At 42.5% G+C, this 144,179-nt stretch overlaps 1 protein-coding gene across 1 annotated transcript; it reads left to right on the plus strand.

Annotated features, from left to right (window-relative positions):
* Positions 1-20,195: 20,195 nt before the first annotated feature.
* Positions 20,196-109,221, plus strand: SLC43A2 (solute carrier family 43 member 2). The gene is made up of 14 exons (XM_089657889.1): positions 20,196-20,452; positions 36,172-36,361; positions 72,757-72,982; positions 73,424-73,479; positions 77,419-77,495; positions 87,801-87,893; positions 90,848-90,981; positions 91,064-91,266; positions 94,426-94,572; positions 100,793-100,928; positions 101,522-101,654; positions 101,779-101,852; positions 104,597-104,720; positions 106,396-109,221. The coding sequence occupies exons 2-14, from the start codon at positions 36,202-36,204 to the stop codon at positions 106,555-106,557; spliced, it is 1,725 nt and encodes a 574-aa protein (XP_089514015.1). The 5' UTR covers positions 20,196-20,452; positions 36,172-36,201; the 3' UTR covers positions 106,558-109,221.
* The last annotated feature ends 34,958 nt before the right edge of the window (positions 109,222-144,179 follow it).

A 144,179-nucleotide genomic window follows, 5' to 3' on the forward strand; every position in this document is an offset into this window, starting at 1 on the left:
AGTTCCTCGAATTGTTATTTTGTACATTTCTAAAATACCTCCAGCAAACACCTGGTGATAAATAACAAATGTGTGTGTTTTTTAGTGATTTGAGTTTAATGATTAATCTGATTTTTTTTGTGGTATTTATTTCACTATTTTAACAAATGAGCAGTATTTTTCCCCCATTCGATATTTTGCTTTTATGAATTGACTCATTATCTCATGTGATATTTCCGAAAAAATGGGTCAGGTGACCTTCATAATTTAATGAATTGACCCCATGATTTGGATATTACATTTACATTTAAGAGAAAGAAGTATGTTCTTTAGGGAAAAAAAAAATTTAAATCACCTAGGTGGATACAGCATCAATCCAACGCTGTATCTGTCCCCCATTGGCTCTGCACGGAGAACTGAGCAGTCAGACACCGTTGATTGCTCAGTTCTTCCCTTTGCTCTGGGTAGAGAGCCCTGACTGTCAGTCTCCGGCTCTTTGTTCTGCACCTCCAGTGCTCACTGAAGTGCAAGGTTGTGGAGAAGGCAGGAGCTGCTGGCTCAGGCTCTCGGTGGACCCCTGAGAGGGTGAGGCAGGTGCAGGTCCTTTAGGGAAAAAAATACATTATAATCACCTAGGTGGATACAGCTTCAATCCAATGCTGCATCTGTCCCCCCGTCAGCTCTGCACAGAGAACTGAGCGATCAGACACCACTGATTGCTCAGTTCTTCCCTTTGCTCTGGGTAGAGAGCCCTGACTGGCAGTCCCCGGCTCTTTGTTCTGCCCCTCCAGTGCACACTGAAGTGCAAGGTTGTGGAGAAGGCAGGAGCTGCTGGCTCAGGCTCTCGGTGGACCCCTGAGAGGGTGAGGCAGGTGAAGGTCCTTTTTGAAAAAAAAACATTAAAATCACCTAGGTGGATACAGCATCAATCCAATGCTGCATCTGTCCCTGTTGGCTCTGCACAGAGAACTGAGCGATCAGACACCGCGGACTGCTCAGTTCTTCCCTCTGCTCTGGGTAGAGATCCCTGACTGTCAGTCTCTGGCTCTTTGTTCTGCCCCTCCAGTGCTCACTGGAGTGCAAGGTTGTGGAGAAGGCAGGAGCTGCTGGCTCAGGCTCTCGGCGGACCGCTGAGAGGGTGAGGCAGGTGCAGGTCCAGGCTTCTGGGTGGATCCCAACCATATGGTCTGAATTTGCTCTGTGATGGGCTTCAACTTCAGATGTGGTGGCTGCATTAGTTTTCTTTTTTTTTGTTTTTTTTCTCTCTGTTTTCACCTGGTGACCTGGCCAGTAACACACCTCCTGCATTAGAGTATCCCTACTTGGGATGAAGGAGCAACAGAGTCAACTTTGGACAGCAGCATAGTTAATCTAGGGGGAGGGTAGTATTGGATGGACTAGAAGATTTAGATATACTAACAAATTGAAGCCAAATTCCAGCTAACTTTTCTAAAAGCGGAACTTCACTTTTTCAATCAACATTGACAATTTGTAATCCTTGTAATACTAGCATTGGTAAATAGATAGAAAAGTATATAATATTTACTTTTGTTAAACTTTTTTAACATTTCTTCAGTTACGTCCTGGTTTCCAGGCCTAGAAAAATGATGCCATACTTCCAATTCTAAACATCTTTTTTTATAAGTGATCACATAACCTCTGTTTTCAGCTGCACAAGGGGCTTGGAGAGGTGGGGTATGGGACTACAGGGGGCGTGTAAACACACAGCAGATAAACAGCAGTAAACTAATCCTCTCACTGATTAGCTGTCCTATAAGGATTACTTTGACACAGTATGCCATTTTAAACATACATTGCAAGGTATGTGAACTAAAAATCCCTGTGATTGTGCAACATTTGCTAGACCAGGTGTATAGCAGTGTCAACATTATTAGTGTTAACATGTGGACACAACCCTTTAGCATCTGATGGATTGTATATATAAATATATATACAATACACATATACACTGCTCAAAAAAATTAAAGGAACACTTTTTAATCAGAGTATAGCATCAAGTCATTTAAACTCCTGGGATATTGATCTGGTCAGTTAAGTAGCAGAGGGGGTTGTTAATCAGTTTCAGCTGCTTTGGAGTTAATGAAATTAATAACAGGTGCACTAGATGGGCAACAATGAGATGATGCCCAAAACAGGAATGGTTTTACAGGTGGATGCTACTAACAATTTTTTCCCTACTCATCTTTTCTGACTGTTTTTCACTAGTTTTTCATTTGGCTAGGGACAGTGTCACTACTGGTAGTGTGAGGAAATACCTGGACCCTACAGAGGTTGCACAGGCAGTCCAACTCCTCCAGGACGGCACATCAATACCTGCAATTGCCAGAAGTATTGCTGTGTCTCCCAGCACAGTCTCAAGAGCATGGAGGAGATTCCAAAAGACAGGCAGTTACTCTTTTAGAGCTGGACAGGGCTGTTGAGGTCCTTAACCCATCAGAAGGACTGGTATATGCTCCTTTGTGCAAAGAGGAACAGGATAAGCACTGCCAGAGAGCTACAAAATGAACTCCAGCAGGCCACTGGTGTGAATGTCTCTGACCAAACATTCAAAAACAGACTTCATGAAGGTGGCCTGAGGGCCCAATGTTCTCTAGTGGGCCCTGTGCTCACTGCTCGGCACCATAGACCTTGATTGGCATTTGCAATTGAACACCAGAATTGGCAGGTCCGCCATTGGTGCCCTGTGCTTTTCACAGATGAGAGCAGGTTCACTCTGAGCACATGTGACAGACGTGAAAGGGTATAGAGACGCCATGGAGAACATTATACTGCCTGTAACATCGTTCAGCTTGAACATTTTGGTGGTGGGTCAGTGATGGTTCCTCCTGGTGCACGGCACTGCTCGGCCTCATGTGGCGAGAGTATGCAGGCAGTTCCTGGAGGATGAAGGAATTGATACCATTGAATGGGCCCCACGCTCGCCTGACCTAAATCCAATAAAACACCTCTGGAATATCATGTTTCGGTCCATCCGACAATGCCAGGTTGCACCTCAGACTGTCCAGGAGCTCAGTGATGCCCTGGTCCAGATCTGGGAGGAAATACCCCATGACACCATGTGTTGTCTCATTAGGAGCATGCCCCGGCATTGTCAGGCATGCATACAAGCACGTGGGGGCCATACAGACTACTGAGTACCATGTTGAGTTGCTCCAATTAAATTTCAGCAAAATGAACTAGGCTACTGCATCATTTTTTCACTTTGATTTTCAAGATGTCTTTGAATTCAGTCCTCTGTAGGTTGATAATTTTCATTTCCATCAAATGATGGGGCTGTTAAGCCGCCTGGCAGAGTCTCTAGCAGCCCACCGCATGGACGCCCTCAGGGCGCGGGGTCTAAGTCCCAGCCTGCTGTTCACCAGGGACCCTGATGGTGGGGATAGACTTGGTGCAGACTGAAACCAGGTCGCGACCCCCGAGTGCGACCCGCGGTGGTAGAGAGTACTGACAGGGGAGTGCAGGAACGGAATCTAATTTGGAAGAGGCAGACAGATACACTGGTCTGATCCGAGCCGGATGGATGGATGGTCGGGTACGGTATGCGTGGTCAGACAGGCCGGGTCGGTATTATGTGGGCAGCGAGGTACAAGAGGAGCGAGCTAAGAATGGTCAGGTCACAAGCCAGGTTCAGCAGGATGCAGGCAAATACGGTACCAGGGATCAGACAGAAGAGTAGTCAGGAAAGCCAGGGGTTAAACAGGAGAAGAGCAGGATCAGGAACAAGCAGAGGTCGGCAACGGAGTATACAGCACACAGGAACAGGATACAGGATACAAGACCAAACGGCAACTAACATACCTGTTCCTACGTTTAAATAGCCCACCTCCCGCTGTCATTGGTGCCAGGCGCGCGTCCGCGATCCCGAGTGCGCATGCGCGAACCCTGCCGCTGCCATGCGCGGCCAGGTCCTACCGCCTGCCGGGTAGAGAGAGTTGGTGTTCTGCGCATGCCGCCCGACGCGATGCCGCAGAACACCCGGATCCTGACATTGCCCCCCCCTACGGGCAGCCGCCGGATGCCCAACAGTTCTCTCTTGCGTGGGTGGTTGTCAAAAAAATCCCGAATCAATCTAGAGGCACGAATGTTCTAGGAGGGTTCCCATCCACCGCCTGAACTCATCCGCATACTCCTCCACAGGCCTACGACCTTGCCTGAGAGACTGAAGGGCCGATTCGGCTGATGCTGCTCGTTCGGGATCATCATATAGGAGGCCCATCGCTTCAAAAAATGCTGACACAGATTCCAGCTGAGGTGGCTGCTGGATCTCCAATAGTCGATGCGCCCATTCTTGGGGTTCGTCCAGTAGCAGGGAAATAATAAACCCCACGGTTTCTGTCGCGAATGTTCGTGGCTGGAGCCTAAAGTACAACAGGCAGGCATTACGGAATGCTCTGAACTTGGTGCGATTCCCACTGAATCGTTCTGGGATAGGAACATGAGGTTCTGGCATAGGTGTAGGTGCTGCTGGTCCGGCTGGGGTTTCGGCGGTACCACTGGCCGGAGCTGAGGGACTATGATCTTGGGGGGCCGAAATAGTGGTGGTTAGGGTCTGGATCCGACCGTCCAGGTGATTATAGCCCTCCTCCAGCGCCCTTTCCGCCTGAGTAAGAGCTGCCAGATGCTGGCACATACTTTCCAGGGGAGATGGTCCTCTTCCAGGTTCCGCCATTTATGGCCGTTTGGTACTGTTAAGCCGCCTGGCAGAGTCTCTAGCAGCCCACCGCACGGACGCCCTCAGGGCACGGGGTCTAAGTCCCAGCCTGCTGAGGAGCGAGCTAAGAATGGTCAGGTCACAAGCCAGGTTCAGCAGGATGCAGGCAAATACGGTACCAGGGATCAGACGGAAGAGTAGTCAGGCAAGCCAGGGGTTAAACAGGAGAAGAGCAGTATCAGGAACAAGCAGAGGTCGGCAACGGAGTATACAGCACACAGGAACAGGATACAAGATACAGGATACAAGACCAAACGGCAACTAACATACCTGTTCCTACGTTTAAATAGCCCACCTCCTGCTGTCATTGGTGCCAGGTGCGATCCCGAGTGCGCATGCGCGAACCCCGCCGCTGCTATGCGCGGCCAGGTCCTACCGCCCGCCGGGTAGAGAGAGTTGGTGTTCTGCGCACGCGCCGCCAGAGGCGATGCCGCAGAACACCCGGATCCTGACAGGGGCATCCTTCCTTTTCTAACACATTACTCAGTCTGTATCAGTATAGATATCCAGCATGATATTTTTCTCCTTGAGATCTGATGTGGTTTCAAAGTGTTCCTTTAATTTTTTTAAGCAATGTATATACACTGTATTGCCAAAAGTATTGGGACACACCTCCAAATCATTGGATTCAGTGTTCCAATCATCTCCATTACCACAGGTGTATAAAATCAAGCACCTAGGCATGCAGACTGCTTCTACAAACATTTGTGAAAGAATGGGTCGCTCTCAGGAACTCAGTGAATCCAAGCGTGGTACCATGATAGGTTGCCACCTGTGCACTAATTCCATTGCAATTTCCCTGCTACTAAATATTCCACGCTCAACTGTTAGTGGTATTATAACAAAGTGGAAGCAACTGGGAACAACAGCAACTCAGCCATGATGTGGTAGGCAACATAAAATGACAGAGTGGGGTCAGCACATGTTGAAGTGCACAGTGCTCAGAAATCGCCAACTGTCTGCAGAGTCAGTAGCTAAAGACCTTCAAATTTCATGTGGCCTTTAGATTAGCACAATAACAGTGCGTAGAGAGCTTAATAGAATGTGCTTCCATAGCTGAGTAGCTGCATCCAAGCCTTACATCACCAAGTGCAATGCAAAGCGTTAGATGCAGTGGTGTAAAGCACGCCACCACTGGACACTAGAGCAGTGGAGACGAGTTCTCAGTGCGACGAATCATGCCTCTCTGGCAATTCAATGGACATGTCTGGGTTTGGCAGTTGCCAGGAGAACGATGCTTGCCTGATTTCATTGTGCCAAGTAAGTAAAAAGTTTGGTGGAGGGAGGATTATGATGTGGGGTTGTTTTTCATGTGTAGGGCTTGGCCTCTTACTTCCAGTGAAGGGAACTTTTAAGGTGTTATCATAGCAAGACATTTTGGACAATTTCATGCTCCCAACTTTGTGGGAACAGTTTGGCGATGGCCCCTTCCTGCTCCAACATGATTGCATACCAGTGTACAAAGCAAGGTCCATAAAGACATGGATAAGCCAGTTTGGGGTGGGGAAACTTGACTGACCCACACAGAGCCCTGACCTCAACCCAACAGAACACCTTAGGGATGAATTAGAGTGGAGGCTGCGAGCCAGGCCTTCTCATCCGACATCAGTGCCTGACCTCACAAATGCGATTCTGGAAGAATGGTCAAACATTCCCATAGACACACTCCTAAACCTTGTGGACAGCCTTCCCAGAAGAGTTGAAGCTGTTATAGCTGCAAAGGGTGGGCCAACTCAAAATTTAACCCCACGTACTAAGACTGGGATGCCAATAAAGTTCATGAGCATGTAGTGTGTAAAGGCAGGTATTCCAATACTTTTGGAAATATAATGTTACAGTGCGTGTGTGTGTATATATATATATAGGCAAAACTCAAAAAATTAGAATATCATGCAAAAGTTCATTTATTTCAGTAATGCAACTTAAAAGGTGAAACTAATATATGAGATAGACTCATTACATGCAAAACAAGATAGTACAAGCCGTGATTTGTCATAATTGTGATGATTATGGCTTACAGCTCATGAAAACCTCAAATCCACAATCTCAGAAAATTAGAATATTACATGCAATCAATACAACAAGGATTGTACATAGAACAATATCGTACCTCTGAAAAGTATAAGCATGCATATGTACTCAGGGTCATAATTTTTCGAGTTTTATATATACACTTTTTTGGATCTGAGCACAGTCATATCTCATTTACATTGCAGTGCAGGTCAGTGGCCAGACCTGAACCTGCAGCCCTCTTACAACTTGTGTCTATTTGCCCCATTTTAGCATTATATCCTCTGGGGCATTTGAATTTTGCAAAGCAGAGTAGCAACTGACCAGAGAGGGATTGCTTTGCCACAGTTGGCCAGCTTAAAAAGGGTATACTGTATAGTAGTGTGCAGAGGGTTCATCCAGAATTTTTAGTGAATGGCACTAGAGACACATGTATATCTGATTCTGTAGATCTACACCCTACCTGCCTGCCACTCACTTTTAAACAGACAATCTAACCCAACTAATATATACAGTGTATTATACCTGCACCTTGCCTGAAAACTGGCTTTACTGCTGTCATGTTATAAAAGAGTGATGTTATAGTAGAAAACAGCTCATGTAGGCAGGCACACTTTGGCCTTTTCACCTTGATGCTATAGGACTTTGTCCTTCCACTGCATGGTATGATACCCTGTGGACTGCTTATCCTCTGTCAGTCATGTTTTAATAAAACAGCATTAATCACTATAGCCTATAGACCTTACTTGTTGAGCCCCATAATGCCATTAAATTGGTGATAGCCTGAATGTAGAAATAATATTGACTGATCAGTATAGGTAAAGTTTAGTTAGGTGAAACAAATATGGGCTGGATTGCTATGGAAGGAAGGGCTGATGTTTGAGTCCTAATCTTGGCCTGGATGAAACAAAAAGGAGGGGGTAAGGCAGTAAACCCACTTGAAGATATCAGGATCAAGGAGATTAAGAAAAAGAGGAAAGATCAGAGAAATATAAAGTCTAAGATCTAAAAGTACACCTGTGTGAGCCATCCCGATGCAAAATACACAGATGGTCACATTTTTCTTTATCATCAAGATCAAAGGGACGATGACCTCATTCCTCAACAAAAGGATGTTGTTTTGACTTATTTTGCTGTAGCAAGAAATTCAACAGGTATTTCCACAGGTTCCTTCAAAATTAATTAGCTTGATACAACTGATTTTAGGGCTCATTCACACATGTACTTAGACCCGTGCATTGACCAAAGCCATTACATTTTTTCACTGCTGAGATGTGTGCAGGCAGCCTGTAGAAAAGGAATGGGAGAGCAATGGCTGTAGAGGCTTATCCGCAGAGCCCAGTTTGACAGGTATGCAGGGACAGGTGCATGAACACAGAGGCAGAGCCTGTGCATCCAATTCCATGCACCCATCTCTTTATACCTGTCAAACTCAGCTGTGTGGGTCAGTCTGTACCGGGGAGGACTGACAACTCATGGGGTCCCCAGGCAATAGGGGATCATGGGGCCCCTGTGTCTTTGCCCACACTCAAAGCACACCCAAAAAAGCCTATAAAAAGGTAACAGGGGGTTTTCATGGGGCCCCCTACTGACCCTGGGCCCTCGGGCAGTGCCTGAGTGCTCGAATGGTCAGTCGGGCCCTGGCCTGTACAACCAATCCATTCCCACAGAGCCTTTCTCTGGGCTGCCTGCACGCAGTTCAGCGGTGAAAAAAAGAGTAAATAAATGGCCCTGCCCACTGCATAGGGCTGCACAACCTAATGCTGAACTCTGAGAATTAGACAAAATTGACCCTTGCAGTGCCACACACACACACCCACACATACTATGAGGGTTAAATGGGACACAAAGTGATGGGAAATCTAACTTATTATGTCTGTCACTGTAATGGGAATAGAGGGAGTCTTCCAAAGGATGTGCCTGTAAAAGTGGAGAAGGGAAAAGAGCTGCATTTTCCTAGGTTGTACAGGACATAACTCTCTCTTGCGGTGAGGTGAGGTTCATAACGTTGTCCAGTGTACGCTATTGCTTGCTGCATATCTGCGGTCTGAGTGGGATCCATGTGTGCTGGCAGCCTGAGTAGCCTGGGAGCAGAGCAAAGAGTGGGCTAATCACTGTGTGTGATCGGATGGCGAGCTGCAACATCGCTGGGACTCGTGATCTGCTGTTGGGATTTACTATCTGCTGGTACAGAGAGAGAATGAGCCCTTCAAGAACTTACTATACAGCCATGTAGTAGCCTTACTTCTCCCCCCATGTTTGACTGGGACTATACTAATGTGCAGCAATGTTAAAACTGGGCCCCAATGCTAGCCGGCTGAAGAGTTAGGACTAAAGACTGTCCTTTCACAGCTGCTACACTGAGACCTTCACCTACTGCTTACGCTAAGAGGCACCTCTCAGGGGACATTGCGCCATATACTAGCCATTCTCCTAGAGTGCACTCTACACGAGTCATAGTATTATTATTCACATTGCAGTTAATGCTTATATACACTGTTTATTACTGACTTTGCTGATTTATGATTGATGCCAGTCTAGTGGTACAGAATTCTACTGTAAGTTACTTTGGCATAGTGATTATACTGTCTAGCAGACTGTGATGAACCTTTCTTCTGTATTCTCAAAACACCGCTTATTGTAAACTCTACCAAAACATTGAGTTAACACTAAACGGCCTTAAGTCTATTTCCTGATACTAATTTACAACTGCATTAAAGGTGTCCACATTTGTGTTATTATACCATAAATGCTTGCAGTGACCTTCATTCAACCAGGTGTGTCAGAGGGGCTGAGGTTGTTCTTAGAGTTTGGAGACAAGGCACAGATCAGAAAACCCATATTGCCAACTGGCTCCTTTGGGACTAACACTACACCTGTTTTTTTTTTTGCAGGAGCATATTTCAAAGAAATGAATGCACAGCAACCACAGCTGAACCACCTGATCTTACTGCCACCCATGTAAAAGAGTCATTAGAATGGTGATCAGAATGCCACCCTAAAGCCTTGTACACATGGGCCGAAAATCAGCTGAAATTGACCAGTTTAGCATTACTGACTTCTCTCGAATGGGCATATTGGAAAACCAGCATCCAATGGCCCCCAGCGCTGATTAGTGTGTTCTGGCAGATAGGGTCCCCCTGTCAGAATACAATAGCACAACTGAGGAGATCACCACACTAACATTGCTTCTGTCAATATAGTGATCTTTAATTTTTTTTTTCTCGTTGAGCTTGCTGGGTTGAATGGGGAAAAAACATTCTAGTGTTTACCCAACTTTACAAACAGCTAAAAAGATAATTAGTATAATGCTGCTGGTTTTAACAAGTGTTGTCAGCCCTGAATATATCCAGACACAGGTCAATAAGCCACAGCTCAGGGAAACCCTACAAACCTCTGGAAGGTTTTCATGGAACCCTGGTTGGGAATGGTTGTGCTAGATGCAAAAAAAAAACCCAAAGTCCCTGGACTGTCAGAAGTGTCATTGTAACACTTACAATTTATTGAAAAATCTCCCTGTGCTCCATAACATTTACCTGTGCTTTGAACATGCATGGTATGGGGGAGCATGTGACTCTCTTCCCTGACAACTGGAGCAAACTGGTTCTTGTAGATTGAAAGCTTGGCAATTAAGGGAAGTGTAGAGAACCCTCAGCCCTGTGTACGCCCAAAATTGCAACCTGGACTTTACACAGAGCTTCCTTTTTTTCAATCCAGATGGCTGAGCAGAGCATTGGAGTGACAAAGAAAAGGTATGTATGTGCAGCTGGTCAGGTTGGCATAAAGCAAACCTGTTGCTTTACCCTGTGTGGTAAAAACACAAGTTTACATCAAGTCTTCCACAGAAAGCAGCTAAAGATCTAAAGTACCATGTGTGTCTGCACTGTACGGCAAAAATTGTGTTGGGTTAAGGGAAAGACCTATGCATCTGGGGTTTAATACTATATATTCCTAGATTGTAAGCTCGAAAGAGCAGGGCCCTCGAACCCCTCGTGTATTGTATTGTTTCTGTATTGTCTCATGTTCTGTCCCCCCTTGCTATTGTACAGCGCTGAGCAAACCCTTTGGCACTATATAAATACTGTATTATAATAATAATAATAATAATATACCTCCCAACTTTGTGCGATGGAAAATAGATACACATTACAGCAAGAATTATAGCAGGGTAAAGGATACACCTCCAGCAACACATGAGAATGAGCCCGGGTTCACAATGATGTGGTGCGGCATATCGCATGTGTCACGGAGTGCACGTGCCTCCCCCACCCCCCTGTGCCTTCTGTCCCCCGGCCTGTTGTCACCTCACCCCTCTGCTGTCACCTCACCCCTCCCTCCCTCTTGCAGAGTTCTCTTATCCTGCCACAGCCTTTGAAGACAGGCTGTGCAGAATGAGAGGAAGTGGCCCCTGTGGTGCGGTTAGCACCTCTCAGGCCCCCCCTCCAAAAATCCCCAGCGCAGTGCCGTCAACCTGTCTCCGCACCCGGCTTCCCGCGCTCTGCGCCTGCCGGAGACAAAGGCCATGGTCCCTGAGCGTGGCCCGAGTGAGGGGGGCATGCCTCGTTGCCTCAGCAACCCGACGCTGGGCCGGCCGTTGCCGGGGCAACTGGGAAGCGTCCTGCACCGGCTTAAGAAGGCCGGCACGGGACCCAACATGTGGCTGTTCGTCCCCCGCTTGGGACAGGGTGCTATGCGGGGTCTGAGCTGAGGCCAGAAGCCCACAGCTAGACCCCGCTGAGTGCTCTGCTGATCCGCTGGGTCCCTAGAGGTTATTCCCGCCTGCTGTCGCTGGGTCCCTAGAGGTTACTCCTGCCTGCTGTCGTTGGGTCCCTAGAGGTTACTCCTGCCTGCTGTCGCTGTGTCCCTAGAGGTTACTCCTGTCTGCTGTCGCTGTTGTCCCTGGAAAGCTGTGTGAGGTCTGAGCTGAGGTCAGACCCCACAGCCAAGATCCCGCTGAGTCCCCGTGAGCCTGCTGTTGTCCCTGGAAAGCTGTGTGAGGTCTGAGGTGAGGTCAGACCCCACAGCCAGACCCCGCTGAGTGCTCTGCTGATCCGCTGGATCCCTAGAGGTTACTCTTGCCTGCTGTCACTGGGTCCCTAGAGGTTACTTCTGCCTGCTGTCGCTGGGTCCCTAGAGGTTACTTCTGCTTGCTGTCGCTGGGTCCCTAGAGGTTACTCCTGCCTGCTGTCGCTGTTGTCCCTGGAAAGCTGTGTGAGGTCTGAGCTGAGGTCAGACCCCACAGCCAAGACCCCGCTGAGTCCCCATGAGCCTGCTGTTGTCCCTGGAAAGCTGAGCCCCATGAGAATCCCTGTCTGCTGACCACAATATATCCCTAAAACGCTGTGTGAGGTCTGAGCTGAGGTCAGACCCCACAGCCAAGACCCTGCTGAGCCCCCCGTGAGCTTGCTGTCGTCCCTGTAAAGCTGAGCCCCATGAGAATCCCTGCCTACTGATCGAGTGTCCCTAGAAGCCGCCTGCTGCTGAGTGTCTGACAGTGAGTGTCCCTACAAGCCGTATGTTGCGGAGGGCCATGAACTGCCCCTATTGTGTGCCCAGATTACCCTTGCCTGAACTGTCCCTATTGTGTGCTCAGATTACCCTTGCCTGAACTGTCCCTATTGTGTGCCCAGATTACCCTTGCCTGAACTGTCCCTATTGTGTGCCCAGTTTACCCTTGCCTCAACTGTCCCTATTGTGTGCCCAGATTACCCTTGCCTCAACTGCCCATATTGTGTGCCCAGATTACCCTTGCCTGAAATGTCCCTATTTTGTGCCCAGATTACCCTTTCCTGAAATGTCCTTATTGTGTGCCCAGATTACCCTTGCCTGAACTGTCCCTATTGTGTGCCCGGATTACCCTTGCCTGAACTGCCCCTATTGTGTGCTCGAATTACCCTTACTTGAACTGCCCCATTGAGTGCCCGGATTATTGCTACCTGAACTGCCCCATTGAGTGCCCGGATTATTGCTACCTGAACTGCCCCATTGAGTGCCCGGATTATTGCTACCTGGACTGCCCCCGAGTGCTTGGGCCATCGCTTCCTAGATTGCCCTATTGTGGGCCGGATTACAATTATTTTGGGCTCCTCCCCTCTCTTTCCCTTTTTGGGTACCTGGACGCTACCTTCCTACCCGGCTTGAGTGCCTTCCATAGTTCAATAAAGCTTTGTGTGTTCTGTCCTGCCTATGTTTCCGTCACATACTGGTGGCAGCGGTGGAGGATCAGAACGCGGAAGAAGATGATGGAGAGCGATAACACCCCACAAGTGCCTCCAAGGAGACCGGTTGAGGTCCCCTTGCCGCCACTTGTAAAATGAAAGGGGGAGGAGTTGTCACAGAGTGCCCATGCCTCCTCACCCCCCTGTGCCTGCTGTCCCCCGGCCTGTTGTCACCTCACCCCTCCTTCCCCCCTTGCCGAGTTTTCTTATCCTGCCACAGCCTTTGAAGACAGGCTGCGGCAGGATAAGAGGAATTGGCCCTGTGGTGCGGTTAGCACCTCTCAGGCCCCCCCACCAAGAATCCCCAGCGCAGTGCCACCGACCTGTCTCCGCGTGCCCCCCGATGGGCGCAGCACGGGCACGAGGCTTCCCGCACTCTGCGCCTCCCGGAGACAAAGGCCGCAGTCCCGAAGCATGGCCCGAGTAAGGGGGGCGTGCCTCATTGCCCGGCAACTCGACGCTGGGCCGGCCATTGCCGGTGCAACTGGGAAGCGTCCTGCGCCGACTTAAGAAGACCGGCGCGGGACCCAACATGTGGCTGTTCATCCCCCGCTCAGGACAGGGTGCTGTGCGGGGTCTAAACTGAGGCCAGACCCCCACAGCCAGACCCCACTGAGTGCTCTGCTGATCCGCTGGGTCCCTAGATATTACTCCTGCCTGCTGTCGCTGTGTCCCTAGAGGTTACTCCTGCCTGCTGTTGCTGTGTCCCTAGAGGTTACTCCTGCCTGCTGTCGCTGTTGTCCCTGCAAAGCTGTGAGGTCTGAGCTGAGGTCAGACCCCACAGCCAAGACCTCGCTGAGTCCCCATGAGCCTGCTGCTGTCCCTGGAAAGCTGTGTGAGGTCTGAGCTGAGGTCAGACCCCACAGCCAGACCCCGCTGAGTGCTCTGCTGATCCGTTGGGTCCCTAGAGGTTACTCCTGCCTGCAGTCGCTGGTTCCCTAGAGGTTACTCCTGCCTACTGTCGCTGGGTCTCTAGAGGTTACTCCTGCCTGCTGTCGCTGTTGTCCCTGCAAAGCTGTGAGGTCTGAGCTGAGGTCAGACCCCACAGCCAAGACCTCGCTGAGTCCCCATGAGCCTGCTGCTGTCCCTGGAAAGCTGTGTGAGGTCTGAGCTGAGGTCAGACCCCACAGCCAGACCCCGCTGAGTGCTCTGCTGATCCGTTGGGTCCCTAGAGGTTACTCCTGCCTGCAGTCGCTGGTTCCCTAGAGGTTACTCCTGCCTACTGTCGCTGGGTCTCTAGAGGTTACTCCTGCCTGCTGTCGCTGTTGTCCCTGGAAAGCTGTGTGAGGTCAGACCCTACAACCAAGACCCCGCTGAGTCCCTGTGAGCCTGCTGTTGTCCCTGGAAAGCTGTGTGAGGTCTGAGCTGAGGTCAGACCCCACTTCCAAGACCCCGCTGAGTCCCCGTGAGCCTGTTGTTGTCCCTTAAAACCTGAGCCCCATGAGAATCCCTGTCTGCTGACCGCTTTTTCCCTGGAAAGCTGTGTGAGGTCTGAGCTGAGGTCAGACCCCACAGCCAAGACCCCGCTGAGTCCCTGTGAGCCTGCTGTTGTCCCTGTAAAGCTGACCCCCGTGAGAATCCCTGTCTGCTGACCGCTTTGTCCCTGGAAAGCTGTGTGAGGTCTGAGCTGAGGTCTGACCCCACAGCCAAGACCCCGCTGAGTCCCCATGAGCCTGCTGTTGTCGCTGGAAAGCTGAGCCCGTGAGAATCCCTGTCTGCTGACCGCTTTGTCCCTTGAAAGCTGTGTGAGGTCTGAGCTGAGGTCAGACCCCACAGCCAAGATCCCGCTCAGTCCCCGTGAGCCTGTTGTCGTCCCTGGAAAGCTGAGCCCCGTGAGGATCCCTGCCAACTGATCGAGTGTCTTTAGAAGCCGCTTGCTGCTGAGTGTCTGCAAGCCGCCTACCGTTAGTGTCCCTAGAAGCCGCCTGCTGCTGAGTGTCTGCAAGCTGCCTGCCGTGAGTGTCCCTACAAGCCGCATGTTGCGGAGGGCCATGAACTGCCCCTATTGTGTGCCCAGATTACCCTTGCCTGAACTGACCTTATTGTGTGCCCAGATTACCCTTGCCTGAACTGTCCCTATTGTGTGCCCAGATTACCCTTGCCTGAACTGCCCTTATTGTGTGCCCAGATTACCCTTGCCTAAACTGCCCTTATTGTGTGCCCAGATTACCCTTGCCTGAACTGTCCCTATTGTGTGCCCAGATTACCCTTGCCTGAACTGTCCCGATTGTGTGCCCAGATTACCCTTGCCTGAACTGTCCCTATTGTGTGCCCAGATTACCCTTGCCTGAACTGTCCTTATTGTGTGCCCAGATTACCCTTGCCTCAACTGCCCATATTGTGTGCTCGGATTACCCTTACCTGAACTGCCCCATTGAGTGCCCGGATTACCCTTGCCTCAACTGCCCATATTGTGTGCTCGGATTACCCTTACCTGAACTGCCCCATTGAGTGCCCGGATTTTTGCTACCTGAACTGCCCCATTGAGTGCCCGGATTATTGCTACCTGAACTGCCCCATTGAGCGCCCGGATTATTGCTACCTGGACTGCCCCCGAGTGCTTGGGCCATCGCTTCCTAGATTGCCCTATTGTGGGCCGGATTACAATTATTTTGGGCTCCTCTCCTCTCTTCCCCTTTTTGGGTACCTGGACGCTACCTTCCTACCCGGCTTGAGTGCCTTCCATAGTTCAATAAAGCTTTGTGTGTTTACCATCTTCTTTGTGTGTTCTGTCCTGCCTATGCTTCCGTCACAGTATGAGGTTCGAGTAGGCACTGCACCGCATTCCTGTGTAAATCACAAGTCATTTCAGTTCGGTGCAATTTGAGCCATACATTTTGTATGGCTCAAATCATAACTCATCTGCACCAAAAAAGTGCAGGACCCTTTTTTTGTCTGCACAAGAATCTGATCCAATTCCACACATCACACCACCTTTTGCAAACTGATTTCGGGGTGTCGTTAACTTAAAATACACACCCTCAATGGTTTGTATGCATGGGGTGCGATTATGATGCGATTATGATGAGAAACCGGTGCAAATTCCACACAGCATCAGTGTGAACCCAGGCTCAATGTGCAAAGCAATGATCAGTTTAACCTAAAACTGCTTTTTTTCATCACTACTTTTCCTTTATTTTGACTTTTCAAAATAACAAAAGTAATAATCTGAAAGTTAGATAACGGGTTTAACACAGTAAAAAACTTAGAATGGTTAAAGTGGTTTTAAACCTCAGACATAAAATATGAACAAAGCATATCCCTCTATAGTGTGCACTTGTCTCAATTACAGTGGTTGTAAAAGCTCAAGGTTTTTTACCTTTATGCATTCTATGCATGAAGGTAAAAAACCTTCTGTGTGCAGCAGTACCCCCAGCCCCCTCAATTCCCCTCAGTGTCCTGATGATCAGTGTAGCCCCATCAGTGCCACCTGCCACTGCCCATAATTGCCACCTGTCAGTGCCTATCAATGCCACATACCAGTTCCCATCAATGCCACATATTAACGCACATCAATGGCACATATCAGTGCCCATCAGAGCTGCCTTTCAGTGCTGCCTATCAGTGCCAGTCAGTGACGCCTATCAGTGTTCATCAGTGCTGCCTATCGGTGCCACCTAACAGTTCCAATAAGGGTTGCCTATCAGTGCCAGGCAGTGAAGCCTATCAGTGCCACCTATCAGTGTCCATCAGTGCCACCTATCAGTTTCATATATGACTGCGACCTTTCAGTGCCCATCAGTGATGCCTGTCAATGCCCACCAGTGATGCCTGTTAATGCCCATCAGTGCCTCCTCGCCAGTGCCGCCTATCAATGCCCATAACTGCAGCCTATCAGCGTCCATCACTGCAGCCTCATTAGCGCACATCAGTGAAGGATAAAAATTACTTATTTACAAAATTTTATAACAAAGAAAAACTTTTTTTTTTTTTTAACATTTTCAGTCTTTTTTTGTTTGTTTAGCAAAAAATATAAAAACCCAGTGGTGATTAAATACCACCAAAAGAAAGCTCCATCTGTCTCAAAAAAATGATAAAATTTTAGTTTGGGTACAGTGTTGCATGACCGCGCAATTGTCATTCAAAGTGTGACAGAGCTGGAAGCTGAAAATTGGCCTGGGCAAGAATGGAGTAAAAGTGCCTGGTAGGCAAGTGGTTGAAGTTGAGTTCCAGCCTTTTTTTATGTCTATTAAAAGTCAGCAGCTACAAAAGCTGTAGCTGTTGACTTTTAATAAACACACACTTACCTGTCCCGGGGACCAGCAATGTACTCACCCGTGCCGTCCCTTCTCTCCTTCTGTCCTCCACAGAGCCGGCATCTCTACTGTGGGCACCAGGATGTGCCCACTGTGCATGCGCGAGTCACACCGCACCTCCTGATCGGTCCGGCAGTCTCCTGCAACCTGTGAAAGTTCCCAGGAGGCTGCGGGAGCAAGGAGGGTGCCGAACGTCCGGCTCACTTTGCCGTGGCGAGCTGAGCTGGAAGTGGGAGCAGGTACCTGTCAACACCAGGTACCCGCTCCCCCTCCTCCCCAAAATGTGCCAAATATGGCAGTGGAGGAGGGGAGGAGGCAAATAAGTGGAGCTTCCGCTTTTGAGTGGAACTCCGCTTTAAATAATACATCAGATGAAAGAGGGAAAATGGAGGAAAGAGGGACAGAAGGATTTGGTTCCAAAAGAGAGACAGGTAAGAGCTGTAGGTATAGCAAGAGGAGAGAGGCTTCCCGGCTTGGGTAAAGTTTAGACTTGCATCTAAACTGCATCACCTCTGAAAAGTGACCTGCATTCATATTGCTTTTCAGAGCTGTTTGATAAGTGTTGAGGAGGTGATATGATGCCACTGCACTGTCTGTCACATTGCTCTGAAAATATGCTTGTGGATCACTTTTCAAAGGTGTAAAGGTGCTATTTTAACCCCATAACTGCTGCACCAATGCCTCGCAACTGTATGCATCACATGCAATTGTGGAGAATTTGTGGCACTTTCCCATCCACTTAAATGGGTCACGTTTGGTGGGCATACTGCCTGCTAAATGCAACAGGAGCGATAACTTTTGCTGTGGGCACAAAGCAAAGTATTGTGACCAAGACATGTAAACACTATCCCCTGCTGCGTTTGCAGCTTGAGGGGGGGGGGCAGTTTAGCAGTCCTAAAAACATGGCTCATCCTCCAAGTGCAAGTCTTTATGAACCCTTAGACAGAAGCTTACATACCGGCAATGACATTCTAAATATTGGTTTTGGGTGCTCCTTTAAATGTCATTAACTAATATACACTATATTGCCAAAAGCATTGGGACGCCTGTCTTTACACGCACATGAACTTTAATAGCATCCCAGTCTTAGTCTGTGGGGTTCAATCAGGGGAGGACTGACAACTCATGGGGCCCCCGGGCAATATGGGATCATGGGGCCCCTGTGTCCTTGCCCAAACTCAAAAAAGCCTATGAAAAAGGTACCAGGGGCATCTCATGGGCCCCCTACTGACCCCAGCCCCTCGGGCAGTGCCTGACTTTCCAAATGGTCAGTCTGCCCCTGGGTTCAAAACTGAGTTGGCCCACCCTTCTAGAAGCGCATTTGTGAGGTCAGGCACTGATGTCGGACGAGAAGGTCTGGCTCGCAGTCTCTGCTCTAATTCATCCCAAAGGTGTTCTGTCGAGTTGAGGTCAGGACTCTGTGCAGGCTAGTTGAGTTCCTCCACCCCAAACCCACTCATCCATGTCTTTATAGACCTTGCTTTGTACACTGGTGCGCAGTCATGTTGGTATAGGAAGGGGCCATCCCCAAACTGTTCCCACAAAGTTGGGAGCATGAAATTGTCCAGAATGTCTTGGTATGCTGACGCCTTAAGAGTTCCCTTCACTGGAACTAGGGGGCCAAGCCCAACCCCTGAAAAACAACCCCACACCATAATCCCCTCTCCACCAAACTTTACATTTGGAACAATGCAATCAGGAAAGTACTGTTCTCTTGGCAACTGCCCAACCCAGACATGTCCATGAGGTCTTTAGCTATTGACTCTGCAGACAGTTGGCGACTTCTGCGCACTGTACGCTTCAGCATGTGCTGACCCCACTCTGTCATTTTATGTGCCCTATCACTTCGAGTTGCTGTTGTTCCCACTTTGTTATAATACCACTAATAGTTGACCATGGAATGTTTAGTAGCCAGGAAATTTCATGGCTAGACTTATTGCACAGGTGGCAACCTATCATGGTACCACGCTTGAATTCACTGAGCTCCTGAGAGTGACCCATTCTTTCACAAATGTTTGTAGAAGCAGTCTGCATACCTAGGTGCTTGATTTCATACACCTGTGGCAATGGAGGTGATTGGAACACCTGAATCCAATGATTTGGAGGGCTGGCCCAATACGTTTGGCAATATATTATATCATTTATATCTGTATGAATGTGAGTTAGGGGCCTTGTACACCCCTTGAGGATTAGGGACTGATGTGAATGTACAATATATATGTAAAGTACTGTGTAAATTGACAGACCTTAAATATTTAATTAATTGATTGATTCATTATTTAATTAAACATCCAGAATGTTATTTGTTGCACACTGTGATCTCATAAGCAAGAGCTACTGAAAATATGAGATGTTGAAGATGTCCTATATCATAGATATATCAAGTTCTTAGAAAGGACATTTATTTCTTCATGAGTATTGCTTGCCCAGCCATTATCCAGCAATGTCTTTGTCTGTAGGGTGAAGGAGGCTTCCAATGTCTATTTGTTGGCTTGGTGGGTGATGGTGCGTTGTCTTCTTTGTCTCTCCTCTCAGTTGCCATTGTCCGGTGTATCTGGAGTCAGGTTTCCATCTAAGAAAACAACAAAAAGACATTTTTTGGCAGCTATACACATCCAGAGAAGTTTCCCCATAGTGACCCTAGTGGAATCTTAGTACAAATGGTTGGGAATATTAGAGGCAGATTTTCTGTTATTATCATGATGCTGATGAAGTATGTGATGTATGACACAAGGAGATCAGGATCATGTCAGCTCTTAATAGGCCTATAATGTAATAAATCCTTTTATCCTCCAATAACAGGGATATGAAGGCAGGGATGGGATGTGGGTCGTCCTGTGTATAGAGGAGCCCATTGTACAGATGGGGTAGTCTCCTCCGATCTCACACTCTGCACTCTGACTTCACTCAGCTCTCTGCTCACTCTGTGTCTTCCTTCCATCTCTTCTCCCTATCGAGCCGAGTTCTCATTGGTTACTTCTGTCTCTAGCTCACGTCAAGCCAATGAGATGCATTCACTGTTTTTCTCAGAAGCTCCGCAATAAAAGGACCCGAAATAAAGAGATGAGAAAACAAATCGGCCGGGCCCGAGAAGGACGAGTAGAAGCTGCGGCACCGGCACCCATCCAAGCCAAGGAAACCTGAGATCCGCTGCAGCCCCGGGGCCACCTACCGACCTCACTGACCAGATAACCCACCGGGCTGCCCAAATCCCCTCTCACTGTGCAGTGTCATCCTCACAACTGCCTGCTGAGCCGGTAAGACAGCAAGTGAGCAGTCATGTCCCGTGTACGGGATGGAGGTAGAGGGGGTGATGATGGGGAATGGGGTGACAACCCAGATCAATGACTACAAACATGTAGTCATAGAGCATCCGGAGATCTGACAGTGATCATCAGTGACAGGACAGGGCTGAGACTTGTAGATTCCCCACACTGTGTCCGGGAACTTCTACATGGTGATCATAATGAGGGGGGTGGTGATGATTGAGGGTACAGTCACTGCATGAGATGACTCGGCAGTGTATATAGAAGGGACACCTTCCCGGTGTGGTGTACAGGACTGCTCCGTGCCAGGCACCATGGTGTCCCCTCCACCTGTGTATCTATCTATACCGACTATTGTCTGACCCGTCACATCTATATGTCCTGACTACTGCCCACCAACAGTGATCACCGTCACAGCCTGCGCTGATCGGTGCGGTGCTCAGTGATCGCTCCGTATTCTGTCACTGCACCCCCCGATCGTTGTAGAGAGACTCCGGTGAAGCGGAGAGGACGGCTGTCTACAGTAAACAGAAGAGGACCCGGGGCTCCTTCCCTGATATACCCCCCAAGACTCCGGCCGATCACTGCACCCCCCGCCGATCGAGGGGCTCTTATAGCCTAATAAGAGGCGCTCAGGTGATCAGTCATGAAAGCTGGAGCTGGTTGCTATGGGTTACAGCCTTATTGCTATGGGTTACAGTGCTATCACTATGGGTTACAGTGTTATCACTATGGGTTACAGTGTTATCACTATGGGTTACAGTGCTATCACTATGGGTTACAGTGTTATAATTAGAGATTACAGCATTATCACTATGGGTTACAGTGCTATAATTATACGTTAGTGTTATCACTATAGGTTACTGTTACAGTATTATACGTTACAGTGTTATCACTATGGGTTACAGTATAATTATAGGTTAAGGGATTATCACTATGGGTTACAGTATAATTATAGGTTAAGGGATTATCACTATGGGTTACAGTGTTATCACTATGGGTTACAGTGCTATAATTGTAGGTTACAGCGTAATTGTTATAGGTTACAGCATTATCGCTATGAGTTACAGCGTTATCACTATAGGTTACAGCATTGCTATGGGTTACAGCATTATCGCTATGGGTTACAACATTATAATTATAGGTCACAGCATTATCACTATGGTTACAGCATTATCCCTATGGATTAGAGCATTATCACTATAGGTTACAGCGCACAATTGCTGTTTGTACTACACTGCCAGACAATGACATTCTATAGAACAGCTTTCTCTGGATTGTAACCCTCCCCCCAAGGTGACTCCCTCCTCACTGGTTCCACAGCAACACCCCCACAGTCATCCAATATCCCTTTAATCAAGTATCTAACAAATGAACAACCAAAATTTAATATATTATGTAATATGTTGCAGATTATCAGGCTGTAGATACGGTGGCTACCATCATTTTTTTTTCATTTCCTGTTTTAGGGTGACAACTCACTCTACTTGATCTTTAGAGGAGCAACATTGTCACCTTAGAATAGGACAACACTCCCCCACTATTCTTCTCCATAAAATATGGGGGGGAGGGGTTCTGTAGTCCTCAAGGAAAACTGGGAACAATGTAACTGATCAGCATCAGTAGGGGGTAAAGGAAGTCCAGCTGGCCAACTGATAACATTTCTGGGGATCAAACTGTATTTTTGGAACTTATTAAGTGGATATAACAAAATACTTCTTGGACTGTGAAGGGAGCAGAGCTGATTTGTCATAAATTCTCTTTTGCTTTTTTATTTCATCTGTATTCATTCCTCTTCATTCACCATAGGGGATTGCAATATGATTTACTGTGCAACTTGCTGTGCAAAAAAAAGTCCTATTTTTAGTGCTTGTTTACACTACCATCTCTGCGCTCACTCTGCATCAGTGCAGTGACATGCATTGCTGTGTTTTTTGGAATAATGTCTCCATTTATTTCAATGTTTTTTCTTACGAAGTTGCAGTTATGAGTGTTCTCATTTGTGTGCGTTTTTGGTGTGGAAAAATTCAGTATGCTATACTTTTTTGAAGCACACATAAAGGCACTACAATGGTGTAAACTTGGCTCATTGGAATACAATCATCGCTCTTGCATATGCGTTCAATCTGCGTTGAAGAACGCACCGGACTGCATCTGGTAAAACCCAAGGTTCACATCTATGCGGACCCGCAGGCTGCTGCCATTAGTTCTAATGACATGGCGCCCGCACTGGTAAACGCAACCGTACTGGGAACCGAGGTTCCTGTGCGGGCTGCGTTTTCCGAAGAAGTGCAGGGACGTGTCACGGGCATAGGAGTCCATTCAAATGAATGCAAAACGGGGCGTGCACATATGTGAACCGGGGGTAAAAGAGCCCCTAGTCTTTAGGCTAGGTTCACACTATTGTGGCTCTGTTCGGGTATATTTACACGGGCACAGCAGCCTATTTGTTGGAATGGGCTACTGTACTTGTGGGAAACAGTCCCCAAGGGCCGGTTCACACTGTGCCCGAGCTGAATCGCACAGGAACGTGCTGTGTGTTTCATCTGCAGCTCTGTGTGGTGATATTCCCAGCCCATTTATATAAATGGCCTGAAATCGCATCACACCAAAAGTAGTGCATGCACTACTTTTTGAAACGCACGGCAACCGCATCACATGGTAAGGGTTTGAACAAGCGCAGTCTTCAGCCTGAAACGCGTTCACCTGCCAGTCCCCCACTTTATTTCCACTGTCTGTATTGGTTTTATCTTGGTTCAATAAAGTGGATTATTTGGAGTGCAGCCGATCAGACGTCCTTTGTTCTCATCTATGCAGACACAAGATGGACTAGAACCTACAGGAGTTGTGCTTGAAGACTGCGAGTCTCTCAGCGGTAAACATATACACATCACATGGTACTTTCTACCGTGCGATTTGGTGCAGACAATGCATTTGCAACCTGCGTTTGGGGTGTCGTTAACTTTTAACTGACCCCCGCAGATCACAAGGGCATTGCGACTGGAACGCACGGGACCGCGGCTCTCCCACACCGCATTCCGGTGTGAACGCGCCCTGAACCTTTTACCAAAACGCACCAGCAGGGCAGTCGCACAGAACCACACGACTTGCAGAACGTGGTTAGCGCACCTGAAAACTCGCTGCATTCTCCATTGGGTGGGGTGTCATAGAATGAATGGCACCCCACGTCTGCCGGCCCGTGTGGGTTCATGCGGTTTACACACGCTCCAGCACCCAGAATAGTGTGCAGTGAACTCATAGCAATCTAGGAAACTTTGTATGTTGGGCCTTGCTGGCCCCCTGGTGTGAGAGGCCCCCATGGTACATATGACACACCAAGAGGGAGCAGATAAGAGAAGTCCATTGTTCGCTTTTCATGTCCTTCCATCCCCCCTATCCTGTACACAGTACACCACATCCTCCCCCTCCCCCATCCTGTGTCACCCGGGTGATCTAGAAGGAGCTGTGTATACAGATTACATGGTGTACACCACACAGCTGACATCCGGGGTGTCTTCTCACCTCCTTCACTAACCCACTGGGTACCCGGCGTATAACCCGTTCTCTATCCCTGTCGCCCCTCGGTGTCATTTCTCCATGTTTTCCTCTCTCACACACAGTCTCCGCCGTCTTTCTCCCCCCTCCCACCCTCGGCGCTTTCCCGGCTCTCTTCTCGTGCACTTCAGCCGCAGAGCCGCAGTCTCGCGCCTGCCGGTTCAAACCGGCTCCTCCGACACCTGTCTCCTCCGCGTGCTTTGCTGCTGCTCAGCAGCCAATCCGGATTGTGAGGGGGCGGGCAGTTCACCTCTGGAGCGCGCTTATTTGTTTGTTTCAGCACAGTCCGGGGAGTATAAAGCCGGGGATGTGGTGTGGTGAAGGAGTGTGAGAGGGTGAGGGGCTGTCCCAGCATTAACCCGGATAGAACGATAGTAAACGGGATGTGCTGGCTGTAGTGAGCCCGGCTGAACACAGCACGGACATTGATACATGACGGCAGGAAAGTCGGTTTATATGTGCTGTACAGTGAGGCCGCCTTCACACTAATTGCAGCAGTTACCTGTACTCGGCTGGACTGACAACTCATGGGGCCCCCAGGCAATAGGGGTCATGGGGCCCCTGTGTCCTTGCCCAAACTCATTAACTAATATACACTATATTGCCAAAAGCATTGGGACGCCTGTCTTTACACGCACATGAACTTTAATAGCATCCTAGTCTTAGTCTGTGGGGTTCAATCGGGCGGACTGACAACTCATGGGGCCCCCAGGCAATAGGGGATCATGGGGCCCCTGTGTCTTTGCCCGAACTCAAAAAAGCCTATGAAGAAGGTACCAGGGGCATCTCATGGGGCCCCCTACTGACCCCTGGGCCCTCGGGCAGTGCCCGAGTTTCCAAATGGTCAGTCTGCCCCTGCCTGTACCACACTCCAGGTTCATTTATTTACCCCCTTGCCCTCCTGAGGATTTACCCCCTTCCTGACCAGGCCGTTTTTTGTGTTACGGCGCTGCGTTACTTTGACAATTGCGCGGTCATGCAGCGCTGCACCCAAATGAAATTGATGTCCTTTTTTCCCACGAATTGAGCTTTTTTCGGTGGTATTTGATTTCCTGTGGGTTTTTTCTTTTTTGCGCTATTAAAAAAAAAAGACCGACAATTTTGAGAAAAAAGCAATATTTTGAACTTTTTGCTATTAAACATGCCCAGTAAAAAAATCTAATTTCGTCATAAATTTAGACCAAAATGTATTCTGCTACACAAAAATCCCAATATGTGTAAATTAATTGGTTTATGTGAAAGTTATAGGATCTACAAATGGCGGTATAGATACTGGGCTTTTTTTTAATGATTAATTTTACTAGTAATGACGGTGATCAGCGACTTATAGCGGGATTGCGGCGGGCATTCTGGCAGTGGGGAGAACTGACTTGGTGTCACTGACATTTCCAGTGACACCAATACAGTGATCAGTGCTAATAAAAAGCACTGACACTGTTCTAATGGCACTGGGCAGGAAAGGGTTAACATGTGGGGCGATCAAAGGGTTAACTGTGTGCCGTTTTACATTATGTTCTGTGTTTGTGCTTCACTGTAAACACACTGTGCTGTGCACAGCCATGCAAAGCAGTATGCCGGAGCGGACAGGGAGGAGAACTGTTTTGTTTACTAAGGCTGGCCATACACTGTACAATTTTCTGTTCAATTTCTGAACAATTTCTTTTAGATTTACCTTCAACTATGCAGTGCAAAGGCCTGCTTAATTAGATACAACTGAAAGTGCTGTTTAGGTTTGACCTCATATTATATGGTTTTTGGTAAATCTGAAGAAAATTGTATAATGTATGGCCAGCCTAAGACTGGCCATACACTATACAATTTTCTTACAAATTTCTGTTCAATTTCCTTTAGATTTACCTTCAACTAAGTAGTGCAAAGCCCTGCCTAATTGGATACAGTTGAAAGTGTTGTTTAGGTTTGACCTCCTATTATATGGTTTTTGGTAAATCTAAAGAAAATTTCTCAAGAAATTTGTGTAATGTATGGCCAGCCTAACAGTTCTCCCCCCACATTGGAGATCCTCGGCAATCACCAGGCGCCAGCGAATAATCACCAGCTTCAGCCGCGAAATGCGAAATCATATATATATACACGTGATTTTGCGCACAGCTGCCGCCTTGTATCAGTATTTCTGCTATGGGGCGGAGCTAAAGCGGTTAAGCCAGTGATACCACTCCTGACTCCCAGATCCTGTCTGCCATAATTAGGCTGCTTTCACACTGACCCGTCTTTCTTGTGCTTTTTTTTAGCCCAAACACGTATGACTGTAATCCTATGGAACTCTTCACACTGATCCATTTCTTGTCCACTGCATTTAGTAAAGTCCTGCTTGCTGCATTTTTGGTTCTGTCATAAAAAAAGCATCAAAATGCACCTCCCCATTGTAATGCATGGAAAGCACGGAAAAACGCATACAAAACACACCTCCCCATTGAAATGCTTGATAAGGAAGATGATCCGCACATTGCCATTGCTGTAAAATCTTCGTTTATTATAAAGACCGCAGTACAAGTGTCACAGATACAGTAGGTTGACGCGTTTCAGCTTACCCTTTATGATGATGGGTTATGACTAAAGCTTTATGTACACATGCTAAACTCGAGTTTAGGAGCTTTTGGCGTTTTTTTGTCAAAGCTCCTAAACTCAACTCCATAAAATCCTATGTGTTCATGTACACATAAGCTTTTAGCAGAGTTTAGGAGCTGCTGCATTTAGGTGAGGAACGTTTTGACCGCCAATTGCAGGAAAACACAAAACGTGGCAACCGTGTTTTTGTCGCAGTTTGCGTTTTCCCACGGACGAAGGTCACGGTAGGCTTGTGTACATGAAGCCTAAAGCTGTCTAAGCTGAAAAGCCTTAATCTACTGTATCTGCGATGCTTGCACTGTGATCTTTATGATGAGCCCTGGCTCAAACTGATGCGGTGCAGAATTTGCAGCGTTTTCTGTGCAAATTCCGCACCGCATCAGCATCTCACCCCATTCATGCGAACCGCTGCGGGTATGTATGTTAAGTTAACAACACCCTGAAAGCGGTCCGCAAAATGCGGTACGATGTGCAGAATCGGATCACATAGGTGTGAATACCCATGCGATTTGATTCTAGTGTGGACCCAAAAAAGGGTCCTGCACCTTTTTTGGTGTGGGTGTGGTGCAATTAGAGCCATACAAAATGTGTGGCTCCAGTCACATTGCACACAAATCGCATGTGATGTGCACAGGAATGCGGTGCGGTTCCTGTGCGAATCACGTGATATACTGCAACGCATATATGTGAACCCAGGATAAATGAAGATTTTAGAGCCGTGGCAGTGTGTTGATCATCTTCCTTACAAGCTACCTGTAGCTGAGAAACTGTGTATCAAGCACCCACTGCCTCAATCTATTGAACAACTGGACGGTTATAGTAGCACCTTTCTTTCTCTTTTCCCCATTGAAATGCATGGAAAACCTGCAAAAACGCACCTGAGTTGCATTTTGTATGTAGTTTCTGAGTCTGTTCTGTGCAAAATACACATCAAATGTAGTAAAAACACTTGTTTTTTTAGCACGTTTTTGTTACAGATCAGTGTGAAGGTAGCCTTAGGTTGAAAAACAAGAAATGTCTCCCATTTCTTCCAGGCAAAGAGCTAGAACAATGAAACTAGGTTCACACTATTGTTTCCTGGAAACACACATGTTCAAGACATGCAGGCTAAACGCACTGATTATTGACAGATGCATAGGGGTGCCATTAATTCTTAATGGCCTTCCACATGCATTGGCAAAATGTCTGTTTTTGCACGCAGAAAACCAAATGGTGCTGCAGCATCATGCAGTTCCTCGTGTGTACCCACAGAACATAGGTCGTACAGATCTGACCCAGAGCCTATTACTCATGATCAGGGGGCTGACTGTTTCTTCATGTTTCTTTGCAGCCGGCTCCTTGATCACGCACCTCAGTGCATGCGTGTCTTCATGTGGCTGGCTGTAAGAACCTGCAAGAGACAGACAGACAGAACCTGCAAGAGGACATCAGTAGAAGGTGACGGCACAAAACCAGGTGTGCTGTGGCAGATCCCTAGACATAACCGCTTAATTGCTGCTTTAAATATGCTTTTTATGCTCAACCCAGCTATAGAGGTGAGATGGGGAGGTGGAATTCCTCTTTAGGGTCCGTTCACACCAGTTGGTGCTTTATAACACAGTCGCTGGTGTGTGGTGCGGTCTGGTGGAATCACCAATCGTTACCGCACTGTTCCTTTGTTTTTGAAATTTTTTTAAATTTAAGCAAACATTATTGAAATGTCACACAGACATCACATAAGGTTAAATTGGCTGCCACGCAGTGCAATGTGGTGCCTTGAGTTGCGTTGCGGTTAGCTGAAAAAAGTAGTGCATGCATTGCTCTTATTCCATGCACCGTGCCTGCACACCACCACACCCCAGTGGTGTGAATTGGACACACAGAAGACAAGGCATTTTGCCTTGTCATGCGGTGGGACTGTACTGGAATAACCACCCAGCGCATCCGGTGTGAATGGACTCTTTAAAGTGTTAATAAAGTCAAACATTTTTATAAATTAAAATAACAAACATGTTATACTCACCTGCCCTATGCAGTGATATTGCCTAGAGTGGCTCCGAACCTCCTCTTCTCGCATCCCCCACTGGTGATCTTGGCTCCTCCTTTTCTTCGTATGTCAGGGTCTTCTTTGTGTGACACAGTGTCAGTGTGCCCCTGAGCTGTGTGTCAATGGAGCTGCACTCCATAGACTTACACAGCAGGACATAGCCCTGCCCACCACTTCCTCCTCACTGCCAATGGCTCCTGCTGCTGTTTGAGTGCTGTGTGAGGAAGAGAGTGGTGAAGAGATGCAGCCATGTACAGCACTGGATCTATTCTCTCCTCTCTTCCCCTTCACACAGGGAAAGGGGGGGGGGGGTAAAGAGAAATAGAAAACGTTTTTTACCTTAATGCAAGGAATGCATTAAAGTAAAAAAATGTTTTAGCTTTAGTATCACTTTAAGTAAAATTTTAGTGGGGGAAAAATTCCAACAAGAAGGCACGTTTTTAATGATCTGACACTCCCAGAGGTTTCAAATGCAGAATACTTTTCAGCAAGATTTGCTTTATTTATTTATTACAGGTACTTATATAGCAGCATCAATTTATGCAGAAATTTACATATACTGTATATATTTTACATTCACATCAGTCCCAGGAGCTTGCACTCTAAGGTCCCTAGCTCACATTCATACACATACTGTACTTTTCAACCCAGTGGAGTTCCTTCCTCATCAGGAACGGTCTGAAATTCATTCTGTTTATGACTAACTTAAAATTTGCATCTAAATTATTTTTTTTTCCAGGGGAAATAAAGATAGTTCTTCCATCAGACACCTCAACCAGAGAACAGTGACTGGCCTTGACTGGCATTGGTCAGAAGGACTGATGTAGGTCATTTTGGGCTGGAAGAAACAGATTTCCTAGAGCCTGGTCAACTGTACTTAGCCTTGTGCTAGTAAACTAGAAAATGTCACCAGTACTGTCCCAAAATCGTTGTGCTGCTGATATTTACATTGTAGCTCCACTGAGTTTAGCAAACTTTTGTACATACAGTAAGTAAATAAGGCTGCCTCATTTTTGGCCCAATCTGCCATCGGTACATGGTGACTTATTTTACCTTGTTAGGAAGTCATTCCACTCAGATTTGGCAAGAATATAATTATTAGTATATTATTGAGCCTAGAGTAGTAGACTTTTGTCTTATAGCTAAGTTGGCCATACACTGAGCACATTTTGGCCAGTTCATCAGTAAATTGGTTTCATAGGCTGCCTTGTTGGTATCTTCCTGCCCGACATCCTTCAAGATTACAATCTAAAAAGAAAGGGCCAAGTGATGAGCTGATGGAGACAGCGGAAATACAGCTGTTAGGTGGAGGTGGGATAGGCTTTTCTGAAGAGAACGGTTTTCAGGGATCGCCTGAAAGTGGACAGAGTAGGAGACAGTCAGACAGCTTGAAGTAGGGAGTTCCATAGAATGGGAGTGGCTGGGTAAAAGTACCGGAGGCAAGCATGGGAAGAGGTGACAAGGGGGCTAGAGAAAAGGAGGTCTTGAGACGATCGTGAAAACGATTTGGTTGGTATTTTGAGACTAGGTTAGTAATGTAGCTGGGGACAGAGTTGTGGATTAATTTGTAAATTATTGTTAGTATTTTGAATTTAATTAGTTGGGTGAGTAGCAGCCAATGGAGGGATAGGAAGAGAGGGGTGGCAGACACTGAACGGTTGGTAAGGCAGATGAGTCTAGCAGCAGCATTCATGATGGACTAAAGGGGGGATAGGCTAAAAAAAATCTAAAGAGGTAGGTGGGAAATTGTTGGCTGAACAGGGGCTGCATCCAAGCTCTGTATATTGGATCTATTAAATTCCTAGGTGTATGTCAAGCTAAACACCTCTGCCATAGTTGTTTCTTTCACAAATGGGAAGATAAAATAAGACCATTCCAAGGGTTATAGAAAATGACCTGTTCAGGACTAGTAGATAGATTATCTGCATTAATCAGAATGCTGATGTTTCTAAACCTTCCTTGTTCACCCAGCAAAAGCCTCCTCTCAGTGACAAATACAATAAAAGAACGTAAAGGACCACATGTAGTTTCCTAGCATTTGTTTGATTTATGTGATATTACTTGCAGAGTCCAGTTGTTAATAGGAAGGGTCAAAGCATTGAAGTGTTTGTCACCTTGCAGATATGATGTTTTTACAGCAATAAACCAAGCTCAAAATAGGAAGCACCTGAACAGAGCAAATAAAGTCTGTGCCTTATCTCGATCCATGATGTTTGTTGGCTCTTTAAGGAAGCTGTTCAGTTATCTTTAGATTAGTTTCCATCCTACACTCTTCAATCTTTGCCAAGGAATTAAACCATTAGATCTTTGCTCCTCTTAACATGAAGGTGATAAGACTGAACCTGGTGACTTATTTCCTCTCTGAGTAAATGCTTTCCTATCAGTTTTGTATAAAACTCATGTCCAGGGCTGTATTTGGAGTAATTAATGCAAACTTGTAGTAAAGCGCAGAATGGTTTTTATTCTTGTCTGTGCCATCCTGTCTTACTGACACTTGCTTTCTTCATTTCTCATTTTCACAAAGACAGAAGGTGGAAGTCTTCTATGTCTGGTCATGGACAATTATAAAAAACCATCCCAGGCCCTTAAACCTTTACTCATTCTGTCCAAAGCCATTACACATGTTAAATGGAGTTGGGCTGTAAAGTGGTTGTGGGTGATCATTTAGATTTTGAAGTCCCCAAATATGGTCCTGACTCCTTACAAGAGCCTTATGTAACATTTTTTATTTACCATGTACTGAATATTTACCAGTGCTTATTTCAGCTGGAACTTGGTGGAACTCAATTGCAGCACCTCTGGCTCAGGCTCCGGCTCCCTGTCCCTGCTTACCACTATCACTTGTAAACACAGAAGTCTGGCTTCTGTGTTTAGAAGTGACAGTGTGTCTCCCAATGGCTTGTACAGATCTGACCTCCTGAGCATCTCCCAATGAGTGCAGGATGGGGACAAGGGATATGCAGGTACCCAGGGTGCAGTGCGGATGGTGACCCCTCACTGAATGATCTCTCTGCAAGTGATAGAGGTAGAGCAACGTATAGTGTGTGTGGAGGTACTATAGCTGGCTGGGTGCTTCAGCTTAATACAGCAACAAAAGTAAGACATGGAAGATGGTAGAGCTTTTAATGAGGGGGTGGAGGTGGAGTGGTTGCATGCAGAGCTCAGAGCTAAAGAGGAGTGAAAGTGAGATGTGGATGGGGGATGCAGAGGTAAGCAGCTGTTGAAGAAAGCTGAACTTTTCAATCTGTGTGTAGCGCACCCCTAAACTCTGCACTCTGTATGCAGCGCACCCCTGAACTCTACACTATGTATGTTGTACATCCCCGGACTCTACATGTAGCACACCCCTGAACTCTGCACTCTGTGTAGAAACCCTCCGAACTCTGCATTCTGCACAAAATGCAATTCTAGTTTTTAATGCCCCTTTATGATCCTCCCACTGTTAGTGAATTTTGGCCACACCCACTCTTTGATGCATTTGAAAGGTGAGTGTGTGTAGGGAGTAAGTTTGGTTGATTTTCTGCACCAATATTCTAAGAAATAAAGCCCTGATAATTACTAGCTACTCTCGGGTTTTCAGCAGCTTGTCTGGGAGGCATAGGGAAGTTAAATACAGTCTACATCAAATTCCCTCTTTGCAGGGAACTTGCTTATTTTCCTAGTGTGGGCAAAGTACCAGATCACATTATGGCAGCCCAAGGCACTACTGTATGATAATGCCCGTTCATGCATGCTCCACCATGCATTGTTGGGAACAGGTTACTCTATGTCTCATATGTAAAGCTAGTATTTGTTTGTGCAGTCCATAAACTGAGCCTGCAGAAAAGGAGATGGCGGATTTTACTGAGATAAAGGGCAAGGATGGCTGGTCTCCAAAGATATTTCTTCTATCTGCATTGGTTCCAGACTCCCTCTTAAGTGGGGTACACACTATGAGAAAATAGATGAATGATTGTCCGATTTTCCAAAAAGGTGCATATTATGATGTAACCTACAATGGTAATAACTTGTCCGAAAATTCGCGAACAACAAAGGCAAACATTGTTTCTTGTATACGATTTCTATTTTTGTTGCCACCTTCTTCCAGGTCATTCTTTGCTTCTGATCATGAGTACTTTTCTCTATTCAATTAATTCTTTACAATTACTGCACACATTGAGCGAAACTCAGACATTGTGGTCACATATGATAAAAATTTTCATCTGAACAGTTGGAATTGGATATTGAAAGCACTATACTAATTATCAGATTATCGAGCAATCGTTCCTCGTACAGAATTTTTCTTACAATTTTCTTATAGTGTGTACTCAGCTTTAAGCTGGCCATACATGTCTTGAATTTCAACCAGTTCCTGTGAATCAGCTAAAATCTGGGCCATTGGGTGACCCTGCTGATACCTGCCAGCTTAACAAACTTCATCCTGATTCGAAGAAGTCATGTAGAAAATTCTTGGCCAGTGATTGCAGCCTCTGTTTGGGTATTCTGACTTTCCTGGGAGCAACGGCTGTCTGAACATAATGGCTGTAACCAGGGGCGGACTGACAACTCATGGAGCCCCCGGGCAATAGGGGATCATGGGCCCCTGTGTCCTTGCCCAAACTCAAAAAAGCCTATGAAAAAAGGTACCAGGGGCATCTCATGGGACCCCCTACTGACCCCGGGCAGAGCCCGAGTTTCCAAATGGTCAGTCCACCCCTGACTGTAACTAGAGATTCCTCCATCCAAGCTGTTAAGCATGGATGGGAGAATCTATTGATTTAGCATGAATGGGAAGTTGAGCGAGAGAAACCTTAACATGTTTGGATAGGTTTACTCTGAGGCCAAAAAAATCCCTCCTGCTATGAAACTGCTTTGTAACAGCTACAGCTATTCATTACTACAGCTACTTTTCCCAAATACCAGCTAAAGTACAAAAGAAAATAAATTACCTTTTGTGACAGTTTTCTGCTTCAATAATTTTATCAACGTTTCAACAGTAACAAATCATACATTCTAGTGTTCTCCATAGATCTTAACAGCAGTTATGGCTGAATACTTCATTACTAGTACAAAACAATTGTTGAATTCTGACATAAAGATGTAATACTATTTAAAGAGCTTGAGCTCCTGGATGAGGGGAGGGGGTTATTATTCCCTGGGTACAACAAGTTCTTGTGACATTAATATGTTAAGAAATAGATTAATTCCCTGTTATGTTATTGAGGGGCTATGCAAATGAATAATTTGCTTAACTCTGTTATAAAAAGGAGAGTATACCAAACTCTGACATTTGAGAAAACTATGTCTGTAGAGTATTTATACAATATAACCAGACTTCTTTCTCTTGTCTAAATATGTAACAAAGAAATGGAAACTATATTACCTGGAAAAAAATTACAAAGAATTTAATGATAATCTATGGTCACAGCATCGTGCGCTTTCATTTTATAACATCAGCACTGTAATAACAATACAATCAATAGCAATTTTTGACAATAAAATTTACTTGAAAAATCTCCCTTTTTGTTGTGAGTTCTGCCTGTCTACTGGTCATCTCTTTCTACAACTTCCTGGACTCCCTGCATGCTTTACAGCTTCCCCCCTGCTCTTTACTTTCAATTTATAAGGACTATATATCCCATGGTACCTTGCTGCCTGCAAGTCTTCCTCTCATCACCCCTATAGTTCGTCAGGTAGGCTCTGTGACTTCTGTGACATGGCAATGCCTATCAACAGGGCATAAACAATATATGCACAGAATTTTAACTGATTCTAAAGATTTTTTTTTTTTTTTTAAACTAACAAACATGTTATTTATTTGCTCTGTGCAATGGTTCCTTCCCCTTGACCAGTGCTCCCAGTAGCAAGCAGGGGTGGACTAACAACTCATGGGGCCCCCAGGCAATAGGGGATCATGGGGCCCCTGTGTCCTTGCCCAAACTCAAAAAAGCCTATGAAAAAGGTACCAGGGGCATCTTATGGGGGCCCCCTACTGACCCTGGGCTTTTGGACAGTGCCCGAGTTTCCAAATGGTCAGTCCACCCCTGGTAGCAAGCCACTTGCTATGGGGCTACTGGTCAAGGGGGAGGAGCCTGGATCACCGGCGGGGAAGAAGAAGATCGGGGGGTTGTTCTGTGCAAAACCACCTCACAGAGCAGGTAAGTATAACGTGTTTGTTATTTAAAATGGTTACTTATACCTACAGGTAAGCCATGTAGGTACTATAAATATATCCTAAACATGCACCATTTAGTAAATATTTACTTGTGTAGCAGGACTGGTACATGTGCTGTGAAGGAACGGCATGCCGTGCCGTTCTTTCAGAGCTGTGTGCTGAAAAAGGTGACTCCCTTGTGTGGGAGTGACATCATCGCGGCTTGGATATTCAAGCCTCCGGAGCCCACAAACCTGGAGGAAGGACTGGGTGAAGGTGGAAGCCTTGTCAGCGGTGACAGTACACCTCTGGAGGGCTTAGTTTTAAGGTAACTTTCACATAATGTGCTAGTATGAGATGCAAACTAGCACATTATGACATTGCCTTGCAAGGGAAAAGTTTTTTTCTTTTTTGAATGATCAGATTTACTACCGCTAAAAAAAAAAAAAAAAGAACAGATGGAATAACCTTAAGAAGTCAATCAGTTCACCATTTTGTCAGGCAGCTATATGAGGACTCATATGGCCTAATATGGGCAGACAGCGGCAAGAATAAATATATTGCTGCGGCTGGGCTGACAGGTGGATGTGATCATCCATGGAAAGAAAGTCTAGAAATTAATGGCAGGTTGGGAGGCACTGTAGCTGTTCACATGTAACCTCACATCCAACAGTTCATGGGGTCAGGGACTGGTGAGTTACCCTGGATGCACACGTTCTGCGTCAAGGGTCATTTATCTGCCCTAGCCACATATAACCATTGGGTGTTCAAATATATGTGAATAGTCATGGCACCTGTCATTGATTTTATATGTGCCTCCTGCCCGTGGCTGATTGCATCCGCCTGTCAGACAAGCGCAACAATAGGCTGATTGTTGCCGGTGTTTGGCCCTAATCAACCACGTGAGACCTACATTGTGGAATGGAATATCAATCCACTTTTTTCATACATGGACAGAGAGGTACATACATTGAGTGGGCTGGAATTGTATTTATAAGAATCCTACAAGAAATATTCCCATGAAATGCTGTGATTTCTGCAGTGTGACTCACATTAAAAGGTATTTCATAAAAGCGAGAGATGCAGTTTCTGACAGTTATATATGCTGAATTTCTACTTTGGACAATGTAACCCTGAACATCTATAAAAACATATTTATTGCCTGGGGCGTTATGTTCATTCAGATATGTGACCGAGATATGTTGAATGTGAACCTACAATATAAACATTTCTCAGTGGAAAGAAAGACAACTGCAAACTAAAGCTACATATTTTTTGAAAGACATGTTTTCTAGTAAAACGCTGTAGAATGTAGCTGTGATTGTCATCGTCATAATTTGCACAGATAATGTTATTTATTCATTTTTTAATTGGGAATAAGTGGGTAATATTTTATGTCTTGTTTTGCAGAGAGACAGTCACTAAAGAGAAGAAATAAAAATGGCACCTACACTGGCTACAGCGCATCGGCGCCGATGGTGGATGGCTTGTACTGCAGTGGTTGAAAACCTTTTCTTCTCTGCAGTACTTCTGGGCTGGGGCTCCCTGCTTATTATGCTTAAATCAGAAGGATTCTACTCTTATCTGTGCCACTATCCAGGTATGAAATTGGTTTGCAGTGTTTTTCGATGATGCAAAGTTATGCCTAGTACACACGATGAGAAAATTGGACGAAAAAAAACGCTTTCACAGTGATCATCCAATAATCTGATTATTAGTGTACAACTTTCGAGCACAGTATTTGTCCATAAAATGAAATGAGCAGGACCACGCATGCTCAGAAACGAAAGAATACATTACAATAAAATACATTACATCACTTCTGAAGTTGTGTTTCGTGTTACAAAAATTTTTATAACATTAGGAACCTCTTAATGTTTGATATGAGACTAGCATGCAAAAAAAAAAAAACAGATGATCATTCGTCCAATATTCTCATCGTGAGTACCAGGCTCAGTGATTTCTGAGACAGGAAATGTGTGCCACTGGTGGCAATTAACCTTAGAATAGATGTTACTAATCGTAGAACCGTATGTTTGGTGAATATACTTATACTAGTGGTAACTGTCATTGATTACAGGGAGTAAATTTTAATTGCCATAAATTTGTATTTCTGTCCATTCCATCCTGAGATTTTACACAGCTCTGCCACAGAGCACATCCCTGTCTGGCAGAGCAGTGATCTTTTTTTCGGCAGTTCAGTAACACAGGTCTCTTCTCCATCTTCAGTCTGTGATTTGACAATGGAAGGAAAAACAAAACACTGATGAGTTCATTTCTTTGTCACTCTGCTCTTTCCTCCTATCAGCATGCTCTTTGCAGTGTAGCACAACACTCCTTGTGCTGCATCTCCATTCCAAAGTCTGAGCTCTGCTGTACAGGGATTCTAAGAGGCTGATATGCCAGATTCAGGAGCTTGTGCTGCTTGCATTAAAAATACATTCAATGATGTGTTAATGAATAATAGCTGCATTCATTTGTATTGCTATAATTTTATATCTGCATGGAATTCAGCTTTAAAGTTTTTAAGTGTGGGCAATTTAAAAACCAAACATCTATACTCACCTATATCAATCTGATGCTGCAGCTGTCTCCAGCTGGTTATACAATTGAGAACCGAGACCACCGATTGGTCAGTTCTCAGTCTTCATTGAGCAGAGAGCTGGTGACTATCAGTCACCAGCTCTCTGCTCTGCTCCGCCAGCGCTCACTAGAGTGCCGGGCTGTGAAGGGGGAGGGAGCAGCTGGCTCAAGCTCTCAGCGGTTCACTTTATTTGGTTTTGTTTTGTACAGAGATTTGATTAGTGTTGTTCATTTTATTAAAGCGGACCGTCACCCAGTAAAACAACTTGTTTCCACCCCTTCCCTCTCCCACAGTTAGATTTTTTTTTTTGAAAAGCATTCAAAAACATTTTTTGTGCTGCAATACAGCACTTCCTTCTTCCGCACTTAGGCGAGAATGGACCACTCCCTACTGCCTCCTGAGATGTGCATTTCACACATCCCAAAAGGTGTCTTCACTGATGGGCAGAGGCATGTCTCTGAATTCCAGGTGTGTGCAGATTTGCTTTGGGACATGCCCATAGACACTGCAGGTATCAAAGTTCCTTCCAGGTACCAGCGTTGTATGCACATGTGTGGGAAACCCCCACATCTGCTGAGATGTGTGCAGGTCTCTGCTGGGTCCAAAAGATCCAGCAGAGAAGTTCGACACATCTCTCCGCATGCGCAGTACATTCAAAGATGAACACACAAAAATCATGAAAGTTCCCCTTCAAGGAGATGGGGGGGGGGGGTCTGCTTTAATGCTGACTTTTGAAGAACTCGTCTTGGCTTGGGCTTTGATAGATCTGACTGGAAATTTGATCTAACGTGACAGGGTCTTCCACTTAGATTATAAGTCATTTTAGGGAGATATTTCTAGGTCAGTTGTCTAAAAGGATAAGTTAACAATAAAAACTTTGAGAAATATTCATACATACAAATCTGATTTCCATTAAATGCATCACCTGTGATTGAGTCAGGATTTTCAGATACAGCTTCCTGTCCTTCTGGCAGAGTGTTGCCCGATTTTACGTCAGTTCACAGATTTGAAGAGGACCTTTCCCCCAGAGATGTACGCTTGTACATGCATGAGTTCCTTAATTAGATATAATAACAAGTAAATGCTGAGTTGTTCAGTATCCAAGTTAATTTGTAATGTGATGGATTTAGTAGTAACTTCTTTGTAAGCATAGCTATTTAGAATGTTTATTTCCAGTGACTGGGCACAGAGCTGTGTTGAGATATCACAACTCCATGCTGTTATGGAGATGCAGATATACACTATATTGCCTAAAGGTATCGGGACGCTTGCCTTTACATGAACTTTAATGGCATCCCAGTCTTAGTCCGTAGGGTTCAATATTGAGTTGGCCCACCCTTTGCAGCTATAACAGCTTCAACTCTTCTGGGAAGGCTGTCCACAAGGTTTAGGAGTGTGTCTATGGGAATGTTTGACCATTCTTCCAGGAGTACTTTTGTGAGGTCAGGCACTGATGTCGGACGAGAAGGCCTGGCTCACAGTCTCCACTCTAATTCATCCCAAAGGTGTTCTAGGTTGAGGTCTAGGTTGAGGTCAGGACTCTGTGCAGGCCAGTCATGTTCCTTCACCCCAAACTTGCTCATCCATGTCTTTATGGACCTTGCTTTTGCACTGGTGCTCAGCCATGTTGGAACAGGAAGGGGCCATCTACAAACTGTTTCCACAAAGTTGGGAGTATTAAATTGTCCAAAATGTCTTCATATGCTGACGCCTTAAAAGTTCCCTTTGCTGGATCTAAGGGGCCAAGCCCAACCCCTGAAAACAACCCCACACCATAATCCCCCCTCCACCAAACTTTACACTTGGCACAATGCAGTCAGGCAGGTACTGTTCTGGAAACTGCCAAAATCAGACACTGTCATTGGATTGCCAGACATAGAAGCATGATTCATCACTCCAGAGAACACGTCTCCACTGCTCTAGAGTCCAGTGGCAGCGTGCTTTACACCACTGCATCTGACGCTTTGCATTGCACTTGGTGATGTAAGGCCTGGATGCAGCTGTTTGGCCATGGAAATCCATTCCATGAAGCTCTCTACACACTGTTGTTGTGCTAATCTGAAGGCCACATGAGGTTTGGAGGTCTTTAGCTATTGACTCTGCAGACAGTTGGCAACTTCTGCGCACTGTGCACTTCAGCATGCGCTGACCTCGCTCTGTCACTTTACGTGGCCTACCACTTCATGGCTGAGTTGCTGTTGTTCCCAGTTTCTTCCACTTTGCTATAATACCACTAGCTAAAAAAAAATCCCCTTTAATATATTTTTATGTTACTTATCAAAACAGAAATATCTTGAAAACCGGATGAGGAAGATTTCTTTATTTGTTGTTCATGTTTAAAGTTGAATCCCATCTTTAATTTCAGAGTTATACTGGCTTCTTTACTGTACTGAAATTGCTTACTCTCATTTGACTGCACACTATGAGTTTCTCAGAGTGTACATTAGAAGCTGCAGCAAGTCAGATCGAGCCTGACACATTTTCTGGCTGGAGGATTCCAGTGTCATCTAGCTTTTTCATCCACAGCCTGACTGTCCCTGGGCAATCCCTTTCATTAATTGGATTTCAATTTTTTTCAATCATTGAGGCTCACCATAACATGTGGGTGTTACCTAAGGCCGTATGCATGCAAATTCAGTCTGCTTAGGATGTCCACTCCTCCAGACTGACGTCAACCCATCAAGGCATTTTAAAATTTGCATAACTCCTCTCAAGAGCTAGCCCACTGCTTGATTTGAAGCCAATGGCCCGTACACATAAGAAAATCATACTAAAATTTCCATAAGTGGAACGATCGGCCGATTATCTGATTGTTAGTATAGTGCTTTTGACAGCTGATTCCCACTTTTCAGATGACAAAAACCAAGGGTGCAAGCTAGAAAATGTTTAACATCTAAATTTTGTTCAATGTGTACAGTAATCGTATGGAAATAATTGAATAGAAAAAAAACTTGCATGATCAGAAGAAAAGTACGACCCTACATTGTCTCTTCTACTACACTAGTATGTAGCTATGTTTGCCTTTGCTGCCCGAAAATACCATTCCGACTGCATCATGATATGCACTTTTGTGGAAAATCGGACAATCGATCATCCAATTTTCTCATAGTGTGTACTAGGCTTTAGGGTTCTGGGAAGGAGCTTTGAGGCTCCAGGAAGCTTTGAACAACACCCTGCTGGCCTCTCCCACCAGCCATGGTATGCCTGAATTTATGGAGAAGCACAGAGACCCAGTGATGATGTAAGGAATTTTAAAATAAGGTATATAATTATAACAAAAAGGGTTTATTTAAAAATTTCATCAGCATGTGGAGGGGATGTTAATTCAGGAAAGGCAAATTTTAGCAGATTAAACTTTAGCTTTAAGTAGGGTAACAATAAGGAAATATTGAACTAGATAGGATTGTTCAGTTGTCACATAGGTAGCATTCTAAATGACAGCTGTACAGGTTACTTCAATGGTATTACGCATAATATGACAAACCCACTCACTCGTTCTGACAGTTCTGATCAGAACTTTTCCATTTCTCAGAATAGTTTCCAAGGTTTCATAATGTTTCCTGAAAGTGTATGTAGTGATGAGATTTGACTGAACAATAAAAGTGATGTTAAGAGTGCTGTTCATGGCAGGTCTAATGAGTTTGTGGTCATAGAATAGTTATTCTTGTTCTGTGGTCTGGCGAATTTGTTTTTTTAAGTAGGAGAAATATTAAATCTAAAGTCTGACTTCTCTGGAAAGACAGTGCACTTGCTCATGGCTATGATCCTCTGTGGTGGGGTATAGTACAGGTAAAGCCATAAATGCATACCACTGGAAATCTAGAACAAGTCCCAAGTGCTTTTAATTTAAAGGAGAAGTATAGCCAAAGTTTTTGTGGATGTACTTCTCCTATGGATCACAAGGGTGTAGTTTGTTTTGCACCCTTGTGACCCATTTTCATCTGACAGTGAGCTGAAACCCGTTGTTGGCTAACGTCACAGTGCCGGTCCAAGCTCTGAATAAATACTGACCATATGGTTGGGATCCACCCGGATCCCTGAACTGGCAGCTCAACCTCCCAGCAATCCACTGAGAGCCTGAGCCAGCCACACCTGCCCCCTCTCCAGTGAGCCCTGGAGGGGCAGAGCAGAGAGCCGGAGACTGACAGTCACCAGCTCTCTGCTCAGCAAAGGTTTAGAACTGAACGATCAGCGGTCTTTGATCTCTCAGTTCTTTGGGACAGATGTCGCATCCACCTGGTGAGTATAATTTTTTAACCAATACTTCTCTTTTAACACACTGTATTTAGTGGATGACCACCTCCGCCTCTGCTAACATTTCAGCAGAGTTCTTCTTTAAATGATCATTCTGAGCATGTATTTTGTATCTGAACTGTTGCCACTCACTGTTGCAGAAGCTATCTGGTTTTAATCTGAGTCATTTGCTTTTGGAGAAGCCAGATGGATATTTTTTGCCTCAAGGGAATAGTACAAGGCTTAATATGTCTTTGAGCTTTGCATTGCTCTGTTTACCAAGTGAAGCTTGTATTGGAAACATACCCATAGACATCAGAGCGCTTCTCCAGTCTTAGCTAGTTATATCCATCCATTGTGATGATCATGTTGAATGTATAAAAGGCGTCTAATGTTTAATATGCCACTTAAACTTAATAACCAACAAAAATAACCTGTTAAGTATTGGAAAACTGCGAACTGTAAAGTCAACTCATTTTTAAGGATATTATATTGATTGTTTTAAAAGCAATGGGCATTATTTTATCCTTTTTTTTTGTGACGTAAGATTTTTTTTCAGAAACATTTCATTTAAAGGGATATTTAGGCAATGTAAAAAACAAACATATCATATTTGTCTGCTCTGCGCAATGGTTTTGCACAGAGCAGCCCCTCCGTTCTGCCCCCAGAGCAAGCATCTTGCTATGGGGGCACCCAAGAAGGCTCGCTCCTGAGACGCAGCTCTGTGTGTCCAGTCACACACGGAGCTGTGGCTTGCCCTCATCCCCCCTCTCTCCTCATTAGCTCACTGGCTGTGATCGACTCAGCCAATGAGGAGGGAGAGTCCCGGGAGAGCGAAGGCTTTTGTGCACATCCCTGGATTGCGATAAAACTCAGGTAAGTATTAAGGGGGCTGAGGGGTCTGTTGCACACAGAATATTTTTTACTTTACAACCACTTTAAGTGACTTTCTGTTTTCAATACAATACAATTCAATACAATGCAATTCAACATTCATGAAAGTTTGTCCAGTGGGGACCATGTAGAACTAGATGTTCTCGAGGCCTCCTGCAAAACTGAAGACCCATTCTCTCACAGCTGGCAACAGCCGGGTACACACACTGCAGTAATATTTTTATTGGGGTACGCTAATGAAATAGTTGTTATTACATAAAATAAACATTTAGGTATCCAGTACTGTGCTGTTGGCATGGTTTGAGGAGTAATATGAGAGGAGGTTGTAGCCATGATGGGGGTCAAATCTGGTGGAATCGTACAACAGGTCCCCTTGAGCCTAACTGGCCATAGAGGGAACAAATTTCACCCAGTTCATCAGTGGCTGTTCCCATTTGAGAAGGTCTGTAGGTGGATTTTCATTCAGTTACCACCTATAGCCAGTTGGAAGATAGAAGATGACAGACTCGACGAATAACCTTTTCTATTTTCTTTGGTTGCCCGTCTTCCTTTGCAGCCACTCTTTGCTTTTGATAAAGGCTGACTTTGGAGAGGAATGAAGGTGGCTATACACCTTTACTGCCTATGTACCTAGACAAAGCCTCTCCAAACCCTGAAGCACTACAACACAACCACAAGGTATATACTTTAAAATAGGGCAGCCATTCATTTTAAACAGGGTTGGGTTATGCTAAAGGACTGATTGTACGCACATTGGGACCCCAGTTCACTGTAAACATTGGATTTGAATTGGCAGACAGGAGATGCTGGAAGTGCCACCTATCCAAACACCCAATTAAACCTGGTTCTCTTTACAGTGACTTTGTCAAATTCTAAATGGCAGCTAAACTGACAGTATTGCTAAGCTGCTATAATTCAAAGCAGTTATCTGTGTTCAAGTGAACAAAATCATTGTTCTGTCTTTTTATTAATATGAGGAAACAATTGCTATATCTCTGAGTTTTGGAAGACTTCCCCAGCCATTTGGTTTTGGGGAAATAGTCATTCAACCGGGTTTACCTTTTTATATTTCAATAGTTTTTATTGAGAAGTATAAAAGTAACAAATATAACATTTGGACATAAATCACATATCTAATAAATGTTGTCACAGGAAAAGCAAAAAAAAAAATAAAAATATGGGGTTTTTAAAAGCAACCACTGGGTTTACTTTTTTGAACCTATTGCATGGTTTTCACAATCAGAAGAGCAGGGTGTCTTAAATCTCCTTGCCAATTGCAAGTACAGTATATGCTTGCATGGTACATTAATAATTTGCAAAATATTCTAGAAGCAGAATGTGCCCTCATGTTTCATGGTCGCTTCCTTGGCTCCCTCTCTGTGACAAAGTTACAGAAAAACTGCAATCACCTGCGCATTGTCCCTGTAAACATGTTCTAATCATGTGAGCCTCCCTATGTGCAAGATCATGTGTGGTACAACATGATCAAAATGTATGCATTTGTATGCTGTGGAGCAATCGTATGCTTCTTGGTACAAGTGAAAAGCTTTCACCAACATGCAGTGCTTCCCAAGAGAAGGTTTCAATAGAAAACCACTTTAGGGGAACATTAAAGAAACTTTTTTTTTTTTTAACTTTGTGTCAGAAGCAAACAGATGTGTCATATATGGGATATAGTTCCTCATTTCCTACACCAGTTTGTGAAACAGCATATTTAAAGAATATGTGCCTGCTGTACAATTTACTTGTATGAAAAAGTATCATGTTCTCTTGGTATTGGTTCTTTTGTGTGAAATCCCTGGTGTTCCTGCCAGTCATTCTCCTTCCTATTACAAACTGACCACACTAAGCATGAAAGCACAACATGTTTAGTTCTCTAGCTGTGCTGGAACTCAGCCTGCTCTCCTCCAATGATCAGACTTCTGCTGACATGCCCCCCCTGCACATCCATTCACTGGGAAGATCAATGTGCTGCTGCTTCTTCTTCTCCCCCAGCTCTCTGTTCTCAGCTGCATAAGGAGGTTAGAGGGTATGTGATCATTTATAAATCCGGACAAAAATGTGTCTATAATGTTTTTTATATGTATACACAAATGTTTTGCCTTTCATTTCTATTTAAAACTGAATGGGTTGTTTTACAAGGTGAGGGTTTTCATATACTTTAACAGCATATTTAAATCCTTGTCTGTTCCCACACGTTTTTACAAGCTATCTAATATGAACAAACTGTACATTTAGCACTTTTAGCTGGACTAAAAATACAAAATAAAAATGTTAACCATTTATACATAATCTAATTTTTTCCACTGCATGTTGGAAAGTAACTTGTACAACTAATAATTTGCATGGCATTTAGAATTGCCAGCAGGTATAAGCCGTACATACTGTGCAAACCTTTACACTCTGCCCCCTCATCAGATTATTTAATTAGCATTTGACTTTACTACAGGGACAGAGGGCAAGTACCTTTCTCTTTGCTCAGTAGTACAGTTAAGTAATTCAGGCAACGCCTTGGTCATAATTTACTTTAAAAGCAGCTGCGACAGGCAAGAAATTGAGTAGATGTAGCATAAAAAATGAGATATGAAAGGAGGACTCTGATCATATCTGCATATAGCTCTGCTATCTTTAATCTGTCCAGAAACAGCATCTCAGCACTACAGGAGCTGCCCTTTGGACTGTTAAGTAAATCTCAGCTGTGTCTGCATAGCACCCAGAACTGCTGAGCGTTGTCCTGAACTTTGTCTAGGAAAGAGCATGCAGCCTGGTTTATACTGCTGAGAATGTCAGTGTGTGGAAACATGAAAAAGCACTTCACTCACAAAAAATAGATTATCCCAGTGTTTGCAATATGTAAAATGCACCAAAATTCCAGCATTCTTGGAAAAGCCAGATATGGAAAGAATATATCAGAATTTTATTTCCTGGCCATGTATGTTCCTTAAAGCAGAGTTCCACTCAAAAGTGGAAACTCCATTTGTTTGCCTCCCCCCTCCACTGCCATATTTGGCAACGTTTGGGTGGGAAGGGGGAGAAGGTACCTGGTTTTGGCTTAGTTCGCTGAAGTGAGCTGGAAGTTAAGCCCCCACCTTTCTCCCACAGTCTCCTGGGAACCTTCACAGGTCCCAGGAGACTGCTGGACCAATCAGAATGCGACTCGCGCATGCGCAGTGGGCAGCAGTCTGTGAAGCTGCAAGCTGTCACAGCCTGGTGCCCACAGTTGTGATGCCAGCAGCAAGAAGAGAAGAGGCAGGAAAGGGACGATGCGGATGAGCCCATCGCTGGATCCTGGGACAGGTGTGTTTATTAAAAGTCAGTTGACTTTCAATAAACACAAAACTGACTGGAACTCCGATTTAAGGCTAAGTTCACACCTATGTGTTTTGCAGTGTTTTTTTCAGTTTTTCAGAAATGCAGTACAGTCCATTTAATATGATTTCCTATGGGTCCTGTTCACATCTGTGTGTTTTCAACTGGTGCATTTTTTGGAAAGGGACAGGGACTTTTTTTGCCTGCAGCAGCTTGCGTTTTGATTCCATAGACTTCAATGGAAATGCATCAAAAACGCATGAAAAGTGCATGTACATATGTTTTTGGTGCATTTTTTTTTGCAACAGACACCTTCCCCTAGCAACATGAACACATCCCAAAATGCAAATTGCATCAAAAACGCATGTGAAAATATGCAAACCGTACTGTGAAACGCACAGAAAACATGCATCAACCACAACCTGCATAGGTGTGAACCTACCCTCAAGGCTGGGTCCAATGCTGGAGTCCTCACTTACAAAAAGACATTGATAATATAGAACGAGTCCAGAGATGGGCAACAAAAATGGTTAAAGGTCTGAAGAATAAAACATATCAGGAGAGATTTCAGGAACCTAATATGTACAGTTTGGAGGAAAGAAGGGGAGACGTGATTGAAATCTTTAAATACATCAAGGGGATGGATAAGGTACCAGAGGGCAGCATTTTCAATATGAAGCCAAGACCAGGAACACAGGAACATGACCTCAAACTAGCAGGAGAAAAGTTCTAAACTAATCTTATAAAGTATTATTTTACTCAAAGAGTAGTTGATGTTTGGAACAGATTTCCAGTAGAGGTAGTGAGTCAGTCAACGATAAGTGGATTCAAACATGCTTGGGACAAACAGAGATCTATACTCAGACTAAGTGTTAACAAAAAACAAACAAAAATCAAAAACATATATAAATTTAAAAAAATAATGGGGAAGACTCAATAGACCACTTGGTCTTTTTTTCTGCTCACCTATCCATGTGTTTATGTTTCCAGATCCAAACCCTATCAATAATTCTCATATACGTTTTACTGTATTTATGTACTTTCTAAGTTGTTCCCAATCTTTCTAAACCCACGGCCTTCATTCAGATATTACCTAGTGATTCTTCCATAAAGGTCCTTCCTCAGGCATTTCCTATTATGGGATGACAACTGTCTCCCAGCTGTGCTCCTGCATTGTCACCCTGTTGTATGCCCTCCTGATGGAGACTACAAGTGCCCATATCAGCACAAAGGTATGGCTTATCATTGTCTCTATCAGAAAGCCATTCATGAATAATGATGGGAAAGTGACATTCATAATTGTCACAAACAACTGAGTAGCTCTTCCAAGCAGTGCTGAATCATGTTATAAAAATGTGTACAACTGTATGTTTTAATAGGGCAGCTAGCTATAAGCCGATTGGGTCAGCCTTCTTATACTTTATAATACAGTATTTTATTTTGGTTATACTTTGAATTAACATACATGCTGTCCTTAGAGATATCTGTATAAAAGAGCGGTGAAAGGTGTATACCAACCCTAATCCTTGAGGAAGCATAATAGGATTATTTAATGAGGCAGTAACAACAGCAGTGAGGATGTCTGCAGTGTCATAACCCATTGCAAGTGGATTTTAGTTTAGTGTAGCTCAGCTAGAGACAAATTCGGATTGATTGTTATAGCTTACTGTACTTTGCACCATTATGAGGGCTGTAAAGAAGCTAATTTAAATACATTTGAATGTAAAGGTAAGAGTATAGATGCATTGGGTTGTAGGATATAAAAATAAATACAAGTGCTAACCATGTCATCTGCAGTTGTATAAAGGGAACTACAAAACACCCTGTAAGTGCTAACAAAGACAGCTGCTTCCTCTGCACCAGTACACTGCTATCTGTACTTTATGTGTACTGCAGATTTCAGAGATTTCTGGACATTAGACCAGACAGCTGAGTGACAGTCACCTTGCATTACATGTAATGTAAAGGGAAATGTTACACAGTCACTTTGCATTACATATGATGTAAAGGGAAATATTATATATGTACAGACACACACAGACATGCACCCCCCCTCCCATATACATACACAAAACACACACACACATCAGTCTATGCTTGATGGATTTGCATGGTATTACCCTTTAGTAGTATTCCTGGATTAGCACTTATGGAAGCTTTAAAGGAATCAGGAATTCAGCCACTTTGGAAAATATTCTGGATTCCTAAAGATTTAAGTCCAATGAGGTGCTTGCCACCTCAAGGACTTATCTTTTTAATCTCTTCCCACAGGAGGTATGCATATATGCGGCCTCTTGAAAGGTGGGCTTTAACGCAGAGAGGCTGCATATAGGCAGTCTTATGTAAACCATTTTCTGTGCTGAGAACGTGTGCCCTGCGTGCTCCCAGAACAGTTAGTGGCAGGGACTGGAAAGCTGCCGATGCATACTTGTGATTGGGAGCTTTCTGATCATGTATCTACTGTGACTGTTATTTACATGATTGGAATATGCCTGCCTTGCCTCCCTGCATTTAGAACCTCTTAAAGGCCTGAGAGGCAATGGCAGTAAGGGTAGGGTTGCCACCTCATCCCTTTAAAACTGAACACATATTAATTACACAGGTTCTGAGGCTACTTTATTGCACATAAGGCACTCGGTGAGTTTAATTACCACCTAAATCAGCCACAGAACCTGTGTCATTAATATGTGTTCGATTTTAAAGGGATGAGGTGGCAACCGTAAGTAAGGGGTTAATTTACAATTGACATTTTTATGGAGTGCCAGGAGCATAGCTATTGTTATACTTCTGACACTCCAACACTGGACCTTCTGGTCTGAGCTAGAGTCACATGCAGCTACTGTACCTGTTCTTCCTGTAGTTTGCTACACATAACCTGTAATGGTTGATTTTCTGGGTTCCTACTATAGCTCTGCTCTCTGCACAGGCTATGTGCAGCACAGCAATGATGGCACTACCACTTTACAAGGTAATATATGGGTTTGTAAAGGCATTTGGTGCACACAAAATGCATTTATATCCATTGTGGCTTTTGAATAAAAGCTACAGTAGAAGTTTTAGTGTCCAGATTTCGCCTTTAAAAAGTAAGATTTTAAAAGGAAAATGGACTTTGCTCTTAAGAAGTTATTTTATTACACTGTTTTATAATATAATAATTACTTCTAAGAATTGAGCTGTGATAAGATGTGTGTAAGCAGGAAAGTCTTTTCTTACCTACAGATACTAAAGATCATATAATCCTTACTTTTTGTTTCTGTTGCTCTTTATTCAGCAGCTTCTTTTGAAACTGTTAGCTAGCTGCCCTGATAAACCTAGGTAATAGTACACCAAGTTAGAAAAAGTCTCCTCATAGCAGAATATATGCTATCATCAGCATTTGTGGTACGTTAAACTGCTGAGTCACAAAAACTGAGGGTGGATGAATTTTTTTTGTCTTCTGTGAGGGCAAGGCTAACATGCTTCAATATTCACAAAATGATGATAATACGATTCCATCGCTGCTTTTATTTTCAGATGTTCCCAAAAGCCTTACATTAATTAATGTTAACGAGGGTCTTGTGTTTCTGTAATTTGCAAGTTTTATGTAGTTCTATACCCAGATGTTATATCAGAATATGGATTAAAGTTCTACAATATTATTTGTTGGACTCCCAACTGCCATTTTTTTTGGCACCAGGAAGACATATCGTCTGCATTAAAGATACATTTGTTGAAATTGGCACTGCTTTTTGGGACTATTGTATAGGGCAAAATAACACTGCACAGTAAAATCTGTAGGACAATCAGATTACACAGAATAATTAGAATTTATTTTTCCTTGGTGTAACTCCAGTAAAGTAAAATTCATTAGACCTGTTCATTTTGCTGTCCAGGACAATTTTAAAATTTTTCACATACGTGTTAAAATCAGCATTTTCTGCTAGAAAATTATCTAGAACCCCCAAACATGATATATTTCCTTAAAGCAGAGGCCCAGGAGAATAAAATGGTGGCTGTTGCAATTTTATATGTCACCCGATGTTTGCACAGTTGTTTATCAAATACAAACTTTTAGGAAAAAAATACACTCAATTAAATTATAGTGCACACAAACACAACATATTGACCTTTTTTTGCCAAATATAAAAGATTGGGTTGCATCGAGTAAATAGATACCAAACATGCCATGGCTTAAAATTGTTCTCCCCTGTGGAAATGCACATTGATGAAATGGCAACAAACTACGATACCTAAAATTGTCCATAGGTGACACTTTAAAGTGGTAATAAGCCGCAGATTAAAAAAAGCATAAAAAAACCCCTGCAAGGTAATGGCATAATGTGCCAGTATGCATCGTATACTAGCACATTATGAAAGACATACCTTAAAATGAAGCCCTTCAGCGGCGCGCTGTCAGCTGTCACCACTGCAGAGGCTACGCTAGGAACGACCTGTGTAATTCCTGTTACTTATGGATTTTAATCCACCTAGTGTATTATCCCAATTTCTCAAAATTAGGCCATATTTGCATTTGTGCAGCAAATGAGGTATATCAGTACAGCACTTCATTCCTACATCTGCATATTAGCTTTGCGGTTCAGACTTACATTTCTTTTTAATAACAATATTTAACATGATGCATAATTCATGTGAACATTTTTCTTATTGTAGACAGACTCTGTGCTGTCAGGTAAAACGTGGTTTAATTTTCAAGGATTTTCTATGAATTACCTCTGGGGTAATCTGAGATACTTCTCTTCAAGATGTGCTAGGCATCCACACCCTGCAGTGTTATTTCCGAGGAAGCCAGTTCATATGTACAGTAGCAGGAAGCATACTCTCTGAGGGCCATTACTTGTTTTGCTCTCATCAGGTAATGAATGAATCGAAATAATGCTCTTTTGTATTATCCAGAGAGTAACACTACACCTATCAAAGGTGAATGTTCCACTATTGGAATGGAAACTAATGGAAACAGTGGAAACTGCTTGTAATTGAAAGATGGCAAATAGGCCGTGGTTGGTAATGGATAAGTGACTCTATAGCCACAATGATGGCCATAAAAATCGGTGCTTTTTTTAAAGCCTTATACCAAAAACAATGTGAAGCACTCTAGGAACTACATAAATGAATAAATCAAACCCCCGTCATACAAAATAGTTTGTATGAGTGTGGTGATTGCACTTTTAGTGGCAACTGCCCTATGATTAGTTCATTTGTGTTAGCTGTATATCTGTAAACCCCGCTTTTACCTTTTACTACTTTTTCTCTACTTAAAAGGACTTCCTAACTTCTTTCTAGACAACTGAGTTTTAAAGTGTATGTAAACCTTCACCTTTTAAAACAACCCATTCAGTTTAAAATAGAAATGAACGGTAAAACATTTGTGCATAGGTATAAATAAAAATTATAAACACAGATGTATAACAGCAGGGGTAGGAGAAACAGCATTACACTGATCTTCCCAGTGAAAGGCTGTATAAGAAGGGGGGAGGCATGTTACTAGAAGTCTGATTATTGGAGGAGAGCAGGCTGAGTTCCCAGCACAGCTAGAGAACTGACCTCGGTGTTCTACTGCTTAGTGTGGTTAGTTTTTAATAGGAAAGCAGAGGAACTGACAGGAACACCAGGGATTTCACACAAAGAAAGAAATCTTGGGTTTACATACTCTTTAGCATTACTCCTGTATGTGATGCTTGACAATAAAAACAGATGCTGTAATAATTGGTAGACAATTATGAGATGCTAATCTAATTAGTAAATCACAGTAAAATTGTAAAAGTCCTTTTTTTTTTTTTTTTTTTTTTTTTTTTTTTAGATCAGCCATAGGGCTGATAGAATAAAAATGTACAGGTTCCCCCACCACACAAGTGAAGTTGATGAAGGAATGCTCTCCACTGTGCTATAGTATTCTGAAAATGGGGACTCCTTCACTGTCAGAATACACTGCAGCCTGCTGAAATTTCCAACATCCTGTTTCACAAAATTGATCCTTAGACCAACTTCTGTTGAGTGGGGACAGCCAAAGATTAATGTAAATTCCGCTGGTCCCTGTTGAACTGGCCCAATTTCGATCCATCTATGGGCTGCTTTAAAGGATAAGTTAACCTTTCGTAACATGTTACACCCCCGGTCCCCCACTTTGACAGCTAGCGGGGAACTTCTCCCTCCACTTGCTTTCAAAATAAAAAAAAAAAACACTACCGTGCTCAGCCCAGCCGCATCACTCATTCTCAGTCCTCTGTGAATGAGAGACATACAAATACCAACAGCTTTAGCAGCTTTCACCTTCTCAATGAACTACCACGGTGTGCTGTGGAGTGCTATGGTAGTTCTTTGAGTCTGCCTGTCAGAGTGTATCGGCTTGCTCATCCGAGATAAACGGGCAAGCAGATATACTGACAAGTCTGCAGGAGACCTGCATGGCACCAACGAACTGCTGATCGCTGGTGCAATGCTTTACCGGCGCCTGCATCAACAACAAAAATAAATAAATGCACATTTTTTTACCTGTAACAAAATGTGCATTTATTATTTTTTGTCAAAATGTGAACTTATCCTTTAAAGTGTTACTAAGCATTCACTATATCTGGTCTTCCACAGTACACAGAACATGGAAATGCAATTCTTTTAGTAAATATAAACTGCTAAATGCCTTTTCTCATCAGCAGTTAGAGCAGTCTTGTGACTTCAGCAGAGCACTGGTTAAAGCTTGTAGGAGGAGTTTTCTTTCTGCTCTAGGTGGATGCAGAACCCCTGACCTCTGTCTGGACAGTGCTGATTGGCCCTGTGCTGATCACATGCACTCTCCCAGGGAAAAAAAAAACCTCTTTAACATTACACACTAAACTGAGTATGTGACTACGGGTTCAGTCTGTCTTATCAGGTAGACATTTGAACAAGAGGAGGGGGAAGAGAAAACAGGACCAAACACCTTTTTACACAATGCAGAGGATTAACCCCTTAGATTCCACAGTGAGAATAACACCCATACTTTACTGCATATACAGACTGATTTTACTATTGTGGGTTTAGTGACACTTTAAACAACACTATTGTATACAGGGACGGCACAGTGGCTTAGTGGTTAGCACGTCTGCCATGCAGTAAATGGGTCATGGGTTCAATTCCCAACCATGGCGCCTCCTGCATGGAGTTTGCATGTTCTCCCTGTGCTTGCGTGGGTTTCCTCCGGTTACTCCGGTTTCCTCTCACACTCCAAAGACATGCTGGTAGGTTAATTGGCTCCTGTCTAAATTGTCCTAGTTTCATCCCTAGCCATGCGGGATCTCCTGCATGGTATGGGTTGGGGAAAGACCTGGCAACCTACCCTGTAAAATAATTGCTAAGAGAATTCATGGAAAAAGATGCTTACGAGTGACAGTCCATGCAATCGCCAAGGGTCGGATATGATAGATAGATAGATAGATAGATAGATAGATAGATAGATAGATAGATTGTATACAGATTTATTATACTGGATAGTGTATGGACACTGTTAAAATGGGGTTGATTACCTCCATAAAGTGATTTCTGTGGTGAATGTACCACCAACAGCATTTGTAACAGATTCATACCGGGCATGCTTCCATATTCACATTATATTTATAGTTTACAAAGTGGGATAGTCACTGCCTATTTTTTTCACTTAAACTGATTTGCACTTTAAAGTGACACTGTGTCTTCAATCTTGGAACTTGTCCACCACTAATAGTTATAGGTTTCCTTGGCAGGTGGTATCAGGAAGTATTCAGCCTTCTTAAGTTGGGCCCCCAGTGTTGGGGTACTTTTTTCTAGGACACCAGAACAGTTGTTAGATTGCCAAGGCCCCCAATTTTTTAATAGACTGGATTTTAAAAATCATATCTTTTATTTCTTTCATTATTTTTAAATATTGACACACACTTACCTGTCCCAGGATCCAGCGATGTCCTTACCTGACCCAGCTCTTTGGCAGTTTTTGAGTCCAGGCACTAGCATCTTAACTGTGGGCAGCTGACTGTTACTCCTTTGCGGCATCACAGACAGCTGCCCAATGCGCATGCGCAAGCGGTGCTAAACCCTGTGAATGGTCCTACAGTCTCTTGGGACCTGTGACATGTCCCAAGAGCCTGCGGGGGAAGGCGAGGCAAACTTACATTCTGCCTCCCCCTCGAATAAAAAAACATTCCAAATATGGGAGAGGATGGGGGAGACGTGGAACTTTTGGGCTTTTTTGCTGCTCCTAAACACACATTTTAGTGGGTTTTGGCATTTTTTTCTGCCCCTGACTCCCCTCTCTGTTATCCTATGTGTCCATGCACACAGACATTTACAGCAGTTTAGTAGCAGGGGAATTTAGAGGATTTTTTTTAATGTCCTAAAATCAAGTTCAGGAGAGGGCATTTTGACTTAAAAAGACTCTGAATGCTGCTAAACACACCTAAACGCTAAGTGTTTATTCATTTCAAGTGGCCAAAATAAATAAAAATTCTGGCCAATGAAATAAATAAACGCCCAAACACCAAACACAGCTAAACTCTGTTAAACTTGTCTTAACTGGTTTGAAAAAATTGCAGCTTAGGAGAGTTTTTAATGTCCATTTTCTCAGAAACAGCGTTTACAGTAAACCAGTGTGCATGAGGCCTAAAGCACTTTCTTCTGATGTTCACACAACTTGTTGGTAGTATTGAGGTTAAGGACCTTTCAAGGTTGCCATATCTGTGACCTATGAGTCCTTGATGAGAAATAAGACTTGCAATTCCAGGACCATCATGACTTTACAGAGAACATGTGCTTTCACATAATCCAGGCCTAATGACCCTTAACTCTGAAACCAGACTGACCTATGGAGGCAATTTCTAATGTGACAAATACCGTACATCCTAGTGACACTACTTTTCCGTAGTTAGAATTATTATTCTGCAGGAGATAAACACTAAATTTAAATACTGCTAGTCTGAGAACTTTATACAGATATGCAGAATCTGGCACGTTCGCTTTTTTACCATTTTAGAGAAGAATTCCATGCTTGGAGGTTGGCCGCTGTGCATTGGCGCCATTTAGAGAATGCTCTGCATTTTCTGAATAAATGCAAAGCGTTCTCTGATTGGACAGTGTGGCTTCACCTCCCTTGCCTCTCCTCATCTTTCATGCTGAGGGGCCAACCTCCTGTCTTCACAATGAAGGAGAGCAGCCACGTGGAACAGGAACCAGAAGCCAACATAGAGCTGAGAGCTGAGTGTAATCTTAAAAGAGAAAAAGGATACACCTCCCTTTTACACAGTCTCATAGGGAAACATGCACATCTGAGGCTGGCAGTCACCTTCTGTGTGCTGGGGTAGAGGGATTGAGGTGGGGCTGTCCTCTGGAATTTTGCGGTGTTGGCATCACTTTTCAGAAATGACTCCTACAGAGGGAAGAGGGAACAGACAAAAATCACACTCTGTACTTTGGATTAAGGCAATTATACACCATAGAGGGATATGCTTTGTTCAGTTTTTATTTTAGATGTTTACAACTACTGTAAGAATTTGTATATTTCAGCAACTAAAGGGAATCCTTGTACAGAGTCACCAGGCATCTGATATATTAAACCTGTTGGGGCACCACTTAATATCAGTTGTGAATTTACTTAAGTGCCTTGTGTTAAACTAAACGTAAACTGCACTGATGTGGACCTCATACCGTATTATTGTGGTTGTTACAAACAACATTTGAATTGGTCGTATTGCCTGCAAACAATAGCCCATAAAAAGCCAGCTTTACAATTTGTTTACTACTTTTATTCTGCTATACAGTTTGCACTTTTGTTTTGCTCTAGTAGTTTTTTGTTACTATAGGGAAGGTCACATTTTAAGATATTCCTATACACAATTTTATGGCTAACTATGGTTACAAATTAACCTGATGATCATAATCAGAGCAGAAGAAAGCCATTACACTGTGTGCACATGGGTTTGGAATTTTCTGCTATCGTAATTTATGTTGTTTTAGCCAAGCAAGTGCTGCTTGGAAACATATATCTTTCTGACCAGGTCTTCTAAGAATGAGGCTTAGCCTCCCATATCTATACCATTTGGTTATTTGAGTTACTCACTTGTCCTTTAATCATGCTTAGCTTGTGTTGTGTTCCTGATTTCTATAATTCCTTAAACTGAAATAAATTATAATTGATGTGTTCCTGTATTTAGGAAACCTGACCATACTCAAAACAGGTCCATCCAGAGATGTCCACACTGCCGTAGTCTACCCTCCTGTTTCTATTAATATGAGCATTCTCTGTGATAACTAAAGTTAGATCTTGAATGAAAAATTAACAAAGCATATCTTTCTATAGAATGTACTTGCCTCTGTCCAAAGCACCTGTGATTTTTGACTACTCACTTATTCCTCTGCTATCTGCTCAAGTCACATCTAACATGCTATGCCAACAGCAGACAATCCTGGGGAATCCCCCCCCACACACACACAACCACACCCACACCTGAAGGTGATTGAAAACCTCAGCTGTGCATATTTTTTCCCCTATGTGGGGGGGTGTCTTCGTTCCCTCCACTCAGGTCTCAGATTACACTCAGCCCCCTGCTGTGCTGTGTGTAACATCGGATTCCTGCCTTCTGAAGCTGAGAAATGCTGTGTAAAATTTATCCTTTAGGCCTCATGCACACAGAGCGTTCTTACAGCCACATTTAGGGGTGTCAGGCGTTTTTATTTACTGCTTCCAAATGACCCTCCATGTTATCCTATGTGTCCATGCGTAGACTTTTAGAATTTTTTTGTAGCAGTAGCGTTTACCAGCAGGTAAAAAAACCCAAGGCCATTGCGTTCAAGAACTGCAGGGTTTTGGCAGAAAAAACGCTAAAAGCATGTAAATTCGTCTAAACGCATTAACAAGCAATAAGCATTTTTTCTGTCAAAATTCTGTTTTTCAAATGTCCTGTATGCCTTAGGAAGTTGTAGAGGAGAGAGGGCTACAGATAAACAGGTACAGCTTATATTGGAGGATTTGTTTCCATGTATCACCCAAGGCTAGTCACTTCAGTGGGTATATGTAAAGGTTTACAACCACTTTAAATTTTGGTGCATTTCCTTGCCAGCCCATACTTGCCATATACAGCCACCTATAGAAGTCAGTTGCTGTATACAGCTTCACACACAGGGGCGGACTGACAACTCATGGGGCCCCCGGGCAATAGGGGATCATGGGGCCACTGTGTCCTTGCCCAAACTCAAAAAAGCCTATGAAAAAGGTACCAGGGGCATCTCATGGGGCCCCCTACTGACCCCGGGCCCTCGGGCAGTGCTCGAGTTTCCAAAGGGTCAGTCCGCCCCTGTTCACACATGTATATAGTACAAGTATTTACGAAACACATATATGCATACGGGTGTACAACTCTCGACACAATTATTTTACATTTAGAGTTGCAATGTTGAAGATACAAGTCAGTTATCTCATATGAATTACATTAATTTCAGTGTGCAAGTGTGGTGACAACCAATAAATGGTTAACTATCTCAGTAGAAAGAGATTTAATCACTAGTGTAGCCCTTACAGGTATGTTTCACCTTAATGTTTTGCGCAATGTTACTTGTTGATAGATGTACAGCTAAATGACTTTTGTCATGTTTGTTTAACACCAGTGTAGGTTCCTGAGTTAAAGGAATGCATCTTCAACTGTCATGGATTTACCCCCCTTCCTGACCAGGCCATTTTTTGCAATATACGACGCTGCATTACTTTAACTGACAATTGTGCAGTCATGCAATGTTGCACTCAAATATTTTTTGCGCTGTACAAAAAGAAAAAATAAAAGACCGGCAATTTTGAGAAAAAAAATCAATATTTTTGACTTTTTGCTATTATACATGTTCTGTAAAAAAATTTTAAAAAATCAAAACTCATCATAAATTTGGGCCAAAAATATATTCTACTACGTGTCTTTGTTAAAAAAAATCCCAATACGTGTAAATTGACTGGTTTACGTGAAAGTTATAGCATCTACAAATGGTGGTGTAAACACTGAAATTTTTTTTTTTTTTTTTTTTTTAACACTAGTAATAGCAGCAATCAGCAACCTATAGTGGGACTGCGGCGGGCATTCTGACACTGGGGGGGGGGGGGGGGGAGACTGACTGTCACTCATCCCCAGTGACCAATATAAATCACGGACACTGTACTAATGACACTGGGCAGGAAGGGGGTTAAAATATGGGGCGACATTGTATGGCTCTGCACACAAAGCAGTGTGCAGGAACTGACAGAGGAGAGATCTGTATTGTTTACATACAGGTCTCTCCCCTGTCGGTGATACACAGTGATCGCCGGGTGCTGCAGGGAATCACCGGCCAGGACCCGTTGATCGACAGGTGAGGCCGTAAATGGCAGCATGGGTAGGGCACGTGCCCCCTACGCACAAATGCAAAGTCACGTATATATATGTGATTTTGCACACCCCTACCACTCTGTAGCAGTATTTCTGCTATAGGGCGGCGGGAAAGCAGTTAAAGGGAAACTGAACAAAAAATGGAAATCACAGATGCAGAAAGTGACTGATCCTTACCACTGTTTTACAAATGGACTGGAGACAGGCAATATTACAACAGGAAAGGGCTGAATGCTTGATGTTGTAAAGATGGGCTGGGCATAGTGTAATCAGTTTACAAAATAACTGGGATTCCTAGGCTGGCGTAGTCCAGCACTGTTGCTCAAACTGTACAGGACTTTGATAACGTTTACTTGTTTAATGTTTAATGTTTCGTAGCACTACAGCATGTCCTGTTCAGTTTCATAGTTCAGCTTTCCTGTGAATTGATCCCATTCCACCTGAACAGCAACATTTAAGGCACACCTTAGATTGCATCACATTTAAGTTCTATGCCAATGCACAATGAAGTGTTATCTGGCATTGATTTACTCTGCTTTTATAGGTCAACATCTGTGTGTACAGAACAGTCTTGTAATCAGAATGTGTACTGATGAGTACATCTGCTTTACTCTAGGTTCACACCTATGCGTTTAACACTGCATTTTGCAGAAACGCACAGCATGATTTCCTATGGGACAGGTTCACATCTCCATGTTTTCACCCAATGCGTTTTTTGGAAAGGGTCAGGGACTTTTTTAAACGCAATATTTTGCATTTTTCGTTCTGTAGACTTCAATGGAGACGCTGCACAAAAGCATTTTGTGCGGTTTTGATGCGTTTTGTATTTTAATCTGCCCAGCAAGTAAAAAAAAAACCTGCAAAACGCGGCAAAAACACATGTGTAAAAATGCAGACCGCACTGCAGAAATGGATCAAATGCAAACTGCATAGGTGTGAACCTAGCTTTAAAGCAGAGTTCCATCCAAAATGGGAAGTTCCGCTTTAATGCTTTGTCCCCCCGCTCCCCATTAAGGATTGGCACCTTTGGAGAGCGGGTACCCGAATTTGACAGGTACTCATTCCAACCTCCGCTGCGATCGCATAGGTGATTGGAAGCAGAAGTAGTCCTCCCTCCCCGTAGTCTTCTGGGATACGTGACAGGTCCCAGAAGACTACGGGGCCATTCACAGCACTTTTTGCGCATGTGCAGTGGGCACCCGGCTGTGAAGCCACAAGCTGTCACAGCCGGGTGCCCACACTAAAGATGCAGGTGCCAGGGAGAGAAGATGGCCGGTGAAACCAGCTGTGGTGAGGACACCACTGGACCGAGAGACAGGTAAGTGGCTGTATTTTAAAAGTCAGCAGCTACAGTTTTTGTAGCTGCTGACTTTTTTTTTTTCAGCTGGAACTCTGCTTTAAGCAGAATGAAGTTGCATTTAAGCACCGCAAACTCTATTATTCATTTGTAATATTCAAAGCAAACTTCCCCATTCATCCATATCTCTATGGTTTATTTTGTTGAAAAATGCCCCCCCCCCCCCCCACCTTAGCATTCGTGGCATTTTTCTTGAGTAAGGGCAGATGATTCGAGTAGCATTTACTGTACTTCCTAGAATCCATCTGGCCTTAGCCCAGGCCTGCATGCAGGAGGGTGCTTAGCTGAGAAAACCCCCCCTGAAGGCTCCTGATGTATGACATCATTTGCCTAGGCCTGGAAAGCAGGCAGTAACTGAACTGAATGTAGTAAAAAAAAAAAATCACTTAAAACAAGTAAATGATATTATATACTTTCCTATCTATTAACTAATGCTAATCAATGTCGATTGAGAGTTTAGATCTGCTTTAAGCTTACACATGTGTGATGGCTGTATTTTCCCACATGGAATGTACAGGTGTCCCATGCATCCATGTGTGGGCAGTCTCATTTATGTCAGTTGGGACACAGTGGCTACTCGGACACAGCTGCTGCTCCTAGTTTGATATCCGTCCCCGAACACGCACAGTCTGCATTCCGGGACCCACACTGATTTCAGATCGGGAGCAGACTGTGTCCATGCAGCCACTGGGTGCTCACACGGTGCACATGCAAGTACGCCTGTGTCAATAAGGCCTAATACTTTCAGTGTGTGTGCACGCACAATTGTGGAAGCCTGGAGATCTAAGCAGGATCACATTTCAGTGATCTATCAGCACAGGCAAATATTACCCTGCCAAGCCCATGGCTAAGTATACTTTATATATCAATCAGATTTATTTCTGGAACCATGGGCTTAGCGGTCTGGTTCTGAGGTGGGGTAGTTGCATAATCTATAAGTAGCTAAATACAGAAATGAAATATATCAACTTAAAGCTGAACTCCAGGCATGATATGTTTTGTAGTTACTTTTGGCCAGCTTGGCCATGTAAGTATGCTTATAAGATACCTGATCTTCCTCCATGGAAGCTATAAAGGACTGTAGGAGCTTGAGCTACTACAGTGATGGCTGCTGTTTTCCAGGTGATGCGCTGTGCAGCAGCCCTTCTGCAGAATAACCACAGGAGGTTGCTTGCTCTGCACAGCCATCTTTTAGAGAACGACATATACTATTCTCAATTAATGCAAAGAATTCCCTGATTGGACGAGATGGAGATTGTGACATCACCTACCCTCCTCTACACCTCATCCAATCAGAGAATGCTTTGCATTCATTGAGAAAAATGCAAGGTGTTCTCTGAGCGGCGGCCATGGCAAGTGACCCCCTGTGGCTACTAAGTAGAAAATCAGCTGCTTGGCATAGCCCCTGGAAGACTGTGACCATTGCTGTAGTAGTCTGGGGCTACCGAAGTGATTTACAGCTGTCACAGAGGCTGGTCAGGTAGCACTTATGGCTACTTTCATTGTGCCAAGCTAGCCCAATGTAATATGCAAAATGTACCATCCTGGAGTTCAGCTTAAAGTGGTTGTATTAGGGTTGCCACCTCATCCCTTTAAAACCGAACACATTAATTACACAGGTCCTGTGCCTGATTGAGGTGGTAATTAAACTCACCTAGTACCTTATTTGCATTAAATTAGCCTCAGAACCTGTGTAATTAATATGTGTTCGGTTTTAGGTGGCAACCCTAGGTTGTATACCCTTACATATACCCAAATGAAGTGACTGGCCTCAGGTGATACACAGAGATGGAACAAAACCTCTTACATAAGTTGTACCTGTTTATCTGCAGTTGTCTCTTCTCTACAGCTGCTCAAAAGGGCAGAATTTGTAAAGCTTGTCTGAGAGTTCAGAGTAAAGGGGCGGAACTGAAATTACACACAGCAGAGCTCAGTAAGGAGAGCTTTGAGAGTACCCTTCTCACAGGAACAGAGTTGAGGCTGTCAATCTGCTGGAGGTCCCTCCCCTCTCACCATTTTTCTCTTGGCGTCAGGAAAACTTGTCAAACGTGATTCATGTTGATAGAGTAATGAAGCAGCGGACAGAAATGACACTTAATGCTGGCCGAAAAAAAAAAAAAAATCGTCCGATTTTCGCACTGTTAGTGAGTTAATTAGTCGGCCATTTTTTGAGTTTTTTGCACTTTTTTTATTGGTCATGTTGGAAAATTTGCGGCCGATTTTGACGATCGGTCGATTTTCCTGGCAATGATGGGCAAATCGGCCGATCATTTTACCGATAAAAAGTCCGCGCATGAGCCGTGACCTGCAAGGGACAGAAGTTATGGGGTGAACTTTATGATTTAGTCGGACGATTTTTTTTAATGGTTGGTGGTAACGTCCGCTGAATGAACGACTGATTTTTTGTTTTTTTTGGGGTTTTTTTTTTTCGAAAAATCGGCCAATGTTCGACCCGTCCATTGCCTGCATTAGTGCTCTTAATTGAGACAAGTACACACTATAGAGGGATACTCGTTCACATTTCATGTTTGAAGTTTACAACCATGTTAAAAAGTGACACAAATGTATATCCTTTTACCCCCAAAAACAATCAATACACTTCCACTACTCAATAGCCCTGTAATCTCTTTTTCATGAAATCGTTTCTGTGTCCTTTCTGCTCCTTGTAACATCTTCACAAAGTTCTCCTTTTCTCCCTCATTTCTATTTGCTTAGAACAAGCAGTGCAAGTTAGTTGTGGTCTATGCACACTGCATATCCCATAGTCGCTAGTCCATTTTGAGAGCAGCTACATTCCTGCATACAGTGGGACTAATCAGGGGCGGACTGACAACTCATGGGGCCCCCGGGCAATAAGGGATCATGGGGCCCCTGTGTCCTTGCCCAAACTCAAAAAAGCCTATGAAAAAGGTACCAGGGGCATCTCATGGGGCCCCCTACTGACCCCAGGCCCTTGGGCAGAGGCCAGGTTTCCAAATGGTCAGTCCGCCCTTGGGACTAATGCAGGCCATAGACGGGTTGTTTATCAGCTTAATTTTCGTCCGAACGAAAAATCGGCCGATATTCACACCATTAGTGGGGCAATGCCATCAGCCGGTTTTCACAGATCTTCTCGTTTCTTTTGATCGGTCATGCTGGAAAATCCACGAAAAATGGCCGTTTTTTGTTAGCATTGGTGGCAGCATCCATGGCAGCAATGACCGATTTTTTGTCTATGGCCTGCATAACGAACATAGCCACCCTCTAACAGGAAGTCAGATCACAGCACATAAAAAACTGAATTTGGATAAGGCTGAAAGCAAAAGAAATTATTTTTTGAATTTGGAATACAGCTCAAAAAGATTTTTTTTTAAAAAAAAAGAGTTTAGTGTCACTTTATAAATATAGTTGTAGAAGCAAAGCTGGAAAGTGTGATCTGTGTGTAATAAATAGAATTAATAAACTTTCCTAAGGCTCCTGAAGGGTTCATGTAAATATCAGCTATGATGTACTGTGTCACAAAAATTCTTTTGTTTTGGGAACTGAGCCAGAGTTCTTGAAAAGTGCTGAGGACACTGGCCAGAAGCCTGTTCCATTCCAGAGCTATAATGGTCACTTGTTTACCCAGCACCATGTTCTCACTGTGTACAAGGTGTAGGCTTTGTGTGACGTAGAAGAAGCCAATGCCACCTCCATATTGCAATGTCCACGCCTCTACTACATAGGCTGTGTCTCCATGGTCTGAATGACCTTTCACCCACATCTGTTTCCTGTTACCTTATCCTTGTTTTACTCACACATTCAACTAAAGGGGGGATGGGAGGAAAGCTGAAGACACTGCAAGCATCATCTCCATCTAGCTACAAGTTTACCATTTCATGGGTAAATATTAACCTACTTGGTGATAATTACACTATATTTGGCAACAAATACATCATCATGCCTTTTGGATTTAGCACATCTTTGGCTTACTATTTATCCCTATTGGATTTTTAATTACATTTTAGTTATCTCTACGAAGAGCGCTGATTTCAAATGGAAAAAAAAAGGACAAATACACTTCTGACAATGCATCAGTGTTTTAATTATTCAAGAATGGGCAGCACAGTGGCTAAATAGTTAGCACTTCCACCTGGCAGTACTAGGGTCATTGGTTCAAATCCCAACCATGGCACCATGTGCCTGGAGTTTGCATGTTCTCCCTGTGCCTGCGTGGGTTTCCTCTGGGTACTCGGGTTTCCTCCCGCACTCCAAAGACATGCTGGTAGGTTAAGTGGATCCTGTCTAAATTGGCTCTAATATAAATGTAAGTTAGGGACCTAAGACTACATGCCCCTTGAGGGTTAGGGACTGATGTGAATGTATAATATTGTAAATTGGTGCTATACAAGTACCTGTAACTAATTAGGGCCTCTTCACACTGTTAAGCTGTATGTATGTCAATGTGCGGTCTTAACCGATGTATGTTAATGTGCATGTTTTCCTGCATTGATGTGTGTTGTGCAAAAAACAGGCCATTCAATGGATGGACTTGCAACACACCTAAGTGCACTGAAAGATGCACCTGTACTATTTTTGACAATGACGCACAATGATAAGACAAGGATATGAGCATTCATGTCTGCATGTTGTGATGCATTCGATTTCTTACAGTATACGTTCGTTGTTGTGCCACAAACTAAATGGCAGCACATCACAATGCACATGCGCTTGTTAGAGTGCATTAAAGTGATACTAAACCCAGGACCCTGCATTCACTATATCTGATCTCCCACAGTACACACAACATGGAAATGCAATTATTTTAGTAAATATAAAATGCTAAATACCTTTTTCTCATCAGCAGTTAGAGCAGTCTTGTGACTTCAGCAGAGCACTGGTTAAAGCTTGTAGAAGGGGTTTTCTGTTCTAGGAGGATGTGAAAACTTCTGTCTGGACAGTGCGGATTGGCCCTGTGCTAATCACATGCACCCTCCCAAGGAAAAAAAAACTCTAGCAATACACACCAAACTGAGCATGTGACCACATGTTCAGTTTGTATCAGGTGGTCATTTCAACAAGAAGAGGGGCAGAGAAGAAAGGATCAAACAGCCTTTTTACACAATGCAGAGGATTAACCCCTTAGGTTCCACAGTGAGTAGAACAAGCATGCTTTTACTGCATATACAGACTGATTTTACTGTTGTGGGTTTAGTAGTAACACTTTAAACTGCACATTTTAACATGCATTAACAAAAACCAAAAAGTGTGAATGGTGCCTCAGAGGCTACAGTAAAGCCTAATACACAATGAGAAAATTGGATGAAAAATACCACTTTCAGAGCAATCGTTCGATAATCGGATCATTAATACACAGCTTTCAAGAGCCAATCATGACAGTTCATGCAAAATTATCCGGAGGGAGAAGCACACACAAAAAAAGTTCTTGTACGAGAACCCTATTTTTATTTAATCACAGTATTTGTCCATAAAAATAAAGTAAACAAGGCCGCGCATGTGCAGAAACAAAAGAATACAATAGAATTACAATACAATACTTAACATCACCTCCTAAGTTGCATTCTGTCTTATGAGAATTTTTGTAACTCTAGAAACCTATTAGTTTTAAATATGAGGCCAGCATGCAACCCCCCCAAAAAAATGGACGATCATTTGTCCAATATTCTCGGCTTAAGGCATAGTTCATTATATATGACTTTTCATACCAGGCACTTTTCAGAGAAAAAATAAAGACCACTGTAGACTGACACATGCTGCGTGCTGGTTTATTTTATCAGATTCTGTTGCCAAATAGTTAATACGAATATATAAGAGCAGAAAGCTCAAACATGCTGCATGCAGTTTACAGTGCATTGATTAATACCCAAATGATTCTGTGTAACAAAACCAAAGAAACATTGAGAACTGGAGAAAATGGCCCTGCCAATACCATGTCCATGGTTCAATTGTCTAGCATCTGTTGTATTAATTACTATGTCCACTGACCATCTGTTTTCCTTAGGAATCAATGATACTCCTGCTTGGTTTTCTTTAGACTTTAGCCACTAAAAGAGAGGAATTCAGTGCAACTTCCCCACACCTGTCACCTAACCCCTGACTTAGAGAGCAAAACTGACGACATGGCACTGCATTGCTTAGAACATTGCTCATAGTGTCTGGCCCACTGATTTCCCTACACCCCCTGTAGTGAAAGCATGTAAAAATAAATAATAATAATGCCTGGGCTTGTAACAGATGCACTGGGTACACTTGTACACTCGGCACCTGTGTGAACAAGGCTCAGCTGCACCATTCAAACTACATTCCATTAACCCATAGTAGACATTCGGAAATTATCTGTTACTGGCAGGTTCACAGTAAAGTGAAAACATGAACAATTAGGACTCATTCACACTTGACTTTATTTCTAACTCTTGCCAAACGCCCCTATAGCATTTGACAAGCGTTAGACAGGGATTTGTTTCTAATGTAAGAAAAATTCTTTCCTGTAAACTTGTCATTGGAGCAAGTGTTCTCATTGGAAGATTGTTCTGGTGGCAACTCTTTGTAATTACCCCCACTTTAACTCCTGGTGACATTAGTGATCTGGGCAATAAGCCTAGGTTTACACTCATGGCTGGGTGGGGGGTGTTAAAACACATAGTTGGGCCATGTTTTTACCACCCTCCAACCGCTTCCTGTTAAGCTGAAAAGGCAGCAGACTGGGGTATACACATGCCCAGCAACAGTTGTCCACCCTGTCATGTTCAGCAGGTAATATCGCCCACCAAACCTGATATATTCAATTGAATGGGGCCATACTGCAGCCCCATGTATTGCTGGCATGGATGTTCTTAGAGGTTAAAACAGGAGATGACAAAACGCCTCCCCACTGCCTGTGAAACACCCTCTGAAAAGCGAGCCTGTAAGCCGGCCATACACAGGTCGAATTCCAAAAAATTTTTTGTTCAAAAATCTTTACTTGGAATTTTTGTTCAAATTTCTCACCATTAGTGAGCCACAGAAATGGCCGATTTTCATGTGACCATTGAATTTGAGCGATCAGGTATGTTGGAAATTTTTTGAAAAATGAATGAATTTCTAATCAGTGATGGGAGAATCTTGGCCATGAAAATGTTTTTCTGTAGCAACATGACGTGAAATTGAAGGCTTGGTTGGTCAATTTCCGAAAGCAATGGTGGCACCATCGGATTACAAAATGCACAAAATGTCCAATTTTCTAAGGAAAATTCATTCAGAATTCGACCCATGTATGGCCTGCATTAGAGTGAATCTCCCTAAGGCCTTGTTTTTATAGGCGTACTTCGGCATATACCCGTGTGAGGGTTGTCCTTGCCCACACAGGTATGCACAGGTGTTCTGTCCGTCCTTGGACAGGTGGTTCCATTCATGTCAATTAGGATGCAATGGCTGCACAGACACATCGCTGCTCCCAATCTGACATTTGTGTGGGTGCAAGCGTGTTCTTAAACTCACACAATATGCATTCCGGGACACGCACCGATGCAGCTGTCAAATTGGGAGCAGCATCTGAGTCTATACAACCTCTGCATCCCAGTTGACATGAATAGGACTGCTCATCCCCGTATTCACACAGGCAAACACTTCGCTTTTTTGGCTATTCTTCTGTTGTGGATCACAGAAGGTGTACACTTTTGTCCTCCTGTGACCCAGATTCAGCTGATAATGGGCTATTGCCCGCTATCAGCTGATGGAGCAGAGTCGCTGCAGACTCAGGAATAATCCAGACAATATTGTCAGGATCCACTATGCTGCCTGATTGACAGTTGGCAAAACCTTTGAACATGCAGCGAAACGGCTAATGGCTCCCCTTTCCCACATCAGCTCTCCAATGAGCAGAGCAGAGAACTGGAGATTGACAATTTCGGAGCTGATTGAAAACTGAGCAATCAGCATTCATTTGATAGCTCATTTCTTTGTCTTAGGCTACGTTCACACTAGCGTTGTGTGCAGGCGGCAGAGAGGCGTTTGGGAAGCGTTTTTACTGCCAATTCTGCACATTACAGCACATGGTGCTGTTCTAACGGGAGCATTTGCGTTATGTCGTGGCAAAACGGACGCCTCTGGTCGAGTCAGGAGTCGTTGAAGCCTCCTATTCTCGTCTATGGCCGGCGTTTGCGGTGCGTTTGTGACGTGGTTGCGGGGCGTTTGCGGAGTGGTAACACCACTCAAACTGCATTATAGGCTAAACCACGCATGCGGCATTTGCGGAGCGTTAAAAAACGCTCCGCAAACGCTGGACCAACACTTGCCAAACGCTATAGGGGCGTTTGGCAAGCATTGGTAAAACAGCCAAGTGTGAACGAGCCCTTAGAACCAGTGTGGGACAGCTGCAGCATCAGACGGATGCTGCAGCATAGACCTTAAAGGGACACAAACAGCAATGAGAACCTGACAATTGTCTTAACCCCTCTCCACTGTTGTCTTAAGATATACATTATTGTTAATTCATTGACTTAATCAAAGCAAGACATACTGGATATGAAATAAAGGATGTCCTTTGTCCTTGTGTACATCATTTTACCACAGCATAGTCAGAGGTGAATCATTGTTTCTCATGGGTCATTTCTCCCTCCGGCTGTTTTCTTAGTACTATGGCGCATGCATAGATTTATATTAAGACACTGAGGATTCCTGTATTGTGTCCTGCTAGGAAAGAACCCCTGGTGTCTAGCATTGTTATAAACATAACTGATCCCAAGCATCTGGATACAGAAGTAACAGAGTTCCACGAAGCAGCAAGAACTCTCTAAATTCTGAGACTAAGTAAACAAATATGTGCCTGGCAATATACTGCCATTTGTATGCCAATGTACTTGAGGAAATAGAAGCCACAAGCAGGATAAATATTTGTCTGGAATCTGTATGAAATGGATGTTTAGAATTTATTAGGTATTTTAAATTTGAATTACAGATATTTTTGCCATTTTTTTGCTAGAGTGGGGGAAATTGAGACTGGGAGTGTAGAGAATTGTCTCCATTGAGGGGACAAAAACACTTGTGGATAGATTTATAAAGCAACACATTTATTTATTTTATTACAAGTACACATATGAGGGCCAATTTAGATAGGATCCAATTAACCTACCAGCATGTCTTTGGAGTGTGGGAGGAAACCCACGCAGGCACAGGGAGAGCATGCAAACTCCAGGCAGGTGGTGTCGTGGTTAGGATTAGAACCAACGACCCTAGTACTGCCAGGCGGAAGTGCTAACCATTTAGCCACTGTGCTGCCCAAAAAGTGATATTATTATCTTCCTGATGCATAAATTATAAATTGCAGTGATTGATTCATCAGCAGTTAAATGTGAACTTCCAGAATTATTTAGCTTGGCTTGATGTATGTATGTATGTATGTATGTATATCTGATGTCCACAGGGCTGCTGTAGAGTTCTGTAGTAGCCCACTCCACATATAAGTGAGGGCCATGATGTTATGACTTCTATGTGTGTGTGATCTCTGATTGGATGAGGTAGAGATCATGACATCGCCAATCTCTTCTCCACCTCGTTTACCCAGAGAACATTTTACTGCAGGAGGACGTGATCCAGCATTTCAGGGTATAGGGCGTTGCACATGTGTGCCCCCTTACCCAATCTGTGCTGTCATTTGGTTGGTCAGCAGGTCCTGGCCAATGATTTATAGCCGGGACCTGCTAACTGGCTTAGCGAATCACAGCGCACAGCTTTGTGTTTACTAACAACACAGGGCTCTGTACACACACAGCCCTATAGCCTAGCAAGGCTCTCTCCTTCTCCTCCCTCTCAATTTTCCCAGCTAACAGTCTGATTGGAGACTGCACTGTTCACTGTTTAATGCAGGCCATTGACGGGTCGTTTATCGGCTGAATTTTCATCCGCACGAAAAATCGGCCGATATTCACGCCGTTAGTGGGGCCAGCCCATCGGCCATTTTTCGCAGATCTTCTAGTTTATTTTTATCGGTCATGCTGAAAAATCCACACATTGGTGGCAGCATCGGTGACAACCAATTTTTCGTTTATCGGCCGACAATTTGGCCGATAAACGGCCTGTCTATGGCCTGCCTAACTCTTTCATGGAAGCAGCACTGAGAGAACAGGAACCAGCAGCATTGGAAGTTCAAATTATAAACTTTAATGAAAATTTTAGCAAACCGTTTACTGGAGATTATCATTTTTTTTTTTCACCATGCTGTTAAGCTAAGAAAAACTGCTGAGACCTTAAAGTGGTTCTAAAGGCTCAAGGTTATTTACCTTCATGCATTCTATGCATGAAGGTAAAAAAACCTTCTGTGTGTAGAAGCCCCAGCCGCCCTAAAACTTACCCGAGCCACGTCCCCATGTCCACGAGAGCTTGGGTTCTCCGGGGACTGTCACTCCTGATTGGCTGAGGCAGCAGTGGGAGCCATGGGTGTCAATCACAGCCAGTCAAGAGAGGGAGGGGGCAGGGCCCAGCAGCCGCTCTGTGTGGGACATGCAGAGCTGCTGCTTGGGAGCACACCTGCCCCCATAGCAAGCTACTTGCTGTGGGGGCACCCGACAGGAAGGATGGGCCAGGAGTGCTGATGGGGGACCCAAGAAGAGGAGGTTCCGGGCTGCTCTGCGCCAAACCACTGCAGAGAGCAGGTAAGTATGAGGTTTTCTTTTTTTTTTTTTTTTTTTTAAAAAGACTTTAGTGTCAGTTTAATATTACTTTAAAATGTTTGGTAAATGTAATCTTCTCTGCTTTTTAAGTATACCCTAGAAAAGTAGGAAGAGAAAAACCTCTGTCTTGCTGTTTGTATCATTCTTGAGCAGATCTTCTTGTGGAGATCTCCACTCACTTCTGCAGTGGTGAGAAATCGGAAAAAGAAGGAACAAACATGTTTCAGTAAGGAAACGTTAATAATTGAGAGGTGAAGCCATGAAATGTCATTATGGATGACAATGTAATTGATCTTTATCTTGTAATCCGTAGTAACACATGTTCAAGGGTTTATGTGTAACATTTAAATTACCAGATAAAATGAGCATTTTGTGTATATAAAACAAAATCATAGAAAATATTTTGATGCTTAGACAAGTGAAGTTGAACTTCCTTTTGTTTTAAAGTAAAAAGGCATGATAGATAAATGTTTAGAACTTCTCTGTATTTCACTCTAGTCTGTAGAGGTGAGCTGCATAGAACCTGTGAGCACTTGTATCATACAAGGTGTATATACAGCATGTTGCCCAGTGGAGTAGACACTTATCTTTGCAATCTCGAACAGCAATTGCAAGCCAAGCGTTTGCCTCTCAGTTGTGAATAGGGTTGCCACCTCATCCTTTTATAACTGAACACATATTAATTACACAGGTTCTATGGCTGATTAAGGTAGCAATTAGTGCCTTATCTGCATTAATGTAGCCTCAGAACCTGTGTAAAGAGATGAGGTAGAAACCCTAGTTGTGATGCAATTCCATTCATTTACATGAAAGAGAAAGACAACATGCACTTACTTGAGTGGCATCATGTCCACTTGTAGTGAGTAGTAAAAACACAGATAAGTCGCTTGTTTTAACTTCCCCTTGGTTGCTAATGTAAAAGGAACCTAGTGGATCAGATTCTTTCTGGCTATATGGTTCAAGCTAAAAATTCACATGTTCTGCATGAAAAAAGGGAAACTTCATTACTCTGTAAAGTGCTTTGGGACAAGTATGTGTTGAGTGCCATTAAAAATGTACTGCATGACATTAAGTGATTGTAGAGTTATATTTTTAAAAAAACATGTTCTACTTACGTGATTTGTTCTATGGTTTTCCACAAAGCGTCCCTGAACCTTCCTTTGACTTCGCCCCCACTGGTGCTCTTGGCTTCTCCCTTCCAAGTGCCCCCACAGCAAGCCGCTTGCTATGGGGGCATTAATGTGGACTCCATTCCAAGACAGGCTAAGTGTGTGCAGTGAGGAGAGTGAGAAAACAGTGCTGGATTGAGATTGGGCTCAAGTAAGTGTTTAGGGGGACTTGGGGGGGAGATGAACATAGAAGGTTTTTTGCATTAGAGAATGCATTAATGTGAAAAAAAACTTAAAGCAGAGTTCCAGCCGTTTTTGTGTTTATTAAAAGTCAGCCGTTACAAAAAGTGTAGCGGCTGACTTTTAATAAACACACTCTTACCTGTCCCAGGGTTCAGCAATGTACTCACCCGCGCCGTCCCTTCTCTCCTTCTCTCCTCCATGGTGTCGGCATTTCTGTTGTCAGCACCAGGCTGTGACAGCTTGCGACTCCACAGCTGGGTGCCCACTGCAAATGCCCGAGTCGCTCTGCACCTCCTGATTGGTTTTGCAGTCTTCTGGGACCTGTGAAAGGTCCCGGGAGACTGCAGGAGGTGCCTGAATTTCTGGCTCACTTTGCCACTGCAAACTGAACCAGAAGTGGGAGCAGGTACTTGTCAAAAACCGGTATCCGCCCCCCCCCCCCCCCCCCAAAAGGTGCCAAATATGACGGTGAAGGGGGGGGAGGAGGCAAATAAGCGGAGCTTCCACTTTTGAGAGGAACTCAGCTTGAAGCTTTTACAACCATTTTAAGGAGGTATTTATGCTTTTATGTGTTTTCTTTCACGTGGCGATCCAGCCAGTAAGTCTGTAATTTTTAACCTTCTTTTAACAGACCAAGCTGTGTATTAAAAGTGGCAGTTAAAGGATGAGACAAACCATTTACCAATGAAAGGGGTGCCTACCATGGTCAGCTTCTATTCATTTATGTAAAACATTTATCCCTAAAGGAAAAAAAAGTGTTGCTGTAACTTCCTAAAAGTGTTACCTGGCCAAGTCTATCTAAATCTGCTAGCGCATCTAGCACTACCCTCTCCCTAGGATGACAATGCTGTTGTCCAAAGATGTCTCCGTTGCTCCTCCAGTCAGAGTAGACACACCCAACGACAGGAAGTGTGTTAATGGCTGGATCATGGTGTGGAAATAAAGGAAAAAAGCATAAAAAAACGAATGCAGCCACCAAATCGAAGTATTAGTAGGCTGCTATATATTACATTTTTGTTTTTTATGTTAAATGTCAGTTTTTGAATAGATGTTTTTATATGCGTACAGTACGTGTGCATAACAGTAGTTGCGCTAATGCATACATCATGTATCTTATTTGTTTCGCGTATGGTCAGACTATAACTATTTTTGACAACATATAGCTTTATATATGTCTTAATGCAGTTGCACATTTAGTAATAGCATCTAATGTTATTGTGCTTGATTTTAAATGCTCTGCTAGTTGTTTTGGAATAAATGCTTTACACAGACCTGCTTTTCCTTCTTTCCTATACAGAAAATGCAACGTACAACTATACCAACTCTACAAACGGCAGCGCTCACGGAAATGACACAAACAGAGAACAAGTCATAGAGCTGAATGGCTGGCTAGTGTGCAATGAACAAGATGAAATGTTAAATCTGGCCTTTACAGTGGGATCTTTCTTGCTGAGTGCCATCTCTCTTCCATTAGGAATCATCATGGACAAGTATGGTCCACGCAAGCTGAGGCTTAGTGGAAGGTGAATAATCTTTTATGTGTTTTCAGATAATAGGGCATGTATTTTAAAACCAAGTTATCTTGTTGCCTATAGTGGCATCAAGCCAACCACAGTGTATTTCAGTTTCAGGCAAAGTATTTTGAGCTGAGAAGTTTGGCTTCTGCTATCTCATTCTAGGGATTACATCTCCTTACCACAGTTCATATATCCACTCACTTGTCTGCATTCTTATCATTGCATTTCTAAAAACAAAGCAAATTAAAGTGTCACAGCTGGTAATAGTGAGCCTGTGTGTTGAGATCTCACCACTGGTGACTCCAAGATATATAGTTAGCAGGTGGCTTAACTCTTCAGTGTGTAATAAATGCTACCCGTTTTGAATGCATTGTATTTTTGTGAATACGAGTGATCCTATATGCCAGAACAAAAAAAAAACAAAAATGGGTTTTCTTTTTCTTTCAGTGCCAGTTTTGGTGTTTCCTGCTTGCTTATTGCATATGGATCAAGTAATCCCAATTGTAAGTAAGCCTGCTAAAATATAAACATGAATTGCATGGTTAGGTTAAAACTTTGCACAACTCCTTCATGCATAAGTACTGACTTATTAAACAGATAAAGCGCAAGAGTAGGAAGTAAGCGATATGAATTTTTAGCAGAAATAGACTAGTTGATTTCACTATTTCCTGAGGCAGTTACATTTATGGTCTGCTGTGAATGAGAACTGCCACAGTTGCTTGTGCTCTCAACTAAACTGTCAAGCCATCAAATGGTTAGTGTCAAAACTAATCACGTGCAACACCATGGCAACTTCAGATCAAACAGAGGTTAAGGTCTCATGCACAAAATCACTACTTTTATAGGCCTTTGAACATTTTTTTTTGGCCCTAAATGCCCCTCCATGTTAATCTATGTGTCCATGCACACATTGGCGTTTAACGGTATGCACACCCAGAAGTCACAGTCCCCTTGCTAATTTTGCTGTAGAGTACAATCCTATTCCATACATGTGTTATGGTCCCAGCTTGTGATGTGCATAGAGCATCCAAATAATACAGATATTTTTTTTTTTTTTTTTTAATTTCCCCCTTGATTATAGGGTGCACTAGAGAGTGCACATAGGATTCTAACTTAAAGTAAATAAAAAGTGCCATGTGAGAGTAATTGCACATGTAGGCTCCATGCACACTGGCTTAAAAAAATGCTGCTTCTAGACGAGTTTAGTGTTTTTGCCTTTAGAATCAATCAAAAGTATCCTATGTGTCCAAGCACATAAGGTAGCCATGAGGTGTTATTTTAAGTTCAGCATTTATTGTTTCACATTTTTAAAAGCATTTTTCTGGCAGAATAAAACGCTGAATGCTCCAAAACGCTAGTACAAACATTCTCAAAATTAGCATTTTTTTTTGCCTAGAGCACTGACATGTTTAAGCCAGTGTGCATAAAGCCTTAGGTATGGAATATCATGAATGCACAAATTCTTAACACCTTAATTCCTAAGCAGCGTCATATAAATTCACATATACTACATACAGTCAGGTCCATAAATATTGGGACATCGACACAATTCTAACATTTTTGGCTCTATACACCACCACAATGGATTTGAAATGAAACGAACAAGATGTGCTTTAACTGCAGACTGTCGGCTTTAATTTGAGGGTATTTACATCCAAATCAGGTGAACGGTGTAGGAATTACAACAGTTTGCATATGTGCCTCCCACTTGTTAAGGGACCAAAAGTAATGGGACAATTGGCTTCTCAGCTGTTCCATGGCCAGGTGTGTGTTATTCCCTCATTATCCCAATTACAACGAGCAGATAAAAGGTCCAGAGTTCATTTCAAGTGTGCTATTTGCATTTGGAATCTGTTGCTGTCAACTCTCAAGATGAGATCCAAAGAGCTGTCACTATCAGTGAAGCAAGCCATCATTAGGCTGAAAAAACAAAACAAACCCATCAGAGAGATAGCAAAAACATTAGGCATGGCCAAAACAACTGTTTGGAACATTCTTAAAAAGAAGGAACGCACCAGTGAGCTCAGCAACACCAAAAGACCCGGAAGACCACGGAAGACAACTGTGGTGGATGACCAAAGAATTCTTTCCCTGGTGAAGAAAACACCCTTCACAACAGTTGGCCAGATCAAGAACACTCTCCAGGAGGTAGGTGTATGTGTGTCAAAGTCAACAATCAAGAGAAGACTTCACCAGAGTGAATACAGAGGGTTCACCACAAGATGTAAACCATTGGTGAGCCTCAAAAACAGGAAGGCCAGATTAGAGTTTGCCAAACGACATGTAAAAAAGCCTTCACAGTTCTGGAACAACATCCTATGGACAGAGGAGACCAAGATCAACTTGTACCAGAGTGATGGGAAGAGAAGAGTATGGAGAAGGAAAGGAACTGCTCATGATCCTAAGCATACCACCTCATCAGTGAAGCATGGTGGTGGTAGTGTCATGGCGTGGGCATGTATGGCTGCCAATGGAACTGGTTCTCTTGTATTTATTGATGATGTGACTGCTGACAAAAGCAGCAGGATGAATTTTGAAGTGTTTCGGGCAATATTATCTGCTCATTTGCAGCCAAATGCTTCAGAACTCATTGGACGCCGCTTCACAGTGCAGATGGACAATGACCCAAAGCATACTGCAAAAGCAACCAAAGCGTTTTTAAAGGGAAAGAAGTGGAATGTTATGCAATGGCCAAGTCAATCACCTGACCTGAATCCGATTGAGCATGCATTTCACTTGCTGAAGACAAAACTGAAGGGAAAATGCCCCAAGAACAAGCAGGAACTGAAGACAGTTGCAGTTGAGGCCTGGCAGAGCATCACCAGGGATGAAACCCAGCGTCTGGTGATGTCTATGCATTCCAGACTTCAGGCTGTAATTGACTGCAAAGGATTTGCAACCAAGTATTAAAAAGTGAAAGTTTGATTTATCATTATTATTCTGTTCCATTACTTTTGGTCCCTTTAACAAGTGGGAGGCACATATGCAAACTGTTGTAATTCCTACACCGTTCACCTGATGTGGATGTAAATACCCTCAAATTAAAGTTGACCGTCTGCAGTTAAAGCACATCTTGTTCGTTTCATTTCAAATCCATTGTGGTGGTGTATAGAGCCAAAAATGTTAGAATTGTGTCGATGTCCCAATATTTATGGACCTGACTGTATGCTTGCCACATAAAAGCCTTTGTTTCTGGGTATAGGATAGTGTATACGGAGGTTTTCTATTTGTGTGGGTTTTTTTTTTTTAATTAGTTGAACTGGATGGGCTGGATTTTTCAACCTGACTATGTAAGTATGTAAAAGCACTGAAGAAAATATTTTTTTCTTTTTGCTACATTGGCACATATGTCTGGATGCTGGAGCATACCTCCTTTAGTAAACCGTATTTGTCACAAAACATGTCTGCTTTGACAGGTGCATAGTAAAAACTATGTGTAGATACAATTTCCACGATTAGGATAAGACTATGTTGTTTCATGTTTGCATTGATACAGTAGTGTAAATGCATCTGGTTTAGTACATCAGCTCATAGCATACATTCTATTATATGTTACATTTAAGACTTAGGGGGCTTTTATAAGATAAAATGCAAGCCGATCCTGTGGTGTCTCACAAATCTTTGTGATTTGGAGAAGAGACAAGTCACATGACTTTGACAAGTTATGTGACCAGGATGTCCTGGCTTTGTATTTAACTTTTTTTATTTTATCAGTGCTCTGCTGGCTTTGGAGTTCCAAATCCTGCTGGCTTCATAAATGTGTGTGTGTGTTTTTTATTTAGGGTCCATTCACATATGCCATGTAGAAAACGCAGCAAATTCTGTACATTTCCCGCGCCGCATTGAAATCACAAAGTGCTCATCCGAACCACAGGGTTGTTAATGTTACGTTAACGACACCCCAAAAAGGTTCACAAAACACAGTGCAGTGTGAACACCTGTGCGGGAAAAAAGGGTCCTGCACCTTTTTTTTGTGCAGATTTGGTGCGATTTGAGCCATACAAACGAATGGCTCAAATTGCACTGCATTGTCATCGCATATGATTTAAATAGGAATGTCCCGCACTGCATATATGTGAATCCAGCCTAAAGCAGAGATTTGACAATTGTAAGGCCAAACCTTCTTTTATAAATGTACCCATTAGCACACAACATACTGTCAAATGTGTTTTATCCTTTTAAAACAGTAGTATATAGAAGAGGATACTGCCTCTCCAAGAAGAAACAATTAAACCCAGCTCTTGAAAGACGTATTCACCATTGTCTTTTTTTCAGGGTTTAATAAACTGAACATTATTTATTATGAAACTGAAATTATTTATTATGACATCTCTTAGTAATTGGCAATACAGACAACAGTCATATGCAATAATGTTTTTAGGACATGTCAGTTTGGAAGCCTCAGTCAGTAATAATCCGTCTTTTTTTAATTTCCACTACAGCGCTGTCTGTGTTGATTTTCGTAGCCTTATGTCTGAATGGCTTTGGTGGAATGTGTATGACCTTTACGTCTCTCACAGTGAGTATGCAGTTGTTGCTCCACGTGCCATTACATTTTACTGTCTTTGCAGCGAAAATGTCTGCTATCATTGAATACACACAGGGATATAATTTATAACAAAGAAAGTAATATTAAGGCTGTTTTTTTTACTGGTTGCTATTGGCAATCTCTATTATTTTTTGCACTTGTAAAACGTCCACTCTGTGACTTGATACTTTGTGATAGTAAGAACTTTGTCATTATAAACGTTTAGCTTAAATATTAGATCTAATGTTGCAACAATGTTTGCACCAAAAAGGATGATTGTTTGTAGCCAAAATGCTGACATTTCTGTGACAGCCTAACATAGACTTAGTACACCAGTGGTAATTCATCAGTTATATGCACAGAGAAAAAGTCAGCAATTCCATGATGTCTGCATTATGGGTTCTATCAGCTCAAAGGGCTACAGCACTGTGTGATCAGCTGCAGTTGCGATTATGGGCTGTACAGCGATGAGTCTTGTTGCTTAGGGACGTCAGTAGGTAACACACGCACACACACTCTGCCATAATGTGTCTTCTGTGTCATTGCCCTAATCTGAAAATGGGTTAGCTCAACTGTATGATCCCTGTTTGTTTTTCAGTATCCAGTCTTTTCTTTCTATAAGTAGCTGTTTGTTTATGTAACACTCATCATAATCCCTTTAGGGCACTGGTCCTCATTTGTTTGATTTTATGGTTCTTATAGTAATCTCCATGTTGTATCGCTATTCTGGTGCAAGTGATACTGCCTAAACTGGCCATGCTGGGCACTTTTTTGTCATATCATTATGATTGTCAGGGCTACATATTCAAACCCCAAATATCAGTTTGACCCACTACAACACTTTTCACTGAATGAAGTATACAAGGATTTCACAGTATGCTGAAAACTGAACTTATAACCCAAATAGTTTACAAGTCTACATTGCCTGACTAATCAGAAATCTTTTTGTGGTAGAAAACAGCAGCATAACAGCAAACGGTTAATGCTGGCTTATTTTAGACAAAATGATCTTAAAATAGTTCCACTTCTGCTGCCTTCTGTTGCCTGGTTCCTGAATATCTGTGCAAAGATAGGAAGCCAGGGTCGTCCTTGGCTTGAGACAGATAATTGCGGAGGGGTGTTTATCCTTCAACGGGATTACTGTCCTGCATAAGTCCTCATGCACACTGGACATTTTTACAGCTGCTGTTTTTGGCTTTTGACATTTTTTTCTACAGGCAGTAAACCCCCCAGCATGTTATCCTATGTGTTCATGCACACATAGACTGTAATCAACGTTTTCTGGCAGGGACGTTTTTTGGCTGAAAAAAAACCCCAGGACTAGTGGGTTTCTAGAGGAGTTTTTTAGTTGTAAAAATGCTCTAGCTCTGAAAAGGGCGGTAAATCGCGGCAAACCGGTGTTTTTGGATGTTTTTTTATCAAAAAAATTTGGTAAAAAAACCCCTACAAACGCAAAAAACGAGGCTAAACGCTAATGCAAACTCTAAAAAATGCTTAAAAACAACCCCCCTTCTATACAAAAACCTACAGGAACTACATAACCGGTAGATCCTTATTTATATGGTATTAAATTCTGCTTTTGTATTTGAAAGAAACATTAATTCCAGCCAGTGTTCCTGTGATGTCCCTCCAGAAAGCAGCTTCACATGTACTTGTTTTTGGTGTTTCTTACATATTGTTCTCTAGAAATGTCCCTGCCATTTATCCTCAGAAATCCTTATCTTTCTGTGTATGCAGAAAACAGCTTGTGTCAGACAGAAACACATTGAATACTACTGTAACAGAGAAGTGTGCGATAACTGATTTGCCGTCACTCCCTTATCGCCTGCATACTGTCAGGTGTTGATAACTTATGACGCTCTCTTTTGTTCAGTGGTTCAACCAGTCTCCAAGTAGACATTCAGCTCATTCCCCATTTTTTTGCTGTTTTTTTTTTTTTTTTGCATGATACAAGAAATGAAAGCTAAGCATCTTCTTCTTTTTTTTTTTTTTTTTTTTTTTTTTTTTTACATATCAATAAAAAAACAAATATGAATTCACAGTGTAGAGTAAGATAAAGCAGAACTCTAACTAAAAATAAGGTAAAAATGGATAGCCCATTAAAAGATAAAACAACAAAATTGGCTTTTGCTTCAATATTTACTTTCCTGTAGTACTTTTACTGCCCCTAGACACCCTCGATCTGATGTCCAGCATTGTCCAACCCGCTTCCGCAAAGCTCAGGTCATCTTGAACACATCCAGTCCCTGACAGTGAAAGGAGAAGCAGAACAGTGATGAGCTCACCTCTCTGTCACACTACTTTCTCATCTTATTAGCATGCTTCATGTACTGTTTGGCTGCTTGTGCTGCTTTTTTCTTTTGCACCTAATCCCTGCTGTATAGGAGTGTACAGGAGAAGTATTTCCAGATACAGCCTCTTTGGGTTCCTTGCTATACCTCACATACAAGGTATCAGCACTATGTTTCTCAGAGAAGCATATGCATCTAGCAACCCATAGCAAAGTTATTCTTATAATAACAGAGAATAAATTTAGGTTAAGAAAAAAAAAAGGGCAAGGCGCACATCACTTAGTGCAACAACAGACCAACCACTACTGAAAACAGAAACAGTGCCAGTCATATATTACATACATAGTTACATAGTGTGGCTGAAAAAAGACAAAAGCCCATCCAGTTCAACCATTAAAAAAAAAATATCTTATAATCCTATACCCACAGTTGATCCAGAGGAAGGCAGAAAAACACATTTCTTTTATCATGATCCAATTTGCTCCTGCTGGGGAAAAAAATTCCTTCCTGATCCCCCGAGAGGCAATCGGATATTCCCTGTATCAACTAAGATCATAGATCTACTGTGGGCACATTCTAACAGTAACCTGAACAATAGCCTAAGAAGGTTTACCATGAGTGCTGTACAGACATTCAATCAAAGACCACTGATCACTCAGTCTTCAGTGAGCTGATTGCCGGTGACTGTCAGTCGCCGGCTCTCTGCTTCTCCCCTCCAGTGCTCACTGGAGCACTGGGTTGTGGAGAGTGCAGGAGCAGCTTGCTCAGGCTCTCAGCAGCTTGCTGAAAGGCTGAGCCAGCTACTGATCCAGGCTTCTGGATGGATCTCAACTTCAAAGTCTGGATCTCTCCAGAGCCTGAACCGGCTCAGTAACATCAGCTGACAGAGGACTTTTGCCTGCTATCCGCTGAAAACAGGTCACAGGAGTGCAGAGCAAAGTGCACTCCTATGATCCTTAAGAGCAGTAGGGCCAAAAGAGCTTTGGTCCTACGTCTCCTATAACTTCATTCTAATGACCATTAGTGTTTTTTACATTCCACTCACTTTAATAGCCTTCACCAATATGCACGGCTTACAGTGTTCTACATCCATAACTGTCTTGTTAATGGATTTAACAAGCATCAACTCTTGTTCTCTTCCCAGTATTGGCCCTATAGTGTGGGCTACTGAGAAACTGTACGATGAATAATATTACATACCAGATGCTTTGCAAGAAGACGTAATGGTTATGTGTTCATCATTTACTTCCTTACTGTGTCCTGGCTACAGATGAGAGTAAAGCTTAATGAATCATAAGAGGGATAAACAGAATGCTGGGCCATGTTACTTATTCAGATCTGGTTATGTTTTTTTATGACTTACTGATAAGACCGAACATGGCCTTGCTTAGAAAGCTTGATTAAAGGGATGAAATAGTTGCATTCGGACTGTTTGCTGCAGGCAAAACTACTGCGTTCCTACGAGCCGGTTTTTAAGGATGAGGTCTAGTGATGACTTCTAGCAATAAAGATGATATGCATAGAGCATTCAAGTATGAGTGTGATGTCTTCTGGTATTAACATTTACTACAGAAAGCAGTTTTTCTGACCTGTTCATGACACCTAACTACTGCATGCTTCCCTAAAGGAACCAATGCTTGCTGTAGATTTACATGAATGCTCTGCACTATTAGCCTGACACCTAACACACATGACATTTCAGGTATCTTTCTGTCACAAGGCTACTTCAGCTCAACCCTCTTTCCGACCCTTTCCTGGTGTCAACTAGTGTGTTCACGTGTAGAACTCCCACATAATTAATGTTCCTAACAGCCATTTAAAAAAAATTAGCTTAATGGTGGTAAAGAACATAATGTCCCTATGATAGATGTCTGCATAGCTGCTGTGAGGTTTACTTTTCTTCTGTACATTTACTATTTTTAGCCTGATAGGGTCAGTTTAAATGCACAGAAGATTTTCCCAAGTGCTATCATATTAGAAGGAACTGGAGGCATTGTTGGAACTGTTCTAAATGTCCATAACAAGCAAGGAGTCTGTCCTTTTCAGGTTTTTATGGCACCTTGGTAGTATGAGAGGGAAGATCTGACCCAATAAAACTGTAGTATAAACATGCTGACATAGAAAATCCTGACATTAGGAGAGATGATCTCATATGTCTGCTTGTTCTCCTTCTCCTCCATTCATAGGATGAGAGGTGACCAAGCTGCTTTGCTTTAACCATTTGCCGCCCGGCCTATAGCCGTTTGGTGGCCGCAAAAATGCATTCGCTTTCCGGAGTGTACGCCATTTGGCGTCCTCCCGCACATGCGCAGTTCACGCGGTTGCAGAGCCGCGCAGCGGCGCGATCTATTACCGGCCGTGTACCTCGGACATGGCCAATGACAGATCTGAGTACCGGCCCCTGTTGACAGTACCATGTGACCTTCTGTGACCAATCACAGCAGGTCACATGACAGTTGTATACAATGGATGGCTTCATTCATGCCATCCATTGTATACTAGTGTCTAGCTGTGAATGGTTACAGCAGGTCACATGCACATGTCATGTGATTAGCTGTGGCCAAATCACAGCTAAGCACAAAAAAAAACAAAAAAAAAAACCTGAATGAATCGATGCCATTCAGGTAAATGCTTGCTTATAGCAAAGTAATTCATGCTATAAGCAAATTGTGTAAAAAAAAAAAAAAAAAAAAAAAAAAAAAAAAAAAAAAAAAAATACTGATCACTTCCCCAAAGTAGTACAATGTTTCTATGGTAACATTGTACTACTTTGGTCATAGTAAAATCTTAAAAGAAAATTAAAAAAATGTAATAAAAAAATTATATATATATATATATATATATTTATTTTTTCATACTGTCACCAGTCAGTGTCCCTGTTCACCGCCATGCCAGTTATATGATGATGCTGTACTGCACTGGTGACAGTATGTAAAAAAAAAAAAAAAAATAGTGAAAATAATTTTATTTAATTTTTTCATTTTCCGAAAATTATGACAAAAAAAATACAACTTCAAAAAACTCGCCATTCCTCTTATGAAGTACGTCGGACTGTCTACTTTGCAAAAAGGGGTCATTTGGGGGATTTCTGTACTGTTCTGACATTCTTGGACCTCAAAAAATTAGATTGGCCGTCAGTACTTCAGGATTGATCAATTTTCAAATATATACCATAGTTTGTGAACTCTATAACTTTCCTACAAACTAAATAATACATCCTAATTTGGGTTATTTTCACCAAAGACATGTAGCAGAATACATCTTGGCCTAAATTTATGAAGAACAATTATTTATTTGTAAACTTTTATAACAGAAACAAAGAAAAATGTGGGGGTTTTTTTTCAAAATTTTTGGTCTTTTTTTTGTTAATTTAGCAAAAAATAAAAACCCCAGCGGTGATTAAATACCACCAAAAGAAAGCTCTAGTTGTGTGAAGAAAATGATAAAATTTTAATTTGGGTACAATGTTGTATGACCGCGCAATTGTCATTCAAAGTGTGAGAGTGCTGAAACCTGAAAAATGGCCTGGGCAGGAAGGTGTAAAATTGCCCGGTATTGAAATGGTTAATCACTGTATGGAAATATGAGGTCACCAACCAGACTGTGATGCCTGGTAGGGAGGTGTAAATCTCAGGGCAGGCTGGGCAAAATTACAATCTGTGATTCTTTAGCTGTAAAATAATTACCATGTATGCTTGTCAACTGTGTATTTAAAAATGTTACCTTTAAAATGTAAAGGTTCTCCGTTTTTGTAATATTAAATGCTGTAGGCAATGCTAGCTGCTCTTGTATACTGTGAGCCAGCCCAGTTTAGGTGTGAACAGCTTGTGTATTCTTTTAAATGTGTAGTTTAGCGGAAATGTCAGAGATTGTTTAGAACGATAGCAGTGTCTTTGCCATAAAGACTTATCTCCGTCACAGGCTCTATTGAAGGCCAAGATTGGTGTCATCAGTTAAATTTGGTCCAATTTACGCAGATGATTGTGTGCTCAGGGAACTGGTTCTGTTTGAGTTTTTCTGGTTGTGGGGGAGGAGGGATGGACTTGGTGTTCTCAGTTTGAGGAGGCCAGACAGAATGTGCTTGTTTATTATTACAAAGGCAAAGCAGATAGAATTTGGAATGGCTCAGAGAATTTGCCCATTTACAAGGGGACGTGTTACCAAAGACAGGTCAGGGAGAGCAGATAAGTGTCTCCCTATCTAGAGCAGGAGAAAGAAGAGCATAGAGCAGCAGACAAGGCCAAGGACTTCAGGCTGTTTTTGGGGAAGGATATGCTATAGAAGAGAAAAAAAACAAAAATAATAATCCGATAAGCAGCATCTTCAGACATGCTCTGTGCGTGTCACCAACGTTTAATATTTTTTGATTGAAAGAGTATATGAAAGTTTGGAATTGGCTTGGCATAAAAACATTTGTGAACTATACTAACATAAGGTTACAATCACTAAAATAAGGAACCATTTTAGATGTGCGTGTGTGATTGAGCATGGTTAGCAACAGTATATATTCTATCTACCTTATATAGTTTATTAGCCTATCCTATTTTTTTATTATTTATTTTTTGCCAAATTTTTTCAGGGTCATAAATTACCTTTTGTACAATTCTGCTGCTCTGTCTTTACCCTCAGTGGTTATCTTTCACCTGTGAATCAGCCGGTATTGTTTCTCTGTGTTTACTACAGCCAGGTGCATTTTGTTAGGGTAGTGACATGTCCATTGAAGGAATTTCTTGAGTGCTTTAAATAAACTGGAGGTGTCACATATATGCATTAGAAGATTAGGTGTGTATTGAGTAAGTTGCAAGCTCCCCTGTGATTACCCTCGCCCCTGTCTATCCAGACAGAGTAAACATTGTGCATGTTCATGACGTGTATACCTAGATATGCAATCACTTCCAACTTCTGAAAATACCTTTTTTCCTCTTGGATACCTTCAGAGCTTGACTAGCATTACTTGATCGTATGTGGCACATAAGTACAAAGTAACAGCATCATTTAAGAATCAGGTGTCTGTGTTATAATGGACACATCCTTATCTGCTTTGCTATTTTGTGGCTTTAAGACCCCTTTCACACGGACGTTCTGATCAGGTCCACCTGTCCGTTTTTCAGGCAGACCCGATTAAAAACCTCTATTCTCCTCTATGGAGAAATGGTTATAAACAGAGGTGTCCATTTACACTCACCTACATCCAATTCAATCTGCCAAAAACAGGCGGATGGGGAAGTTCCTCTTCCGTCCAGTGGATCAGATTGGATGGCAGATGAGTGTAAACAGACAAGTGGTCCATTTATATCCAACTGCCAATGGAGGAGAGTGGTCTGTGTCCGTGTCCATTCTGCATACGTGCGGCCGGACACGGACCTGCCATCCCCCCGCTCAGCAGATATCAGCAGACAGATCCCCTACTGAACAAGCAGATCGCAGCAGTCCGCCTCATGTGCAGATGCAGGCATAATATAATTGCATTTAAGAAAAACCTGTACAGGAAATAACTGAATACCAACTTTTACATGGCTTTTAATTGCAGCAATGTCATAGTTAGTTAATTATAATTTTTATCAACAAAAATTTATATTTATGGACATTAAGAAAGATTTTTTTCCTCACTACCTCAGTGTTAGTAGATAATACAAAGTTCCATTTTGCGCACAATTTTTGGTGATACTAAAGCTGATCATACGTGGCTCAGTTTTTATTTTTTTATTTTTTTTTCAGCCAGGTGGCTGAATGAAAAAACTGAACTGATTCCCCCATCCACACATTTGAGGTGAATTCAGGAAAGCTCCCTGCAGTGTCATTGTATTCTGGCAGCAGAGGCTGCAGCACTGATCATACTAAAGTTTTCCAGCAATCCCATTCTGGAGCAGTTATTCAGCAAGCAGATCAGTTGCTCTCAAACAAGACTGGCCAGAGAAGGATCAAAATTTGGCAAGTCCCTGCTGAACTGGCCACATTTTGATCTATCTATACACCTGTAGATTATTTTTTTTTATGTTCAGCCTGCATGCTATAGCATCGCTATACAGTGTGGATGAACACTTCTTCCACTGTGGCTATTGATTGGATGCAGCTGCTGCACAGCTGATAATATTCCTCCCAGCTCCTTCAATTTTTCAATTGGAAATTTCAAGGAACGTTTTGACAGGGCCATCCATGAAGTGAATTTTGGTGGTTCATCAGGAATCAGACAAAATTTGTTCTGTGTATGGCAGTTTATAGACTTGCAGATCTGTCCCAAAGAATAGCAGTCACAGCCCCCCATCACAGTGCCCCTTGCAGTCATGCCCCCCTCTTTTCTCTCTGCCTCCCCTGCACAGTCCTACCTTCGGCAGGGCAGAGGCAGGATTCAGCCTGTGTCTCCTCTCCAGGGTCCCCTGCCCCTCTGACGATGTCATCCTATCAGCAGAGCAGGGGGTGGAAGGAGCTGCATATCTGGATCATATTAACAAGCAGGTGATTACCCGCTTGTGAATATGAAAAGACTCCAGCTCTCTGTGCAGATCTCCAGCTACTCCCACCCCCTGCTCTGCTGATAGGATGGCATCGTCATCAGGGCGAGATACCCTGGAGAGGAGACACAAACATGGCCGCATAGCACCCCCTTCTCTTGAGTACTTTGTACATCAGATATATTGAAGTAGTTCATTCTCTCTTTTTATATATGGGATTCCTCTCTATATTTCAGATATCTATCCTTCTATTTCTCTCTCTCTCCTTCTTTCTCTTTCTCTCGCTCTCTCTCCTTCTCCTTCTCTTTCTCTCTCTCTCTCTCTCTCTCTCTCTCTCTCTCTCCTTCTCTTTCTCTCTCTTCTCCGATCTTGCCGTCCTATCTCTCTCTCCTATCTCTCCCTCTCTCTTGGATCTCTGTTTCTCTCCATAATAGATCTGTCTCTCACACAGACACTCTCAGGGCCACTGGGGCTCTCTCTGTACCTCTATCTCTTCTGGCTCTCCACCGGTCACGTGTAGTCGCTCCGCAGCCAACTACTGGTCATGGTGTGGTCCCTGAACACTCCTCCCTAAATGTCAGTTTGGGTCCCACTCCCTCCTCAATTCTGTGTTTGATCTGTGCACTGCTCTGGGAGATCATGGCTGGATCAGTGGGGGGGTCAATGCAGATCTCCTCCTCTTGCAGTGGAACAGGAGAGGAAACACAGGCACGGCCGCATAGCGGGAGGTGAGGGGGAACCGTGGTCGGTTTTAGCCCTGTCTGGACTGCGATCACCACTTACCTTCCACTGTGTGGCCCAGTCATCAACAGGCCACAGACCGGTACCAGCCCAGGGGTTGGGCACAGCGGCCCTGGCAAATGCGCAGTGTGCCCTGTGGCCAATCCAGGCCTAGATATGAAGTACGTGATATTCACAAATGCTTTACACTGCTTAGAAGTGAACCCAAATGTTGACCTATTGTTGCAATTGATGCTCGGTCCTGGCATTGCGTCACAAGTGTTTAGATATTTCAAGTTATGGATGTGTCATATACTGGTGGTGCTAATGATAGTAACACAAATACCACCTATAAAAGGACTTGAAAAAGATATAGCTTTCTCTGGCAAAATTGTATTGCTTTCCTAGAGATTCCTTTATGATTTTTATTCCTGAAATAATTGATAACATGTTTCATCCATGGATTGTTTAAATTTTGTGTTAGAAATAGAAACTGTTTAAAAATCCTCATAATAGTCTTGCTGCTTTGAATGGAAATGCCAGTAGAGTATGACACAATAACTTAGTGGGATCTGTGCTGCTGACTAGCGAACAATGCCCACACAATAAACTACTGTCATACTGACTGTACTGCATAATCACTCTTCTGTCAAATAAAAGCTGATAACATCTTTTAATTTCCTTTAAGGCACAAACCTTGAGCTATGTGTAGATGAAATTCTGATAATGTTATATCACAGCTATGTGCAGCCATTGTCACTTGTTAATATGATAAAAAGTAGCCTGTCCAGAGAAAACTTTAATATTGCCTTTTTTTTTTATTATTATTATAGCTGCCGAACATGTTTGGTGATCTGCGCTCAACGTTTATTGCATTAATGATTGGATCCTATGCTTCCTCTGCTGTCACCTTCCCCTTCATCAAGGTGGGTATGCTTCCTTCCATTAGAGGATTATCTGTTGATTTCAATAAAGCCTTAACAATATTCTTCTGTCGGTAGTTCCCTTTACAGCTACCTGCACCTAATATAGGCAAGCATTTGTGCCAGTTTTGGTAACGTTATTGTCATGGGTGACAAATTCCTGTAGTTGTTAGTACCACCACATTAAGATTCTTAAAGAATTACTGCTAGTTTTCAGTTTAGTAAACTGTCAGTAATCAAGATCTCCACTAAATGCAAACAAAGGAGTCACAGAAACTGGTGATATCATTACCTAAATATGGCAATAATGGTATTTGGGAAATTACTTGAGAAACTAATTGGGTGGAGCCTGATGGGGAACTGAGAGGTCTTAAGGTTCATTCTCATAGGCACAGAGAGCTGTACAAATTAATGACAGGATGCAGATGTACTCTGGTGATTGCATATCGGAGCATTTACTTGCATACAGATGTGTGCCCCTCGATGTAGACAGTCTGCGGCCAGGGCTACTCAGCCATCTCTATAGCAAGAAAATGCTTGTATATGCTACTCAGCCGCAGCCTATCATTGTTTTGTACAGGAGGCTGTAAGCAAACATCTGTCATTCTCGGGCGCAGAGATACCTTTGTTTTTAATGGTGTATGGCCCTCTGTACCTGTGCTAATGAGCCATTACAGTTTGTTTTTTTGCAAAACAGCCGCAGTCTAAGCAAAAATCTGGTGTTGCAGCATAGGACCCTTGCCTTGTTCCTCGAAGCATAGAGCTCCAACACACCCCCTGATGAGCAAACCCCTATAGCTCAGCAATCAGCAAAGGCCATGCTTCCCACTGATTGGAGAGCTCTAGCTCTGATTCAAGAGGGACATGTTGGAACCACTGCAGAGAGGCAACTGCTTTCAAACAAAAAGCAAGAGTCCTCTGCAGCATTCTAGCAGGGGACAGGCTTTTCTATACAGGTTGTGGCTATTTTCCAAAGTAAACAAACTAGAACACTTTGCAGACCTATTTATTTGATGCACCTAAAATGTTTTTAGTTGAAATAAACTGAAAGTTCAATTAGGATATAAACACAAGGTATAAATGGTCAAATTATTATTGCTCCAATGTTAAAGTGAGTTTTTTTTTTTTTTTGGATAGAGTATGGATTATTTAAAACCATCAGCAGAAGTTTTTGCCATCTGTGTTCAACTGAAGAGATTTGCTTTCAAGTTGAAAATAAAAATCTTCTCTTGCAGGCTGTCCCGCATACCACTAGTTTATGTCTAGGGTACCAGAAAAAGTCATTTTGCTTACCTAATCATCCACTCCAGCTGGCTTCTTCCATGCTGCTAGATCTATCTCTGCAGCCTCTTATTCCCTACTCACCAGCAGTCACAAGCCCTCTGATGTCATCAAGTACAATGCAGCACCCATAGCTCTGCATTAAATGTGAGAATGGCGAAGGACCGTCTACAAGCAGGTATGTAGATGAGGAGAGGAAAGTGCCAGCTGCCAGGAGAGTGGGGATTATGAACATACAAGTTCTTTTTCTGGTACCATAGACATAAATAAGCATTTGCCCTTTTGCAGGGCTTCCCCACCACGAGGGAGAATTTTCACTTCCTGACCTCTAGAAACCAAATGAAGTGAGAGAAAATCTCTCCAGAGTAAGGTAAATCCTCTCTTAGACAAATGTCACCAGAGAAAGCATCCCCATTGCATGGTTTTCTCTGGTGGGGTGCTACTCCCTTAGTGCTCAAAAACTAAAAGTTGAAATACACTTGACATACAGGTTACTGCCACCATGTTTTGTTCCTTTGTGTTGTTACAACAAAATCATCCTTGTTGCCAGGGCCTAAGGGGGCTACTGGTGATCTGTTCTCTAACACTTCAGTTTTTTTTTAATTATTGTTCTAGAAAACAAAAGACAAATTGTGTTTGCTTTGAATATCTGTCTCTCTAGCTACCCCATATGAGGTCAGATTGTGAGAGATGAGTGCTTGCTTCCTCTCCATTGTACACAGTAGCTTGGCATAGCAGACATTTATATTTTTAGAAGAGTCATTAATGTGGATGGATCAATAAAAATTCCATTCCCAAGTTGATCTATGTTGCAAAATATGTACACTCAATCATGGTGTAATTTCAGTGTACAGCAAATCTCTTGCTCAGCATAGTAAAAACAGGAAGTCAGTGAGGCCCTTCAGTGAAGAGTTTTTTTTAAAACTACAAGCACAAAACCATAAAATATGTTTCCCAGCTGTCTAGTCTGGGTCATTGTAACCTTGCAAAAAATAATTGGCAAGACAGTTATTTTTTATTTTGGGTGCTGCAGTTAGCACTGGTGACTTGTGGCTCTGAGGGTTCTTGGGCTTAAATCCCATGTGGCCCATATCTGCAATCTGTTTTACTCTACTTGGATGACCAGACCCTCTTTTCAAGTGACAGGCTGAACTATAGTTTTGATCAGTGTTGGTATTCTCTTGGTTTTGTGTAAAAGATCTGTACATTATTGTTAAACAGGCCATAGACATAATTTCAACCGATTCAGCAGGGACCAGCCGAGATTCGAACCATCTGTGGGCAGGCTGACTATACCCAATTCGATTGTTGTATAGCCAGCCAATTAGCTAGCAATAATCACTGTCTTCTCCGACAGGGACTACTCCGCTCGCGCCCCCTACTGGGAGAGCACAATAGCTCCGTGGGAGAGATTCTCCATCAACAATGACTGTGTTCATGGGGAAATCAAGCGATTTACAGGTTGCAGGAAAGAAAATGGCATCATCTATGGCTGGGTTTAATGATTTCTGCCCTTGGTGGGAAAAAAACCTCATAAAGTTTGCTGATATAAAGATCAAGCTTTTTACTTTCAGGCTCTTAAATTTTAAATATGTAAAATATTTGGCGAGTCAAGCCTGGCCTCTGGTGTACCTGTTATGTTTAAAAATAATGTTTTTAATCTACTTAATTTGCAGGTTATTTATGATCTTGGTATCAGTTTTATCACAATTCTTATTGTCTGGGCTGCATGTGCTGGGCTGGTCTTCTTCAACTGCTTCTTTAACTGGCCTCTGGAGCCTTTTCCTGGACCAGAAGACATGGATTATACGTAAGAGCATTATATTTATAACAGTATACTGCTATTATAGTAACATTTTATAGCATGCTGATATTACCACCATTGTTTGCAGTGTGAAGATAAAGTTCAGCTGGCTGGGATTTGACCACAAGATCACAGGAAAACAATTCTATAAGCAAGTTACCACTGTGGGGAGACGGCTAAGTGTTGGAGGCTCCATGAAAAACCCCAAAGAGCTGTCAGTGCTGCAGGAGGGGAATAAGTTGTGTCTGTCCACCGTGGATCTGGAGGTGAAATGCCAAGCAGACAATGCAGGTATGTCCCCAGTCTAGTATTAGAAGGTTGTGCTGAAAAGGAATCAGCTGTCCAACACTGGAGCAGTTTGTAAATGTATAACAGAATTCTCCTAAGCAACATTTAAATCTAATATGATCCCTAAATAAATTGTGGTTTTCACGGCGTTCTGTTTCCAGCTGTCAGGTAAAGAAATTAGATCTTTATTTCTTAGCTACCCATCCTTACCACGTGAGAACTAAGAATAGGAGTAATATTAATATTTGCATGTTAGCTTTTTTTGCAGTTTGAGTTTTATCAAAGTGTATCTAAACACAAACTTCTTTTGTACTTGACAAGAGGTGGGTTAGAACCCCAGTCATGCTTTATTGCTGTCTGTGTCCCCACTAGGGGAAATTCACCCTCTCGATTTTGTCCTGGTGACCAGTGTCACCAGGACTGAGTGAGAAAAAATCCAAAATTTTGAGGTGTCATCTGAACAGAATATAGTTGAAATCTTATATTGGATACACATGTTCTGGTGACAACTGTCTTAAGTGAGAATTTTCCTGTCTCAAAGATCTCTTCTCACTTCTGTACTACAAAACAGGAAGTCAAGGTAAATCTCCCAAATGGGACACAGATGACACAATAACCAATTCTTACTTGTCATTTTAACCACTTGCCACCAAATCACATACATGTACTTCAACTGGTTAAAACAGGCTTATGGCAACAGCTGTCAGCAATACCGGGCAGCACAGTGGCTAAATGGTTAGCACTTCCACCTGGCAGTACTAAGGTCGTTGGTTCGAATCCCAGCCACGGCACCACCTGCCTGGAGTTTGCATGTTCTCCCTGTACCTGCGTGGGTTTCCTCCGGGTACTCCGGTTTCCTCCCACACTCCAAAGACATGCTGGTAGGTTCATTGGCTCCTGTCTAAATTGGCCCTAGTATGTGTAATGTATGAATGTGAGTTAGGGACCTTAGATTGTATGTCCCTTTGAGGGTCAGGGACTGATGTGAATGTACTATATATATATATATATATATATATATATATGTGTGTGTGTGTGTGTAAAGCGATGCGTAAATGGACGGCTGTATAAGTACCTGCAATAATAATAATAACCCCAGTATCTTTTTTTTCTGCCAGCGAAGCTCTACAGGCTTTTACAGGTAGCAGAAGGGGTCGTCAACCCCCCTTCCACCTCCTGCCGGTCCCTCTCTGAGCTTTCCCGTGCGATCACTGTTTTATTGTTTACATTTCTTGTGATAGGAATAAAAGTGATTAAAAAAAAAGAAATTAAAGGGTCAGGGTAAAATTTATTTATTTTTTTAAATTTTAAATAAAATAAAAATTTAAACCGCCCCTGTCCCCCCTTGCTTGAGCTCAGAGGTGAACACATATGAAGGTCACGCACACATATGTAAACGGTGTTTGCACCACACGCCATGACATCGCCATGAACGTTATAGCGAGAGCAATAATTCTAGCATTAGACCTTCTTTGTAACTCTAGACTGGTAAGCTGTAAAAAATTTCAAAGCGTCGCCTATGGAGATTTTTAAGTATTGCCTCCGATCCACAAGTGTTCATCTTTTATAGTTTCCCAAAAAAAATGGGTTAAATATTGTGCTTTTCTTGCATTAACATTCATTAAAGTATATTTTTTCCCCAAAAAATTGCGTTTGAAAAACAGCTGTGCAAATACTGTGTGACACAAAAAAATTGCAACGACCACCATTTTATTCTGCAGGGCCTCTAATGTTCGAGGGATTCAAAGTCTTTTTCCAGCCAAAAATACTGATTTTCACTTTTTTACTAAACAAAATGTCAGAAAAGGCCTGGCCTTCAAGTGATTAAAATACGATCTGCCTCTTTAATTATATCATAGCCTTTCCTCTAGTCAAAGGGTCTCCAAACTTTCTAAACAAAGGGCAAGTTTACTGTCCCTCAGACTTTAGGAGGGCCAGACTGTGAGCAGTGAGAGTGGAAATGCCATGCTGTCAGTGGGAGTAGACAGTGTCTCAGACTTGGTGGTCAGTAGGAAGACTGATGTCAGTGGGAGGAATAGTGCCCATCGTTGGTGTCAGTGGGAGGAATAATGGTCATCGTTGGTGTCAGTGGGAGGAATAGTGCCCATTGTTGGTGTCCGTGGAAGAAATAGTGCCTCTTTTGTTGGTGTCATTGGAAGGAATAGTGGCTGGTATTAGTGGTAGGAACAGTACCCCAAGGCATGGATAATGGCAAGCAAAGGGCCACATCTGACCCAGGGGCCACAGTTTGGAGACCACTGCTCTAGTCACCTTCCTTCCTGTGTGCTCACCTCAACGTTTAACAAAATACAACCAAGGTGTACAGATCAGATTGAGTGTCATGGGAAATGTACTGTAGCTACAATATTTAGCACATTATGGATTTTCCAAGGAAATGTCAGTCTGCATTAAACATTTACTGCTTAGGACAGAGTAAACAATATGTAAACAATATGGTGAATAGTATGTGCTCTGTCTCAGTGCCAGTGTTATTATCTGTGGATGATTTAAGTTTTCCTTCCTGCTAAGATTCAATCAACAATTTCCTGCTCTACGCATTTATGCTCAGGTCATGAGAGGTAAATTAATTGGGAACCTTTATTAAACATAGAAATAATTTGAGCCTTGCTTGGCTTATCTGGTGTGTGCAATAAGTAGCACATCTCTGGTTGGTTTAGTGCGTTTTCTTATTTTGCAGCCTCTGGACTTCACATACGTGTTAAAACATTTCTTCAAGATTAAGCAGAAAGTTTGGAATTTAAGTAATGCTCTACAAGTTATTAAAGACCTTTTAGGAACCTGCTGGGTTGTTTCCTTAAGTATTATATAAAGCTACATTACTGCTAAAATGTAAGCAGCAAGTTGAAGCATCTTCCTTTATAGAGTCATATAGAATATTGTATATATTCTCTGTGTAACTAGAGCAAAAGTATGTTTTACAACACTACTGGGATTATTTATTCTCTAAAGCAAGGAACAATAATACAGTGCCATCCTTTCAGAGCTGATCTGTGACTGATCTAAATAAAGTCACCTGAAAGCTGGTATGTTATTATGGGTTGCTACACTTAGGATGTTGCTATTGCTCTTTGAATTGTTTAATGAATAAGCATAAAAGTGTTGTTGGTGCATTTTCATATTGTATTTCTCATATTCTTTTAGCAACTCCATCTTTTATGAAAAGCGTGTTCAGTCCGATCTTGCTACTTAGCCTTATCACCATGTGTGTTACCCAGCTCCGTCTCATTTTTTATATGGGAGCCATGAACAACATTCTGAAATTCCTGGTGAACGGAGACATGGAGACTGGTGAGTGCCTTTATATTAGCCAACTACAAAGACTTTTGCATGAATAAAGGCATAATAGTGGTGTTAATTCACCTGGGAACTTCACCCAGAATGTAGATTTTAGTTCAGGATAGATGCTGCTGGCTTAAAGCATCTCTGTCACATAAAGCCCAAATGAAACTTCAGTATAAATCAGCTAAACATCTCCTGGGTACATCAAAAAAGGTGTTTAATGCCCTACAGTTCAGACACAGCTTGAGTAGAAAAGCCTTTCCTCTGCCAGCAGCTGATCCTTGCTTTCCTTGGGGAAGCAGTAATCTGTGCAAAGGTCCAATATGTCTTTACATGCTCCCCTCCAATTGCAGGGTTCTGGATGTAACTGAGCAGGGCCTGTGTCGGACCTCTGCAAAGAGATTACTGCTTCCCCCACAGAAAGCAAAGATCCCACTCTACAGTATGCTGGCAGGGGACAGATAGATAGAAATGGTAATACTGCTTTGTTAATGTGGCACATGCTATTTGACGCAGGAACCTTTGCTAGTTTCCCCATTAAAGGCTCACCTTTAAAAAAAAAAAATAAATAAACACATCAATTTTTTTCTTTACACTGCAAAGCATGGCACCCATGATCTGTGTATCCAGGGGTGCAATGTCAGGTCCTACAGGCACTCCAGACAGCCCTTTGCCTGTACGTCTGTACAAGCAGACAGTTACTAACTTGCAAGGATTGTCAATGAACTATGAGGGTGCTCATCAGCACTCTTGTAGTTCATTAGCAACTACAAGCTGTCTGCCCTGGTAGCAAACAGGATTTGGAGGTCATTAATTCACCAATCCCTGTGAATGACGTAACTGTGTGGGTGGAGCCCCACGCAGCTGTGCTGTTTTTAAAATGTGACAGTGGGTGCTCAGAGAGGATCCCCTATCCGCTGTCACGGGGGAAGGTGAGAAGGAAGATGTTGGCTGCTGCAAAGTAACATGTTACAAAAGGGGAACTTGCCCTTTTATGTTTAATAGTAAAATGGTACATCATTTCACTGTAAACATCTTGAATCTTTACTGTTACAGCACAGTTACCATATAGTGGTTTTTTAATATTTGGTCATGTTATGTTCTATGTACCTAGGCCTTTCCTCCCATATCAGCTGACTTGTTTTGACAAAAGTATTCTATGACAAGGTGCCCTTCAGTTACTATAGACAAAACACACCTAAAGATGAAGAACACCTCATCCGATCAGGTTGTTCTGGCTGTTTTGCTGTGCTTTGTCTTATTGTGCAAGAGTCAATTACATGTTTCATCAAAAAAGCATCTGCAGAATGCAGCTCTGTGTCCTGATCTTAGCCTTTTATTCAACTCAGATTGTACAGCATAATAATTAGATAGAAATGACAGCTCCAGCAGTTTGGAACAGGAAGGAATATTAATGACAGATTCAATTACATTTTGTACAGCCGGTAAAGGTGAGGCAAGCTTTTCATTAGCAGTCTATCCTTCATGTACTGTATGCAATCTTCCCTTTTCTCATAGTACAATGGCTTGCAGGACAGAGCAAACCCAGTCCTCAATTTATGTCTAAATATACAGCGCCCCCCAATGTGGAAACTATTTTTAGGAACTGACAGATTCATGTGCTGTTTACCTCACTCATCCCGAGCTGCAAAATTGTTTGTGGCACAAGTTCAATGAAGGCAATCCAGTTTGAACCTGCTCTATCAAGAACGATGAAGCAATGAGTTGAAAGTCATGTTATGAGACAGGCTTCCAGGCAGGCAAAAAAACATACCCGGGAAGCAACACATGAATCCAGAGAGGAAAACAGACATCTAGAATAGCAGATACTCGGGTTACCAGAGAAAAGTCACCACTGAATGTTTATTACAGTATGGTACTTAAACAGATGATTGTTTATATACATATTGACTAATGCATCTTAGGTGACCAATAAGCAGTAAATAATTATCACCTAATCTGGCTGCTTAAAGACAGATTGAAAAACTGTTGCATGTGAATGTGCTTTCTGTGACATCAGCAGATATGCCTGGCCAACCATACATAGAGGGCAGGATTGATCATCCAAAATGGCTTTTTATGGATGATTGCTGTTGTTTTTACTGCGATAAGCCGGGAGCCAGCAAGTACATAAACACGCATGCTTGCCTGCTGAGAATATGACATACTGGTAGTGAGATTTACTTCTATAAGGAAGGGCCATTGCTGTCCATTATAGTAAGATTGTATTATATAAACACATCACTGCATCCAGGAAATGTAATCAGTATTGAAAGGGGTTAATGATGGATAATTGTATTGATAAAACAGGGCCTCTTGGTTTAAAAAAACATCATGCATCACTTAAATGCAACATCTAAGTTTTAATGCACTTTAATTTCTTGAAAGCCCATTTAAAGCATTGCACCTATATGACTTTCTCACCAATGTAGTGGATATATTCAAGTATATGTAAGCCCTAACAGTGAACTTTTCTTATTAGTTGACTTTTTGGTGTGTTTAACAATTGAATTTTTTTAAATTTTTTCTGTTGATCCTGCCAGAAATCCTGTAGTTCTCTCTGTGGACTGCAGAACACCTGTTGTAGAGTTGAGGGGAGGTAAAGGTATTCAGTTGTTCTAACACTAACCTCCAGGTGGAAATGCTTCTCCATTGATATAGTCCAGTGAGTAAGCATTGTCATTGTGTAGGTAGGATTACCAGGTATAAAAGGGAAAAAGCCTAAAAAAGAAAGCTAATGCAGCCCCCTTATTTAATTACTGGAAAACTGCGTTATTTTACATTTTGTTTTGGGATTTAGATACACATTAACTAATGCCCCCCCCCCATCTGTGTAAGCCAAGGCAAGGCCTATGTTCAGTGCTGAATAGTCCCATCATGTAACCTCTGAAGTGGTGCCAGGTGAAGGCAAGCATGCCCATGTGTATGAAGCTGCACAGGTGGCAGTGTCTTAGATCAAGCCTCATTCCCTGAGATCACCTGATGGTTGTTAGGGGGAGAAATCGGGTTGGAGTGCACAACCCAGAGAAGCTTGGCACTAAACCTGGCTGCCTTTTTGTTAGAAACGGAAAAAACATTTTGAGTCTTTTAATCTTTTATTGATCTAGCCAGCACATTTCTGGGGATAGGCTCTTCCTTCCTCAGGGATGTCCTACTTCAGTGCTGCTGAAGACAATGTTGTAAATTGTTATCAACGTTCACAGTGGCTTGCTGTAGCAAAGTGCCGGTATACAAAGTAGCAGATTCTTTTAATAGTTTAAAAGACCTGAAAGGTCTGTCTTCAGGTGAGGTTGCTATGGGTAATTCAGGAGAGGATAATAAATAACATTATAGAAATGAATGGCTAATGTATATAAAATACACTTTTAGCTTTGGGGCAAAACCTGGAGATTATTAACAGGTAAATGATCTTTAGTATGAAAAAAGGTCCTTTGTTCTTTGTTATTGACTTACTATGCTTGGATTGCACAATTCCTTGTTTTGAAATCCCTTTCTTGTGCTTTTCTACAAAGGCAGCTCTTGCCAGAAGTTTATGTTTTTATTTAATCAACACTTCTATTTGGAGTGTTTAAAATATATTTTAGAAAGGCAATGCAATACTCTACAGTAATCCAGGGAGCCTTATGGCTCTTGCTCCCTCAAGTCTTTGTAATACTACGTAAGCTCTATTTGATTCTTACCTGATCACATAAATGAACTAAATACAGGAGGTTGAACAAAATTATGGAAAACAGCAGGTAAAAGAACAACATCGTTACCTAATATGGTGTTGGGCTGCTTTTGGCATCCAAGGCAGCCTGAATTCTCCTGGAAATTGACAAATATAAGTCTTGGATGGTGAATAATGGAATCTGACACCATTCTTCATGCAAAAAGCATTCCAGTTATCGCAGAGATGGCGGAGGCAGAAAACGAGCCCGAACATTGTTCTCCAAAACTGACCATAGCGGCTCTAATGATATTCAGGTCCGGTGACTGCGGCGCCCAGGCAAGGTGCGAGACTTCATCATGGTATATGGCACTGTCTTTGGGAAACAATGTCTGCATCATGGTGTGCACATGGTCGGCTAAAATTTGCTGGCGGTGACTCTACTTTTCAAGGTGATGATGGGTCCTGCACAATGCCAAGATATGTCTGCCCAAACCATGATTCTGCAACTACCATGCTTTACCGTTGGCACAACACAGTCCTGGTGGTAAGCTTGGGACGATGTTTGTCACATGTAAACATGTCCGATGGTTGCAAGCAGTGTGAAGCTTGATTCATCGGACCATATTACAGTCTTCCGTTAATTGACCGTCCACGATATTGGTGTTGCCCCACTCTCTCCTCTGTTGACCTTTAATATTGGTCACTAGTGGTTTGGTTATTGCAGCTCGCCTGTGAATGTTTTGCTTATGGAGTTCCCTCCACACAGTTTTTGTGGACACGGCTTTGGAAGACTGAAATTGAGCTCTGCAGTCACTTTTTCAGCAGTTACTTTTTTATTCTGGATCACAATCCTGTGCAATGTCTCTTTCGGTCAGTTGACCATGTCGACCACGCTTATGTTTATCAGATGACATTTTCATGGAAACTGTATAACCTTTGATACTGTACCTTGCAACAGGCAAATAAATTGTCAACTTCAGTCACAGAGGCACCAGCTAAGTGGCACCAACAATTTACCCTCTTTGAAGCTGAGTAAACCTCATGACCTCATATAACTAGCAGCGCACGCACTGAATGGTAAGTGAGACTTCCCATCTGTTGGTTAGGTGTCTCATCACACAGTGGAAGCAAAAGAATGTTACACCACTTCCACTTTCAACGTGAAACATCTCATTTTCAAACCTGCAAATCATGTAGCGTTTCCATATTTTTGTCCAACCCCTGTACATTTAAAAAAAAAAGACTTAACAGTCATGTCAAGCTTGAAGTAAGAGGACCTACAGTATGTGGGTGTATATGTTGTGATCTTGCACAGCAGGTAACTAGAGAGGGTTCACCTAGGGGCACAATTGCAACAGATAATACTTGAATAAATGGATACATGTCTACATAATGGGGATTTTGCTCTCTTTGTGCAATCAAAACTCTCTCATTCCCAGATGTCATTATGCTGATATTGGACATTTCTTCACTTCCCCTTCTCTGCCCTAGCCGCTGATTCAGCACAGGCATAATCCTCAAGCACAAGACCTGTGTCTGTAAAGTAGTGGGTTCTGCTAGTTCAAGCTGGATCCAGTTTTTATTTCTCTGTTTTAGTCATCCTTTGTGTAACACGCTTTCCACTTTATGTATGCTAAAGTTAGTTGCTGAAGTCTGTGCTAACTCATCTCTTTCTTGTATTGTTCTCTTTGCTATCACATGCTGCCTTGCTTTCGTCACAGAGATGCACATGGGTAAGCCTTGGGAAGTAGTGTGAACCATCTGCAAGATCTGTGCTATCAGACAATCAGTGTTCACATATTTAAATGACTAATACATATACTGGACAGTAGCTACTTAAAACAAATAAGTTAATACTAACATACAAATGATAATGTAAAGAATCTTAGACTTCCAGTCCGCAGACCCAATAAAATGTCATTGCCTTAGCTGATTTTGCAGTCTGCTTTACTAGCTTCTTTTAAAGGATCAGCCTACCCAAAACTGGTATTTTAGTTCTTGGCAGAGATAAGGAGAGTTAAACCATATGACAATGTTCTTATATTCTTGGGAACTTAGCTGATGAGATCTTTATGCTTGAGTTCCTGTGTCTGTACACCTGCTGTGGCCACAGTGAGAAAATCTCTCTTCCTGTCAGATTTTTAATTTATTTTTTATTACAGAGAATACAACAGGAGGTACAGGTTTACTGAACCTAATAATGATTTAAATACATGTACCCATTCTTGTGTTGAAAATGATTTAGATGATGCTGGGATTCAATATTTTTTGATTTGGCTGATTAGATCCACTTATAGCGTATCTATAGTTATTGCTTAAAAGCATAATTATGTTTCCTGTCACATTTACTATTTTTTATTAACCTTTTCTCATAAATAGGCCCCATTTCAGATTGTATACTTGCATATGTTTCCACCCACACAAAATACATGTCAACTATGCACTCTTTTATTTTTTCATCCTAAAAAGATGGCATTTCCATCACCAAGCATGTTGCTTAACTAACTAGCTGATAAATGTTCAGTTGTTTTGAAAAGGCTTATAGTAAAATTATTTGTTTTTTTTTTTTCTTTACAGTTAGTCTATATACATCCATCTTTGGAGTTTTACAGCTACTCTGCCTGATGACAGCCCCTGTTATTGGATACATTATGGATTGGAAGCTCAAGGAATGTGACAATGGCGATGATGAAGATGAGAAGGATGCTAATCCGTATGTTTGCTCCTCTAAGTGACATTTAGGCTGCACACGCTAGTATAAAAACTTATAGTAAAACTGACAGCAGGAGTTGAGTGTAAACATCCAGAGGCACCTGTGCATACCATGAGTAATCTTCCAGAACATCTGGGAAGACCCCGAAACAGATAGGAGGTTCAATCTGCAAATGTTTAAGGTGCTGTAACCCACTATGTACTGCACCTTAAAAATGGCCATGGATATCTATTACATTAAGTAAATAGTGTCTTGTCTCATGTACTGTCTCCCACTATAATGTACGGCACTGAGCAAACTTTTTGGCGCTATATAAATACTGTATAATAATAGTGAGATATAAGAGGCAGTAAAGTGTGGGGGGAACTGAGCATGTGTTTAGTAGATGAGCTCAGGGTGCTCTGTAACTAAAGGTATACATCTACATTTAGATGCCTGAATTCAAGTCTCCTTTTACACTTGTGTTATTAAACAAAAAATGTGCTGCTGCAGAAGGTGCATTTTTATCACCGTAAGGTACAGGTACACATAAAATACTTATAAAAGTTATATACACTATTTTTTTCTTATGTTTTTGTTTGCATTAATTACAGAGATGGAAAGAAAAAGAAAAGGCGGGATCGTCAAATTCAGAAAATCACAAATGCCACCAGGGCCTTTGCATTCACTAACTTGCTGCTAGTGGGCTTTGGAGTCACCTGTCTTATTTCGAACCTGCCTTTACAGGTATGTTTGGCTGGGAAGCCCTATGGAACTTCTTTTGTGTGTGCTGATTATGCTGCTCATTCATCACAACAAATTTCAGACACAGCAGTGGTGCATGTCTACATTCTGTTTATTTTTTTTACAGATCCTGTCCTTTATATTGCACACAATAGTGAGAGGATTTATCCATTCTGCTGTGGGTGGGCTATATGCTGCTGTGTGAGTATATGCAGTAATACTTCATCTTTGTTTTTTTTATTGTTTAAATACTTTTCTACCAGAGCAATATTTAAATTTTTTTCACACGTTAAAATCTTGCCTTTTTTGCTAGAAAATTACTTTAAAGTGTTACTAAACCCGCAACAGTAAAATCAGTCTGTATATACAGTAAAGCATGCTTGTTCTCACTGTGGAACCTAAGGGGTTAATCCTCTGCATTATGTAAAAAGAATGTTTGATCCTGTCTTCTCTGATGCGCCCCTTCTTCCACAGTTCCCAATTCATCTGCTGATAGTATAGAGCCCTAGGAGACACTGCACATGCTCAGTTTAGTGTGTATTACTACAGAGTTTGTTAGGTGGGTTTTTTTTTTTTTTTTGGAGGGTGCATGTGATCAGCACAGTGCCAGTCAGCACTGCCCAAACAGAGGATCTGGTGTCATGCAGCCTCATAGGACAGTCAGAGGAGAATGAAAACTCCTCCTACAAGATTAACCAGTGTTCAGCCGGACACTGATAGAAGTCACAAGACTGCTCTAACTGCTGATGAAAAAAGGTATTTAGCAGTTTATATTTACTAAAATAATTGAATTTCCATGTTCTGCATACTATGGAAGACCAGATATAGTGAATGCAGGCTCCTGGGTTTAGTAACATTTTAAACCACCAAACAGTATATATTTTTTTAAAGCGGAAACCCTGTTAAACATATATTTTAGGAAAGAATACACTAAAATTAATCCCTAACTCACATTCATACATACACATACTAGGGCCAATTTAGACAGGAGCCAGTTAACCTGCCAGCATGTTTTTGGTGTGGAAGGAAACCGGAGGACCCGGAGGAAACCCACGCAGGCACAGGGAGAACATGCAAACTCCAGGCAGGTGGTGCCGTGGTTGGTATTTGAACTGACGACCCTAGTACTGCCAGGCGGAAGTGCTAACCATTTAGCCACTGTGCTGCCCAGTAGCAAACTACAGTACCCAAAATTGTCCATAGGCGACACTTTAAAAGCCTCTTTGCAGGTTATCAGTTTAGAGTTAACCATGAATTATTACACTCACTCTGACATTCATAGTGATACCTCACATGTGTGGCCCAATTACAGTAGCAAGGGAATGACAGCTCTGAACCTCTAGTCACATAATGCATAAAGTCACATAATGCACAGCACTTCATTGCAGAGGAGATCGGGAACAGATATTCCTCTGTCTCCTCCCTCACAACATGTTTGGACATTTTACTGCTGTTCTGAGCTGCCCGGAGTAATAGAAAACCCTGGGAACCACTGTGGTGGCTCTGTTGGCTCACTGTAGCTGATCTTTTCCAAATTGTGACTTACCTTGCTTCATTTTGTTCACTGTTTCTGTACTGAACTGGCCATATTGGAAGAGGAGCAGGGTTTGATATTCAAGAACCAATAGGAGGGATTTACAAAGCACTGATCCACAGATCTAACAATGTGCACATGTGATACACATAGTGGCCAACACTGGTAACAGTCTCATTTCCATAAGGTGCCAAAAACCATGTATCCTTAAGTCTTCATCACGTTCCCATAGGATATATGTGTATTGCTCACTCACCAGACCTATTTTACCCCATTTGCGGTGGTCATAAGCGTTTTTTTTTGGAAAGATATAACGGAGAATCAACCTCTGCTTGTCTTATATTTCTCCTACTCATCAACAGACCGCAGGTTATAACATCAGGGAAGATGGTAATGGTAGTTTCAGCCAACCAGTGTGCCAACGCTTCAAAACCGGCTCTCCATACTCTTGGTAGAATGTGAACAGCCACTCAAACCAGAGATTAAGCCATTCTAAGCGTAGCATTTATTAATATTGTTTGAATAAAAAACAGACAAGGTGTACACTCACATGGAAAGGTGCTATGTTAGCCAGCACCAGCATGTACAGCTCTGAGATTCGAAAAGATGGCCGACGTGCATTCCAAGCCTACGCTGACCAATGTCCACTGCCAAAAGTGCTTACATGCCTCGATGGATCAGGGTTGTTTTGGTGACAAAAGAGAGGGCGCACAGGCCTAGTGCATTACCATAAAAAATGTTTAATAAAAAATAAAGTAGGTGTTGTACTCACAAAGGACAATATAGTCAAGGCACATCATAAAGAACAGCTGGGTCAACACCGCGCTGAGTAGCAGTCAGTCTCTGAGGAAGAGGCAAGTCCTCGAAACGCATCAGCCTTTTGGATGTCTAAACTCCCTATTGCGGACTGTTACTCAGCACGGTGTTGACCCAGCTGTTCTTTATGATGTGCCTTGACTATATTGTCCTTTGTGAGTACAACACCTACTTTATTTTTTATTAAACATTTTTTATGGTAATGCACTAGGCCTGTGCGCCCTCTGTTTTGTCTTTCCTCATTCAGTATATTTGGATTTCCCCGGTCTATTTGAGGGCAGCAAGGTGTGCATGTTCCAGGACATTTTTAATGTGGTTGTAGCCTGCATCGAGTCCATCCCCAAGCGCAGGAGCATTTGTGTTTGCTGGTTCTTTGTTTTCGTGACAAAAGGGGAACCTACTTAATATTAAGTGGGTGGTCATAAAGTTACAGCTGAACAACTTTAAAAAACTAGACACTCCTTTAGTATAGTATTATATATGTATTTTTTATTATTTGGAAATTTGGCAATAGTATACATTAATTCTATCATCTTGTTTAACATAAGTAGTTTTTATGCACTAAGTTTTACAACCTTAACTTTCTTTTATTTAGATACCCATCATCGCATTTTGGGAGTTTGACTGGCCTGCAATCTCTGATTAGCGCTCTGTTTGCACTCCTCCAGCAGCCTCTGTTTTCAGCTATGGTGGGTCCTTTGGATGGTGATCCACTCTGGGTAAGGACTAGTTAGTAATAATTCTAGTATATACATTTTTTAGATGTGTAAATGTGCTTGGTGAATTCCACTATTGTATGATTCATTTTATATTAAAAGTGTTGTCTGGATATAATGGAAAGAAGATCAGCTAACTGGTTTTAAATGAAAAGGTACATCAGTAAAGAGGCCTCTTTTTGTAGATGACACAAAATAAATAAAAGACTTCATTACTTTGGATAGAATTCCATTTAGAGTTTTGTAATACTCAATTCAAAATGTAAAAAAAGAGTTTCACAGTTCTACTTTAAGATTTGGCTAAGGGTTATAACCCCTGTTTTTTTTCCATCGGTGTCCCATTAGGGAGATTTTTCATCACATCCTGTTCCATAGCCAAAACAATAAGTTAGCAAAAATCTATTAAAATTGTGGGAATCTCTGTTTGTCACCAGAACTAGTGTTCCCATTGGCAGATTTCCCCTCTATTCCTTTTATGGTGACAACCCAAAATCTGGGACTTTCTTTTACTTTCACGCTTGATGATAATGGTACCCAGGACAAATAGGGAAGATGAATCTCTCTATTGCGGGCACAGACAGCAAAAAAAACCTGACTGGTGTTCTAATCCCTCTCCACTTTATCAAAAACTAAAAAAAAAACGTGCTTGCCTTTAGTTATACTTTAATGGAAGTAAAGGTTTGCTTTCAGGATAGCAGTCCTCTAGATGATTCTGACACCTATTTGTCACTTTTGACAAAAGTAAATAAATGCCATTGTTATATGGCCGGCCTGCAAATGAAGGCATCATCAACTGGGTTTTTATTATATCACGCAATATTACCCATCTCAGATCACACATTCGCTTAAAGCACTATTTTAGCCCACTAGGCTAGCCCTGGCATTTAATGGGTTTCTTAACATCAGATTTTTTAAACAGCTTGTCAATTGCACATTCAGCTTTTATAGCACAGTTAAATGAGGGTGCAAAAAGAGTTTTGCGGGGTTTCTTTTTTGTTCTGCAGTAGCACTCCAATGCTACCCTAAACTCTCCAACCAGCAGCCCGGCCTCCCCTACACAGTCACAAGTATCAGCAGCAGTAGTAGTGGTTATACACACTATGCTCCCAAGAAAGGGGAGTCTGGGATGGTGCATAAAAATTAAGGCTTTTGAAATGGTAACTTAGAAAGTACCATCACTTTGACTAGGCTAGAAAAATTGGAGGTAAATTGGGCTTTAACATGTTCATGAAAAGGTCTTAATAACCCTAAAATTATTGATACACGATTGCATGAACAACATTTATATTTTTTATTTATATTAAAGTGTTTGTCTCTGCCACTGTTTTATATACTTTGTTGAGGCCAAAGCGCTGCTGGTCCTGGACACACTGGCAGTGGAGGTTTTTTGCCTCTAGAGGCCCCTGCCTTTAAATGCCTATGTGTGCATGGACACACAGGCTAAAATGCAGGGGCATTTAGAGACAGAAAAAAGACTGTCAGGCACCCCTAACAGCAGTGTTAAAAATGTCCAGTGTACTAAGAGTGTGAGAGTCTGTTGGCCATGTTAGTGTGTGTACTGCATTGCTGTGCATTATGTTAATGTGATCCTAAAAAAAAATAAGAAAAATATACAGTTGTGTTCTAACTTACTGTGTATGCATTCCTTACACTTATCTCTCTCTTTCTGCAATGACAGGTCAATGTTGGATTGTTGGTAATGAGCATGCTTGGGTTCTGCCTGCCACTCTACCTCATCTTCTTTAAGCGGAGCCTGGAACGGCAAAGGAAGCAAAAAAATGAAGACTCCAAACTGTACCAGAAAATAAATGGCACTCCTGATCATGAAGCGTTTGTGTAAGCTATGCCAGAAACTTGGCCTGCCCTGTACCCATACAATGTTCCTATTCATAGATTTCTGGGAACATTTCACTCCAGCATAACGAGTCACCATTTTAGAAGATATTTCAACCTTCAGCATGTCATCAGTGCACCAGTTTTCCCTTCAAGAATAAATGGAAGGAGGCACAGTCTCTGGGCCAGAAAAATCTATTCTTTCTTAGTACAAACAGAAGTCTGTACCATATCCTGTGGGGTAAAACACAACCTTCTGTCCATTTTGTTGATTGGATTGGAGTTTCTTCTTATGGCCTTTAATGAAGGGTCTTACCATATCTAGTCAGCAGTAACTTTTGGTGACATGAGATGCCATAAAGCTGGAGTCTGTGACCTGTTATGTGGACTCATATTCTTAGGTGCTCAGCACAGAAGTAGCAGGAATTGGTTTCTTGTCGTGATTACTTCTGCTTAGCATGACCACTTGTTCTGATAATGACTCTTGTGCCAGTGGCGATGCCAGGTAGTCTCATCATTGTGGCCTCTCAGAAACAGAGGTCCTCTTGAGATAATATAGCCAGAACTGACTTTTGCAACCGCCAAACAGAGCACATGGCCACCTTGAGATCATATCACCACGGCTTTTCCTAAACGTGAAGTTCTATTACAAGGGGAAGTGTCCCGTTCTGTGGTGAAACAAGATGCTAACAGCATTGGAGGATGTATGCTCATTTATTGAACTGTTTCTGCACTAATGAACCTTGCTGCTTTCCACATTTAGTAACCGTAGAGAAAAGCAAATATATGCGTTTTAAAGGGATAACACATCCATCCTCTGTATTAATATGGGTGATTAAGAATCAACCGCTCTTGTGATGAAAATATGTTGTGCCATTCTGTCCTTAGATCTGGTTGATTCTTACATATATGCACCAGGAATTGGCAATCTGTGGCACTGAAGAGGATGCTCCACTCCATCTCCAATGATGTTCTGCCTCTTAGTCATTGAGCTGCAGTGCAGCACCCATGATAGTACCAGAGATTCCTAGTCTGTTCTAAGCAATACCTGTGTGTCTCTTTCAATTCTGTTTTCTTCTTTTTCTTTTTTTTTCATTTTATAACTGACTAAAATGAATATGCTGTTCTATGTTTCTTGCATGATATGATTAAGTAATTTTGTATTTGGACATAAATTGTTTGTGATATGCTTTGTTTGGTGGAGCTAGAGAGAATCTTTGTCATAAATCTGCTGAATGTCTTGATCAATCGAGTGCAATGAAGCAGGAATCTAGTGTGTTTTTACCTTGTAGCCATTCTTGATCTTCTTTTATCATTTTATACACTCTCTTCCCTTTCCTAGGTTATGGCTTTATCATTTCTTATCTTCATTCAAGTGTTATCATTTCATATGTTCATTTTGTTCTTTGTTTTCTGGATCCTCATTAGGTTTTACTATATTAGTTAGGTATTTTTTTATTGTTCTGCTTTCACAATAAACAATCAAATAAATGAGAATATAGTATATGTTTGAGATTAACCTTTACCTCACTCCATTGGGCCCTAATGTAAGATCATTTACCTGTCAGTTCATTCTGATGTTCCAGTTTTAACATTACTGAGCATGCTGGGTAGACAGTTGAATATTACTGTTGATTGCTCAGTTAAAACAAAATCTATTACAATGGTTACAATGGTATTCCTTCTATGGATAAAAAACAGAGTCCTCTATGTCAGTCCTCAGATGAACCTAAAACCACAAGCTGCTAAAATGTACTTTCATCAGTTGAGGTGATTGTGGAGTATTCCAGTCTCTCTAGGAAGTAGGTTTATTTTTCCAGTGGCAATGCAGAAATTAAACTATTTTTTCAAACTGGTTTTCTTCCTAGGGTGATTGCAATTATTATGCAGTATTTTTACACTCCAGGTTATCGTAGATATGAAAGAACCATTTAGACATATTCCAATTTTTTTTAATAAGGAAACCGCAATGTGTAAGTGCTGACTACCCCGCAAGAATCTTTCTACATAATAAAGTGAATTGAATTGCTATGAGTTACAGTACTTTTCACATCATCGTTGCTCTTTTTGTTGCCTTATTAAATAAGCCCATATCTCTGCTAAGAGTGGATGCAGCTCGAACCTAAAGCAGTGAGTGCCTCAATAATGTCTCTAGCTGCAAGGAAATCAATAAACTGAGTATGGACAGCTGCAGTAACAGGACAAGAAGAGCACTGCATCCTCTGTTGGTAGGCACTGGGCTCATTTTAATATTGTTCTGTTGGGATGTCAAAATTCTGCTTGTACAAGAGTAACAAAAGGAAGTTTCTTCTTTTCAGCTTGATAGCATGGTATTACAGGGAAATGCTAGTCTTTGTTTATGGACTACAAGCAGAGTTCTCATGTGACAACAAGGGGAAAACAGAGCACAAAAGCAATACAGCAATTCTTTCTCCATGTGTTTGTCTTTGAGCTGGCCTCCGGGAAGAAAGACTGGGACACACTTTATGTGGATTCCCAGAGCCAAAACTGCGCAACCTTGAGCAAATCACTGTATTTCTCAGTGCCTCAGGTGCAAAAAGATTGTAAGCTCTCACGAGTAGGTATTTATTGTGCCTGTACATTCTATATACAGTGCTTGTTGTTACTATTAAAAACATAAAAAAAAAATAAACCCTTTTTATAGCCAACAGTTTTTGGTATATATGGCATGATGTTATTGTGTGATTGTTACTTTGTGATCATTAAAGCAGAACTCCAGCCAAAATCACAAGATAAAAATGAACAGACCATTAAAAGATCAAATAAAATTAGCTTTTGCTGCAATACTCAGTTTCAATCCGGAGATCTCCCCTGCAGAACTTTTTTTCTGCCATTAGATATCCACAGTATGGTGCCCATCATAATTCAACCCATTTCCACTGAGCCCAGGTCATCCTGCTAGCCTGTGAGTGGACAGTCAAAAGAGAAGCAGTACAATGATGAGCTCATCTTTTTGTCACTCTTCTTTCTCTTCCTATCAACGTGTTTCTTGTCAGCATGTGATCTGATTGTCTGTCTTTTTTTTTGTATGGTTTCTTCCTCTCACATTCCAGCCCTGCTGTACTGGGGCAGCAAGAGGCTGATGTCAGGTCAAATTAAGGTATAACACTAAACAAAATGTAATGATGTATTAATTTACATTATTATTATATTATATATATTATTGCATATATTTGAGTTTCATATCTGCCTAGAGTTCTGCTTTAAGTTTTTGGAGGAAAGAAAGCGCTGCATATTAACACAAAAATTTCACCCAAAATGCAAAGCTGGAGACCATAGTTTGGAGCGGCTTGCTACCTTAGTAAACTGCCATCACAAAGGAAACTATGAATTCCAAATTATAATTAGACATTTTACATATCAGTGCAGCAGTCCATCACCAGAAGCTTAATGTTCATGTAAACCTTAAAAATAAACTTCCTATAAACAGTTCCCAAATGCATGGTAAACTGCCAAATGTGTGTCCTATGCTTTGTGCCAAAGTATCAGCTACAAATACCTAGTGATCAGCCTGTCTTCTGAAATATGTCCCTCGTGTTCCTTTATGTCAGTACTACCTGCTGGTCTGACCTGTGGCCTTGACAGCCACGCTTGGTGTTTCCTGTATGGGAATAGGAGGGCGCAGTGCAAAAGCACCTATAATATCCTGTAGTCAGGCTGATCCCTGCCAGCAGCTCCCACCAGCAAGAGATTATACTGGAATTTGCACAGCTATGACATTATACTAAAAATTGCAGTGGTCAGTGACTTTTAGTGGGACTGTGATAGTGTGGTGGGCAGTGATTCAGTGATCAGTGCTAATACAGTACACTGTCACTGTACTAATGACACTGGCCGGAAAGGGATTAATATCTAGGGGCAATCAAAGGGTTAACTGTGTACCTAACAATGTGTAATGTGTGTTATATGTGATGCTTCTACTTTACTTTAAGGCTGTTTATTCTCCTTGCTTTGCAGGGAGAATAAACAGCCAGATCGCTGTTCCTTGTACGGAGAGCTCTGTGTTTTGTAAACACAGAACTTTGTATGTGATTGGACACAGCAGATCAGCTGAATTCAGCCAAAAGCATTGGCTGAAATCAGCTGCCATTGGCACGGGTTGGCAAGAGGAGAACGCACGTGTGCCCTAGAAAGATCGCAACGTACAGGTACCTTGCCCGGCCTGGAGCTGCGGCTCACTCACAGCACAACTCCTGTTGACGGATGGCAAGCAGTTAATTTTTTTGTTTCTGCATTATTTTCATCTGATAATTCTGCAAATAGTACATGTGTTTGCTGTGCAAAAGTGACAATGCTGTTCCTCCATACTCCCTGTCCAAGGGTGACAATGTTGCTCTTCCACATGGCCTGTGCAAGGGTGACAACGCTGTTCCTCCATACTCCCTGTCCAAGGGTGACAATGTTGCTCTTCCACATGGCCTGTGCAAGGGTGACAACGCTGTTCCTCCATAATCCCTGTCCAAGGGTGACAATGTTGCTCTTCCACATGGCCTGTGCAAGGGTGACAATGCTGTTCCTCCATACTCCCTGTCCAAGGGTGACAATGTTGCTCTTCCACATGGCCTGTGCAAGGGTGACAACGCTGTTCCTCCATACTCCCTCTCCAAGGGTGACAATGAATGCTGCTCCTCTGCAGATGCATTGCAAAACACCACCTAAAAACAGTAATAATTCAGACTATGCTATCTGTAATGTGTGCTTAAAATACTTTTCTGGTGCTTAGAAATTCTCAGAAGAGAATCCTTTCAAGGATATTGTATATTTTTGTTGCCAGAGAAACCTGCATGGTGGTTGTCTGGGCAATCGTGTTTTTGTGATACCTACTGAAGATGACAAACTGTTATTGTTCGATGCAGTAGGGAATTCCTTTATGGAACTTACTGAGGTCTGCAGAAAATACTTTGCAGTCATAGGTAACATAGACAAGTGTTGCACCCCCTAATCCATGGACTGTTAGTACTCCCTGAGTTCCATCAGAATATAGATATATATAGTGCATGTTTGGTCCCAGGTTCCATTCCCTGATAGGCACACAGCAGCCAGGAACATGGTAGTGCATAGACACTTGAGTTCGAGAACAGGCTTTGCATGTCTTTTTGTGATTTCATTTTGTTAGGGACCTGGGACAGGGTTAGAGTGAGCCTTGGGACACTTTATTAAACTGCAAAAAACTGTAGTAGAGGACACTGAAACTGATCTACTTCTTCAGGGTGAGGGCACCCCTTTAAGGTGAAGCTAAATTGGTGCTAAAAAGGGACTCCTCAACAGAAGTATAGTCCTGGAAGTACTCAGATAATGCTCTCCCAAATGGAGCTAAAGAAAATCTCCAAGTGCAGGAGGCTGGTTGTCACTGTGTCCTGATACTGTATTGCCACCTGCAGTATCAGTTGTTGCACTTGATTTGTCTGTGTCCTGGATCCTTAGATAAGCTCTTTGCAAATAGTCAGGAGGCTAAGCCAGAGGTCCCCTCCTAAAAAGGATTCTTGCAGCTGCAGGTATCTTCCCAGGGATTCCACAGCCCTCAGGCTGGGTCTTACTTCCCCAGGAACAAGAGATCTCTGTTCTGGGTTCCAGTCTAGTTATACCCCTCTCAGCCCCCTTCTGGTCACTCACTCCCCTAACCAGGGATTGGCTGAAAGGACATTAATATGTAGGCCAAGGTCTGTGTTCTTCCACCCATTATATTCCACAACTCGGTGGCATGCAGGGGAAAGTAACCAAGCCCGCACCAGCAGCACCCAGAACAGACACAACTAAATTATTGTTGCTTTCCCTGTCTACAGGCCGGTAAAAAACAAAATGTAACTCTAGTAGCTTGCTGAGACACTATATATAATATATGAGGGGCGGTCAAGTCAAACTGGGACTTTGAGCTTATATAAAAAAAGAACAAATTTCAAGGAGTGGAAACTGCATATATTTTTCAACATACTTCCCTGGTACGTTTACACACTTATCCCAGCATTTAACTAATGCCTGAAAAGTTTCAGCATAGAAAGATTTGTCAGTACGCCTGAACCATCCTAGGACAGCCTGTTTCACTTCATCATCAGTGCTGATATGTTGACCTTAAAAGAACACTTTTAGGGGTCCAAATAGGTGGCAATCACTCAGAGAGAGGTCTGGGCTGTAAGGGGGACATGGCAATACCTTCCAGCCAATTTGCTGTAATGTGCATGTAGTGCGGTGAGCAGTATGAGCTTGTGTGTTGTCTTGGAGAAACGGTACGCCCTTAGTGATCAAACCAGGCCGTTTTTTTCCACAGATATGTATGCGCATCACTTAGAACACGACAGTAATATTCACTGTTGATAGTGGCACCACAGGGTAGAAAATCCACGATTAATGCCATTTTGTCCCACAAAACACTTGCCATCACTTTACCTGCAGACAATGTCTTACTGTGGCTGAATTTCTCATCACCCTACTGTGCTTGAAGTCTGTAGATATCTGTGAGTTTTATACCTTAGTTTACAAGAAACGTCATCACCACACACTGTTCCATGCGCACACTAACACTGTTATCTGCCATCTTGATTACGGTCTCTGGACTGGCCCACGGCATGTGCACCGCCTATCAGTAATAGGACACACTTGCCACTTACTACTGCGTGTAGTACTGCCACGCTAGCATCCCTTTTTATACCTGAAAAGTTAAAAATCCCAGTTTGACTTGAGTGCCCCTTGTGTATATACAATATATATATATGACCTCTTCGTCTCCCACTCCCTTAACCTTCTTGCACTCACTGAAACCTGGCTCCAAGCAGCAGTTTTTGTTTCCCCGGAGCACTCTCCTATGGAGGCCTCATCTTGACCCACTCACGCAGGCCCAGTGGTCGGAAAGGAGGTGGGGTTGGTCTACTTCTGTCACCACTGAGCACCTTTCAAGTCCTCCGTAACCCTCTCTATCCTTCTCTTCTTTTGAGACCCACTGCATCCGGCTATTCTCTCCGATCTCCCTGAGGATTGTAGTGATCTACCGGCCTCCTGGACCCGTGTCCCGCTTGTTCGAAGACTTTGCCGCCTGGCTACCCTACTTTCTTTCCTCTGACCTACCCACTATCATCCTTGGAGACTTCAACATCCCTATTAACGTCAATAACCCGGCTACATCCCAACTCCTCCACATAACCTCTTCTTTTGAACTAGCACAGTGTATACAGTCCTCCACTCACTCCGACGGGAATACCTTAGACCTTGTCTTCTCTCACCACTGTACTCCCTATAACCTCACAAACACCCCCTTTCCCCTCTTTGATCACAATCTCATCACCTTCACAGTCTCCTCGTCCTCTAACACCTATCCTACCAAACAGCAAACAATTACCAGGAGAAATCTCTGAAAACCTAAACCCGGCTCCCTTCCACTCTGCAACTGACCAACTCTATGACAGCATCAACCCCCTGTCCTGCCCTGACCTGGCCACTGCTGCTTACAACAACTCGCGTTCATCCGCTCTAGACTCACTTGCTCCCCTAACAACACGAAGCATCAGGCCCCGCCCTCTACAACCTTGGCAGACTGACCACACCCGGAATCTCAAACGACACAGTCGCGTGCTGGAGCGATTATGGTGTAAAATCAAATCCCACCAAACATTCACCCGTTATAAATCTGCCTTCCTAACATACACTTCCTCCCTTCACGCTGCCAAACAAGCCTACTTTGTCACTCTCACTAATACCTTCTCTTCGAGTCCTCGTCGGCTCTTCTCTACCTTTAACTCTCTACTTTCTCTGCCCCCACCGCCACCCAGCGCCTCACTCACTGCCCACGAGATTGCTAACCACTTCCAAAACAAGATTGACGCAATTCGTAGGGACATCGCCACTACACAGACACCCACCCCACTTAGCATTCCTCATACCATACCTCCCGCAACACTTCCCTCTTTTAACCACGCTACCACCGAAGAGGTCCTCAAGGTCTTCTCAGAAGTCCGCCTCACCACCTGCTTCGTGGACCCAATCCCCTCACAACTCCATCGGTCACCCTCCTACCCCATCCTATGCTCCCTCACTCACACATTCAATCTTTCCCTCTCTACAGGTGCATTACCTTCCCCTCTAAAGCACGTGCACATCACTCCCATACTTAAAACACCCTCCCTAGACCCCACCAACCTGAACAACCTAAGACCCATCAACCTGCTGCCATTTAACTCTAAACTCCTAGAACGCTTAGTCTACAATCGTCTGAGCTCCCACCTCACTGACAACCTTCTCGACCCTCTACAGTCTGGCTTTCGCCCTCTACACTCCACTGAAACTGCTCTACGAAAACTCTCTAATGACCTACTAACTGAAAAAACCAACGGCCACTATTCAATACTCCTACTACTCGACCTCTCCGCGGCCTTTGACATGGTTGACCATCCCCTCCTCCTCAAAAAACTACACTCGCTTGGCCTCAGAGATTCCGCTCTTTCCTGGTTCTCCTATCGATCGCAGCGCTCCTTCAGTGTTACCTATAACGCTTCCACCTCCTCTTCACTCCCTCTTTCTGTAGGGGTCCCTACACTTCACTCCCACGGCTTCAATTACCATCTCTATGCTGATGACACGCAAATCTATCTGGCTACCCCTCACCTCACCCCTTCAGTCTCCACCCGCATCGCTAACCTACTAAGTGACATATCGGCTTGGATGTCACTCCACTTCCTCAAACTCAACCTTTCCAAAACTGAGCTCCTAGTATTCCCCCCTGCCCATGCCACCTCCACTGACTTCATCATTAATATTAATAACACAATCATTAGTCCCTCCCCTCATGCCAGGGTACTAGGTGTAATCCTAGACTCCCATATGTCCTTCCAGCCCCAGATCCAATCGCTGACAAAATCATGTAGACTTCACCTCCGCAACATCTCCAAGATATGACTATTCCTAACCCCGGAAACCACTAAGCAACTTATTCACTCCCTTGTCATATCATGCCTCAACTATTGTAACTCCCTCCTCATTGGCCTACCTCATCGCAGGCTATCCCTCCTTCAGTCTATCATGAACGCTGCTGCCAGACTCATCCACCTCACTAACCGCTCTGTATCTGCCACCCCTCTCTGCCAATCACTCCACTGTCTCCCAGTTGCCTAACAGATAAAATTCAAAACACTAACTATGACATACAAAGCCATCCACAACACTGCCCCAATTCACATATCCGATCTTATCTCTAAATATCACCCAAACCGTACACCTCGCTCCTCGCAAGACCTCCTACTCTCTAGCTCCCTTATCTCCAAGATATGACCAAGATATGACCATTCCTAACCCCGGAAACCACTAAGCAACTTATTCACTCCCTTGTCATATCATGCCTCGACTATTGTAACTCCCTCCTCATTGGCCTACCTCATCGCAGGCTATCCCCCCTTCAGTCTATCATGAACGCTGCTGCCAGACTCATCCACCTCACTAACCTCTCTGTATCTGCCACTCCTCTCTGCCAATCCCTCCACTGGCTCCCAGTTGCCCAACGGATAAAATTCAAAACACTATGACATACAAAGCCATCCACAACACTGCCCCAATTTACATATCCAATCTTATCTCTAAATATCACCCAAACCGTACACTCCTCGCAAGACCTCCTACTCTCTAGCTCCCTTATCTCCTCCTCCCATGCTCGTCTTCAAGACTTCTCCAGAGCATCACCCATCCTCTGGAACTCCCTACCCCAATCTATCAGACTATCACCTACTAATACTGGAATCCTCTACTCTTTCAACCACTCCATCCCTCACAGTTTTATCTATCGTACCACTCGCCCTTCCCTCCTAGATTGTAAGCTCCAAGGAGCAGGGCCCTCAATTCCCTCTTGTATTGAACTGTACTGTTACTCTATTGTCTCCCACTATAATGTAAAGCGCTGTGCAAACTCTATATAAATCCTGTATAATAATATATACAGTTGTGTTCAAAATTATAGCAGTCAGACATCACTAACCTGATCAATCACTGTTTTTTGGAGAAATTATATTTCTACATGGCAAAAAATTTACTAGCAGGTGTAGTAGAGTAATAGAAATCCAACAGACCCAACAGTCATGACATACATGCTGCTGATTCTGTGTAATTGAATCACTAATTGAAAAGGGCATGTTCAAAATAATAGTAGTGTGGAGTTCTATTAGTGAGGTCATTCATTCTTTGAAAAACAGGTGGCAATTATTGCCCTTATTTAAGGAAGGAAGGCAGCAAATGTTGTACATGCTGGATACAGTGCATTTCTCTCTGAAATTCTGAGGAAAATGGGTCGTTCCAGACATTGTTCAGAAGAACAGCGTACCTTGATTAAAAAGTTGATTGGAGAGGGGAAAACCTATAAAGAAGTGCAGAAAATGATAGGCTGCTCAGCTAAAATGATCGCAAATGCTTTAAAATGGCAACCAAAACCTGAAAGACGTGGAAGAAAGCGAAAAACTACCATTCAAATGGATAGAAGAATAGCCAAAATGGCAAGGACTCAGCCAACAATCAGCTCCAGGAAGATCAAAGATGGTCTAAAGTTACCTGTGAGTACTGTTACAATTAGAAGACGCCTAAGTGAAGCCAAGCTATCTGCAAGAAGCCCCCGCAAAGTCCCACTGTTGAAAAAAAGACATGTGCTGAAGACGTTACAATTTGCCAAAGAGCACATTGACTGGCCTAAAGAGAAATGGCGCAATATTTTGTGGACTGATGAAAGTAAGATTGTTCTTTTTGGGTCTAGTGGCCGGAGACAGTTTGTCAGACGACCCCCAAACACTGAATTCAAGCCACAGTACACTGTGAAGACAGTGAAGCATGGTTGCGCAAGCATCATGATATGGGGATGTTTCTCATACTACGGGATCATGGATCAGTTTGAATACATCAGAATACTTGAAATGGGTGTTCCAACAAGACAACGACCCCAAACACACCAGTAAACGTGCAACATCTTGGTTCCAGACCAACAAGATTGACATTATGGAGTGGTTAGCCCAATCCCCGGATCCCAATCCCCGGATCTTAACAGAAAACTTGTGGGGTGACATCAAAAATGCAGTTTCTGAGGCAAAACCAAGAAATAGAGAAGAACTGTGGAATGTAGTCCAATCATCCAGGGCTGGAATACCTGTTCACAGGTGCCAGAAGTTGGTTGACTCCATGCAACACAGATGTACAGCAGTTCTCAGAAACAGTGGTTATGCAACTAAATATTAACTAAGTGATTCAAAGGAAAGCTAAATCTTCAAACATTTTTCAGTTTATATAGTGAATGTTTGAGTTTGTAAAGAAGAATACAAACACTGCTATTTTTTTGAACAGTCTAATATTCACTTTTCTTCAATTTTTTTAGAGGAACAACACAAGTTTGATCTATTTTTCTTCATGTTTTGATTTGGAATAGAATGTGTAGTGTTCCCAATGCATTTGTGTGTATGGAAATAAAAGCTATTAGAAGGATTTTGAGCTTTATTCACTTTTTTCAACACACTGCAATTATTTTGAACACAACTGTATATATATATATATATATATATATATATATATATATATACTTATTCAGGGTCCAGACAACAGAAAAACTAATCTGCAGAACAACACAAGACACAGCAATGAAGAGTGACCCTCAGGGTGGCAATAGGGGGGAGCAGAGGGCAGGTAGTCCACAGGGCAGAAAAGGGTTAAGTCCAGCACACAGGGCAAAAGGTTCCGGGCAGAATAGGGTTAAGTCCAGCACACAGGGCACAAGGTTCCAGGCAGAATAGGGTTAAGTCCAGCATACAGGGCAAAGTCCTTGGCACAGGGTAGTAATTCAGGGACTCACGAACCAGCAGTGGCCTCAGCAGAGGAAGTCTAGGCAGATAGGCATGGAGAAGGAAGTCCAGCGAACAGACTCCTCACGGGTCTTCAGAGGGCTCTCTGTCCTGGCACCTGGCAAACAAGAAACAGTTGACGGAAGAGCAGAGGGTAGAATAACGTTCCGGTGTCTGGAAAACCACACAGACGATGTATAACTAAAAGTTCTAGCCATGCAAAAAGCAAAGCACAGCCCATACAGATCTGTCTCAGCAGTTCAATACATCCACTAGCAAGGCCTACAACCATGAGCTTCTCTGTCCATCACTGACTTCAGCTCTGCATGTTTTTCTGACCCTTTCTGCCAGCATAGGGATATTATATTGTCCTTTCAATTCCACCAAACCAAACACCTGTTGTGATCGGATCCATCCTGCGGGGATCATCAGCTTGCTTTACAACTTACCTTTTTGTGGAGTGGGTCCGGTGTCTCCTCGTGCGGTCGGTGTTGTGACGATCGCGGCGTCAGACCCCCCAGCCCTTCTTACCAACTCGTGACCGAAGGACTAGCCAATCTAAAACTGCGCTGTCATGTGCGTAACAATGCCATGCCCAGCTGCACCCTGCACAAAGATTTTCCAGTTAATGGACCACAATCTGTGTACCTGCAGCCTGAGAGCGATTGTTACTGGGTCAGGTTAATTACGCAATTTACCATTCACACTGCCACCACCACCTTTTTGTACAGAGAAGGAGGAAACTTGCCAAAATTAGCAATAACACTATGATGTTGGAATAAGCATCTGCATACACAATGTCACTGCAGACAGATGTGTTAGGATCCGCCAGGCGGAGCCCTCCGTCTGCCAGCTGGTAGACCTACCCAGAGCGTGGGGTCTAAGCCCGGGCTGTGCTTTCACCAGGGCCCCTGATGGTGGGGATGGACTTGAAACAGTCCCGGGCCAGGTCACGACCTCTGAGCGGGCCACCAGCGGCCGAGGAGGCCTCCGGGGATGTATGTAGGTACCAGGAGAGCCAGCTGTGAAGAGGATGGCGGCCCCAGTAGGGTGGTACGGATAGTGGCCCCGTGGGGTAAGCGGGGTACCGAATCGGCGGGCTAGGAGTAGTCGGGTCACACGCAGGGTCAGCCGGGTAAATCAATCCGTAGGAACAGTCGGGATAAGCCGAATCAAAACGCAGGAGCAGGCAGAATAGTCAGAACAAAGCCGGGTCAATCACAGGAGCGGGTAGAATAGTCAGAACAAAGCCGGGTCAATCACAGGAGCGGGTAGAATAGTCAGAACAAAGCCGGGTCAATCTCAGGGGCAGGCAGCGTAGTCAGGGTCAAAAACAGGGTCACAGCAGGAGCAGGTATTCAGGATCACACATAGACCTTGCGGCAATTTGTGACAGTGCAGGGCATCTTTAAATAGTGCGCCCTGCACTGTCATTGGCTGGCTAGGACGCGCCCGCGGTTTCTACTGCGCATGCGCGGCGTCCTGTCAGCCGCGGCTCGCCGGGACCTAGTTCCTGTGTCCCGGCGTGATCTGCCGCCAATGCGCATGCGCGGGGGACAGAGCCGCGATTGCGGCAGACGGAGCCGGGATCCCTGACAGATGTATGCAGAAATTTAAAACACACAGTAGCGCTCTTCAGAGACAGGGATTCTTAGTTTGCATTAAAGAGCTTTAGAAACAGTTCAACACTTTTCAGAAAATATGATTTATTACTAAAAAGGTCAAAATGGTGCAATAAAAGTATTTACAGAAAAAGATGTAGCCAATATATATATATAAATACAGAGAGCAATAACACAACAGGGAGATAACAGAAAGAAATTTAGAGAGGTAGAATACTTGCCATCAGCCTTGGTTTAAGCAGCGTTCAAGTGTCAGAGCAAAAGGGTACTGTTCTCCCAAAGCTGGTTCCGATGTTAAAAGGAAGAATTCTTCAACTTCAACTTACTCTCTGCTCCAAGCATAACAGCCTTTTTCTAGGAACTCAGCAGGGTGTCTCCTTGAAGCAGAGAACCAATCACCACATTTGGGGAGGGTGTTGTAGGCGGGGGACTAGAACCAAAACCCCTCACAAATTATACCAGGGCAATAACCTTCTCTAGGTACATGTAACATTCTATCCACGAGTAGATTAATATGCAGAATCACCTGCTGAACATCTAGATATTAAACATGCCATAATTCACAATTTCAGCTAGAACTATATGGCTTTCTGCTCTCCTATAGACTTCAACTAGGGGGTGTAAGATATCAGACGACTCGCATGAAACTGAGATATCCGAATATGTGCTTTATGTTTATGTAATTATTTCCTATTTCAAGATATGAAATCATAGGGAAAAGTGGATTTTAAATGTGATGTCTGTTTTACAGCTTATCTGGAATGCGTTTGAAGCCCAGTGAAGGACTGGTTTATGGCTTTACGATCCTTTCCAAGCAAGAGTTTCACAGACATACTGGGGCCAGGCTAATTGGGGTTTATAACCATGAAGCTCTCCAGCTGGGGCCTGATACCTTTTGAACTCAGCATGTCACTCAACAGAGAGGGAGGGGGGATTGGAGGAGGGAGAGAGAGATACAAGATGGAGGGTCTTTAGCAAGATGGATGACCGCGTCCATCTCTGCGTGCATGATTGCTACAGGTGTCACCTGGTGCGGGCCGCACCCCCCTCACCTGCCTCAGGACGCCCCTGCTATTGACACATGCCTAAAACCCGTCAACACAGGCTCTTAAGTTGTTTCAATGTTAATTAAAACCTATTACCAAAAAATTACTTCTGAGCTATTTTGACAACCTTGCATAATTATACAAGAATATAGTAACATAAAGATTTCCTTTTCCTTAGGAAAAGTAACTTCTGGTACCTATTCCCTTCAAGATGGGTTTGGGGAACATTTACTCTAGCGCAACCATCCAATGAGCAGCTCATCTTAATCAGTAATCCTACCCACAAGCACCAACAAGAATGTTGAATTGGCATGGGGCCCCCAAGGTAACCAGAAGTCCCATTTGCTCAAGAAAAGAAATGTTTTAATGGCCACATTACTATTTATTGGTTTGTAGCGGGGCCATTGTTGTTTCCCTTTTAAAGAACAGTTTCCCTTTTAAGACTGCATGTTGTCAGAAAGAGTTTGATTGGCTCAGATCTCAGCAGTACTGAAGTGTTTGTGGGAGTTTCAGTTTCATTACAGAGGCAGACAATGTAACTTTATACTGCACATGACTACAGGACCAAGACGCGTTGCAAGGAGGAAGGGGGTTGGTGAGCCACGTGTGCCTTTGCAGAGGACATGTGGGAGCTAGTCTGCAGCCCCTTCTGTTGAAGTACACTGACACTGTTTCTAGAACAGCAGAGGTTGCTAAGGACAACGATTATCTACAGCAGCTGGAGTCAGCAGCAGTTGCGATCATTGGTACCAGTCACCCGCGACGGCAGTTACCAACAGCAATGACATCTCCCACCGAAGAGAGAGGTCAGAGTGTTGGAAATCGCAGAGGAGGCGTGTGACCATGCCAGGTGAGGCACCTCACAGATTGTGCAGCACCGACAATTGACAGCAGAAAACACTAGCCAGAGAGAGATCCCCATTCATCATCCTTTGAAGAAGTTAACCCCTGGAGACTGTTCTTGGATGTGGTGAGCAACTGCTAACCAGTGACATGTCAGTCCTTAAGAGCGATCCACAGATTCACTAACACAGGCCTGTGCAACACATAGACTCACATAGTGTTACAATCCCACAGTATACAAGTGAATTTGGGACTGAGCCTAAAGAGATGTCAGTTTAGCTGGGGACATATTGCTGCTATAGTTGCAGGGGGTTAATTCTGATCTATAGCTATACCGGTATATATGTATATACATGAATATTGTGTTTATTGATGTTATTGTGCCAATTCTAGAAGGTTTGTGTATTTAGTGCATTTAACTGCTATTTCCCAAGTTAATATGCAGTCTATTAGCAGAGTTTTACCTGTCTTATTAAACCTATTATAAAACTTCCCACAAGGTGTACTGGTGTGCTGTGGATCCAATATATATACAGTATGGTTCATCACTGAAGTAAGGACAGAAGTGCCCAATAATTCCAGCGGCTCCTTCGGGGGTGAGCGATACAGGTTTAATAGAGAAGGTCTGTTAAATTTGTTCAAATGTTAATTATTAGTATAGGGCAAGCCATAGATTATGCAATTTATGTGATCAGTGTTGATGGGGAATCCCTCCCGCAGCTCTTTTGTATTCTGCCGACATGGAGCCTTCCCGGATGGTAAAACACGGTGATTACTGCTAGCAGCTATAGCCTGCTGAACTGGCCGAGATTCGATCCATCTATAGCTAACTTTAGTCTACTTTGAAACATGCAGTCATGCTTGCTTTGTGCATCTAAGCTATATTCCCTTCAATTCTAATTTCAAGTCATTCTTATGACAGAAGGTCATTTGTTGATAAGGATTGTGTCCAAAGTTCAATAACGTAGCAGGGTGTGTGAGCGAGGGAGATACACTGCTAAAATAACCACGTCAACTTTACCTTGTTAATAACTACTTTATCTCTAAGGCTGCATTCACACCTGAGTAAAGCAGTTCTCAGGGTTTTTTCCAGGCATAATTTGTTCTAGATTTTTCAGGCACATTTAGAAGCATTTTAGAAGTGAATTTTAGGGTGCACTCACACTAGCATCTTGAACTGGCCCCAGGAGTGGTTCAGTGTCTTGGGCTGGTTCATGTTTGTAGTGTGCATGCTCCAAATCATGTGTACTGCATCCAAGACAACTTGGAAGAGGTGGTCCATGGCGCTGTTCAATTGTGGTCTGGTATGGTTGGTTTCAGTGTGAGTGCAAACCATGCCAGAGCATAGTTCTCTCCATTGAGGATTGTGTACTCAAGCAGGTATCTTTGGTCTTGTTAGCAAGGGAGTGTGCCCAGGAACACTTCCTTAATAGCTCAGTGTGAGCCGACCAGCTGGGAGTGGGCAGGGAGAAAAATCAAACTCTTTTTTTTTCAATGTGAGTGCACCATAAGAGTTTTACATGTGTATTCCAGATTCAGCCAATAGAAAGTGCTAGGGGGAGGGGATCAGTTCTTACAGGTGGAAAAAAGTCTACAAAAAGGTCAGGTACTGTAATTAGGTAATTGTTCCTGTGTCCTGGCTGTTTAACTGTTTTAATGTCAAGATCCACCCACATGCTGTTGCAGCTCGCTCAGCCTCTCAGCCTCAAAGCCTGAGCAAGCCACTCCTGCCCCTGGCACAGCCTGGCAGTCAGTGCTGGAAGGCAGAGCAGAGAGCAGATGACTGACAGTCACTGCACTCTGCTCAGTGAAGACTGAGAACTGAGCAATCATTTTATTGCTCTGTGTTTAGTTTTAGAGCTGGCAGGGACTGATGCTGTATCCACATACCCAGCACTTCTTCTTTAACCTTGTCTCTTCTGGTCTGGGATTCTATAGCTAATTTTAGCTTAGGGCTCAATAACCAGCACAGTCCAAAGCCAGGTTAGGCATCTGATGGCCACTTCTGGTAGCTAGAGGTCCCGTTGAATGTCAGACTAGAAACTACTAGGGAGGGACTAAAGCACAGAGGAGATTAGCTGACTCCATGTTCCAGTGCCACACAACAGTTTCTGTGTGTGAGAAGCTGTGTTCTAGGCTGGTTGGACAACAGTTAGAGGATCTCTCCATCAATGCTGATTGTGTCTTTAGGTCTCCAACACAAAAATGGACTGTCAAGTTGCTAATAAAAGTGCACAGATAACTAATTCCTGCCAGTAACCTGCATAGTCACACATGATGGCGCATCAACGTGCACACTTCTCTGCACACTAGTGCACATTGATGCATCGGTGCATGTTGGTGCATGCTGAATCTCAGAATCAGAGCCAGATGTCCTGTTTTCACTGGATGATCTTCAGCTACTCATAGTCCTTGTTCCTATGTCTCCTGTTTTTTCTGCTGCATGACTACTCGTTGCTGACTCAGCTTGTCCCCTGATATCTCATTGACTCTCTTCTGATCTTGACCTTGCTGTTTGCCTTCGCTTCTGTCTGATCTCCTGTGTATGAAGCTGACTTATCTCCACACCCTGCTTCTGTTACACTGTTCAACAGGTAAAAAGTTTTGGGCATAAAATTAGCTAATCTTACATAATTTTGGGATGCTGAAAATGAAAATGACCCTAAAAAATGTTGATTGGCTCTAGTTTCCATGATATATTCACCCATCTAATGACGTAAGCCATTCAAAATTATGATGCAACTTCAGGTGCATATTGCGCAATTGATACTGGTGACCAATAGAAAATTGCATGTATACTGAGATGATGCAATATTAGCCTTTAATTGCATCACTTCACTGCATAAAAGCTGCAGTATCTGTAGCTGATTATAGTTCAACAGCGTCTTTACATTTCGTTTTATGCTTATATAGGCTACTCAGTAATGCCTCGAACTTGTGTGAATAAAGCAGATAATTTCTGCTATATCTGCGGTGAAATAACTTTTATCTCACAAAAAAGGAGGATAACAGGAATGATTAAGAAAGCCTACAACTTGTATTTTGGCTGCAAGATAGGAGACCAGGACAAGAGCTGGGCACCACATATATGCTGCAATTCTTCTGGGACGGCACTGGAGCAATGGTTGAATGGAAAAAAGGCATCTATGCCTTTCGCTGTGCCAATGATTTGGAGAGAGCCAACAGATCATGTTAGTAATTGTTACTTTTGTATGGTGCCTCCAATTGTAAAAGGGCTAAATAAGAAGAAAAAGTTATCTGTGCACTATCCAAATATTCCATCGGCAATACGTCCAGTTCCTCATGGAGAGGGGCTACCAATTCCTAAAGCACCAGAATCCTTTGTGGTTGAGTCAAGTGAGGAAGAACCTGAAGCGTGTAGTCACATGCAGTTGTAAGAGATAGCCCTTTCCTCGAATACAAGAGAAAAGCCAAGAGAAGCAAAACCGACACAAACTGAAGACAAAACTAGTGAGAATCCTAAGTATTAAAATAATTCAACTTAGCTTATGGCTATAATTTTTCTTGGTAATCCTATGCAATATATTATGCCATTTAGGCTTTGTTATGTAGTCAATATCACTTGCTTTATATTTGTGGAAAGACATCTATCTATATAATTATTGTGCATTATGTAGTCATTACGCCTATAGTAGAAAACTTTCCGTTTACAGAAAAACTAGAGCCAATTGACAAATTTCATTGTTATATTTGAACTCAGAATGTGAAATTCATTAAGAAATGGATCCTTTTGTTTCCAAAACTGGCAAAAAATAAAAATTTGTTGAACAGTGTTATCGGCTGTTTGCATGTGCATTACTCCAACTTGTCTCCAGACCCTGCCTCTTTTACCAGTAGCCTACCTATGTCTGATCCTGGTCTGGCTCATGACCATGTTTTCTTTTCCAGTCTAACCGTTTATGACCCCAGCTCAGCTTACAGATCAGGTCTCTTCCATCTACCTTCATCTGGTCCTGGCTTGTCTGCTATCCAGATCTGCCTTCTGGGTTCTACCTTGTACTTTCAGACCACAAATGCATGGGCTGGATTCCATGGGTAATCATGGGACATCCTTCTGTTGAATCAGTCACTGTCTTTGCAGACTATCTCTACAGACCACTATCTACCATCCAGGAATCCAGCACCTGTGCTACCCTGACCTTTGCACACCTGTTCCCAACTCTTACACTTTGACGTCCTGAGTTCATCCATGATCCCAATAATCCTCAGAATATCATGGTTATAGGCACACAATCCTTAGGTAGATTGGAGCAAAGGGACTGTGGCTTTTCATTCAGCCTATTGTCAAAAACATTGCTTTAGTTCAAGAACCACCAACCCTATCCTATGCCTTAACAGTCAGTCTGATTCACATTTGTGCTAAGTTTTACCCTTGGCATATCACTATCTAGATGTCTTTGACAAGAAGGAAACAGACACACTTCCCCCCATCTGTCCTCCATCTGTCCCATCGAACTGTTTTCTGGTGCAAAAATCCCATTTGGCCGCATATTCCTTAGCCAGAGATGGAAACCCTTCAAAAATATATAGATGAAAATCAAGAGAAGAAAGTCATCCTTCCTTCATTCTCACCAGCAGGGGCCGGGATATTCTTTGTGGGAAAAAAAAACATACCCTTCAACCTTGTATAGACTATCAGGACTTTTAAAAATCATTACCGGCTCCCTGTAGTCAGAACTGCCCAGATGTTCACCAAACAGGATTTAAGTGGCACCTGTAACTTGGGGGATGGGAGGTGAGTGGAAAACAGCTTTCTGGACTCAGTTTGGTCACTTAGCGTATCTACTGATGCCATTTTTGTTTGTATAATGCCCCTGCCATGTTTCAACATTTTAGAAAATACCTGGACTTCCTCTTAATCGTATACCTCGAACACAGCCTTTACGCAAAAGCAGAAATATGCAAGTTCAAGAGACAGTCCATCCAGTTCCTAGGATTGGTGATCTCCACAGAAGGAATTGCCATGGACCCCCAAAAGTATTAGCCATTCTTGAATGGCCAGCACCTATCAACAGGAAGGGTTTTTATAGATTTGTGTGGTTTGCCAACATCTTCCACTGTAATTTCATGAAGGGATTCTCTACCATTATTGGTTAAATCACACAAATCCCCCGCCAGCACACATGGTTCCACTGGTCCCTGAAAGCCTTGTCTGCTGTCAATAAAAAGAAGACACTTTTCAATTTTGCAACATCCTGATTAGGCTTTGCCTTTGGTGCTCGAAGTTGACACTTCTGAAACAACAATGTGACCTTTTTTTTTTTAATACTGTCACCAGAGGAATTGCGGTGTAATTATTGTGACATTGTAGTACTGTGGCGGTGATCGTGTACAGTGGCTGGCTGCCCTGATATCCCTGTATGTCAGTGCCGCCAGCCATTGTTTCTGATCACTGCCATTCGTGGTCTTGGCTGTCAATCACTGGGTCCCGACCGGTGATTACTCACTGGCACCCGGTGATCGCCAAGTATTACCGATGGAGGAGAGAACTGTATGTAAACAATACAGTTCTCTCCCCTGTCAGATCCTGCACACTGCTTTGTATGGCTTAGCATAGCAGAGCCGTACAAAACAGTGTGCTTACTGTGGAAAGCACAGACACAGCTTCAGAGTAAAACACACACAGCACACAGTTAACCCTTTAATCGCCCCAGATGTTTACCCCTTCCTGCCCAGTGCCATTAGTACAGTGTCAGTGCTTTTTATTAGCACTGATCACTGTATTGGTGTCACTGGGGATGTCAGTGACACCAAGTCAGTTCCCCTCAGTGTAAGAATGCCCACCGAAGTCCTGCTATAAGTCGCTGATCGCTGCCATTACTAGTAAAAATAAATAAATAAAAATTCCAGTATATATACACCACCATTTGTAAACGCTATAACTTTCACGTAATCCAATTAATCTACATGTATTGGGATTTTTTGTAGCACAGACATGTAGCAGAATCCATTTTGGCCTAAATTTATGACAAAATTAGATTTTTTTTTATTGGACATGTTTAATATCAAAAAGTCAAAAATATCTTTTTTTTACTAAAAATTTGTCTTTTTCTGTTTATAGCACAAAAAATAAAAACTGCGGAGGTGATAAAAAACCACCGAAAGAAAGCTTTATTTGTGGGGAAAAAAGGATGTAAATTTAATTTGGGTGCAGCGTTGCATGACCGTGCAATTGTCAGTTAAAGTAAGGCAGCGCCGTAATGCCAAAAATGGCCTGGTCAGGAAGGGAGTTAAATCCTCTGGAGGGCAAGTGGTTAAAGAGTTCCCTCATGACAGGCGCTCTTTAAAATGTGGGCAGCACAGTGGCTAAATGGTTAACACTTCCACCTAGCAGTACTAGGGTCGCTGGTTCAAATCCCAGCCACAGCACTAACTGTCTGGAGTTTGCATGTTCTCCCTGTACCTGCATGAGTTTCCTCTGGGTACTCCAGTTTCTTCCTCCAAAGACATGCTGGTAGGTTAATTGCTTCCTGTCTAAATTGTCCCTAGTGTATGTATGAATGTGAGTTAGGGACTGATGTGAATGTACAATATATATGTGTAAATTGACAGCACTATATAAGTACCTGAAATAAATGCAGTATTTTGTGTAACTGATGTTGCAGATAACTTATAATAAACTGAGAAAAGCTGATTGCTCCAGATTGAAAACTCACTTCCTTGCATTACTGAGAGAAATGACCTAAAAAAACAAAACCTCCCTGTGAATAATTTCCTAAGCTCTTTGGTGCCACCATGTGGCAACAGCTGCAGATTAGATTTATATCATTTACCTTTTTCTTTGTGAACAAACTACGAATATTAGATCTACAATTGATCTCTGATATTTACTTGTTTGAAAAATAGCACTACCTTAAATAACTCAATATTTTATTTTTCAAAAATAAATTAGATAAAGCCCTAGATATTTCAAAACTATTACTAAAAATATATGTGTGGATGGCAAATTAATAAAAAAAAATAACCACATAAAATGAATGAGCATAAAAGTTCTGCACATTAGTATCAGCTCAATCCTCGGTGGACAGATGGAAATCTAACAGGTAGTCCCATACACATCTACTTGGACGCAGTGGCTGCACAGACACAGATGTTGATTCCAGTTTGACAATTTTGACAATTTAATGCATGTCTCTGAACAAAGACACTCAGGGACATGCACCCATGTGGCTGTCAGACTGGGCCTAGCATCTGTGCCTGTGCAGTCACTGAATCCCAATAGACATGAATGGGACTGGCTGCACACAGATGCATGGAACACCTGTGCATCCCATGTGGGCAAAGCCAGATTGGTATGCCTGTGTGAAAGAGGTCCAAAGCTCACACACAGCAGTGAGGAGTTGGGAGGGAGGGGGAGTGAAGATAGGGCCAGCACAGTGAGGGACGTGACACTCTTGGAAATATTGGATTTTTAGAAACTTTAAAAAGTGTCAAAAAAGACAAGATCATAAACTCCTAAGTGAATTAAAGGAAAGGTTAGGTCTGGTGACAGGGTCTCTTTAAGGAGGAACGTAAGGACCAGCACCAAGAAGGAGCCGTAGAGAAGATGCCAATGACAGCTGGTGACCCTGGTGACAATCAGAGATTTCCTCACTTGAGGCATCCATGCACACTAACTTTTTAATGCATTTTTTCTGCTCCTATAAGCTAAATAGTGTTGTTCTATGTGTCCATGCACACTACTTTAGGCTATTAGCATTTTATGAACTTCAGCTTCTAGGAGCAGAAAAAAAATTGTTTTTGTAGAGTTTTTTGGAGCGTTCTTCTAAATGCTACTAAACATTTTTTGAGCTTATAAAAAACAGTAGTGTGTATGGAGCCTGAGGTATTTCCTATCACTTCTTGTTTGACAATATAACAAGAAGTGAAGGGAAATGACAAAAAAATTACGGGGTTATAACCTTGCATTACTCTGCATTACTCTATCCAAAATGAAAAGTATGGTTTGTCTATAGTTCTACTTTAAAGTAGACTTGGGGGCCCTCAGGGAATTCCTCTCACTTGCAGGGATTTCCTCCAAAATAAATAAAAAAGGTTTGCCCATTTTGATTTTGGATAGAGTAAGGGAGGTTTAACCATTAGCCGCCCGGCCAATGGCCGTTTGGCGGCTTCAAAGGTGTTGCTGCATTCCGGGTGCATGCCATTTGGCGTGCTCCCGCACATGCGCAGTTTGCGCTAATGCAGAGCGGCACAGCAGCGCGATCTGTCACCGACCGTGTACCTCGGACACGGCCGATGACAGATCCGAGTACCGGCTCCCGTTGCTGGTACCATGTGACCTGCTGTGACCAATCACAGCAGGTCACATGACAGTTGTATACAATGGATGGCTTCATTCATGCCATCCATTGTATACTAGTGCCTAGCTGTGAATGGTCACAGCAGGTCACATGACAGTTGTATACAATGGATGGCTTCATTCATGCCATCCATTGTATACTAGTGCCTAGCTGTGAATGGTCACAGCTAATCACATGCACATGTCATGTGATTAGCTGTGACCAAATCACAGCTAAGCACAAAAAAAAAAAAAAAAAAAAAGCTGAATGAATCGATTTCATTCAGGTAAATGCTTGCTTATAGCAAAGTAATTCTTTGCTATAAGCAAATTGTGTAAAAAAAAAAAATAAATACTGATCACTTCCCCAAAGTAGTACAATGTTACTATGGTAACATTGTACTACTTTGGTCATAGTAAAATATGAAAAAAAAATCTTAAATTTTTTTTAAAAAAAATGTAATAAAAAATTAAAAATAATAAAAAAATAAAAAAAATAAAAAATATATATATATATCTTTTTTTTCCATACTGTCACCAGTCAGTTTCCCTGTTCACCGCCATGCCAGTTATATGATGACGCTGTACTGCACTGGTGACAGTATGTAAAAAAAAAATAGTGAAAATAATTTTTTTAATTTTTTCATTTTCCGAAAAATTATGACAAAAAAAATACAACTTCAAAAAACTCGCCATGCCTCTTATGAAGTACGTTGGACTGTCTACTCTGCAAAAAGGGGTCATTTGGGGATATCTGTACTATTCTGACATTCTTGGACCTCAAGAAATTAGATTGGCTGTCAGTACTTCAGGATTGATCAATATTCAGATCTATACCATAGTTTGTGAACTCTATAACTTTCCTACAAACTAAATAATACATCCTAATTTGGGTTATTTTCACCAAAGACATGTAGCAGAATACATCTCGGCCTAAATTTATGAAGAACATTTATTTGTAAACTTTTATAACAGAAACAAAGAAAAATGTGTTTTTTTTTCAAAATTTTTGGCCTTTTTTCGTTAATTTAGCAAAAAATAAAAACCCCAGCGGTGATTAAATACCACCAAAAGAAAGCTCTAGTTGTGTGAAGAAAATGATAAAATTTTAGTTTGGGTACAGTGTTGTATGACCGCGCAATTGTCATTCAAAGTGTGAGAGCGCTGAAACCTGAAAAATGGCCTGGGCAGGAAGGTGTAAAATTGCACGGTATTGAAATGGTTAAACCCCCGGTAAGTTTATTTCTTGACATCTGTGTCCCATTGGGGAGATTTACCTTCACTTCCTGTCCCATAGCCAAAACAGGATCATAGAGGAAAGTGAGAGGAATTCCCTGAGGGCCCCCAGGTCACCAGAATCAGTGTCTCTTTTAGAAAATTTCCCCTCTACTACTTTTCTGGGGACAACCCAAAATTTGAGGGTTCTTTTACTTTCACTTTCGATGATAATGGTAAATAGGACTGCAATGGACTGCTTGACACCCCCACTGGGTATCTCCACAAAAACTACAGATTCCTCCACTCTGGAACCAGAATATAGCAAATTCACCCCAAGCATCAGGCAGAACCAATGTTGGAGTAAAACAAGGGTGATTTTATTAGCAAATACCACAGCTTTTATACACAAAAACCTTCCCCCTAGAAAGGTATGCCCCACATTACAAGTCCCAGGATAAAATTACATTATATAAACAAATAAACAATCAAACACAAGAAAACAATATATTCCTTCCTGGCACCTAGCAATTTGGAATCTGGAGTGAGAGCTTTACACCTAAATCTAATTACCGCAAATAGTTGATGCCAGAAAACCTGAAACCAAAAATAAAGTTTCTTAACCCCACATATGCAGGAATTCACCCCATGCACATAACACATTGCTCCAGGATATTAGTGTCACTATGCACAGTATGCCAAGGGGTCCTAGAAACAGTCCCTCCAGCCCTAATTGCATGTAAAAGGTCAGCCAGGTACCCAGGAAAGGGATATAACCCTCCTGGAGAAAAGGTTCCTTGTAATCCCAAGAGGGGGGTCTCCTTAGTCCTGGGCCCATAGGCAGAGGGAAGGAGGCTGGCCTCCAGGCCCCTCCAGGAGCCCAAGTCACGGTGGTTTCTGTGTCAAGGACAAAAAGAGAGGGTGAATCTCCCTAATGGGGACAAAAACTGAAATAAAAAGCTGACAGGTACTGTAATCTATCTCCACTCTATCCACAACTAAAAAAAAAGTTTTGTCTTTAATTATACTTTGAGAGCCAGATGGGTAAGATGGTACCTTTGCCCCTGCTGGGTGAAGGTTACCCTGGGATACACATTTTCTTCCTTTACAGACTGATGTGTGCTTCCTGGACCTTTAAGTATAGTGTGATTGTGGCCCTAGATACCATGTCCTTCTTTCATCTTTTCATGTTGCCCCCTACATTCCCTTGGAGCCTTGCAACTTTTTCTTGGAGGTGATATCACCTTACTGCCTTTCCACCTCATCCAATCAAAGAATGTTTTTCATTCATTCAGAAGACACAAACATTCTGTAAATGGCACCCATAATGAGTGGCCAACCCCCTGTGTTCTGAATACACAGGACCCAGACGAAAGTAGAGATCACTGGGGTAGCGTTGCCTACATCAGTGATTTCCAGCTTCCAGGGACATCAGCAAAGTATGGTAAAGTTACATTGGTCCATAGTTACATAGTTTCATTGGTCCAAACTAGAGCAAAGTAACTATGTGAAAAAAAATCCATACATGGAATTCATCTTTAAAGCATATCAATGATAAGTTCAAGTATCTCTAACCTGTGCCTATTATTTTGAATGATCTTGAAGTTTGTAAACAGAGCTAGCCCTCTAAACGCTAGAGGAGCTGAAAGAAGAAGTTTTAGGATCACTGCTTGCAGGCAGCAAGGTACCATGGGATATATAGTCCTTTGAAATTAAAAGTAAACAGCAGAGGAGAAGCTGCAAAACATGCCAGGAATCCAGAAAGTTCTGCAAAGATGTCCAGCAGACAAGCAGAACTCACACCATGAAAGGAGGTTTTTTTTCAAGCTTTTATCGGATTGTCAAAAATAATTATTTTTGTATTGTTATTATAGAGATGCTGTATAAAATAAAAGTGTGTGTTATGACCATGGAAATCCTTTAATAGCAAACTTTTGACCAGACTATTGACAGCCAAAGTGACCACTCTCAATGCAGAAATTGCCACAGAAGAGCTTACTGATGTCACCAAAATGGCCCTAATGGTCTACTGTGTTGATATTGTAAACAAATTTCTCCCAGTTTTACTCCCCCTGTATACTTGCCCACTTAAATCACTACTGAAGAGGGAACAACCACACCAAGACCAAAAAGGGTTTGTATACTCTAGACAAGCAGGGGTTTATTTACTAAAGCTGGAGAGTCCAAAATCAGACTCCCTTCTGCATAGAAACCAATCAGCTTCTAACCTCAGCTTGTTCAATGAAGCTTTGGCAATGAAACCTGGAAGCTGATTGGTTTCTATGCAGAAGGGAGTCTGATTTTGGACTCTCCAGCTTTAGTAAATAAACCCCGCAGTGTCAACACTAGGAGGATGGCTGATCTATTACATATCAAGACATATACCCCTACTTTACTCTTAGTGGTCAACACCAAAAAAACCTTTGACAGACTGAGTTTGCCAAATATGATGTATACGTTACTATACCTAGGGCTTAGGGCCCTTCCCTCAGTGCTACACAGGCTTCTATTCAGTCCCTACAGCCCAAGTTAAGCTTCCTCAAGCTTCATCTGACAACTTCCCTATGTTCAATGGCAGTATGCTTTCACTCCTACTTTTTGTTTTATGCACTAAATCCTTGGTGAAGATAAGGTCAAATATAGATCAAAAAAGTGATCCAATTCAAAAATAGTGAGTAGAAATTACAACCTATTGCAGATGATATTCTACTGACTCTCAATGGACAATGTATTCTCATAGCGTCTCCCACTGCTGTCAGAATATACTGGTCAGAAGCTGCAGCTGCTGAGTGATAAATGTTTTCCAGTCCTTCGTAAGAAGTAAATTAACCAATCAACATTTGGTCAGTCCCTGCTGAAAAGGTCAAATTGTGATCCATCTATGACCAGCTTAATATTACCTGCTCCCAAGATTGACAATGCTGCTGTCCAAAGGTGTCTCCATTGCTTTTCCAGTGGAGTGGAGGCACTCAAAAACAGGAAGTGTGTTACTGGCTGGATAACCAGGTGAAGAAAAAACACTAAAACAACAAAACAAATGCAGCCACCACATGTAAGGGTTGGTAAGCTGCAATATATTAAGTTTTCCTTTTCTGGTTTCATACTACTTTAAGCAATGACCTCTTACAATGTTTCATTTTTGGAACAAATCAATAGCATTAGGATGACTTTTCTCCTGAAGATGCTTTACCTTTATTAAACACTCCCTATTCTGATGCCATTATTACATTTACTGAATCCACAAACTGAGACCTGACTAACTTTGAGCATCTCTGAATTAGACCTTACTGCTTTCAGCCCACCTTCCATTATCATACAGAGCTACCTCTCAGCCTCCACAGACAACTTACCCCCAGATTTTTAGTAGGCAAGACTTTACTGCTGTCTACAATGTTGTTTTCCCCTATGATGCAGATGGGCTGAATTTGTAGAATCTACCTGTAAGAGAAGTATTGCTGTACCCAGTATTAATGTAGCTCATACAAACCTTCATCAGACAAGAAAGATGCTCTTAGGCAGCAACTTTCTCTGTTCAGGATGAGATGTAAGACGGTGCCATCATCTCTGAAGTATTAAAACTGACATATCTCTGAGCTGGACCTCATTGAAAGCCTTGTAACTGTGTAGGCTATGCTGTTTGTAGGCAGGTGCTGTCTGCTTCCTCCACTGTAGGTGGCGCCTGAATGGAGTAGCATCCCAGCTTGGAGAGGAAGTCAGGGGAAACTTGGCTTCTCTGTGGTTTCCTAGGAGCAGCATTCCGGTTGGCTGTGCTGAATTCGGGTGACTTTTGGTGGCCATCTTGGGTCAGCAGAGTCTTTTTAAGTCCCTTCTCTCCAGGTTTTGCCGCACATTCACGTTTGGGTAGTATAGGAACAGGTCTTCCATCTGTCGGACAGAATTAGAGGCAGGGAAAGGTTCCATATTCGAAGGGAAAGCTTAGGGTTCACAATTTCCTTGGACATCTTCCTGTTTGGGTACAGGACAGCCAGGCCACATTTTGCCCCTCCAGACAGATGGGGGTTTATTTACTAAAGCTGGAGAGTCCAAAATCAGACTCCCTTCTGCATAGAAACCAATCAGCTTCCAGGTTTCATTGCCAAAGCTTCATTGAACAAGCTGAGGTTAGAAGCTGATTGGTTTCTATGTAGAAGGGAGTCTGATTTTGGACTCTCCAGCTTTAGTAAATAAACCCCATGCTGTCAGTATGGCTGATACATGCTCTGCTACACCTTGTTGGCATTCAAGCTCCTGGTTGGGTCTTTTCCTTCCAGGCTTGTTGTGAACTCTTTTACCTTTACTACGATACAAGTTCTGCCTTTGCCACAGTACAATTTCTATTGATTGCACCTAACCTGTGTGTTAGTTATTACCACCATACCATGCTGCACCCATCCACATGCTAGTCAGTTCTTCCAATTATTGTGATAAAAATAACAATATTTTTAAGGACTTTTTTGCTGTTGCCACTACCTTTAATACAAAGATACTCCATTAAAACAAGTCACAGCTACAATACTTGAACATTTCTGCCCATGGCGGTCCATGTGCACTGGCAGAAAAAACCTTTGCTGTTGCACCAGACACGGGAAAGCTGATTAGATTTCTTAGTTGCCTAAATAATGTAATTGTTCATGCTTTCTCTTAACAGCCCATTTAATCTTCTTACAAAACAAATATGCTCTGTTTTTGCCAATATCTCTTTTTCTTTATCACAGTCATTCCTTTGTATTCAGCACATCACAACTGCCCTTTTACATAGAGTGTGAAATTGTTTCCTCTGAACTAGTCGCTCTGTAGAAACCATTATGGGATTTCTGTGGCCTAAACTCCTTCAGTCTAATGTGTAATGTGGAAAACAAGGTTATTTATAGGGCATAATTACATAAAAAAAAAAAAGCATCTTATTTTTGCTGAACAACAGCATTAGGTGTAAAATGAAATAATCTATTTAGAATTGCCTGCTGCTATGTACAGTGCTGTTCATACATATCCCCAGCAATCCTTGATTCAGACCCCATGAGGAACCTACTGCATCTGCATGGATTTTTTGTTATTATAGATTTTTTCCAAAAGGTAAATGTATAAATCAAAGGTCAGATCGTCCAAAACATTCAGGACAGGTTCAAACTGCTGCAATATGATTTTGATCTGACTTTCAGTTCAATTATGCAGTGCAGCTTGGATGCAACTTTCATAAGATTTGTATATTGTGTGGAGTCAAAATGGAACTGGAATCACACAAAGTAGTACAGGAACCTTTTCCTAAATCGCTCCATATTGAGTCACATTGATGTAAACAGTCACCATTGAAAATAATGTGATTTCCCTTGTCATGAGATTCTGTGCTGCTCAAGTCACATCTGAAATCACACTAGTATGAACCAGGCCTTAGGCTTGCCATACACTACACAATTTTCTGTCCAATTTCTGCTCAATTTCCTTTAGATTTACCTTCAACTATGTAGTGCAAGGGCCTGCCTAATTGGATACAATTGAAAGTGTTGTTTAGGTTTGACCTTATATTATAGGTTTTTTGGTAAATCTAAAGCAAAATCCTCTAGAAAATTGTATAATGTATGGCCAGCCTTACTTCCCTTAGGAGTATAACAATTAAAAATCATTAATAATCATGTCATTCTGATATACACTCTGTACATCTCATTTCCAACATATGTTATATTGCTATATATTTTAAGTAACTTTATCACAAACCTGCCAGAGACAAGGTGTTGGAGGATGACGAGGGTGGTCTCTCTTGCACCTTCAGTCCAAACACTGCCATGCATGTTTGCTAAGAGGACAAAAGGTTTAGATAACCGCTTCCCGACTGCCCTATAGCAGAACTACTGCTATGAGGCGGCAGGACGGTGCAAAATCACGTATATATACATGATTATGTATTTCCAGGTAGGGGGCATATGCCATTTGCGGCTACAGCTGTCGATCACAGGTTCCCGGCTGGCGATTCCCTGCTGGCAGCCGGTGATCGCAAAGTATTGCTGATGGGGGAGAGGTGTGTATGTAAACAATACAGATCTCTCCCCTGTCAGCTCCAGAGCAATACAAAGCAGTGTGCTTACACAGTAAAACACAGAACTCAGCACACAGTAAAACACACACAGCACACTGTTAACCCTTTGATCGTCCCAGATGTTAACCCCTTCCTGCCCAGTGTAATTAGTACAGTATCAGTGCTTTTTATTAGCACTGATCACTGTATTAGTGTCACCAGGGATGTCAGTGACAGTGTCCCCCCCCCCAGTGTCAGAATGCACACCGCAGTCCCACTATAAGTCGCTGATCACTGCCATTACTAGTATAAAAAATAAATAAATACAAATGCCATTATATATACCGCCATTTGTAGATGCTATAACTTTCACGTAAACCAATTCATTTACACATATTAGGATTTTTTTTTAGCAAAGACATGTAGCAGAATACATTTTGGCCTAAATTTATGATGAAATGAGATCTGTAAAATTTTTTAATGGACATGTTTTATAGCACAAAGTCAAAATATTGTTTTTTTTTTCAAAATTGTCAGTCTGTTTTTGTTTATAGCACAAAAAATTAAACGCACAGGCGATCAAATACCACCAAAATAAAGCTCCATTTGTGGGGAAAAAAGGACATAAATTTAATTTGGGTGCAGCATTGCATGACTGTGCTATTGTCAGTTAAAGTAACGCAGCGCCGTATCGCAAAAAATGGCCTGGTTAGGAAGAGGGGTAAATACTCTGGAGGGCAAGTGGATAATCTGCATTCGGGGCTGCTGTCCTGCACCTGCACGACTGTTAGATTGGGACAAGTGTCTCTGTCCAAGAAGCCGTTGAGTCCCAGTAGACATGAATAGGTTGCCTGCATGCAGCACCTGGCAGCTGAAGTCACATAAACCAGGCGTTTATTTATGGACTACAGGTACCACCGCCTGTCTGGATAAGGCGTTAAAAAAACACTTTGTCTGTACACATAGAGGTTTCATGCGTGTATAAATTCATCATGTCACTTGAGAAACTCTGGAACATTGTTTCTTCACCATGCATACTCCCTAAGTTTATGATAGGCTGAATTGAATTTAGGCCTTGTTCACAAAAATGCAGACAGTCTGCTTCCAAGGCCAATCATTCACAAATAATTGCTCTATGAGCGATTACATGCAAGGGACCACAAATAGCTGTGGGAGCTGTCAGCCTCCCAATGTTGGAGTCCGCCCACAGCTAATTGCAGGGACCTCCACTAGGTCTCCCAAATCTAATTGCAAACAGCCATATTTGTAAATATGAATAGGACCTTAGAGTAGATTTGAAGATTTGGTTTAAAAATTACAAACAGGCAGGTTCTTTATTGCAGAATAGACATGCAATGCACTAAAATACATCTACCTGCCTGTTCCCAGTCCCCTGCAGAATGTACACTGAGCTGCCCATGCACATCTCAGTTTACTTTCCAGCACACTAGCAGTGTATCAGGATAACTGCACTCCCATGCATGCGTGGGACTGATGTCATCCCGTGTTGGCTGAAGATCGCCACCTGGAGGACAGGCTTTTCAGTGCGGGTCATCATTAGTTTCTATACAGCTGTAATTGAAAGTGAGTTAACATATCACATTCCTCTATGGCAAGGATCATGCACAGGTCCTGACAGAAATGTCTTGTAAAGAGTAAAAATACGGCACAGAAGATTATTGTAGGTGTTAGCTTACCAAGTATTGATTAACTGGGAGAAAGTAGGTGCCTCCAGGGAGCGAATATTTAGGAAGATATTTCACATTAAAGTTAAAGAACACGGTATAAATGGACATTTTCCTTTTCTTTTTTTGAGGCTCTGTTCACACCAATGTGTTTTTTAGTGCTTTTTGCAGAAATGCACTACAGCCCATTTAACATAAAAAAGAAGAAGAAATATAAGTGAGCGCATATAATGAAATCTTATAGTTAGTGTCATACCTAGTAGTCATCAGTACTGTAGGGCAAGGCTTGAAAAAGCCGCTCACCCGCTCGCCAAATGCGAGGAGAAATCCCTCTGTGGCAAGCGGCGAGCAGCAAGCACAGATGAAGCATGGAGCGACTGCACCTGCGCTCCAAGCCTCATTGTGAAGCCGAGTTCCGGTTTACAACTTCCAGTTTCCGGCTTCTTTGGCTCCGCCACTGAGGGGACACCCTCTCCACCGCCGCGGGGGACTCGGAGGGACTAGGAGTAAGTACTGTATACAACATGTCATATCACTATAATGGAGTACAGGGGAGCTGGGATATACATTACTGTATACATGTAATATCACTATAATGGAGTACAGGAGAGCTGGGATATACATACTGTATACATGTCATATCACTATAATGGAGTACAGGGGAGGGGGATGTACATTACTGTGTACATGTCATATCACTATAATGGAGTACAGGGGAGGGGGATGTACATTACTGTGTACATGTCATATCACTATAATGGAGTACAGGGGAGGTGGGATATACATTACTGTATACATGTCACATCACTATAATTGAGTACAGGGGAGCTGGGATATACATTACTGTATACATGTCACATCACTATAATGGAGTACACGGGAGCTGGGATATACATTACTGTGTACATGTCACATCACTATAATTGAGTACAGGGGAGCTGGGATATACATACTGTGTACATGTCATATCACTATAATGGAGTACAGGGGAGCTGGGATATACATACTGTATACATGTCATATCACTATAATGGAGTACAGGGGAGCTGAGATATACATTACTGTATACATGTCATATCACTATAATGGAGTACAGGGGAAGGGGATATACATTACTGTATACATGTCATATCACTATAATGGAGTACAGGGGAGCTGGGATATACATTACTGTATACATGTCATATCACTATAATGGAGTACAGGAGAGCTGGGATATACATACTGTGTACATGTCATATCACTATAACGGAGTACAGGGGAGCTGGGATATACATTACTGTATACATGTCATATCACTATAATGGAGTACAGGGGAGCTGGGATATACATTACTGTATACATGTCATATCACTATAATGGAGTACAGGGGAGCTGGGATATACATTACTGTGTACATGTCATATCACTATAATGGAGTACAGGGGAGGTGGGATATACATTACTGTATACATGTCACATCACTATAATGGAGTACAGGGGAGCTGGGATATACATTACTGTGTACATGTCACATCACTATAATTGAGTACAGGGGAGCTGGGATATACATACTGTGTACATGTCACATCACTATAATGGAGTACAGGGGAGCTGGGATATACATTACTGTATACATGTCACATCACTATAATGGAGTACAGGGGAGCTGGGATATACATTACTGTGTACATGTCATATCACTATAATTGAGTACACGGGAGCTGGGATATACATACTGTGTACATGTCATATCACTATAATGGAGTACAGGGGAGCTGGGATATACATTACTGTGTACATGTCATGTCACTATAATTGAGTACAGGGGAGCTGGGATATACATACTGTATACATGTCATATCACTATAATGGAGTACAGGGGAGCTGGGATATACATTACTGTATACATGTCATATCACTATAATGGAGTACAGGGGAGCTGGGATATACATTACTGTGTACATGTCATATCACTATAATGGAGTACAGGGGAGGTGGGATATACATTACTGTATACATGTCACATCACTATAATGGAGTACAGGGGAGCTGGGATATACATTACTGTGTACATGTCATATCACTATAATTGAGTACAGGGGAGCTGGGATATACATACTGTGTACATGTCACATCACTATAATGGAGTACAGGGGAGCTGGGATATACATTACTGTATACATGTCACATCACTATAATGGAGTACAGGGGAGCTGGGATATACATTACTGTGTACATGTCACATCACTATAATTGAGTACAGGGGAGCTGGGATATACATACTGTGTACATGTCATATCACTATAATGGAGTACAGGGGAGCTGAGATATACATTACTGTATACATGTCATATCACTATAATGGAGTACAGGGGAAGGGGATATACATTACTGTATACATGTCATATCACTATAATGGAGTACAAGGGAGCTGGGATATACATTACTGTATACATGTCATATCACTATAATGGAGTACAGGAGAGCTGGGATATACATACTGTATACATGTCATATCACTATAATGGAGTACAGGGGAGCTGGGATATACATTACTGTATACATGTCATATCACTATAATGGAGTACAGGGGAGCTGGGATATACATTACTGTGTACATGTCATATCACTATAATGGAGTACAGGGGAGGTGGGATATACATTACTATATACATGTCATATCACTATAATTGAGTACAGGGGAGCTGGGATATACATACTATATACATGTCACATCACTTTAATGGAGTACAGGGGAGCTGGGATATACATACTGTATACATGTCATCGCTATAACGGAGTACAGGGGAGCTGGGATATACATTACTGTGTACATGTCACATCACTATAATGGAGTACAGGGGAGCTGGGATATACATTACTGTATACATGTCATATCACTATAATGGAGTACAGGGGAGCTGGGATATACATTACTGTGTACATGTCATATCACTATAATGGAGTACAGGGGAGGTGGGATATACATTACTATATACATGTCATATCACTATAATTGAGTACAGGGGAGCTGGGATATACATACTATATACATGTCACATCACTTTAATGGAGTACACGGGAGCTGGGATATACATATTGTATACATGTCATCGCTATAACGGAGTACAGGGGAGCTGGGATATACATTACTGTGTACATGTCACATCACTATAATGGAGTACAGGGGAGCTGGGATATACATACTATATACATGTCATATCACTACAATGAAGTACAGGGGAGCTGGGATATACATTACTGTATACATGTCACACCACTATAATTGAGTACAGGGGAGCTGGGATATACATACTGTATACATGTCACATCACTATAATGGAGTACAGGGGAGCTGAGATATACATACTGTGTACATGTCACATCACTATAATGGAGTACAGGGGAGCTGGGATATGCATACTGTATACATGTCACATCACTATAATTGAGTACAGGGGAGCTGGGATATACATTACTGTATACATGTCACATCACTATAATGGAGTACAGGGGAGCTGGGATATACATTACTGTATAACTGTCACATCACTATAATTGAGTACAGGGGAGCTGGGATATACATACTGTGTACATGTCATATCACTATAATGGAGTACAGGGGAGCTGAGATATACATTACTGTATACATGTCATATCACTATAATGGAGTACAGGGGAAGGGGATATACATTACTGTATACATGTCATATCACTATAATGGAGTACAGGGGAGCTGGGATATACATTACTGTATACATGTCATATCACTATAATGGAGTACAGGAGAGCTGGGATATACATACTGTATACATGTCATATCACTATAATGGAGTACAGGGGAGCTGGGATATACATTACTGTATACATGTCATATCACTATAATGGTGTACAGGGGAGCTGGGATATACATTACTGTGTACATGTCATATCACTATAATTGAGTACAGGGGAGCTGGGATATACATTACTGTGTACATGTCATATCACTATAATGGAGTACAGTGGAGGGGGATATACATACTATATACATGTCACATCACTTTAATGGAGTACAGGGGAGCTGGGATATACATACTATATACATGTCACATCACTTTAATGGAGTACAGGGGAGCTGGGATATACATACTGTATACATGTCATCGCTATAACGGAGTACAGGGGAGCTGGGATATACATTACTGTGTACATGTCACATCACTATAATGGAGTACAGGGGAGCTGGGATATACATACTATATACATGTCATATCACTATAATGAAGTACAGGGGAGCTGGGATATACATTACTGTATACATGTCACATCACTATAATTGAGTACAGGGGAGCTGGGATATACATACTGTATACATGTCACATCACTATAATGGAGTACAGGGGAGCTGAGATATACATACTGTGTACATGTCACATCACTATAATGGAGTACAGGGGAGCTGAGATATACATACTGTATACATGTCATATCACTATAATGGAGTACAGGGGAGCTGGGATATACATTACTGTACACATGTCATATCACTATAATGGAGTACTGGGGAGCTGGGATATACATTACTGTATACATGTCATATCACTATAATGGAGTACAGGGGAGGGGGATATACATTACTGTATACATGTCACATCACTATAATGGAGTACAGGGGAGCTGGGATATGCATACTGTATACATGTCATATCACTATAATTGAGTACAGGGGAGCTGGGATATACATTACTGTATACATGTCACATCACTATAATGGAGTACAGGGGAGCTGGGATATACATTACTGTATACATGTCACATCACTATAATGGAGTACAGGGGAGCTGGGATATACATTACTGTATACATGTCATATCACTATAATGGAGTACAGGGGAGCTGGGATATACATTACTGTATACAGTACATGTCATATCACTATAATGGAGTCCAGGGGAGCTGGGATATACATTACTGTATACATGTCATATCAGTAGAATGGAGTACAAGGGAGCTGGGATATACATTACTGTGTACAGGTTTACATTTTGGACTCTTTATTCGAAAGAAAAATGTAATTTCATAAGCTTTAAGGGGGTGTGGTTGGGGGCAGGGGTGGGGTTGGGGCGGACCTGGCA

The sequence above is a fragment of the Staurois parvus genome, unplaced genomic scaffold, assembly GCF_062004578.1.
Source record: "Staurois parvus isolate SC_StPar_1 unplaced genomic scaffold, SC_StPar_1.0 ptg000029l, whole genome shotgun sequence".
Taxonomy (NCBI): domain Eukaryota; kingdom Metazoa; phylum Chordata; class Amphibia; order Anura; family Ranidae; genus Staurois; species Staurois parvus.

Coding starts and splice junctions, on each gene's coding strand:
- SLC43A2 (XM_089657889.1), top strand. CDS start 36,202: ATGGCACCTACACTGGCTACAGCGCATCGGCGCCGATGGTGGATGGCT. Junction 77,496..87,800: donor TGACCTTTACGTCTCTCACA/GTGAGTATGCAG, acceptor TTATTATTATAG/CTGCCGAACATGTTTGGTGA. Junction 101,853..104,596: donor GGTGGGCTATATGCTGCTGT/GTGAGTATATGC, acceptor TCTTTTATTTAG/ATACCCATCATCGCATTTTG.